A 115,037-nucleotide genomic window follows, 5' to 3' on the forward strand; every position below is an offset into this window, starting at 1 on the left:
ACAAGTTCATCAATCTGCCAAGTTCACAAACAAATTTGCAGGGAAAAAAACAATTTAGGCATAATTACCGGCCACACTTTTCAAGCATATCCAAATAATGCAGAAATCAGCAATGTCCTCGAGCATAGATCCATTTTATCACATTTCGAGGAATATGTATAGATATTGTACTAAAAGAAAATTGAAAATCCGGACTAACAAAAGACTAACGCAATCCGGTATAGAGAAAAGATGAAATGAAAATCAATTACGCTACCTGGCGAAGGAGAGAAGAAAGATTGGAGTGAAGAAAGAGGAGGCAATCGAGGGAGTTGTGGTTTCGATTATTACTGTCTTTTGGAATAATCTTGTTCTTCGGAATCTCTGATTTGGATAAAGTCTTTGTACTTCCTTTGTTCGTTAAATCTCTCAGAGGTTTCCTTACTGATTTCGTCTTCGATTCCGTTCTCAGCATCCTTGAGCTTTTTTTTCCTCCTTGTTCTTTTTCTTCTGGAATTTTCTTCTTTCTTTGTCTCTTCGATCTTCCGTTTGATTTTTGAATTTCCCTCTGGCTCTCAGATAGGCGGGTTACTGACTATTGACCAACCTATATATTTTCTTGTTTTATTTTATTTATAACGGTAAACTACAGTTGTAGTCTCTAAAAGTTTAGAGTGATTACATTTGGGTCACTAAATTTTTAAAGCTTGTATTACGATAAATAAACTTTTAATTCACTTTTATTAGGACAATTGTTGCTAATATTAGCTGAAGTGGAATGGTCACATGTCACTATTCTTAATAAAATAATATTTTTAAATAAAATGATAACAGTATTATTGTCTTATTAGAGAAAGTAAAGAACATATATGTATAATTTTAATGAGAATTAAACCTTTTAACTTTAGAAAGAGTGCAATGTCAGGAATTTAAATTTTAATGTTTGCAAATAAAGCAAGGTCACCTCTCATAACGGAGTTCTTATAAAATCTGATTTAGATTAGTTGATCAATAGATCAGATATCATTAATTAAATCAGAAAAAAAATGAAACGTTTAATTACTAATTTAAATTATAAATTTTATTATATTAATAAAAATATTATTTAAATTAAATTGGGATTAAAATAGATATATGAAAGAGAAACCCATTTACTAGTATTATCCATCTCTTTAGTATGGGCTTACAACTAATATTCGGAACCCCAAAGTCCAGACCTTACAACCTGAATAGAGCCTTAATTTATGGGCTCTGTCCTTTAGAAAAACTCATTTCGGATTAGAGCCGATAACCGCTGAGTGAGGCATATGATTTAACTTTTCAACGGAACTTCACAAGTTAAAAAGAGAGTTTACATATCTTTTAGATAGAATTATTAATTTTTGAAAAGTTATAGAACTAAAATAAAAATATTAATATAATTACATATACATCCTTTAATTTCACTTTTTAGATTGATATAACGTGGCTCTCTTTCTTTCTTTCTTTCTTTTTCTGAATACAGAAAGATAGAAATTATCTAAGCTAGTTTACTGTGCTCCTTGTTCGGTCATTCACAAGCAAACTTCCTATTTCCGCAGGTGATTCACAAATATTAGAATTATATTTTTATTTTGTTATTTTTAATTTCTAATAATTTTATCACATGGTTTTTGATACCTTTATAACACACGCTTTTGATTTTTATTATTTTTTCGGCCGATTTTATTTAGTTTACTTTTTCATTGTTGATTCGAAATCTTCTCGATTCATCAAGATGTCGTTTATTTGTTATCCTACTGATCTTTTCAACTTTGTACTCTCAAATTGAATTTGAATATATTATTTGTCCGTAGATAGTTTTCTCACTACACTTAACTCTAATTTACTATTGTTATTGGTTTTCAGTATTTTAATCTTATGTCGTGGTTTGTTTTACCGATGTAATCATATTTTTTTATTATCTAGCATTTGTTCGAGTTTTTTAAATGAGTTTTTAACATTTTTCTTATTTAATTCTCATATGATCTTAAATGATTAGGCTTATTGCCAATGATTATAGAAAATTATTCTAATTATATATTTAATTTACATTTATAATATAATTTTTTATTGTAATTTTAAATAATTTTCCTTTTTAATAAAACTAAATGATTCTATGAGAATAAAACTTTTTATATTGATTTATTACAAAAATCGATTTAGTTTCAAAAGCCAAACTCAAATTTTCTTTTCTAAATATTTGAAACCAAATTAAACCATTTGATTTTTTTATTTTTTATTTTTGGTTTTATCCGAACAATAATTCGTAGCTTTAAGTACAATTGATAAGGATGAGATTTCCGTGTACTATGTTTATTAAAGTGTTTTTTTAATAATTTAAAGTAATTATGTGACAATATATGTTTAAAATATTTTTTATATATATTCGTGATGTAACTGTTTGAATTTAAAATCTCTAATTCTCTATAAAGAACAACACTCTTTTAGTCACTATAAACACTTGATGCCAACTATTTATTAAAATTATAATTTGATTAACACTATTGATATTATAATATTTATAAATATATACTTTCAAATATGTTTAAATATATAGTTGTGAATATGTTTAAATAATTAAATGTGTATTATTTTTTATGGTCAAGGGTCACAGATGCACATGTAGTAGACCAAATTTATCAATTTCATCTCTATTGTATTTCGCATCAATTTTACCCTCAAAGTTGTTTAATTATATATAAATTAAAATAAATTATATTATATATAATTCGGGTCACGGGTACCCGGTTCATAATTTTTTTATTTGTCTTTAAATTATATTATTCTAAAAAAGTTATATTAAAAAAATCTAAAATTTAAAAGTCTATAATATATATAATCCACACATAAAGTTTAAAAATTCAAATTACATCATTGAAATAAAATTTATTAAAATTTCAAATAAAGAAATATAATTAAATTTCAAATGTTTTGAATTTAAAATAAAATGAACATGGTATTTTTATTATAAATACCGGATATTTTTTAACTGGGTCAGCGGGTCGATGGGTCAGCTCAATCGGGTCTGGTATTTTTGAACAACCTTACTGGTATGACATTTGGGATCATTCAATTGGAGGATTAAATTTATTTTAATTTATTAAAAGTATGATTAAATTGAGAGAATATATAATAACAGGGACCGAATGTGTGATTATATCAAAAATATTTAATTGCTATTAACATCAATTAACTCAGTGTGATCACACCTTAATTAAATAAAAACAAAATTGATCATACTTTATGTTTTATTTTTAAACCAGTGACAAAAAATGGACAAAACACAAATATAAGTTATCATCCATGTAGTCAACCCAAAAAAACATTATATAACAAGATATAAATATAGCAATATTTATTATTTCAATATCGTTTTGTTCTAGTGAACAATTAATTTAACTTTCAAATTGGCTTAAGTGGCCATAACCAAATCTTAATTAAACATATGTCATCATCAAGTTCAAAGTAAGTAGACTCTCCAAACCCTAATTGTAAAGGATTCTTCACTAAGGGGTTATCGTAATCTATTAAAAAGATCAATCCATTGGAAAACAATAACTTCCGTGGTTTAATATTTTAAATGTATTTGATAATAAAAAATTAGAATTATCTGATATAACTTTTTAATATGAAAAACGATAAGGTGATAAGGACTTACTTATCACTTAGTAAATAATTTTTAAGCACTCTTTATTTTAATTATATTATCTCTTTGAAATTTATATTTATCAAATAATATAATCATATATGATATTTTATTTTAAATAAATAACAAACAAATTTATAATGTAAATTCAACACTTAAGTTTTCAGTAATTATTTTTTTATCAAACAACATATTATATAATACAATTAGTACGAGAATAAAATAGGGCTCCTTCTGCAATTAATAATCTATTATACCTTTAATAAAAACAACAATAATTAAAATCTAATTTTGTTAATGATTGCCTTCAATATATTTTTATGATTATTATATAAAAAGATACCTTATAATTTATCACAACAATTATAAATTATGAAATTCATCTAACGACTTCATTGGTTAAAAAAATATTGTTCTCTCTAAATTTTAGATTCAAACAGTTGTATCTGCAAGTAAAGACCGAGTTACATTGAGGCCCAAAGATATCCCTACCCATGTTAAAAACTTTATATATTTAATAATTTTTTATCTTATGGCATTTCAATTTATGTAAAAAAAATAAGTATTTAAATTAAAAAATATATACAATAATTTATTAAATATTTAATCAAATTGGGATCAAATTAAGAATGATGACCTTGTATTCTTAAATTTCTTGGTCTAATAATAATTTAGATCATTGTAAGTTTAGATATTAGACAACTTAGGCATTGTCTTATGAATTGTGAGTTTAAATATCTAATGAGTCATTATATTTTTCTTGAAAAGTTCAATATATCGGCCCCTACTAATATTCAATCGTGCCTATGTCTTTGTCTACCGGATATGCGTACATCTATTAATGATTAAAAAATATGACTAAATATTATTTTTTATTGTAATTTTATTAAATTATTATTAAAAAAAATTATAAAACATTGCATTTAATGTGAATTATTTTATAACATTACAACAGTTTTAAAAACATCTTAATGATGGCCATTAGCATGACCAAATGGCAAAAAAACAATGCTATCAAGTTATGATGGTTGTTATCAACACTTTGCTTTTTTAGCTAGCAACTTCATGCTTCTAATAATCACAAGCATGATCATGCTTTTATTTTATCTTTTAGTAATTTATATGTTTAAAAGTTTTCTTTACACTCTTTGGTTTATTAATTTAACTATATAAATGATCATCGAATTTTATTATTAACAAATAGTTTTGATTTTTGAAATTAGTTTAATTAAACCAAGTCCCCTTACATTAATGCTTGGGATAGACATTGTGATTTACTATATAACCACAACTTCAAATATATGTGTGTGATTAGGGTATTGATTGGTGGGGCTTAATAGCTCATAGGGTGGGTGTGATGTTGTACACATAATACATTCACAGCGGCGCATGAAAAACTATATGCAAAGAGAAACAAGACATGACACAAATGAAAACCCATTAAAAAACACAGTCATAAAGCAATATTTATGACTATCAATGAAAGCCAAGAAAAGGTAAAGGCACTCGAGGGGAACAAGAGAAGCACATGTTAAATAAACATGCATTTGGTGCTCATGAGTATGAAGAAGCCCTAACCACTTTGGAGATGTGCCAAGTGTCCTTAACATGGAGTATTTATCACTTCGGAGATATATTACGTTTTTTTGTTATATTAATCCTTTAATTTTTTTTATTTGAATGAAAAACTATAAATAATAATTTGGAAAAGGGAGGAAATATTTGAGAATGCAATAAATATTAGAGAAAATCGCCTCAGTGACCAAAATGCCTTATAATTTACGATTTTAACCAACTTTTTTTGGATTTGCCAAAATGACCAATAAAATCGCAACGCGAAATAAAAATCGCAACGCGATCCCCAGAATCGCAAATCAGTTTCCAAAATCGCAACGCGATTCTTGAAAATCGCAATGCGATAGTACAAATTCGCATTGCGATTTTCCAAAATCGCAACGCGAATATGAAAATCGCAACGCGAACACATAAATCGCACGCGTATCCGTAAATCGCAACGTGTATCCGTAAATCGCAACGCGTATGGGTAAATCGCAATGCGTATCCGTATATCGCAACGCGTATCCGTAAATCGCAACGATAATACATAAAATCGCAACGCGTATCCGTAAATCGCAACGCGATATTTAAAGCGTCATTATAATCGCTACGCGTATTTTATTTTCAAATTACAAAAACGAATATTAAGACAAATCCCGTAATCGCAACTCATAACCTAAAACCTAAAATCACAACTCAGTCTCATCTCCATCTCTCACTCTCTACGGCGAAGAAATCCGTCCCCATCTCCGAAGATTTCCGTCCCCATCTCCGGCGAAATCCCTCACAACCATTCACGGTCAGAAATCCCTCACAATATTCAGAAATGGAAAATCAACCTCCGAGGGTTAGTTTTTTTTAATTATTTTTATTTTGAAATGTTTGCATTATTGTAGGTTTTTCATATTGAAACTGATGATAAGTTTACTGGTCATTTCAATAATAGATTAACCATTTCACTTAGATTTCATTTCGCGTTACGATTCTGTCGTTGCGATTTTCATTTCGCGTTGCTATTCTCTCGTTGCGATTTTCAAGTTAGTATTTGTCTTTGTCTTTGTTCTGTCTTTTGGTTGAAGTAATGCAATCCATTCAAGTTTCAATTTGCAGAAGAGTTGCAACGAGATAAATGAAAATCGCAACGAGAGAATGACTGTCGCAACGAGAGAAATGAAAATCGCAACGAGAGAATCGCAACGCGAAATGAAAATCGCAACGAGAGAATCACAACGCGAAACCAAAATCGCATTGCGATTTTCATTTCGCGTTGCGATTCTCTCGTTGCGATTTTCATTTCGCGTTGCAATTCTCTCGTTGCGATTTTCATTTCTCTCGTTGCGACAGTCATTCTCTCGTTGCGATTTTCATTTCAACCAAAAGACAAAACAGTGTTGCAAATTTTAGTTTCAAGAATAAACTACTACTTTTTATGTTTATTGTTTTTGGTATATCTTCACAGTGTAGTTTTTGGTATATCTAACTTGGTATGTTTAGTTTTTGTAGAAATTTTTTTCGGCTTCATTGACATTAAGGAATAAAGTTAGCCTAGCCACTACAATTGCTTCGAAGCTTTCACCTGCTCAAAGACAATTGTTTGAGGAAACCTGCTTCGGGCCATGGCTGAGAGTACAGCATCCGGGTGGAGATGCTAATTTGACCCATTTGTGGCTTCAGACCATGACATCAAATCTACCCGACAGTATACAACGTGGTGAGGAAGAGATATGGTTTTTTTCACCAGCGTATACTTGTTTTGGGCTGAAGGAGTTCTGCTTAATCACTGGTCTACGATTCGGACACGATGATGTAGGCCGGTACATCGTAATCGCCCGCCCATCATGGTTATCCCGGGTTTTTCCGGATGAGTCAATGGAGAAGCCGAACCTACACGTCGACGACCTGAAGAAATTGTTTAATAAGAAAGCTGGTTTCACTCGGATGGATGACGTCGATGTTGTCCGAGTATGCCTTCTACTACTTGTGTATGCCGGCTTTTTAGGCAGAGAGGCCAGACAACCTATTCCTCGGGAGCTAATAATATTGGTAGAGGACCTAAATGCATGGAATATGTTTCCGTTGGGCTCGTATATATGGCAAGCTACCTGGACTAAGTTGTCTACTGCCTTTGATGACCGCAAAAGTTTGCGTGGCGATGGGTCGAAATACACTTGTCAGGCTTTGTTTGGGCCTTTAAGGTAAGAATTTCTATATAATGTTTCTAAAATTATAATTAATTATTTAACAATTACTAATTTTGTTATTATATTGTTTGTAGATTTGGATATTCGAGGCTTTCCCCAGCATGCGTACATATGCAATAAAAAGTCAAATGATATTCCCAGGGCTATTTCCTGGAAGAGGAAAACTCTGTTGGATTGGGAAGACTTAATACCATATGCGACAATAAATAATGTAAGTTAACACAAATAATTTCATAATATATAAACAAGTTATTAATAGTAGACGTTTAACTTTGTTTGAGTTTTATATTTTAGGAGGCCAACATTCCATTACAAAGACTGACACCCACGGAGGAAGAGCTTGCCACTGATTGGTGGCAAGCTAGTCAGAGTTTTTTTTGATGGCACGGATGATGAGCAGCATCCACTTCCTCCAATTCGAGAGCCATCACCTCACCTAGAGCCATCACCGATCGACCCGACTATACACCTCTAGAACGAGAGCCATCACCTATCCCGTCACATCATCGAGCCTCTTCTCCACCATCACCTCATGATAGGCGACCGGCAAAGAAGCCACGACTCCTATCTCCCTGTTCTCCACCTCCACCTCCACGGGATGAGTCAAGGGAGTTACGTGATGAGGTCAATGCCTTGCGTGAGGAGATCGGTACTCTACGCGATAACGATGGTGCATGGCGTGTGGAGGTGTCAACTTTACGTGGTGAGGTTGCCGCTCTACGTGAGATGATAGTATCGTTGCAGAATGAGGTTCATACTCTACGCAACGAGGTAGTTTAAGATTTTCCATATTTAACTTAATGATAAATTTACTCGTAATTTCACTTAGATTAGCCATTTCACTTAGATTGCTTAGTAAATTTGTTCGGTTGCTGCCAATTCTGCTAAACTGTGTATTCTTTAACACTGTGAAATAGTATTTGTCTTTGTTTGTCTTTTGGTTGAAAGTAAATTTGTTCGGTTGCTGCCAATTCTGCTAAACTGTGTATTCTTTAACACTGTGAAATAGTATTGTCTTTGTTTTGTCTTTTGGTTGAAGTAATGCAATCCATTCAAGTTCAATTTGCAGAAGAAGAAATAGTTTACTTTCGCAACACGAAACTTAAAATCGCAACGCGAAATGAAAATCGCAACGACAGAATCGCAACGCGAAACCAAAATCGCATTGCGATTTTCATTTCGCGTTGCGATTCTTTCGTTGCGATTTTCATTTCACATTGCGATTCTGTCGTTGCGATTTTCATTTCGCGTTGCGATTTTGGTTTCTCGTTGCGATTATCATTTCGCGTTGCGATTTTAAGTTTCGTGTTGCGAAAGTAAACTATTTCTTCTTCTGCAAATTGAAACTTGAATGGATTGCATTACTTCAACCAATAGACAAAACAAAGACAAATACTAACTTCAGGGTATTAGTTTGAAACATATTTTTCTTTGTTATCTGATGCATTTTGTGAACTATGATAGAATAATGACTTGGGTGAATACAATGCAAGTTTGAAACATATTTGTCTTTGTTTTCACTGTTTAAATATCATGTCTGTTATTTACTGATTTTTGTATTTAATTATTTAGCGGCCCGATAGAGTGGATGCTTTACGTCGGTTATGCTTGCACGACGGAGTTCACGCATCAGACAGCGTGCACGTGCTATTAAGTCTCCGTACACCCCAATAGTGCGAAGACACCGCAAGAAGAAGCCCGACTCGCCTGTCATCCCTCAAGAGTCCACTCCTATCGTTGAAGAGGCCCCCCTATCATTCCTCGAGAGTCCCCTCCCACCGTTCAAGAGGCCACTGTCATCATTGAGAGGTCCCTCCCACCATTCAAGAGCCCGATTCACATGGCGTCATATGTAGGCTTCTTGAGAAACCCTCTGACGTGCCGGACATGATGGATTCAAGTTGGCTCTCGTATGAGTTACCGGCCAGTACCATACCGGTATCTGAAGAGGAGAGGGAACAACTACCGGACACAATTGGATAACACCCTTTGGGCTAAGACCGCTGTGATTTTTATCTACATGAGCGGAGCCAGGGGTGTTTCACTGACATATGCAAGCTCACCGATGATATCTATTTGTTGCTGATCGGTCTTGGTGGGGCGTATTATTAGGGGTCGAAGACAATGACTATTTCGATGGGGGGGTAAGTCTTATATTTTTCTTATATTTCAATTTGATTAATTTTTTTAAATTTATGTAAGTCACTAATATATGTCTTTTTTTGTAAAACAGCATATCGATGCGTGGGTGACACGTCTTCTAATAATAAAACTTAAGAAAAATAAAAATATACGATATACAATTATGTCGACGTCTTTTAACGCCGTTCACTTGAAGAATGCACGAGATGAATCATTTGATTTGGGCAATGGACAAGCTAAACTTTATCCTGCATGGTGGGAGGTCGATAAGGTTAGTATTTATTTAGATTGAGTTTAAAGGTTTTATGAAATAAGTGCGCAAATGAATGAATTATTACTTATGATGCAGGTGTGTTTATCCCTGTTTTGGAACGTAAACATTGGATCGTCGAGCTTCAGCTCCCATCCCTTAAGACAATAGTGTATGACAGCATGATAAATTACATATCATGGCTGATTTAAGAGATGTTATTAAGGGATGGAGCTCTCATTTGGCTAAATTCTTGGATGCGATCAATTATTGGACTCGTTCTGGAAACAAGAAGCCAAAGAAGCTCAATATTACAGTTATTAGAGACGAGACCACGCCACAACAAACGAGCGGAGCCAGAGGAGATTGTGGTCCCTCGTATGCTTGGCGTTGGAGCGTTTGACGACGGGAAGCATCAAGTATCTACCCACCGATAGAGATAGAGCTGCAGTAGGCTTGTGGTTTCGGCATTATATGGCTAAATCGATATATACGAGACGCTGCCTACCTGCATCCGCGTTATAAAAATGTCCATAAACAATTGGTAAGTTTATATACTTTTGGTTTGAAAATGTTTGGTTAAGTACCTAGAATTCAATAATTTGCTGTTTGTAGGTTTTAGATGTGTAGAAAGTGTTGTTTGAGCAAATGTTTGGTTTCTGCAGGTTAATCTCAAAGTGAACTGCGTGTGAAAATGATGTATGGCTGCAAAAGTTGATTCAATAGTTTAATTGATTGTTTTTGATTGTTTAATTGATTTGTAAAAGTTGATTCAATAGTAGATGATCGGAAATAAGAATTATTGCTTATTTTTTGATTGTTTAATTGATTTGTAAAAGATGATTTGTAAAAGTTGATTTGTGTAATTGATGCGAACATAATTCTTATTTGTGCTTGTTTAATTGATTGAAATGTAATGGTTGATTTTGTTGATTTCAATCTGTATTATGTTGAAGGCAAAAATGATTATCGCAATGCGAAATGAAAATCGCAATGCGAAATGAAAATCGCAATGCGGAAATGAAAATCGCAACGAGAGAATCGCAATGCGATTTTAATTTCGCATTGCGATTCTCTCGTTGCGATTTTCATTTCGCATTGCGATTTTCATTTCGCATTGCGATTCTCTCGTTGCGATTTTCATTTCCGCATTGCGATTTTCATGTTGGGATTTTCATTTCGCATTGCGATTCTCTCGTTGCGATTGTAATTTCCGTGTTGCGATAGTCAAATGCATGCCTAATAGTGATAACAACTGAATAACAAGAGTTGGTTTAAGTCAAAATGGTGGCCTGAGTCATTAATTCAACTGAAAATGTTAAAAGTTCACACATAAAATCCACATAATACAACGTTTGCATTTAAAAATCACCTAAGTTAACAGTCCCAAAAGGTGAAGCCAATTGTGATTGGGATTTTAAAGATGATTGCCTTTTGCTTGACACCATATGAGCTTTGGATTTTGATGAGGATCCATATTTTGGTAGAGGAAAAGATGATTTTGATGGCACTGGTGATCCACATGTCAACCTTGTATGACCATTTCCTTGCACCGACTACATGTCGATCTTTCTCTCTTCACCCTTAGACGGTATACGATCGTGACTTTTTGGTCGGCCAGGTAGCCTTCTGTCCATGGCTGGTGGCAAAACTGTTTGTAAGTCATCTGGTATGTCCCACTCAGAAGGATGTGGAATAGGGTAGACAATCTCGGCATAAGTCTGTCGATAAACTTCTGTAGTGTAGCAATCCATAGCGTATGCGCTTGAATCATCTTGGTTTAAATGAAGAGCAACTTTTATAACATGGCCACACGGATAACCAGATGTTTGCCATTTCATACAACTACACGTCTTTGCATTAGATCGACTAGCCCATTTAAGTTATTATCCAGTACTTGAAACAAAGTGTTTGAACATGGTTCAACTCTCCATGATGTTTGACTTCACAACACGTTTCGTTATCTTTTTTCAGTCCATGGTGTAACACGAGTTCCAATGTTCCTGTAAATTTAATAAACAATACTTAGTAAAATATATAAATATGATAAGTTATGAATTCAAAGAAATACCTGCATGGTTTCTTTCTTGTAGTACCACTGTTGAATAGAGGCTCGAAAAACTCCATTAACATAGTAATGGGTAATTTCCGGGAATGACGACTTAGAGCGTGATGATTCTGCACTATTAGACGTCATGAAACCATATCTTGCTCCAAGTTGATGTACTCTTGACCATCTTTCAAACCCGACATCTTCTACTGTTTGAGCACTGAGGCAAAACACGTCTTAACAATTTATATGCTTATTGAAATCCACTTCCCGATAAGCTTTTACAGCCTTCCAGTATGTCCATTTGTGCTTTTTTATACCAGCAGACCTTGATTTTAGATTTCTATACAAATGAACACCACAAAGTCCATGAAAAGCATATGGGAAACACCTTCTAACAGCGTTGTCAATTTGAGTTTGCCTATCGGATATGATTGTCAGATTGCTAATAGGACCTATGCAATCCCTAAGATGCCCCATAAACCATGTCCATGAATCAAAGGTTTCAGACTATTGGCAATATCCCATTGTTAGCATCCATGGCTACTGCTAATAAGTTTACTCCAAGGTATCGACCTTTCAAATGTGCTCCGTCAACTATAATAACTGGGGCATGCAAGTAATAAACGAAGAATCTACAAAAATATACACAAGAAATATAATCATTTAAATGTGAAATGCATGTAACTAACAAAAATGATCAACAAATTATATTGATTTACTAACCGTAGCACCAATGACGATAAACAGCAACTCAAAGCGTCCATCTCTATCTGTTTGATATGAGTTACCGACCCAGGATTTTCAGCTTTAAATTGTGACAATAAGCCGGCAGTTGGGCAAACGATGCTTCTGGCGACCCCCTCAACAATTCCAAGGCATAACATTTGGCTCTCCAAGCTTGAGAATATGATACTAATCTTGAACCGAGCATTCATTCAGTCATAATTTCATGTCCCCGATATACCCTGCCATTCAAAAACATTAACTCAGCCAGAAAACCACCCAACACCTTTTTGTTTGCCTGTCTATGGTGAGGAAAACTTGGGTTCTTGAACATGTATGTTTATCAATAAAAGTCCTAACTTGAAACATTTTGCAATCTTTTATTCTCTTTGCAATCATACGCCACGTACAGTTTTGTCAATCATACACCTTGTTTCGAAACGATCTTTGCTTGATTTGTTAACTTTTAGTTGATAGCCATCTTCCCACATTTCGTATACAAGCTATCTTCAGTCTTCCTTTGTATCAAAACAATCATCTTTCTTGATACGAATAACTTTTGTGTAACAATCAACTGCTTTCTTTATCAACTCTTCTTCCGGTATCTGAAGTAATTCTGGCATATTCCAGTTATACGCCCGTGGTATTTTCTTTTCTTCGGGACTTTTCTTCTTCTTTTCTTCTTCAGGATTATATGAATTACAGAATGGATGTTCAACATGTTCATTCACAGTCGTAACTTCCTCCTCATTATCATCAACATACATTCTTCGGCAACGGCTGTTTCATCATCAAAATTCGGTATTGACCAATATCAAAATCATTACACGCAGGGTCTGTTTCTTCTTCTGAAACATCATCAAAATCCATGTATTGACCAATATCAAAGTCCGGATATTGACCAAGACCAAATTTCGAATACTGACTAGTACTCACAATTTTTTCTGTTGGCTCATCATCGTCTACTGGTCAATACGAAAACCGGAATTTGGTGCTGAAGTTGATTGGGATTTGGATTAGAAAGGTTGTGGGTTTTGAGAAAAACTTAGTTGATTACTACCGCTACTGACCCAACAATACTACTTCTAGGTTCAACAACATACAATGTAACATCATCTTGTGAACACTAATGTAAGCAATGAATCGTTCACATCTTCATTGTCGGTTAACAAATAAACTTTACCATTTCTCTGATAAGATAGCCTAAATCCACTTAGGGGCTCTAAATTCAATTTATTTGAAACACGTAGCATTAGAGTTTCATAAGTTAACTTTTGTAAAGACAATTTTAGTTGAAGATTCATGGGTAAAGGCATATATTGTAAAACACCATGAACATTATCCCATGACCCTCCAAAACACAAATCTATCCAAACATGATCAACATTAGATGATTTCATGGTTGTAAATTAATTTACTAAACAGACGAGCTGCGAAACTAAACCTGTTGCCGGATTGGAAAGGATGTCGTTGGATATAGGAACGGATGTCGCCGGAGAGAGTGATAGATGGAGATGGAATGAGTTGCGATTTGGGATTTAGTTTATGATTTCAGTGTTATATACCCAAAATTCAGTGTTGTGATTTACAGATTCTCGTTGCGATTTACGGATTATCGTTGCGATTTACAGATTCTCGTTGCGATTTACGGATTATCGTTGCGATTTACGGATACGCGTGCGATATACGGATACGCATTGCGATTTACCCATACGCGTTGCGATTTACGGATACACGTTGCGATTTACGGATACGCGTTGTGATTTATGTGTTCGCGTTGCGATTTCATATTCGCGTTGCGATTTTGGAAAATCGCAATGCGAATTTGTACTATCGCATTGCGATTTTTAAGAATCGCGTTGCGATTTGGAAACTGATTTGCGATTCTGGGGATCGCGTTGCGATTTTTATTTCGCGTTGCGATTTGTTGGTCATTTTGGCAAATCCAAAAAAGTTGGTTAAATCGTATTATAAGGCATTTTGGTCTGAGGCGATTTTCTCTAAATATTAAGTGTGAAGTTTATGATTCTCTACCTTCAACCTTGTTTATGTGATTATATGTCACTAACACTAGACAATAAGGTGACTATGTGAGTTCTAAAATTAATGGTTATTATGTATTAGAATGATGATCGTGAAATAATAGATTTAGTTGGTGATAATTGACAATAATCATATCAAATGATTATAATCAAGTAAAAAAATGAAAAATAATAATTTTAAGTAAGTATTCAGATATTTTAAGAAAAAATTAGAGATCTCACGAATGTTCATTTAAAGAAGAATAATATATATACGAAAAATAGTCATAATAGAGATGTAATTTAAGAAAAAGCTTAACAATACATTTATAGCTAAATGCAATCTCAAAATATCATCACTAAAATAATCAAAATATATTAAGGAGTAGTAATGGAGCAAACTTGATTCGAATCATTGCGTTTGTGAATAGAGTAAACTGAATTGAGATAGTTGTAATCGTCTCTATACTCAATTTAAATTATTCTGTAATAGATCGAATAAAAATTAAAACTAAATGTTCATGAATTAAATTTAAAAAAAAACTACTAAGTTTAAGAACTAAAGTTTGATTTGTCCCTGGAAAAGTTAATGGTTAACTTCGTACCCCCCTTGAAGGTCCCGATTTCAATCACAACAATCATGGCCAATGTTAATCTACCGTAGACATTATCCCAACAACAGGTACCATGATTAGACCTCTACGTTTAGTGCCCCTTATCTGAGTTTTTTTTTTTGGGGTAACTACATGTTTGGTATTTAAATTATTAATTTTGATTAGTTTTAATACATAAGCTTTCATTTTTTTCTCAAACCTATACATAATAGTTTGTTTCATTTTGTATTCCATCGTTAAAAATTAACAGAAGAGTTGATGTAGTATAGTTCCGGTGAACAAATGACCAATTCGAATAGTGATCACTAGATATGACGAATCAACTAATATAGTATGTTTCAGACTCATAGGACGACGACTATGGAAATTAGAGAATAAAAAATCAATATTTCATCGTTGATTTGGTGAGATTGAGGTGTTACTGAGTGAAACGGAGGCCAAAATCGCATTCAGGGGTCGAAAAGGCATGCTAGAAAGTTTGGGCTTCGTCGATCGATAGGTACAATGATCGACGACTATAGACACGTCGATGAACATCCTCATCTGTTAAGTTTTTAACAATGATACTAAAATGAAAAAAACTAAACGTTAAGCATGCTTTGAAAAAATAAAATTTATGGACAAAATTAATAGTTTAGATACTAACTTGTAGTTTATCCTTTCTTTGTTATTTCTATTTTCTAAGTAAAATAAAAAAGCTATGATGAGCACCACTGCCCAAAAAGCTTAGCTTTTTGACACGACGTTTACTTCACGATATGTGCATTTTCCTCATCACCGTTGGTTTTGGGGTCAACGGATGATGGTTGTTTTCATCCTTGGCCCCCATGACCTATGCCCTGCTGCAATCATCAAGTATGATCTACGTACGGTCCTGATGTGTTTCTGAGGATGCCGGGAACTGGAATACGTTGGATTGCTGTAACACCTGCTGTAACGATTGAACCAAAATAAACAAAAATTAAAAGGATAAAATTCAAGTAAGGGTGGCAAAAGTGGGGAAAATCGAAAAATGGGGATCTAAAGCGACGGAGTGGAATAACTGAAACTCTCACTCAAGGATGGAGGAGAAGTTTTATTTGAAGCTTAAATGGGATGGTGATAGGAATTGTTATATCTAAATCGTGGGATACTGAATTGTATCGGTGTGAATAACACTGGGATCTCCGAAAAGTAATCGTAAAAATTCCCGATGTTTACAAAAATAACTGTGGGAATCCTCGAAAATATATGGATTACAGTTGTCACAGTTACATTTCAATTAAACTAAATTTGAAGTTTAATCTTTCTCATTTATACTTTGATTTGTTGAGATTGAAATTATTAAAATTGCATATACTTGAGTATTATTATATTAACGTTTGAAACTTTCTTATTATAATAGAGACTAATTGGAGATAATTTAATATATCTTTAAGTTTTACGTATTGTATTCATTTAAAAATTATTTATTTTTGAGATAAGATTAAATAACTCGTAGAATCCGTAAAATAGATAGGTATAAAATTCCCTGAAATATAATAGAATTCTCGAACCTGTACTTGCATGTGCTGGAGATGGAATATGTAATGCAAAACCGACCCTGTCCGGTTGTCACCCCTATTCCAAGCTCTACCATCCACGCGCCTTCAAATGCGTAGTTAATATTATAATTATATATGCTACATAATTTTTAAATAAAAAATACATAAATCATTATTATATTTGAATATTTTTTATTAATGTGTATAATATTATTTATATTACAATTTATAATATTTACTGTTAAAAATAATAAAATATTGATGTAATATTTATTTCAATTGACCTGACATCATTTGAACATACAAACAACCATATTAACTATCGCTCCACTCTTAGAAAATATACCGTAGTGAGATTAGTGCATTTTAAGGGATTGAACATTGTTTTTAATTAACATTGATTTGTATTCATCAATTATTATTAAGGAGTAAAAAGTTGATCCGAATTAAAATTGACTATATAACTCGATTCAGATAGTTTGTGATATGAGTGGTGATGATCCGAAACCGTTCGAATCCGAGCTGGTGTTACACTGAACCTAAGTTGGACAAAAAATTGTGGATTTAAACTGACCTGCACCCGATTTGAGAATGACACCCGATTAATGATATAAGAACGAACCCGACCTGCAAATGACTGAATGAACTCTAACTCGAGATTAACCTAATAATAACTGGTATTACCCACTTGTTATCACCTACTACTATGACATGACTTGTAATTGACTCAACCAGTAAATATCCAGCTTGTTATTGAACTGATTTGATATTTAATTGACTTACAAGTTACAATTGATGAAGTTGTGAGATTTTGAATTTATAATAATTATGATATTAATATGATTAATTTAAAGATAAACAAATTGTTAGTTACGATAATTAAATTAATAATTTACTTTCTATATTAATTATAATCTTTATATTATAAATTTTAATAATATATTATTTAATTTTATTAAATTATTTATTTATTGAACATGATTTTATTAGATTACATAAAATTAATTTAAATATTAAAGTTTAATTTATTTTTATGTAATAATTAATTAATAGTTTAAATTTATTTTTTAAATTTTAAAAATATATAAGATGAATTTATTAGAGATTGAAAATTAAAATTTTAAAAGGATTATTGTTTTTAGGGAAATTTATTAAAGGAATAGTGTTTTTTTTTTGTAGGGAAAATTAATTTTTGGATGGAAATTTTATTTTTTGGGAATTTAAGTAATTGGTGGGATTGGTTTTAGGGTCAATAAAGTTTTGGGTTAATTAGGCCGGCACTCCAACATCAATGATTTTCTATTTTGTTATTTGTTTTTTGATTTTTTCACTTCAGTTATGGATTAATTGTAAATCTCTTATTGATTTTTCACTCCACATTCTAATTCTTGTCATGAAATGTGAATGTTAATTTAAAATCTTTTATTTTAGTTACTTATGTTTAATGATATACTTTTATATATACATCATACATATGTACATACATCAATGATCAATGATAAGTGTATATATATATATTAAACTTATATTCATACTTATGTACATACATCATATATGTATATATATCATTGATAAATGAGAAGCATATATATATAAAAGTAGATTGAGTTATGTATTTTGTAATACTAATGGGCTTATATTAATAAATGGACTTATATATACTTAATTGTATATTGGGCTTACAAATGAGTTTTATAAGTATCACACACGCACGCACGCACGCACGCACGCACGCACGCAAATTATTGATCAATGATAACAAAAATATATTAAACTTATATTTATTTATGTACTTACATAATGATCAATGATAAGTATATATATAAACTTATATTCATACTTATGTACATACATCATATATGTACATATCATTAATCATGATATATATATATATATATTATATTATAGTTCTTTTAGTTTGATCCTTGAATGTTGTTTTTTATTTAAATTATAGTTTCTAATTTCATGTTTAATCAATTTAGTCCTTAAAATTATATTATAAAATTCAAAACTTAAAACTTTTGTTCCTAAACTTTGAAATGAATGCAATCCACTTCATTTTTATATTAATTTTAGCTTCACATGTTAAAATTATTCGATTTGATCCCTATATATTGTTTAATTTATTTAAATATTAACTTAATTTCATATTTATTCAATTTAGTCCTTAAAATTATATTGTATATGAAATTGACCCATACTTATTTATATTTTTATAATTTACTTCAAACCCAAAAAATCAATAATAAATTTCATTTCAAACTCTATAAATTATGTCATAATCTCCAAACTCTTAACTTTTTTCACCGTATTTTAAATAGATTCAATTTTGTCCATTTTATATAAATTTCAACTTAACATTTTATAATTATTTCAATTTGATCCTCATCCTTTCGTATTGTTTAATTTATTTAATTTATTGTTTAATTTCATGTTTATTCAATATAGTCTTTAAAATTATTTTATTAAAATTGACCCATATGTTTTTTCGTAATTTACTCCAAATCATGTACAATTACAAATTACAATTTGTCGTTCATAAAAAAAAAATTAACCAGAAATGATGTGACACGATCTGAACGAGATTCGACTGAAGTCTATCCGAACCTAAATTAACCTGGTATTTAACTGTTTCGGACCTGAACCGTTTTGACCTAACTAATATCGATCCAAACTAAAATTAACCTAATCCGAACTCGAACTGAATTTGATGTTAAATCAATCTAAAAATAACTCAAACCCGACCTAATTCGAGTCGAACAACTAATTAATTTAACACGATCTATATCGATTTGACATGATCTGATAAGGTACGATTGAAATCTGAACTATTACCTCATTTCACATTCCTAATTATTATTGCATATCATATAAAATAGTGAAAATTATTCTCCCGCAGCTAAAGAATCACCTGCCTATATATCCAGTTCTACAAGATAAGGGCAAGAACAACCCACTAAAAGACACAACACTCCATAACTTTTGTCAAAAAACTCTTGTTCTTTTGGGAGTATACCTCTCATCTCGGTGGAGTTTTCCTATTTCAAAGTTGTGATTTTTTAAATATATTAAAATTTATTGGTTGAGAGGAGGCTCTCTAAACTCCACAGTTCTGCATTGTTAGCTAGCTTCTTCACCTCTTCCTCTCAGGGTATTTCTTTGTTAAAACCAAAGTTTCGTTTGGTTCGTGATGTGGGTCTTCGTTGTCTTGAGCTCTTGTAACTCCTTTAAGGTGTATACATTAACTTCCCATCTTCGTTTATTCCATTTGCATGTCTTTGACTTGTAGCTTTTATATGTACGTTTTCAGTTTGTTGCTGCTTCTTGTTCTTCAAAGTTATCGAGGAAAGGTGATCTATTTGGATAAGTCAATGGCGAGTGGCTTCCAAAGAATGTTGAATCGTCATGTCCTCAACTTCTTGATCTGATTCCACAAGAGAGAGAGTGGCATCATGTGAAGAAGACGGAAGATGGATCTTCACCAGAGAGAAGCTGGAACTGAGGCTTGGTCTTCGTCCCCAGGTGAAGACAACTGGTCCGATGACTCTTTACTCTCACTCGGCTACTTCCCTTCTTCAAGAGCAATGGAAAACAAACACACAAGTTCCATGTCCGGAGGATCACCCTGTTGGGTCAGTTTTGTCCACTCCATGGACCAAAACCACCACCAACAGCAGACAAAGACTTCTTCATTTCACCAGTTCTCATCAACAACTGGCCCACCACATAGCTCGCCTGTTATGGCAAAGGAATCTTCACAGCCCTGCTGCCATAGCACAGCGTTAGACCTGCAGGATGCTGAGAGAAAAGCATTTAAAACTCCTGCAAATACAGCTGTGCCTCTCAATACTTCTCAGAAAAGGTACTCCAGTGCATCTCTCTCTCTCTCTCCTCTCTCTCTCTCTCTCTCCGTTTCTCTGCATATCTTTAAAAAAAATTTGCCTTTTGATTTTTTGACAGAGGATATTCACTACAAGTCACAAGTGTGTTTTTACATAGCTTGATGTTTGTGTGGTCCATCACCCCATGCATGTTGTTCTTTTCACTTGTTTTTTGATTCAGTTCTTTTATGTTTCTCAGGTTTAAACCTGAATCTGATTTTGGCTTTCACATGTTACTTTTTTTTGTTCTAATTATGTTCATGAAAACCAGAACTGCTCCTGGATCAGTTGTGGGTTGGCCTCCGATTCGTTCCATAAGGAAGAATCTTGCAAGTAACAGTTGTTCAAAACTAGCTTCTGAATCACCAAGTGTGGACCCTCCTCACAAGGTGGCTAACGAAAAACCAGGAGCTGAACCTAATGGCAAAACCCTGTTTGTGAAAATCAACATGGATGGTGTTCCTATAGGAAGGAAAGTGGATCTCAAAGCCTATGATAGCTATGAAAAGTTGTCTACTGCTGTGGATGAACTCTTCAGAGGCCTCCTTGCTGGTAAATTTATTTTCACATGTATTAGTTGAATCGGCCATGAAAATTTTGTTTTGTTCTTTGTTTAATATGGCATCTACATCATAAACTTATCAGGTTTCATAGTATTAGAAGCTTTTGTAATGGCAATAGTGACATATCCGTTCACATCAGTGTTAGTTTTCAACTGTTTAGGTGATGAAGTGGGGGACGGATTTGCATATTTCAAGGGCCAAGGCTTTGGACTCATCTGCTTGTTCTTATTGCAATTAAGCACTTAGGCTATCCTAATGTGATCTTAGTTGACAGATATGGTTTTTATCTCATCCGTTTGTCTTTTTCTTCGAACCGTGTAGCTCAAAGAGATTCCTCTGCTGGTGGAATGGTGAACAAGCAAGAGAGAGAGAAAGCGATTTCGGGCGAATTGGACGGGAGTGGGGAATATACGCTTGTTTATGAGGATGATGAAGGAGACAGTATGCTTGTTGGGGATGTCCCATGGCAGTAAGCATCTTTCATCACTGTTGATCATGCAATTTGAGATTATACTATACCTTATTATATTCCCAATATCAGTGACTGAGAATATAGTAGTAGAATACCCCTTTTTTTAATCTTTTGTCTTCTAGTTTCCCCCGGAAAAACAGCATTAGATTCCTTCTATCCTAAACAAAATCATGCATGCTTTCTTTAATCTTGGCATATCCTTTCCTAATGTATGCATTATCAAGATACGACAAGAAACCGGTTCTTTTTGAGTTTGTTTATTTAATAGTATGCTGTTGCACTATCTGGTTTTTGTATTGGATTTGCAGTATGTTTGTGTCGACGGTGAAGAGGCTGCGCGCATTGAAGAGCTCCGAGCTATCTACACTTAGCCGTGAGTGATGGTTAATTATTGTTTCTTTTTCATTGTTCATGAGGCCAACATTGATGTTTGTTGTTGTTTTACAGTTGGGAGCAACAAGCAAGGGAAGATGAAGGGTTGAATCATTTGGACACCGTTTTCTTTTCTCCATCAATGTTGGAAAAGAAAGAGACCTTTGAATCATGTTTATTATACTGTTTTGACAAATTTTCTGCCCCATTTCGCTATGTAACTTGTTGTGGTCAACAGTATATATATATATATATATATATAAGTCGTTTTATATGTAAGTTTTGATGTGTTTCCCCCGTAGCTTAAACGTCAATGGCATTTGGTGCGTAACAATGCTTGATATATGTAATTATGTATATTTTGTGTTTGGTACTTCATATCTCGGGATGGTAAAAACCCCACAATTGTTCTTATTTTGGGCATTAATTAAATTGAATAAGCAATTATTATTGAGAAAAATTAAATTAACTGACACGATTAAATAATGTATTAATAATAATTTGAAGCAGGTGAAAATTGAGAGAAGGATGGGCTGTAAAGTTGAAACCGTTACCTTTTTGTGTATGATTCCATTGATGCTTCACGGGAACCGAGAAATAGTGTCCAAATTGAAATCGTCCTGCTGGGTTTGGATTAGCCAAGGGGTAGAGGTATCAATTGATAACATATAATATGTTAATTAATTTTTTCTTCTTCAAAGTGACCGGAGGCGAGCCAAAAATAAAAAGAAGATTCCCCTTTTTGGTTCAAAGTGAGAGAGGAAACACCCCACAAGAGGGTAATTGTATTCCCTTTTAGGCCCCATGGAGGCATTTCATTATCGACCATTGATCCACCAAAACACTTGTCAAGCAGATATGGTTAGAATAATTTGGAGTCCAAGCTCAATGAATCTTTTGAGGAAATTGTGCTTCCCAAAAAGGAGAAACAAAGAGGGTTGAAGGGTCATTATCGTTGAGAGCTGCCTAACTTTGGGCCCTAATAATACAACTGCTCGCCTCTAATTCCTTTGGAGATGTCGAGAGTTTATCACTTGATTTTTAAACATTATGTTATAATTTTAATATAATAATTGAGGATAAGAATATGATTTATTTTAAAAATGATTTTTACGGATAAAATAAAAAAATTTAAGGTTAAATTAAAAAAATAATTTTAAATAATTTTAGATATCGACGTTCACGTATGAGATGAAAAACCACTTCTCTATTATTTTATTTTCTATTAAATATTTTTTTTGTGTTTTACTAGACATTTAAAGAAAAAAAATTCTTTACAAGGTAAAGGTAAACAAAGGACATCAGATCGCATTCCAATATGCTCTTCAAAGCTTAAGTAATTAAACATGAGAAAAGAAACAAATATATTATTAAAAAATATAATAGTCTAATTTGATCATTAATTAAAATTGAATTATTAAATAGTATCATATGAACATATCATAAAAAATATAAAAAATAATTAAAATATATCACAACATAAAAATAATATCGACATATTTCCACCCTTGAATGTACTCCATGCATGAATCTCTAAGGATTGTGTCACTGGGGACTTCATAATCACAGGTAGGCACGTCTCAAAACATGTGGAGACTCTACATTACTTAGTTTACGTTACTTTTAAGATAAGATCTTTAAAATTTTATAATAAATGAAATTGTAAAATATTAAAATTTATCATATTACGATTGTTTCTCATGAAATAAAAAATTCAACTATGAAATTAAAACAATTTCATAAATTCTACAGTCGTGACATTTTATTTAAAAACGACATCCTTTTAATATTTTTAAAAGTAAAATTATGACGTTTCTTTTAAAAATAAGATCAAGATTTATGACGTAGGGATGTACTGATCAAAAACATGCAACGTAAATTCATCCTCATAATAGTCAGCAATCAACCATGGATGAGCTTATCCAATTGCTAGTTTTTTTAAACCATCTTAAGCTTGGGTTAGCCATATGCCTTTTGGGTCTAAAGTAGTACGTAAAATCAGTCAATAATTATGCCCTCGAATTCCATAAGTTAAATTCTGAACTTATTTTTTTTATATACGTTTTTCGAGGTTATCTCTCTTAACAAAGTCGTTTTGACGTGTTACCACTATCGAATACTTGTTGATAATTAAAACAATTTGGTAATAGCTTGTTTCTCTCGCATGTACATGCAGTTCATAATCTTCGTCTTTGTGAAGGACCAAATCAACAGATCCATATCAAAACCAGATACTTCAAGCCTAAATTAAATATCAAAACAAACATAAGCATGATACAACGTGATACTACCAAAAGAAAGAGAGAGAAAAACCATCAAATATTTTAATAAATTGAAGCCAAATAAATCCCATAAATTCTTTTTTCCTGCTCCTGATAATTTAATAATAAATCAAGATATTAAAATAGGGATAAAACTACAAACATGTTAGAACATGCAAGCTTATAACAGTTATTACCTTCTTTCGCTGCCTGGCTTCACCCTGTGTGCCATTTACATATGTAAGCCGTATAGTATGAAAAACTATAGGACATATATGGGGCTGTGTTTTCACCGTATGCTCCGCTGAACCCGGCGTCGGCGGTGGGATTTGCAGAAAGAAAAGCTCGATGAGTTCCCATTGAAAGGGTGAAAGCTTTCCAGGCTCTGTGTTCTCTTGTATTTGCGAGTTTATCCCATTCCTTTTTATATTTTTCTCTTCTTTATATAACATGTTACTGTTAGTATTATATAAATATATGTAGTATAGTTTTCCCAGCTGTCTCCTGGGGAGAAAACAAGTTACGTAATGGTGGGGTTTTGGGAAGTTAGGTTTTTTTATTAGGTTAAAGCCACAGTAATGAGCTTGGACAATGATCTCCTGCTACAAACTTTATTATATTAATGAAGAAAGTGAAAGAACCTTAACATATACATTTCACGTAACTACTAGTATTTTATAAAATTAAAGTTGGAATCTTATTATTTATAAATAATTCAATGAAAAAACATGTTAAAATTGAAGCAAAATGATGATAAAAGAGATTTGTTATTTGCTTTTAATTTATCATCTTATCCCGTATACATGAAGACTTGGTCGACCATTCCGAGTGGTCCTTGTACGTAGATTCTCTTTGCACAGACTGAAATTTGTGGTTGGTTTATGCTTTTTTGAAAATTTAAACTCCTCTCTTTTGGACTATATACCTTTCAAATTAAATATTAATTTCAATTAGAATGAATAGGGTATATGATTTGAGTAGTATATCAGGGATGATTGAATGATATTGGGATGGGATCGCATAAAGTTTTAAACTAATATATAATTATATTTTTTATTAATAATTAATTCCGTACTCTTAAATTTTTTAATTTAATATCTTTAAAATTTTAATAAATTTATAAATGGCCATCCATAGTATAAAACCGCGTAGAAATTAAAAAGTTTCAAAGCTGCTATAATACATAGAAGATGTAGTGGTGAGTGGGAATTCAGCATGGATATCATTAGGCATTGGACTCCAGCAAAAGGGAAGGGAGAAGGGCAAGTGAAGGCAAATGGGCAGCCTCCACTCATTTTTTAAAGTTCTACTCTTGGTCAAAATGTAATCAATATGCCAAGCCTCCATCCTCTTGTGTTGTTCTTTTCTACCTTCATTTATATTTCATAAAACACTTGGTATTTGATTCATATTTAGATTAAATCACTTGGGTTAATTAGGTTTAATTGACTATTTATTCACCTCAAGCTTAGGTTTAGAAATAATTAGGGTGGGATAAATTCTTTTACAAATACCCTAATGGTAGGGGCGAGTGACCTATAACACTCTCATCTCTACCCAATAATCTTCATTTTTCTTCAGCTTCCCTACTCTCCTATCCTTACAACTCTTCGTTATAGGATGAACTATCTCAAACACCACATGTTATCGTATATATGTTTCAATTTTCGATTATATTGAACGAATAAAAAATCTAATCTATAAAATTCAAACATATTAGACGTTATCAGTGGTGGATCCACCTTAGTTTAGGGTGCACGAGCTCACTTTGAAATCTTTGGTCAATTATATTTATTAATAATGCACACTTTGAAATTTATTGTTTACTCATGCAAAACGTATATGTCATAGATAGGTGTCCACCTTCAAAGGGAAAAAGAGAAGATACACAACAGTATTTTCTTTCTATATTTCAAGATGACATGATTCAAAGTTTGATTCTTCTATACTTGTCGGACGGACCACTGTCCTCTTCTGCCAATATCAACAATGTCGTTTTCTTACTAAGGTCTCCTCCACTTGTACATATATTTATAACACCAATATTTTGACCTCAATTTCAACCATGTCCAACAAAATTGAGCAGGTCACACTGCCTCATTAAATGTATCTTCGTTCATAATTCAGTTTAGAACCTTCTAATTGCACTTCCTTATTGTTTCCACTAATTAAATTTAGTTTAATACTATAATATAACACATGTTAGACCAAATATATCGATACGAGTATCAAATTTAAGATGTAATCATACTAAATCAAAGAAAATAAATAAATTATGTGCGAGGCGCACGCAATTATTGCTGTGGCGCAGCATTAGCCACTTTTGAACCACCAGAAGGAAACACAAATGGTGAATAACAATTTGCCAAGAATTTCTCAAAAATGACTTTTGGGAAAGAAAAAAGAAATTGCAGAAGCAGTTCTTAGTCATCCCTTCCGTGATACCGTGAATGGGAAGCTGCAAGAATAGCAGCTCCAATGCCAGAACCATCAGTTGAAAGCTGAAGCGCAATGGTTTCGGACACCTCTTCTCCGAGCAATTCGTTTAGGCACTTCTCCAAGCACTTACGGTATTTCGTATAGTGTTCGTATAGTCCGCCGTCCATGCCTACTACTGTCCTTTGTTTCTCCCCGTCCTTGATCGTATCCCTTCCCATTTTCCTCAGAATACTTAGTATCCCGGCAGCTGCAAGACGTGCCCCGCGTGTCGCAACAATGTTGCAAATCTGGACAATTACTTTTCTCATCTGCAGGGAGGTACTTGATATCTGCAATACAAAACGTATAAACAAGAGTTTGCCAATGATACACTTCAGTAACCAAGTCTCAATGATCAAGAATAAGATTCGGACAATTTTCTCACAATTAAAGTATACCTCGAAAAGTTCTTTAAAGCGATCAGCTACCACTTTGAGGTCAGGGGAAGTGTCTTGATGCATGGCAGAAATGGCTGGTGTTCTGCAAGTTAACAAGGATTGAATGTTACGAGATAGCAGATCTTGAACACAATACGAAAGTAGACAACCGGTGGCAATTATTAACTATGTTACTTGAACTCTATATTTTTTCGTAACATAGTGTAAAATGAAATCAGACGTGCCACTAAGGATAAGAGGATGTGCTGATTGGCAATCCTAAGTTCGAGCGATATAGTGCTTTTCTTTCGCATCTGATGCAAAAGTTGTAACTGAAAATTTTTCAATCAAAATTTGCATCTGATGAAACAAATCCTTAAAGAAGCCTGAAGAAATTACCCCAATGTGAATGGCACTTTAAGTTTCGGTGGAACCGTGTCACCGAAAAATGCAGCTTCCTGAGCCATCCAACATAGGACCCTGCGGACGATTTCTCCCAAATACATACCAGACAATACCTTCTCATAAATCTGTGGCAAATCAAAGGAATATAAGGAGAACGATTATTGTTAAAGAGAAGGCAAACTCTAAACGAACCATGGAAGCACGAAGTTACGAACTTACCTGCTCACCGGGGTTTAAACTCTCAGCATCCATTTCAAGATCATATTCTGATAATGGAAGATGTGCTGACTTGAAGTTACCCCACTCCATATTAATAACCTTCAGAGAAATACCAATACCGACTTAAGTTTTCATCCTACACCTAAATAAACAGTCATGAACTTATATGAACATCAAAAAAGAAAGAAATGATCTCGAAGCTATAGAATGTTCAGTAATAGCAATTAAAGAACAGCTAACCATCTCTCCAGATCTGGGTAGTGGACCGTGCCATTTTGGAATCGCATTTGCACGTTCAACATATGCTGCATTTGATCCAGTACCAAGGATCACAGCAGCAACAGCATCATTGTTAACAAACCGAGCTCCAGCTAGTGTCCCAACAGTATCATTGACCTGGTAGAGTAAAAACAATGAAAAACATTCACATTTCGGTTTCGAGTATACAAAGGTACATAACATAAGCCTACCAAAGCTGAAACACGCATGTCAAGGCCGTGTCTTTCCATGGCTTCAGTCAATTCTGCTACCACATCTCGGCCAACCTGCCAATTCACCATTAAAGGATAAAAATGGAACCCAAAGAGCAGTGTAGTGCATTAAAGTGATACGTATGATTTCTTTTAAAAATCGAACACTTTTAAGCTTCCCAAAACATGAATCCATAACAAGCATGAAAAGAGAGAGTGAGCAATTAGAACTGACAGCATCGTTTATGGAGAAGCCTTTTGTCCACTTAAGAAGTGTGCCGGAAGCAATGGATGTTTGCATCACAGGGAACGAGAAGGTAAAACCAAGCTCCCTAGGCCTACCAGGATTTGGTTCATAATCCGAGCTTTCCTGGGATACGAATTTAGCAAGTTCTGCTACAATAAAATCGAATAATGCCTGAAATCAACAAGATCACCTATCAGACATGAGAGACCTCCTTATTATGCATCAACATGTTTCCCATCATTTATTGAAAAGCTGAAGTACTTACATTCGATGTCCCTGACATCAGATTCGGAGGAATCGAAACCTCCACAAACTGTTGATTGAGGATACCACGACCCCTCCCTCCCAATTGCAGTCGTAACACACGGAAATTAGTTCCACCAAGATCCAAAGCATAAAACAATCCCTTCTCTCGCCTGATTTTGGATAAGAACAATGCATTACAATCTCAACCAAAGTCCCAATTGGACAATGGACACAATCGTATTATAATCGATCTCCGGTTAGTTCCTAACAAGACATTAGTGATTCGAAATCGATACATACGTATTCGTGTTTAACATATCACTTAAATCCTTACATAAACACAAGCAATATATGAATGGACATTGATCTTTAATGCATAGAATCCGATCAACAACAAATACATACGTATTCATGTTTTATAAAGGAAGGAAAGGGATCGAAAATACCCAGTGGGCAAATTGTCGACATAGCTGATGAGCATTTTGAGTTTGCTGCCACCTTCAGAGGCGAGGCCGGCATGCATCTCTACGATCATGGCATCGGACACTTGTTTCAGCCTGGAAACCGGGGTGGCGCATTTTTCTTCAAAATCTCTCACTATCTCCATTACTTTCACCCATTTCCCAGATTTCTTCATTCTCCGATGAACCACCACGGCTGCGGCCGCTGCCACAGCCACCCCACATACCACCGCAATTCCAACTGCAATCTTCCCCATTTTCCCACCTAAAAAATAGTTTATAATCCAAAAAAACAAGAAAAAGAAAGAACTTGCAAAATCAAAGGAACGTTTTTTGTGTGGTTTAATAAGTAATAACCAAATCAGTGAATGTAGATAAGAGTTTGGTGGCTATGAAAATATAAATCAAATCAAAAGCAAAGATGTTGGTTTTCAATGTAAGCAATGGTGGGTTCATTCAGGTGAAGACATATTCTTGCTTTCAACTGCAATAACAGAACCAAAATGTCTGTTTTGGAGGAGTTTAATAATAGAAAATATATTAAAAGAGCAATCTCTTGTATTTTAGGAAAGAAACAAATCCTTTTTAGAAGGATCTGAGGAAAGAACGACATCAAATGATTTGGAGCACAAAAACTAACTGAAAAAATCAAATTACCTATGACGATGTAAGTTGTTTTGGGTGTGTAGCAAGCAAAGAGGTCATTAACACACACGTGTCCGTAAAGACACAAGCTAAAGTTCAATGCTTACTTTATTAACTTCATCACAGGTTAGCTTTGGTGGGTCTCATTTCATCATATTAGATTATTAGTAGGGTAAATTCCAAATGTGATCACTCAAGTTTTTTAAAATTCTATTTTAGTCACTAAATTTTAAAAATTTCAATTTATTTATTTAACTTTTGATTTACTTCTAATTTAACCACTCAAACGTTAAATAAAAAAATAGAATGGTCAATGACAGTCATGTACTTATGTGGACTGATTTTTGTTGACAACATATCCATATTATTTTTTTATTTTATCTTCTTCTTCTAAATGTGAAAGTTTATAGTTTAATTTATGTGACACTGAAATCACAATTATTCAATATATTTCATACACAAATTTAAAACCGTTGGACGAATGAAAACATATGACTAAGATTAATTTATTTTTTTTCATTAAATATCTTCACATTTCCTACTTTTAATCATTTCAAAAGCTTCCAGAAGAATTTCCCAAATCTTCATCCCTAAGAGCCTTATGACCCATTGAAGAATTACCTGTCACCGAGGCCTCAATTCCTGAGGTACAATCCTGATAGGCGAGAAGATATCTTTTTACGCCTTGAAATGAAGGACAAAGAAGATTAGGTCTGATGGAGTTGACACTGTTTCTAGTGACCATTCTTCTTTGGCATCTTCTTCTTCACAAGAAGATGAAGAATTCGGAGACGTAGGTGAGAGTCTTTTGGAGGAAGAAGAGGTAGAGGAGGAAGAAGCATGGAGTTTCAAAGGAATGTTGAAGTATTTCCTCTTGTCCGTTGTGATATTACTAACTACATCATATATTTCCTCCATAAATTCCCCAGTCCCTGCTCCAGCTTTTGAGGCCCCTGCACTTTGTTTTCAAAACTTTGGAATATCTGAAGGTTTTGAGATTGGATATAAGTTCTTTGACGAAAAGCAAGAGCAGTTGGGTTTATTGAGTACCCAAAGTATGGTAGATGAGGTAGCTGAGGAAGAAATGACATAAAATGCTAACATGGGACACGTAGTTAGCTTGGAGCTAGAGGATACAATTGTTGAATCTGAAGAGATGGTTGAAGAAGCTTCTGAGGAATTTGCTGAGAACATTGAGTTGCAAGAGATCGAAGAAACTCAGGATGTAATTGATGACGAAATGGTTGGGGATTTTGAACAACTGCAAACTGATGAAGAGATTGAATTCTTACAAGTTGATCAACAGGCAAGTCTTTTGTCTCAAGGAACAGAATCATCAGAGGAAATAAGGGAGGTTCCAATGGAGGCAGATGAAGATAATCACAAGGAAAACAGTGATGCTGACATGGTTCAAGTCCTAATCATGCGAATCAGAAGTGCAGTCAGTATGCTAGAGAAGTGGGGAAATCCCTTGCTCTCAAATTTCAACAAGTGGATCCACTGAAAGGGCACAACCAGCAAATAGGAACTGAAATGTTTCTCAAACTTGTATTTGGCGTTTTAGCATTTGCAGCCATTGTTGCATCTTTTGTACTCGGCTCTAACATTAGCAGAAAGGGAATGGAATCAAATCAATCTTCTCTTGTGGATAAGCTTTCGGCAGAACCAGTCGTGAAGGAGAAGCCAAGTTTACCGCTTCCTGTTGAAAGAGATGAGCCAAAAAGGCTAGTCATTTCCAACACCTTGCCATTGACTCTTGCTGTGGAGAGTCCGGCCCCTTCAGTTGAGTTGCTGGCTGAGTTCGAGATCAGCGGAATAACTAGATCACTTAAGAGTTCTGCTATAAAAAGCAGAATGAAAGATGGAGTGAGCAGCTATTCTCATTTTTCAGGAAAGGATTTGACCAGCAAGGATCAACAAGGATCCTCAGAGTTCTCCGCAGTGAACTCCAATTCATCTGAAAGATCGACACCGACTACCAAGAAGAAAAATTTAGGGAAAGAGTTGGGGAGCAATGACATGGTATTTGGGAGGAACGATGAGGTGATAACTCCGCTGAGGCGATCAGCCAGGATCCGAAATCGTGCAGATGTTGTACCTCCATGAAGAGGCATTGAAGAGTAGAAATTAGAAAATTTTGGGCATTATCCGAAACAGCTTCTCTGTTGTTTCATGATCCAGAAAACTAATGTAGAATTAGAATTGTCTGTCTTGGCTGACTTATTGTGTTCTGTTCTAATCTAGTCGGAAATTATCATTGTAAGACGAAATTGTTGGTTTATTATCTTCCTAAACATCATCTAAGAACATCGATGCTCAACTTCTTTCTTCATCGTTTTACCCGAAAGAACATCGCTGTTCAATCTTGATTCGATGTCTTGGCTGTTATGAGCTTTAAAAACACGAGACCGATTACGGCAATGTTATCTTCGTTAGAAACAAAGGTTTACTAAACCCTTATTCTGTTCAAGTAATCACAAGTAGTTTCATTCGACTACTTCATTCTTTTCATTGTTGTTTCTATCATAGTTCTTGTTTCCTATATTTGGATGTTTGGCATTTGGTTAAAGAAACAAAATTATCCATCATGAAGGAGACAAAAACATGTTAAAAGAAGATACAAAAACACGTTATAAAAGAAGACAAAATTATCCATCATAAAGATGTATTAAACAAAATAAAAAAAAAAACCATATACATAAAACAAAACCTAAAAAATGAAAAGGGAAAAACGAAAGAAGAAAAATGAAAGAAGGAATATATTAGATCAATTTGATTAAATTTAATTATTTTTTTAAATATATACTTAATTATTAATTTAACAGAAGCACTCGACAATTAACTAAAAAATGACAGGTTAAATTAGTAAAATTGAATCTGTGGCTAAATACGATTTATTATCCGTATATAGAATTGTTAATATATATGAATTTTGCTGATGTTTTATTTAAAATCTACCCATTAAAATTAATTATTCATTAGTATAATAAAATAAAATATTAAAATTTTTTAAAACCATAAATTTAAATATTAATATTATAAATAGAAATTTAAATTAAAAAATTCTTGCAATAGACATCTATCATATCCTATTCTAATAAAAATACACATAAAATAAAATATAACATATTAGTTTTCTTTTACGCAACAAAAGAAAATTTTATTAATGTATAAACCAGAATCAGCAAATACATCACACAAACAGACGTCATAGTCAAACAACAAATACTGAAACGCAGAGTAATCAACGCAGCCTCTGCAGAACTCCACAAACCCAATACAAATCAAACAAATTCCTCGAACCAAAAGCTCCAAGGCCGCATATCAGAAATCACCATCACACTCCAAACGAAAATCACCCACTTTTGGCTAGCGCAGCTGCAGATTCATAAGCTTCACAATTGATTCATCAACAATTTTACAGATTAAACAAACAAAGCAACAATTTAATTCCATGAAGGAAATCTCTCTTCATATGTAAGGTCATGCTGTGCATTTGGATTGGGACATAAAGTCGACATACTTCTGAACATCATCAAGGGAATAGAGTCGAAGTAAGTCCATGTTATGAAAGGGTTTATACAGCAATGGATGATCTTCATCAACAAGCTCCTTGGGCGTTTCTATAGTTTCCCCACTAAAAGAGAAGAATGCAAGGCTATATCTTTCCTTTTCAGCTTCAGTTGAGATCACACGATGGATTGGAGAGTGAATTCTTCCATTGCTCCATGCCTATACAATTACAATCCAACCATCTGATTAATTTTTAGAAAAGAAAGAGTTTGCAACATTTGAATAATTCATTGATTATTTCACTAACCAGCAAAGCATCGCCGGCCATGACAACGAACGTAGTACCGGAGGGCTCGACGCCGATCCAATCACCGTCCTTTGTTTTAATTTGTAGACCTGCAACTTCATTATCATGAAGTATGGTCATGAAGCTCTTATCAGTGTGATCCGGACATGCATCTATCTCACGTTCATCTTCATGAGGCACCCTATAGTTGATCAGTCGAAGAAGATAATCAGTTGACTCAATGTGGGAATCGTAGTACTTCCCCACACCATAGCTTTCAAAGACCATTCTTTTCACCATTCGATCCAGTTCCGATACCAGCTTCGAGTACGCATGAATGCTTTCACTAATCAACCATTTTTAAACAAAATGTTAGTAAATATCAAGCTGATCAAAATGTAGGGTTTGAAAACTGTATATATTATTTGCACATACCAGAAAGTTTTGTTCCCGTTAGGCCACATGAGATTGGTGAAACTCTGAACCCCTTCAAGAAGGGTGGGATTATCAATGCCCATGCTTTCAGAGAGAGGGATGGAAGGATGTTTAAAGTAACCAAAATAAGGTTTATCAGAAGTGTTCTGAACCTTAATTTCTGTAGGAAGATTGAACAATTGTTGCAAAGAGAGGAAGGCATCATCCTGAAGTTGTAAAGAAACTTTGTCATACGTAGCCATGAAGCACCCGTATTGCTCAAACGCCGCTCGAACGTCCTTGCATTTCGAAATCCAACCGTCACTACCGAGCTTCAAATTCTCATCGAAAAGGTCGATGACGGGTACCTTCATAGCAGCAGATTTCAGGTGAGCCATTATCTGAGCTTAATTTTATGCAGAGAAAGAAATGAGAGTATGTATGTATCTGTTATTGACAATAGGGTTTGAGATGATATTTGTTGCATGTGGATTTGATTTGCTTATATAGACGACGGGGGGGGGGGGGCTTGCATTTGATTACTAATTAATATAATGTAAAGATGGTCTCCCGTTTCCCGGCCGCCGTCCTTGTGTATAGTTTAGTTGGTTAACCGCCAAGGAATGTAGCTGACTTTCTCTCGACTGATTAAAAAGTTAGACAAAATCCCCGCCCAAATGAGAAACTAGATTCCATGATCAACGATTCAACGTATACCAGTTTAGAGCTATTAAAACCGACTTTCGTCATTTTAAATCTAAATTAAAGGGAATCTTTAATCGGATTAATTATGAATCTAAGTTTCTTGATTCAATTCATCCATTTCATATGGATTAAGTTTTTTTAACCTTTTCTTTCTTTGATCCTTGTATGACCTAGGTGTCTAGTTTTTGTATCAATGGTTATAAGAAAATATCATAATTATAATATAGTTTATGTTTACAGTTATACTTGTAAATCTTCATTATAATTCTGAATATTTTCTACTTTTAATAAAACTAGTGGTTTTCTATAAAAAAACCCTAAATTTATTTAAAAGTATTTTACATTTAATTAGAACTATGAAATGACCGTCCAGCTTAGTTGGTAGAGCGCAAGGTTCTTAACCTTGAGGTCGTGGGATCAAGTTCCACAGAGGGTATTTCATAATTCGGAGGTCTCCCACGGAAGTTGCTCTCAACCTGGCGTTGGGGGCAGCCTACTATCCTACCTCCTGCTTACCCCATTACATATGAGAATAAGGGTCAGCTAATTTTATATTTAATTAGAACTATATTGCAAATAAAACTTCACTTATTAATATTTTTTTATTGTGCCATATTTGGGTTTATGTCATTTTTTAATTTAGCTACATTCGATATTTGGATTGGCCTAACTGTATAATACTAGTGTGTGCATATTTATATATATTATGTGTGGGGTGATAGCAGCTATCTACATTAAGAATGATTATTTTAACATTTTATTTATAAACATGATTATTTTTAACAAATGACTTTGCATAGACAAAATAAAAATAAATAAATAGTCCTACTGTAGAAGATCACAACAGATTCGGTCATTGAATCTAAACTTTATTCTTGCTTGCACTACAGCTACCACCCACCGTCCCTTCACACCAATTAATTACTTCATCCCATTATATTCTCCATAATTACAATAAAAAATTTATCATTAGAGTAAAATGTTGAATTACTAATTCAAATATATTTCAATTATAAAATTAAAATTAAGTTAATTTTTTTACAAATAATAAAACTTGAACGTATCTCTCAAAATAACCTTTTTACTTTAATTTTATTTTTTTAGTATATTATATTTGAGGGCATGACACATTTTATTAATAATTTAAGTATGAGTGTTTATTTGGATTAATTCTCTATGCCCCCCCCCCCCCGGGAAGTAGATTAATTCTCTATACATGTCCCGACAATTGCAATATTGCATGTAGAAATAAATAATTAAAGAGAACATCGAAGTTAGGCTGGAAGTCAAGTCAACCTCAAACTAATTACGGCTGGACCGCCCGCGCTTTGTGAGCTAAGCCCACGTGCTCCTAAAATTACAATGAAAATATAGAGTTTAATGACTATTTTGTAAAGAAAGTTTTTTTTTACATATTTTTGTTCTATAATTAGTTATTATTTTCTTTGTGATATTAGGCCAAAAGGACTAATTTATAAATAAAAAAAGTTTAAAGACTAAATTATAAAATCCTTAAAAAGTTAAATTATGGAAGAGCAATGCTTCAGTTATAACTATTGACAGAGGATGCCCTTAGTTAGGGTTTTAGTACATCATTCTTTTTTACTAAATATGGAAAATGATTATATTACTAAATATGGATTTTAGTACATCATTCTTTTTTGAATATAATACACCATATGGATGAGGTGTACGGATGGGGTAATCGCTTCTTTGAAAATAAAAAATTCTTATATATTTCAATTTTTTATGTATTTATATTGAAAATATATTTCATCTTTTTAGAATTTTACAAATTCGTTAATTTCTAAAATTTTAGAAATTTACACATTTTAACATAAATTATTGCGTATGTCTATCATGATACATGAGTGTCCCTTCAAACTTAAAATCAATAACTTGTCAAATTCATCAAACAAATTTAATATTTAAAAAGAGTGTTAATGTTTTAAAAAAGTTTCGAGATGAAACAGTTGCATTTATAAGGTGCGTGAATATATTACTTTGATACTATTTCAAAATAAATAAATAAATTTACCGACCGTAGAAGATTACAGCAGATTTGGTCATTGAATCTAAACTTCATTCCTTCTTGCATTGCAGCTACCACCCACCGTCCCTTCAAACTAAATAATTACATCATCCCAATATACTTTCCATAGTTGTAATTAAAAAATTATCATTAAAGTATTGAAATAATATTTCAAATATAATTCAATTACAAAACTAAATTTAATTTAATTTTTTTAATGATAAAACTTGAGCATATCTCTCAAAATAAACTGTGTTACTTTAATTTTATTTTTAACATATTATATTTGAGGGTATTAAACATTTTACTATTTATCTAAATACGAGTATTTAATTGGATTATTTCCCTATATTAGTTTTGTTTGGAAATAGATTAATTATCTGTACATGTCCCGACAATTGCATTTAGAGATAATCAATTAATGAAAACATCAAAATTAGGCTGTAAGACTGGAGAGTTAAGTCAACCTCAAACTATGACATGACGGCTGGGCCGCCCGCGCTTCGTGAACTAAATCCACGTGCTCCTAGTATTATATTGAAAATTAGGTAAAATACATTTCATATTACTTAATTATATGTTTGATACTAAATATCTCATTTTCTTTAAAAATTATACATTTTAATCACTTAATTTAAATTTTAGTATAAATATATTATTTTATCATTAAAATTAAAATAGATATCTAATTTAATTGATATAATAATAATTTTAATCCTTATATTTTTTACATTCTATTAAATCAAATGAGTTTATTGGATCAAAACAACATTTAGACAATTACATACTATTATAAAGCAACTACAAGCTCTTGTTAAATCCTTATAATAATAATACTTTTGAGAGAAGAACAATCAATTTAGAAGAAGAAAAAAAAGATTATAATGATAGAATTTTTAAATATGACATATTAAATTTATTAAACTGTTTTAAATTAAAACCAGATTGATAAAATGTATAAGTGAACTATGAGAATTGTTATATAATGCCATTCTATCATTTTTCTAATATTTAAATGTTACTGAATCCATTGAGTGATGTTAATAATAACAAATAATACTGATATTTTATTTAAAAAAATCAAACAAATACTATTTTATATTATCCTATACCATCCCAGACTATTATGAAAAACTCTAGAGAGCATCAGCAAGCCATTGCCAATAAATCTTCCATTAAGTAGAAGCAAGTCTAGACCTAAAGAGGAAAGCTATATTGCCATTGACAGTCATTTACCATAACAAAAGCAGGTATATAAGCTCTGTTTAATCATCACTATCATGTATTCTGCCAATAGTTTTCAAGGTTAGAAACCACCTTGTTTATTTACATTACGACACTGTCTTCTGTTCATCTTCAATATTTACATAATATTTGATAATAATTGAAGTGACAGCAACATAAAATATTATCAAACAAAAAAATGGACCACTAGGACAGGCCCTTCCCAAGCATCGGTAATTCCAGTCCCAACCTATAATCAGTTGTATATAAGTTTAGATTTAAAAATAATTAATTTAATATAGACCACAATGTTTAAAGCCTAAAACTTGTCAAATCAGCAAATCAAGCATGGTATTTGTAGCAAGTGTTACCAAAAATCCGTAGGAGCAAATACTATATATTAGCATAGCTACTCTTATAACGAACCCTATAATCCTGGTTAGTTCTTGGTTTCCACTTCCATCTAAAATTTATTTTTTCTGGGCTAGTTTTATTTTTTTTCTCGACAAATAAAATTTTATTAAAGAATTAAACAAAAAATCTCAAAATCTTAGTTGCGTGATGTAAGGTATGACTCATAAATATACCGGTAAAGAGGACAGGGATGGAGCGGAGTGAGCGAACATCAACTGTCCTTACAAAGAAAGTCTTGTAGAGGGGGTTACAATTATGTGGGTTGGGGGTGCGGGGGCTACGGCCCCGCGGTACGGTACAGGGTTAATTTTGTAATTATGTACCAGAGTTTTCTATTATAAATAGAGATGTAACATAAACCTATTATCATTGAATAAAAATTTTCTAGCGCCGCATAGGCACTGAGGACGTAAGCACATTGCCAAACCTCGTTAAAATTCTTGTGTTCTTTCGTTTACTTTACCCGATTTATCAACACGTGACTCGTTAAAAATCTCCCTAATCTATTTTGAGGAAAAGAGTACAACACAACAAGATAAAAGCTACCACTCAAACAAATACAACCCGACAACCATCAACCCAAAGCAATAAGAAACGTTGAGATACCTAACATAAGAAACTTCTTTGGACTCATGGAACCATCAAAACAACCATCATCTCCCTTGGAGTATATCCGCCCTATGAAAATCAGTAGAACACTCAGACTAACAACAGCAATCTCAGAAAGGCACTATCTTCTCCTTACAAACTCAACCTCTATTCATAATAATACCAATCATTCAAACTTTCGCGATACAAGAAACAAACACCTTGAAATAACACACATAAATGCGTTTAAACTAGGGATTTAGATAGCGTTTGCGGATGTGTTTTCGGTCCGTAATTGTAGATATAACCGATATCATCGCGGCCACTGTGGGTGTTACGGTCATAAATTTTTTTAAATTTCGCACAACTTACCTTAAAACACGCGCCGGGAAAGTGAGAGGGCAAACTCCAAAGGTAGCCAAGCAAGACAAGAAGAAGAAACCCAGAGGTCGCGCCTATAAGCTGATGCAGTACAACCGACGTTTCGTCACTGCCGGTTAGCTTATATCTTTTCCTTGTTTATATTAGTCATCCGTAATCCCATTTACTTAAAAATAAATTTGGGCGGAGATTAAATTTTACTGCTATTGTTTCTGATCTTTACGATGTTGAAATTTGTTGTTAATTGATTTTGTACTTTGTTTACAATTGGGTTTCAGCAATCGGTTTTGCTCAGTCCAGTTTGATGAGTGTTCAATCCTTTTTATTGTTGCTCTAATTGAAATGAATCATTTTAATGATGAGTTTTCTGGTTTCTTGTGCCTCCTATTAGTGTTTAGTTCTTGTGTGCTCATCCAAATCATTTACTTTTCATTGAGATATATTGCATTTAACTTTCATTCAACCTATTCTCATGAATGAATTTAATCTCAGACAAAGATGAATATGGTGCCTTGTCACTGTTATTTTGTACTAGTAATCATCAGGCATAGTTACCAAAACCGCCATATCCTCAGCAATCTTTGTATTATCAGTCTACATGTTCTGAATTTGGGAACACTAGCCATTCAATTAGAATTGCTTGGTTGAAAAAGTTTTATGCATGTGATTCGTCCTGCAATTTTGCACATTGAGCATTTGATGGACTGTTTTGTTGTTTGCTGTTTCGGCAGTTGTTGGTTTCGGGAAGAAGCGAGGACCCAACTCTTCGGAGAAGTGAGGTTGGACTTCTTAAACGATCACGACCTCCATTGTAGGATGTTTGAAAGTCTGATGGTAGCATGATCATTTTCTGGCTTCATTAGCATTATATTGTTCTTAGTTTTGTAGCCTTTTTCTGGTTTAAGGAAACCGGTATCCATTGATTTCAAATATTTATCAAGTGCCTTGTTTTCTCGTCCTTCACTTTTTTTTCTTTCTCTAAATTCTCTGCAAGTATCGTCCGATGAATTGTTCACTACTTATACAGAACGTAGAAGATAATAAAGTAAGCCTAACTAAATTGAAGCATAAATGGTTTCATACTTTGGATTTTTGTTGGTTTCATTCGACCGTAAGAAAAGAATTACTAAAAATCTAGTTTACACAGCATTTTTCTTTTTAATTTTTTTAAATTTTTATTCATTTAGTACTAATTTTACTATCAAAACAAAATTTTAACTAAAAATATTTTAAGTGCCCAAATTATGTCTTTTTTGTTAAATAAGTGCCTACGGTTTTTTTACCCATCGTTACAAACGTTACCTTTTAGGTGTTTAGGTTGTCAACACTGTTAGTTTTTTCCGTTAATTGCCACATGTCAACTCTTAGTAATTTTAAAATTTATTTTTTATAAAAAATATAAAAAATATTATTATGTTTATAAGAAACCTAACTTTTCTTATATTATAAAACAACCCCAAAATATTAAATCCTAACCTTAATCAGTCGTCGGCGCCTTCTCCAGTCACCACCGCCATCGTTGTTGTAGTCATTGACATCATCCTAGTTATATGCTGTCGTAGTTGTCGCCGATTCAATGTCAAAATCGTGTGGGATCACGATTTTCTTCCTAGGGTTCGTGAGATTTAAAACGTCGATTTGTGGTCGATTGATCGTCAAGCGGTCACGATTTATAGGGGTTACGATCGCCGGGGGGAGGGAGGCCGGGTGAAGCTCTTCGATTTAAAGGGCGGCGATCAACGTGGGTTTAGGGGTTGAAATGAAAGTTTTTAAAGTTTAGGGGTTATTTCAAAATTTATGTTTTTTCTATTTTAAAAACATATAATTTTATTTTTAAAAAAATTATATAAATTTTTTAAAATTACCAGGTGTTAACACGTGTCAATTAAGAGGAAAACTAACGGTGTTGACTACCTGGGCACCTAAAAGGATAATGTTTGTAACATTAGACACCCGGATGAGAAAAAAACCGTAGGCACTTATTTGACACAAAAGGGAGTTTAGGCACTTATTTGGGAATTAAGCCAATGAACAAAGTCAAATGGTCACAATTGCTGGGCTTTATATATAAACTTAAGCCCATGGATCTGTAGCAATTTGCAATAGCACAGGCACAGCCGCACAGTACTGCATAACTTTATCATACTGAACTTTCTCGACCCTACAAACTATTCCCTAAGCGAAATTTCTCGCATCCGAATCATTTCCACCTTCAAAAAGTTTGAAATTTACTCTTCCATTAATCATTCACAGCTCGACATGTGATCATCTTTTTTTTTTTGCAACTTTGTTTTGTTGGCCCAGTGAATGTGATTACTTTATAATCACTTTTTTGTTTTGTTTTTTGTTCTAGGTTTCTTCACCATTCTTCATAGTTAATACAAACCGGCCATGGATGCCCAAGGCCAAGCTACACAATCGCAGCTCTGAACTCAAAGCAAAAGGCAAAACTTATCACCAAATCCGAGGTTCTACCCATTTGTTTTACTTGTTAGAAAGAGACATTCCTTGTAGGCTAAAGCCATTAAAGAAAAGTCCCATACATCTGTGTCTCTTTCTATTACTCCGATATCACAGGAACAACAAAAGTCGTTTTTTTTCCTACGGATTTCTTCTCACTCTTCCCATACTTATTCCCCTTCTCGTTTCACCAAAACACATTTGTCAAAAAAGAGCTTTACTTTACTGTGCTCATTTATATCTCCTTTCTGTATACGACAGTTTTTCAAAGTTTTAACGTTTGTTATCTGCTGGGGCAATTTTTGATCCTAAAAGGGTGTTTCTTGGTTTGGTTTTAGAGGAAATATAAAACCCAGAAATTCGTTTTTGTTAATTGAGGAATTTAAGTTATGATGCAGCCAAGGGTGGTGGCTATGGAGGAAGGTAAAGACCCAGTTTCTGCAACCAAAACGAGCCTCTCCAGGGCTTTGCCTTTAAGGATCCTTGTAATATGTTTGTTGTTTATGGTCCTGGGCGTCGGGTTATCGATCATCAGTATGTATTCAGTAAGATTTTCAATGATCCCACAGATAGCAGCTAAATCACCATCCACTGTACTTCAGCCTTGGTTTGAAGATGCTACTAGTACCTGGGAAAATTTCATTAGGCCTCCTTCAAACTTGATGCATAATATGAATGATACAGAATTACTATGGAGAGCTTCATTTGTTCCTCAGATCAAGGAGTATCCTTTTAAGAGAGTCCCTAAAATTGCCTTCATGTTCTTGACCAAGGGGCCATTGCCACTGACTTCACTTTGGGACAGATTCTTCAAGGAACATGAAGTGCTTTACTCTATATATGTTCATGCACTGCCATCCTACACTGGTGGGTATCCACCATCATCAGTTTTCTACAGGAGACAGATCCCAAGTCAGGTATCAATCTCATCTTTTCTTCACAACATAAATTTCTTGAGCTCGTTTTTGTTGAGATTTTGTGATGGTTACTTGATTCATTCTCCTGTTTAAGTTGGTGTTCTCATTTATATATGTTTATCCTTGTTAGTTTATCAAAGAGTTACGTTAATCATGAATTGATTTCTGCTACAGATTTCTAGAGTAGCCATGTAGTTTATCAATGAGTAGTGTATAAGATATTTTTGGCCATGGTTCAAAGATATGATCTTTCAAGGATTCTCGAAATACATGAAAATGATTTAGAAAAATTAAACATACCTGTGTTGAACACATCATATGGGCAATATGCAAACCCTGCATCCAATTCTGAGTTTATTCTTAACCAATGTTGTTTCAACTGTTAGTTTCTCTTCGAAATATTTGTATTTGACATATTTTGAATTCGACATATTTTGAATATGGATAATCGACTATGACTCTCCACAGCCTACTAAATACATATAGAGTAGCTTGGGAAAAATTGAGCAAATTTATGTTAAATACATGACCGTATCCCACACTTATACTCGAGTTTAAGTAACATAGTGATTAACAATACTGGGTGAACTTGTCATTTAAAATGACTGTGTTTTATGCTTTGTGCTTTCAATCTGTCACTTGCCTGCATTCTTGCATTTTTCCATGTTGTGTTTTGTAAATCCTTTTATAGAGCAAAGCGTTGATCGCCATTACAATGCATTCCCATATTTTAGCATATGAAAAGAGAAATGTATTTCAACAAACGAAATGTAGGTTATTTGTTCCCTGAAGATTTTTGTTTAAATTTTTTGATCTATTTTTCTGTTCAACGTATTGCAGATAGTGGAGTAGGGAAGGATGAGTATGTGCGAGGCTGAGAGAAGACTCCTTGCCAATGCATTACTAGACGTCTCTAATGAATGGTTCATTCTCTTATCCGAGTCTTGCATTCCCCTGTACAATTTCAGCATAATCTATCACTACATATCGAGATCAAAACACAGTTTTATGGGCTCATTCGATGAACCCGGACCTTACGGGCGAGGACGCTACAACCATCGCATGCAACCGGAGATCACACTAAACCAATGGCGTAAAGGGTCTCAATGGTTTGAAGTTAACAGAAGCTTGCTATCGATATAATTAAAGACACCACTTATTATCCCAAGTTCAAGGAGTTCTGTCGTCCTGCTTGTTATGTCGACGAGCACTATTTCCCCACAATGCTGACGATCCAATCGCCTCATCTCTTGGCAAACCGAACTCTTACTTGGACCGACTGGTCAAGGGGTGGCGCTCATCCGGCCACTTTCGGGAAAGCTGATATTACTGAAAGTTCCTTTAAGAGAATTTTTGAAGGTCAATCATGCTTATATAATGGCCAGCCATCAACTATTTGCTATCTTTTTGCAAGGAAGTTTGCTCCAAGTGCTTTGGATCCCTTATTAGGGCTGGAATCCAAAGTTTTTGGGTATTGAATATGTCTAGTTACAAAGGTGATTCTTGGAGTTAAAGCTAACCCCGTCTCTGTTAGTGAGGATTAATCCAATTTACCTTGAGTTCACAATCAAAACAGTTTGGATGTATAAGAGAAGAGAGGGTTGTAGATGTTCAGATTCGAATCATGGATTTGTTAGATGTCATAATGTCGGTCGTACGAACCGAGTTAAACCCTTAATTTCAGGTATAATATTATTAATTTATATGTATATACAATATGATTGAATGAAATATCATATTTTGTGTCCAACATGTACACTTTTCTTAATTTATTCCCAATTTCCTCAAGTGGATGTTAAATCAACACGTCATAATTTCCTAGAGAAAGTTCCTACTGATCAAAAGCAGCCTAGAAATATACCTCTCATTTTCTCTTAAAATCAAATCAAAACTGATCAAACCTCTTGATCAGTAACCATTTTAGATGTCTCATGGAAGGACCCCGTTAGTTAGGCTTCAACCAGACAGGATGCTTCTTTTGAAGACTGCGGCCAAAATGGTGAAAGGGCAACAACCTTCCCGATTATGATTAGTGTTGGCGATACTAATTCCTCCGTTTTGATTTTATCGGCAAGATCCTTTAGTTCTGCAAAGGCCTGTACCATTATTAAAAGAATCCATACTTAGCATAAGATTTATGGTTACAATGAATTGCCCCCTAATGCATTAATTCATGTTGTGTATGGCATTGCAAAATGGAATCATTAGATGCTCTAGATGTTGTGAAGAAATCATGTATGATTGTACTTACAGTGCGCTGTTGAGGTGTGGTTCCTTGCTCAACTGCGCGGGTGGTGTATCTGGTGGTAGGCCATGATGTATCAATTTTTGTGCAAGAGGAGGGAGGGTGGATAAGCCCATATAAACCACTAAAGTTGAATCAGGTTCAGCAGCATTCTCGACAACAAAGAGAGGATCCATTCCACCTTTTCTCGAGTGACCTGTGAGAAATCTAACACTTATTGCAACGCCTCTATGGGTCAAAGGAATACCCACCTCTGCTGATATTCCAGAAGCAGCAGTAAGACCTGCAATGCAATGCAACAAGTATATTAGATTTGAACCGCATTTCTTATACAATCAGTTCTACATTAGTGTGCATTGCATTTCTTCTTCAATATAAAACGTCTTTCATAAACCAGAACTCAGCAGTCCACACATGACCTACAGGTTATTGTCTCAAAAGCATGAACCTATATGATAGTAGTTCAGCAGATGCTATAATCTATGAGAAAAATGCTCCCTTTCATCATCCAAACTATTTCCTACCATATGAAACTATTTTCAAACTAGCTTAACTTAGTATAATGCATGACATATGATCAAGACAACTCTGCTTTACCTTCTATCCATGCACTGTTGTTTTGACACACCAAAACATCCTTAAACCCTCCATCCCAAGTTTTTCTTGAGCTCCATCTTTCCTACTCGTTTGTTCAGCTTTATTTCTTTTGATTACTGTTGTTTTTCTTCTTACCGACATCATTAAGGTAAGTCCATATCATGTAAAATCAAAAGACACTGATAGCTATTTCCAAATTGAGGACATGAAATCAGAAATAAAATTGCTAATGCAAATCTTAGAACATTATAGTACTGGATCATACCAGGGATCACCTTCACCTGAATCCCTTGCTGTTGCAGAAAGTCCATTTCTTCTCCACCCATTCCAGATACCTGAAATATCAAAACAGTTATTCCAGGAAAAAAAAAAGAACTAGACTTGATAAACATTTCTACTAATTTAAAGGGAAAAAATGTTGGCAATTGTTTGAATGACTGACCAGTGGATCCCGCTTCAACAAAACTCATGGATCTCTTCCTGCAAGAACATTTTATTAAGATGTTATTTAAAAAAATATAATATAATATATTAACATTTTATTAAGATTTTATTAAGCTTACGAGCAACTAAAAAATATAATATAGTAAGATTTTATTTAAAAAATAAAATAATAATAATATTAACATTTATTTTTTGATTTTTTAAATAAATATATAATATAAAGTTTTTATGTATTTAAGGTTTAAGTTTGAATTTGAGTTTGAGGTTTTACTCGATTTAAGTTTAAGATTTTTTTTCATTTCGAGCTTTTACGAGATTCAATTCATGGTTTCGAGTTCAAGTCGAGCTTGAAAATTTTAGGCTCACGAGTTTTCAAGCCGAGTCGAGCTCAGCAATACTCGAACTCAAAAATCAACTCGTTTACAACCCTAGTTGTATCCTTTTAAAATTCCAAATTCATTATTTTTTATTAATTATTTAATTTTACATCCTTAATTTTTTTTTTAAAAATTTCTTAAATCTACGCTAATAAACATAAAACCATATGTATGTCTTCATAATTAATTAAAATAAAGATAAATTGATGTTGTTGAGGAGGATTGAATTGATTCGGACTAGACAATTATTGTAATTTCACTAAAAATTGTTATTATCATATTGGTCAATCAAAATGGTAATATTTTGGTGATTAATGATGTAGTTTATTTTAAATTTTATCAATCGTTATAAAATAATTATTAAATCTTATTGAATTGCTATAAAATGATTATTAGAATTATCAAATTTTTAAACATATAATAATTTTATAGTGCACAAACTAAGTTACTTTAGTAGTTAAAAGAATGATTTTTATCTTTAGATATTATAGGTTTGAACGTCATCGATTACCATAAAATTTAAACATTCATTGTTAAATGATTGAGAATCTTAGATACTATCACTTTTAGATTAATCAAAAAATAAAATCACAATGATAATTTTATACTAGTTCGATAAATTTAATAATTATTTTATAATATTTAAAAATTTAATAATAATAATGAACATTAAATATAATTAAATGATATCTGATATACTTTATTTATATATTTAATATAATTAAATTTGATTTCGTTCTAAATATTTTTTTACTTCATCAAAAACGATGTACATTGAGATTGAGAAATCATTTTATTTTATCATGTGAAAGATTAAAAAAATATTTTTCTATATTTTATAGTTAAAATATCAATAAATATATTTTTATTGTATTAAAATAATAAATCATATTAAAGGCAAATTAATTAGAACTCATTTATGAGTAGGATGACCATTCGATCGAGTCGAGTCGAGTCAAAATTAATTTTGAGTTATTCAAGTTGACGAGTCGTATTTTATAATTCAAACTTAACTTGAAATTTTTTTAAGTCGAATCGAGTTATTCAAGTTTCTATATTAATTTTATTATAATTATTTATAGTATAGTGGCAATGATTTGTTCTAATTTTTTTTGACTATCTAACCATATATATATATATATATATTCTTTTTATATTATAATGTTATTTAATATATCAAATACAATATAAAATTAAGAAATATATTGATAATATTATAATTTAAAGAAATTATTTTGAGGATAAAATATCGATGAGATTATAAATGAGTCAATGAATTTATGGGAATAAATAATTTACAAACAATTGTAGTCAAAAGACCAAGTTGAGTAAAATGTAAAGTTAAGGACTAAATAAAAAAGAGAGTACACATTTATGCGATTTTCCATTTCGCGTTGCGATAGTTGAAATTCGCGTTGCGATTTTTCATTTCGCGTTGCAATAGTCTACAGCTGTCGTTGCGATTTTCCAAATTCGTTGTGATAGTTAAAAAAAAGATTTTGTTTCTTAAGCCACGACCCGAACGAGACGGACGGCGGCGGCGGCGCGCGAGAGTCCCCCTTGTTCTCTATCACTCAACAAGGAAGTGGGAAAGCCAAGCCTTAAATACCATTCCAATAGTGTTTCCAATACTATGTGGGATTTGAGCATTACCAACACTTGTTCCCAATACTATGTGGGATTGAGCCTTAAATAGTGATATTATTTTTGAATGTTTTGCTTAAAATTGCAATAATCGCGATTGATTGTAGATTGACTTTTAATTATGACATATTTAATCGTATAATACTAATGTTATTGGTTGTTGATTCAGTTGTTTTAAGGTGCATGATTGTTAATTGTTTCCTGAATAATCACATTGTATTGGAAACAAGTGTTGGTAATGCTCAATCCCACATTGTATTGGAAACATTATTGGGAATTGTATTTAAGGCTTGGCTTTCCCACTTCCTTGTTGAGTGATAGAGAACAAGGGGAACTCTCGCGCACCGCCGCCGCCGTCTCGTCTCGTCTCGTGGTCGTGGTCGTGGTCGTGGTCATACGTGTCTTCGACACGTCCGCGCGTATACTATCTTTTTAGAGAAAATTCTTAAGAAACAAAATTTAAAAAAAGTTCAATTTTTAATCGAGGAAGGGGCTAAGCTATGCTTTATCTTGTGGATCAGTCTCCGTTTTTATTATTATTACAAAATATATATATATAAATAAATTATTTAAATATTCTAATTTTAATTTATTTTGATTTTATCTATCATGCATACGTTTATAACTTTTTTACGTATTAATAGTGATAAATCGAAATGTTACAACGAATAATGGCATACAAAGTCGAGCGATCGAAGGAAGAATTCTCGAAGATAACATAACCTTGAGCATAACGGAATTTGCCGGTCCCGGAAACCACACCATATTCTCTAACAGTCGTGAACTGATCACTAGTACCTTGTATCTGGATGGTGCTACCATTATAGGCCTCGTTGGTGAACACAATTGAAAGGGAGACATAAGTGCTGACCCCATCCAAACTTGCAGTGACGAATATGCCTCGACCACGTCCGACAGGGGCTGATCCGGAGTCGGGGCCTTCGGTTATGGGATCATCGGACACAAACAGAGTTCCGAATTGAGTTAAACTCCAGGGCTTCCCGGGAAAGCCGACCACCGCACGGACAGTTGAGTTGGGGCCGTCGGAGGAATAGTCATGGAAATAGACAGACATGTTGGTTTCTTTGAGTTGATCACCTGCTTTGCCTTGGACTGTAAAAAGAACCATAGATGTGGCTAAAACAAGTAGCAATGGCAATGACGAATGGGTGTTATTTGCCATGGAAGTGTAAATAATGACAAAACTTTGATTTTGGGCTTCACTTTTTATAGGCAGATATCATCATTGGCCTAACCCACTCGTGGATCAAAAAGAAAAACAAGATATATTCGTGGAGGTGTATGATGCGTGAGTTCCACGAGCAGATACAAGTGTGTCGAATCTTGATAATGGGGTTCTATCGGCAACCAACATCAACAATTTGTTTGACCTTCTAGTAGTTTAAACAACGAATACTGTGATTGAAAGTAATAATATATATATATATATATATATATATATATATATATATATATATTCAAAAAAAGGCCTAACTCCATTAAAACAGTTAAGAATCTTAACAGTTCATGTAAATTGTCTTCTGATGACCGAAGTTTCAGCTCGGCTTTAAGTAGATGGGTGGTAGCCAATGATGCATGAAGCGCAGCACCATAATGAAGAACATCTTCATTGATCATGAAGTGTGGCGTTTGGACTGAGCTGAGTTTTGGTCTGCTCTCATCTTACATTCCAAGGGAAAAGAAATATCCGGAGATGGCCTCTTGGTAAAATGCAAAATCCTCAGATAACATCAATGGTTTCATGTCTTGAACTTTCATTGCCAAGCATATTCCCTCCAATGTTCAGGAAAAGCTCGCGCAAGTCCTCATCGTTTACGGTCGGAGGGAAAAGGGGTACTGGTTTATCATGAAAATCGATGGTTGCATTGCACCTTTGTACGGCAGCTTGCCCTTTGATAACCTGTCAACTTGACTAAATCAGGCTTCTGGGATAGTAAAACCAGAACATATAAGAACCTTTTTCGAAACTTTCAGTCATTCACGGAGCTTTTATTGTCTATTACCTCCTCGATCCTCTGCTTAAGTTGTACTAAACTCGCTTACAAAAATGCTCGGAATGTCCCTCCAATAGTAACGGAATCTGGAATAACATTGAAAGCACTGCCTCCTTGAAACTGTGCAACTGTCACCACCTACGAGAAAGAGTATCACAAAAAAGGACTCATTTGAAGAAAGAAGGCAACAACACGAACCAAATCATTTACTAATGTTTGCATAGAAAGCAAAGGACTAATGTACCTGGGAATCCAATGGATCAGCTTCACGCGAAACAAGTTGTTGTAGGCTGACAATAACATTCGAGGATGCCAAAATCGGGTCTATCGAATGTTGAGGAATGGCTGCATGGCCTCCTCTTCCACTTATTACAACAATGAAGATGCCGCTTCCGGCTAATAAAGGACCCGGCTTGAAGGCCACTGTCCCTATTGGATTCTCATGCGTAACAAGCAGTCCAAAGATTGCATCAACATTGTCTAACACACCTTCATCTAGCATCTTCTTCGCCCCTCCATCGCCTTCCTCAGCTGGTTGGAAAACAAGAATAATTGTACCCTGATTAAGAAACAAAACCCAACAGCATCAAGTATCTCATAAGGGAAACAAGGAAGCTAACAGGCCTAACACACTCGAAACTGTGGAGGCACAATGCGACTATCACTAGGCAAACTGATACCAGCAACAGAATCACAGGCTAAATTGACAATAAGCTATATTCTGCGATCTTTCTTCAGTTAGTTTACCGGTTTATCGAGACTACTTCAGTTCGTCTTGGAACATACTATAAGCATCAACAAGAGGCCTAAAAACCAAACTTAAAGGCTTAATGGAATTGGTTTCTGATAAGCACATTAACAATCAAAATCTGCTTAGAGTGAATTGGCAATTCGCACCGCTACTAATGCAAAATCACGAGCAGCAGAACAATAATCGGGGCAAGAGAAAATTAACATTACACACCTTCAACTCTTCAACATGCTTTTAGTAATTTTGCAGCACCAAGAAGCATGGAAACATAAGCATCGTGCCCGCAAGCATGCATCTTTCCAGGAATTTCTCTTGTGCTCCCAATCCACCTCTTCCTACAAATTTCGACAACTCGTCAATAAAAGTTAATAGTTGCTCAAAAGTCAATGACGAACAACACCAACCCGGAAAGATGTAAAAAAACTGAAAATTTTTCAAACTTGAATAGGGAGAGCATCCATGTCTACCCTTATAGCAACAAAAGGGGGTTTACCGGTCCCAACAAAGCCAACAACACCAGTGACTGAAACAGGGTAATTATGAGGAATACCCAGTTTATCCAATTCTGATCTGATCAACTTACTAGTCTCAAATTCCTCATACCCCACTTCAGGATTCTCGTGTATTTTCCTCCTGATTCCCACCATCCAATCAACAAGCTCCTTTCGTTAAGAGAAATCGATAAACTTTTTGGGGATTTCAGATAAACCATCGGAACTCGGAAGTGCTTGAAGACGATGAAAAAACAACTGTTGGATTAAGGAGATGAAATATCAGAACCAAAGAGACCAACTTGATAAACCCATGTTTGTTTTCATGGAAAAAAGTATGCTTGTCTACCCTTCTCCCTCCCTCAAAAATATTTGACATATCCCGTTCTTGTTATATTCTATTTTATTTATCCATGTTTTTTCTGCCATCCATTGTTCGCTCATCGTGTAATTAATCTTATTTTCTCCTTCTTCATCTTAAATTGTAATTTGATCTATACCATTATCGAAAGAGGTGTTAGTGATAATTGGTTTTGACGGTAATAGATGAGATTTAGAGATTATAAATATAGGATTTTAAAAATAAGAATTAAAGTTTTATTATTTTTGAAGTATTTCGTGAAAAATAAGAAAAAATAAATTTTTTCGTATGAACAAATTTATTCTTAATATTTAAAAATTAAAATATGTGTTAAATATTGATTGATTAATTTTTAACTAATTGTTATTGATTGTAATGATAATGAGCTTAAAATAATAATTTTGAAAATAGAATCACTTATTTTGATAAAAAAAATTAAATACCGAATAATTTTGAAATTTATTTTTAAATTAAACTTAAAATAATAATAATAATAATTGATAATTTTAATTAATTTATTTTTAAATATAATACATATAGTTTTTATCAAAACTATTATTAGTCAAGACGATGGTTTTAATAATTAAAATAAAAATAATTTTATTATCCTAATTATTTCATTTCCCTAATTTTCTTTGTGCAATACATCTCCAAATGAACTGTCTTTGTCAATGGGGTGTACAGGATGTTGTTTTGCTGAAATTCTAGGGACCTCAAAGGCAAGGACATCTTGGGTTACCAAAATGGATAAACATGTTGGGAAACGTGCCCTAAAGTCATTTTCACTTTTTGAAATCTAATTCACATGCTTTAATTGAAGAAATTTGAGACACACTTTTGGTGATATATATGTGATCACTGAGTTGAGACTGTAGGGGTCGCCTTCGTCTCTATAGTACCCGATTTAGATTAATTGATCAATAGATCGGATACTAATAAAGTAAATCGCTCCTTAATGTGTGTTGGTCCGAGGTATATTATATATTTCTTTGGCGTAAAAATTATCGTCACGAACTTGTCCTATATATCTACTGTGAGGTATTGTCAATTTTCCGAAAGCAATATCTATCTACCAGATATGAATGCTCTGCAACTCTGTAAAAAAGAGCAAGGGAACACGCCTCACTGCTGCCATCAATATCCAAAAACTAAGGTGCCAAGAGAATGATGATGTATGAGTCTCAAATATCACTTTCATCATCTTCAACACCGTATACAGTAAATTGCAGCAACGGGACAGCACAGAAAAATAGACTCGAAAATCAGCCAGCCAAGTTGGGTGTTTTTCTATGGTTTTTACAGAAACCAATAACATAAACAAGCATAGAAGGCCGTGCCTTCCATGGTTGGCATTGCGTATTCATCATTAGATTCATTATATGGTCGTGACTTTAGAGGATTACGTACCTCCAAACCGGCCTCACCCAATGTACAAACAAACAAAAGCTAAAGTGACAAGTCACGTATGACGTGGCTCTCTCTATTAATTAGGTTAAAAGGTGAAAAATAGTAACCAATTTAGGCGTTATCTCAGTATTGGAAGAAAATTATTGTCCTTCGAATGTATTAACTTTTTCTTTGATCCCAAAGAAGAAAACCCTTTAGGTTGGTTTGCCTTGAAGTACACACTTTTTTCTCTCTCTCATTAAAGAGACCGATTTGCCCTTTTGAGCTGACACTTGGACCCCATTTTGTTAGTCATTACAACGAAAGTAAAGATTTTACCTTTCGTTAATGGGGAAGTCTCAGATTCCGCAATTTAATATACGGGTAAAAAATACGAAATATTTTTATTTTTTAATATTTTTAATAAAAAATTATTATTTTTACTAAAAATGTTATTATTAAATACTTTATTAAATTTATTAACATATCCCGTAAAATATTATTTAAAATATTATTTTTTACCAAAAAAAAATATTAATATTATATACTTTATCAGAAATATTAAAAAATATTAATTTTTAAATAAAAAATAATTTTTTAAATAATTTTTATCAAAAATGTTAAAAAAATAATAATATTTACGTGCTCGTTACTTGCGAATGCAGGTCGATGGCAAGAAGGGCTTTTTTTAGACCTCATTGGTTCTTTTGAGCTACAGGGTCTAGATTCAGGTGCTTCTTCTCTTTCCTTTTAAATTTGGGCTCTGGAAAATGAATGGGATTGAAGAAGAAGACCCTATTGTTTTCGAGATTTCTGTGGTGGTTCCCAGAAGGAACCTCAAATTAGAAAACGAGGGTTTTGATTGTGTTGAGGTTCTTGTCAACGAGTTCAGAAATGTGGGTTTTTTCGTTGACAGAGTTCTTGGCCTCCATGATGAATTTATCAAGGTTTGTTTTCTTTTCTTTCTTTCAAGTTTGAACATTTTCTACGTTGTCCCATGGAATCAATTTTTGTCCTTTTTAGTATTGTGTTTTCTTGAAAATATCTTCATTTTAATAGTTTATGTCTCCGTCTGCTGGTTGTTGCAGCTGGATTAAACATGTTCTTTTACAATGTACAATGTTATTTCTAAAGTTGAATTTATTGCCTGTTATGTCTTGTTACTCAATTTGGATTGTTGTTAAAATTCATTCTTGAATCTTTAGTGACCGGGAATGGGATATAAAGTAATCTTGAGTTATGTTGCTTTCTTTCAGCTGGCAGCACCATTAGAGACTTTGGGAGTTGTAGCAGCCAGGCTGCATATGAAGAAGACCACTCATATTGGTAATAATTCTCTAGCTTAGATATTGATGGTTCACCTGTTTCTTTTACTTACCTTCAACTCGATTATACAATTTCTTTACTGAAAATAGCTAATGAAGCTCTGCGCTTCAGGAGTTGATTTACCATTTGAGTGGGAAGAGATTGAAGCTTTCATGCGGCAGCCTGATGGCTCGTTGTTCAGTTGGTGTGAGCGTTTCCAGTGCTACCGTCACTTGATACATTTTTTTTTGATAGAAGTTGGAGGTCTCATTAAAAACTCCCTTCGTATTCTTCCACATACTTAGGAGTATGTTGAAGAACATTGGAAGGGAGAAAAGAGTACCTCATATTTTATTAAATAGTAAACCAAGTACAATTGGTAACACCGATCCCTCATACGAGAATATATGCCATTACAAACCAAAAACCTAGAAATCTTACATCTTCAAACAAAACGACCTAAGACAAACCCTATCTCTAAAAAACACCTCAAGATATAAATAACATAGCCAAATAAAAACCGTCACTTGATACATGAAACTGTGAGTTATTTAATGTACCCCCATCTTACTGTCTCGTCTCTAGCTTAACATTACTTCTTTATGAGACATCTAGTCTACATTTACAGGTCTTCATTGGGAGGCAGTAAAATTTTACTTCGTATGGCTTCTTTATCTTCCGGCACCTCCTTTTTTATGTTGAACTTTATTTTACGGTGCTTCTCTTTTTTGTGGCATTTAAATTCAAATACAAATGCATGTTTCCTCAATGAGATGCAATCTCTATTGAATTTTATGTTGTTTTACTCAACTATCAGCTCATGTTTGAAATGAGCAATGGTTGTAGGTTGTTTTCTCTATTTTTGTTTTTTTAAGCGGCCAGTGCTTATGACGGAATCAATTTGGATATCTTCTGTTTTGATGTTCTCTATATAGTGAAAAATGTGCCCTTTTGGAAGGATGTTTTGTGCTGTAGTATATGTAAAGAAGTCTTCGGATCTGCTATTACTCTCCGAATACCAGTAACCAGATGGAATATTTACAGGTTAATAAGAAGAACTCAGACGTAACTTTAAAATTTGATGGCATAGAGATCCAATGGGAACCTGGGGAAGCATTACTGCAGAGGTTGGAACTCGAAGGAATTGTTAAACAAGTTTTCCCTTTGCACGGTATTCTTTGTTACGTTTACTAGCAAATTACCTACGGTTCTGATGTCCCCTCTAAGTGCTGACGTACAATAAATGTTATCTGTAGATGAAACAAAGAGGAATAAACTACTGCGGAGTTGGGCATTAAATTGGTGGGACTTGATATCTCAACCAATTGATGAGATATATGTGTATTACGGGACTAAGGTAATTATAGATTCACGCTAGCAACTTTTTTTTTCAGTAGTTAGTCTATTTCTTAATCATGGAAGTTTTGCATGGTAGATTGCAGTTTATTTTGCCTTTCTTGGAATGTATACGCGTTGGATGATTTTTCCAGCTGCTTTTGGTCTTATCTTGCATTTTGTTGATTTCGGGTAAGCTTCGCCTTTCATTCTTCTCGTTAGTCGAATTGCTTCATCATTGGTTTTAATTTAGTTTCTTGGGTGTATTGATTTACCCAGATCATTAAAATTACTAGTATTCCCTGCTTTCTTCATAAGCATAGTATTGTGGGCAGTGTTGTTTTTCCAGTTCTGGAAACGTAAAAACTCTGCACTTTCAGCCAGGTAAACCGATATCATATTGATATAAGGCCACCTTTCTTCAGCTTTTCTTATTTATTTCTCTCTCTCTCCCCTTCTATATATATATATATATTCTGCCGGGGTTGTGTAGGTGGCATCTTAATTTTTCTGTCGGAACAAGCCATGGATACAAATTATCAGGGAGGGAGTGGAACTGCCTACAGGCTCCCGTGGAACTTGTAAAAGGTTCGGGAATAGATAAAACAAAAGAGAAAGAAGATTTGCAAAGATACGAATGGTTTGGTTATCTCAGACGATTTAGGAACGATGTTATTGTTATTTTGAGCATCATTTGCCTCCAATTGCCATTTGAGTTGGATTATGCTCACCTCTATGAGGTCATCGAGTCCGATATCATGAAGTAAGATCCTAAATCTTTTTCCTTCCTTTAACTGTAATTGCTGTTATGGGAGTTTTTTTTCCTTCTATAGTATTTAAATCACATGGTTTTTATATGTGTCATGGTTTTGGTGTCAGGTTCGGGTTAACTGCAGTTTATCTTCTGGTTATTCAGTACTTCACAAAGATCGGGGGTAAGCTATCAATCCGACTCATTAAGCATGAAAACAATGGAAGTACTGAATATCAAGCTGACAGCTTGGTCTACAAAGTACGATTAGGAAGTAATATGTCAATTCAGTTTTCCTTCTTTTATTGTCGAGAAGTTTATTTGACAGGTAATAGTTATGTTTCAGGTGTTCGGTCTTTATTTTATGCAGTCATATATTGGTGGGTTTTCTATCATGCTCTTTTGCATCGTAACTTAATGATCCTTCGCCAAGTATTGATCCAGCGTCTCATTTTTTACGAGGTAAAGACAATCATTGTTTTTTGTTACTTTATACTTTGTGCTAATTACCTTACAACTTCTTGGACTCGAATGGTTTTGAACTGCAAAATGTCATAGATGTTGGAAAATCTATTGGAAAATTCTTTGCCATATCTGAAGTACAGCTATAAAAAGTTTAGATTAGTTAGATAAGATATTCCGATTCTAATGCATCTTAGTGTACCACATAAGCTGACATTTCACTCTAATGCATCTTTGTTGTTAAGAAACAAGAAAAAGCGCGAGGAAGGTTCGACTGGAAAGATACAATTTGCTACCAGGGTGGAGAAAAGAGTACATGAAACCCACATATTCTGCAAGCATCTGTGAAGAACTGGAAGATGGGCTGTTTGATGGTAATGTGCCAAATATGATTAAACTAATTGCACTGTTGTAAAGTTGTTCTATGTATTACTTTGATTATAAAGCACCACCCGAGAAAAAGCTTGCGGAACGTAGATTTTTCTTAGTGAAAGTTTAAACCACGTGGAGATTTTCTGGAGTTGGCACTTCAGGTTGGAATGATCATGATGTTTGCCTGTGCGTTTCCCCTTGCATTTGCATTCTCTGCCTTGCTATACAACATTTTTAACAGCGCTTTCATGATGTTGATTTCAGTTTTAAAAATAAAAACTAAATTTGATAGTTTGATGATGTATAGAGCAACATCGCCGAAATGAGAACGGATGCCCTGAAGCTGCTTGTGATTTTGAGACGGCCTGTTCCACGAGCTGCTGCTACAATTGGAGCTTGGCTGAACATTTTTCAGGTATTTTCTTTTTACCTTAAAAATTAAGGTGCCAAGACACCTGCTTAGCATGGGATTTACTGATATCTTTTAACTTCAAATTTCAGTTCCTAATATTGATGTCAATATGCACCAACTCTGCACTCTTAGTATGGTTATACGATCAGGAAGGAAAATGGAAAATGGAAAATCGAGCCTGGCCTTGCAGCCATTCTCGTAATGGAACATGTTCTGCTATTGATCAAATTTGGGTTCTCCCACTTTGTTCCCGAGGTATCTTCTCCTAGTCAAGCACATATTATTTCGAAGGTGATTGAAAGTATGCGAAGCACTGACCTCTTTTTCATGTCAGGAACCTGCATGGGTGAGAGCGAGGCTGATGAAGAACGCAACACAAGCTCAAGACGTGTTCTAAACAGCTTTTGAGGAGCATTTCTGGGGGAGAAGGCATTTGGTGGTTATACTCCGAAAACGACATCTGGAGCAAACAAAACAGATTAATGCAGAAACCACTGGTTGGTATCCTAGAGCTCCATCAAACTCATCGCCTGTCGAAATAAATATCAATAAAGGCGACGCTTCCATCAATCATTGAATCTAAGCTCCCTTGCAAAGATGTATGGGTTTTGCTTTTCACCCTTCTTTTTGCTTCATTTTTCCCTCTTGTAAATTATAGTAGTTTTTATTTCCGGATTCTCTGCAACTGTCTGGCTTATCTTCGAATCAGTAGAATCTCAAAAAAGTAGTGTTTTTTTTTGGCAGAATCAAGTTCTCAATGTATTTCAACAAAAGAAACATAATACTTAAAGAGAATTTCGGCAAAAGAAACATAATTTCATAGAATTTCAACAATCCAAAGAACTATATGCATAAGAATCCAAATCAGGCATCGATTAAAAAAAATACTATATACAAGGGAAACAGGTCAGCGACTGATTCATCTTTGGTTTGAACTCTACATCACCCAAAGATTTGATTTGAACCCATTTTTGTTCTTGCGTTGGATATCATCAGCAAATTCTCATAATCTCAGATGTACAGGCCTTCAGCCTTAAACTAGCCATAGCTACCGCGAGTGATGAGAGCTTCAGGAGCTCCCACGTGTCCCTAATTCTCTTGGTGCTCCCGAAACTTCCCACTAGCTTGACGAGCATATGCCACAACAGCCTTAGCCCACCTCTTGATCTCAGCCTTGAACTTCGTCGAATCGAGATCTTTTAATGACGACACCGGTTCAACCTGAACCTCCTTGAAGGAGAAACACTGGTTAAATCGTCTCCGCTTTCTGTTTGTATCAGTAACATTGCTTTTGACGACTTGGTCGCCATTGTTAAGAGCCAGAGTTTTGTTGACAGACATGGTTTACATATGTGCTATGAGGATCAACGAAGAATATTTGGAGTTTGAAATGATTGGTTGGCAGCCATTGATGGAACGTTTATAAGGGTTGGGGTATTAAACTTGGATAAGCAAAGTCGGTACTGTACTAGGGAACGTGCAGCCAAAGGAATCCTTTGACTTGAACTTTTCAACATTCTGATAGGATATAGGTTCCTATGAAAGTTTGGTTAATGCCATAATAAAGCCGTGTTCGACACCCTAATCTTGTGTATCTTTATAAGTTGGACTACTTTCATTAATATTACAAGTTTGGGTATTGCCAAAAATAATAATAAAATTTGTTTAGAAGATTTAGATACGAAATATAAAAATAAATAAAACTTCCGATCTCGATTATGATGTAAGGCTTTTCATCTTCTGTTTTATTTTTCCCTTTCTACCAAGCATAATTTAATTATAATAATACAAGTTCAAAGAGATCATTTTCAGTAAAGGGTGAGAAATAATTTACCCAAGAAAATTGTCCATGAAAGATATAACTTCCATGAATACGTTTCACAATGCAGCCATTGTATGCCAACAAGATAATGACAAGAAAATGATCAAAATTCTACCATAATATATAATTCGAAAAGAAAAAAACTAGCAATGACCATAATCTAGATGCAAAATCCACCACCCCACGATTGACATAAGTCAACTTCAAAAGCAAGTGTAAAAAATAAGTGTATAGAATGAAAATCACGGCGCAATACAACTTAAACTTGCCTAGCTTACTTCCTGCCACAGATCTTCAACGCTTGCCTGTTCCTCTTCTTGACACCTGACTTCGCAACTTTCAGACTCCTATGAACAGCACTCAGCCTTGCAAGGGCTTCTTTGGTTAAATCCGGCCTGTAGTAGTTTTCTGTCACCTGAAATTATTCCAAGCATAGAACATTAGGAGGGCAATTTGTAATTGGACTGTATGGTGAGACAAGACTAGATAGGAGGAAATTGGAAGAACATTACTGAAAACAAAGAAATTGAATCTCAAAATATCATAAAAAGACAACAGGATTTCATGAAAAGAATTAAAGAATATCATTAAATATATATATACTCCTATAAAAAAATTAAATATATATACTTTTTTTGATAAGATTGAATATATATATACTCAATTTCCCCCTTGATGTTAAGGTAGCTAGCTTATGTTATGCCTGCTCTTGTGTTATGTACCTTTCTCTTTTGCATGATAGGGACATTATACAAAAAACAAATATGACAAAAGCTAGCAACATAAACTTTAGAGGGGGAATTGGGCACATGTGTGCGCACACAGATTTTCAATGATATTCTAAAATTCTTTTCAGCAAATATTCACTGTTTAAACGTTGGAAGCTCAGAAGCCAAGCGTAACAACTACATTTCAATGAAGAATCCAACAAATAGATCCTTCTTACATGTTATTGCTTCATCACTGCAACACAAATCTTCCAAAAAAAATAATTTTGGATATGGACGGAAACCACACCTCTAGACAAATTAAAAAGGGACATAATACAAGAGCAAGCATGACATAAGCTAGCTACAGTAACTTTAGAGGGGGAAATTCCACATGCACACACACATAGTACAGATTTGCAATGATATTCTAAAATCCGTTTCATCAAATATGTATTGTTTAAACTATGGAAGCTCAGAAGCCAAGCGTAACAAGCAAATTTCACAGAAGAATCCAACAAATAGATCCTTCTTTCATGTTATTGCTTCATCACTGCAACACAAATCTTCCAAGAAAAAATAAAATTTGGATAAGCACGCAAATCACACTTCTAGAAAAAATTAAAAAAGGGACATAAAACAAGAACTAGCATGACATAAGCTAGCTACATAAACGTTAGAGGGGAAATTTCCACATGCACACACATAATGCAGATTTGCAATGATATTCTACAATCCTTCTCATCGAATATGCACTATTTAAACTTTGGAAGCTCAGAAGCCAAGCGTAACAAGTATATTTCACATAAGAATCCAACAAATGGATCCTTCTTGCATGTTATTGCTTCATCACTGCAAGACACAACTTCCAAGAAAAAATAAATTTTAATATGCAAACAAACTTCAAAACCACACCTCTAGACAAATGGTCATTCAAGCAAGCAATTCAACAACTTTTGTCAGCTAGTTTAAGAATTAAAATTAAATAAGCAAAAAAAAAAACTTCTTTCAGCAACAATGACATTAAGCAAGAAAAACAAGATTTTATCTGCCAAATATCAATAGCAAACCTAGGAAAAGAATACGTAGATATGCTTCAAAAGGCTCTTCCTATATACCTGGTTTTTTACTGCCTTCACCATCCTGGGGAACTCCATTTTCATGACAGATTTGTGAAGCAAGACCGCTGGCTTGTTCTGCTTCTTAGTCTTGGTGGTTGCTAGCAGCACAGACTGATCTTTGCCCCCGGGCTGAATGGTTACTGTTTTCTTGTTTGCCAACCCTAAAATTACACGGATCCAGCAAAGAACAAGTAAAATAGAACTCAGAGAACACATTTCGAGGTTCAGAATCCGGGGAAATTAAGGGATTAAACAATATATAAAAATAGAAATACGACATCATGTTTACACTTGAAACCATTATCTAGACAAACACAACCTTACACTGCTTTAAGTTCCACATCAATTACAATTTATATACAAACATTTGCATATTCATACAACATAATTTTCATTGCAGTTTTACTCAACAGTGTCATTTCTTTTTGCAAAAAGCCTAAGTTCAATATAATCAAATCGTCCATGAAAAATGAAAAATTGAAAACTTTGGGATCAAAAGAATACCAGAGTGTTTGTAGGAGTTGAGATTGTAGAGATTGTTAGGCTCTTTGCTGAAACGAACACCAGCAGTTCCTCTTCCAAACTGCTTCACCAAAAAGCAATTGTTCTTCTTCACTACTTCCCAGATTAACTGTCCTGGAACTGTCGCCATTTTCTCTCCACCTCACTGCACCAGATCCACCACAAAAATGCACCCCTTTGTAAGATTTGGAACACTCTAAAACAAATGAAACAAGATAAAGAATGAACTAATAACACTGCGATAAGAATATAAAAAGAACCTGTTGGTTCCTAGGGCTTATTATAGGAAGACTGAAGCCGCGGCCAGAATCAAACAAATCTATCAATTTATGGAATCCTTTTTAGGGTTTTTAGGGTTCCTTTCTAAGGTTGAAGGTTGAGTTTTGGGCTCTTTTGGTTGTGTGGAACACATTTTTACTTTAGGAAAACTTAGATTTTTTTTTTGAAATAGGAAAACTTATATTTAAAATATGATATAATGCGAAAATTAGCCTAAACGTTTACTCGAAAGATTATTTTACTCTTTATTCTTCTTTTCGGAGTTTTTAGTCCTAGTTTTTCAAATTTTTATCAAATTGATCTTTATTGGATGAAAACTATTAGTTGACTAACAATAAAAGTATGTTTTTTATGTAACATTTGTGCATGTGCTTTATTGCTAATATGTCACATGTCATTCATTACTTTGAGTAATGTGGCATATAACACATCATCATCTTAGATGACACCATATATAACACGTTAGTAATTAAGCACATATAAACATCACATCGACATGTGTTTATCATTAATTAACTAACGATTTTCATCCAACATGGATCATTTTGATAAAAAAAAAAAACATTAGAAATTAAAGTACTAAAAAATAAAAATCAAGATATTTATTTTAAAAATATTTGTGAGTCGAGTTTGAACCAAGCTTATACATAAAATTAACATACCTTTTACTTATTCTGTCGGGTCCAGATGAAACGGTCATTCCTATTCTCATGCTCGTCGAGAATCATCACAATCCTCGCCGGTGGTTTACTATCCCTGCAGTACCTGCTGCATGTAAACTTCTTTTCACATAAGATAAAGAGAATTCCACAATCCGAAGCTTCAAAAGGAAAGGATAACCTACTTCCCATTTTATAGCTTCATCCTTTTTACATTGCTCAATAGCAATCCTTGGAGTCTGATTCCAAAATTACATTCATTTCCCAGCTATCAAAGCATCATCTGTTTCAACTTGCTTTCCCCTACCATCCACAACCCATTTCTTGCAATTGCACTCTAAACATTCACAACTGCACACTCCTCTTAACAGCATCCCCATTTATTCTCCCGAAAATCTCAGGAAAAGTCATGAAACTTCGATGAACTCTCATGACAGTAATTTTCACCCTCATTTTCATACCACAATCCTAAAGAAACCACATCATTGCAAGCCATATGACAACATTAATGAACATACAAGCCTATCAACTTATGAGCGTATGCAAGGTATACATGTTCATTGTCAAATTGTTGAGTTTTTAAACAAATTCTGCCTTGTATTTCCCCAAAATTCTAAAAAAAAAAAATCTATCAACTTATATGTTCTAAAATTTGAAGAGAAAGAAAAGGGTAAATTATCCAAGTTCTTTTTCCAAATCTATTGAATAAACTCAAAATAGAACAAAGGAAAGATGGAATAAGCAAGACAAAGAAAATTCATCTAAACTTCCAGGTACAAAACTGAAAAGAAAGAGGCTTTAGGGATTGGAATAAATTACCAAATCATAGTCCCAAAGCCAAAAAAAATGAAAATGTACAATTGCCAAAATTTAGGTTATTTAACCCTAAACCAACCTGAATTCATGAAAAACACCAAGTCATGGATCTTGTCTAATTCCCCCTTCACACACTTCATCTGATGCTACATTTTCATATATTCAAAGCCAGGGAAGACATGTTCTTCATCATCCTTCATAGTCTTTTAACAGTTTCCTTCTACAACCACCCAATTGTCTGTTCTGTTGGTTTTAAGATAAAAGGGCTACCTAACGGCTGCCGGATTCTTAGTTGAATTTTCGATGTGGTTTTAGATCGCTTACTCATGAATTGCCTGATGTTAAAGATCGATGCGATGGCCGTGCTCCGCCATTCAATGCTTCTTTTATCCTGCTGAAGACTAACTTCATAGTGATGCAAGCTATTACAGAAACTTTGGGCTTCGCGACTACCGGTTTCTTGATGGCCACACCTAGCTTCTGACCGGTCAATGAAGACAATCTTCGAATCTTCTTAGACAATAGTCCAGATTTCTTTCTTTTTTTGATTTACGATATGGGAATTGCAGTTGCAATTTTATATGCTTTCTAGGAACTCGTCCCCCTGAATTTCGCTTCGATGAATGGTCAGGTTCAGTGCACTCCATGGCAACTTCTTGACTCGGATTGTCACAGTAAACATTGTTCAAAGCCTCAACTGTTAGAGGATGACCTACTACGGCTTTACCATCCGATTTACTCACGAGGGAAACTAATGGAACATGCTGTGGTTGACACTCAGTTTTCACATCAATCTTAACATCATATAATGATGAATCGGCAGAATAAGTTTTTCCAGGGAAATCTGTCCTCTGATATCTGGGGTTTACAGTATAACGGGACTGGCAGTACACCTTTGAGGGTTAATGGAACCATCAGTGAGTACTTTTGCCTCCACTATTGACCCTCTCACACAATGATGCCGAGACTTCCAATCCCCGAACCCATCAAGCTGATCTTCAAAAGTTTTGCAGTCAACTTTCTGATCAGATCCCTGAGAAAATCAATCCAAATGATTTATACCTCCCACATAAGCATTTGGTTCATCAATCATGTCAGCATATTTTCTAGGGTCTTGTTTTTGTTTTTCACTTATTTGTCTCGACTTCCTCTTTCCTTTTAACTGACACTCTGCAGCACCTTCCTCTGTCCTCCTGCTAATACTCACCGATCTGGAATAAACAGACTCATTATGCTTCTCAACTTCAGCTTGTCTTCCCATATCACCAACTTCAGGTGTCTCGGATGAACACGATACAAATATTGGAGTTAAATCTGCCAGAATCAAAATCGATATATCAATCTCCAACTCTCCATAGAGGAAAAAGTATATTGTATTGCAGCAAAATACAAGAAAGAGTAAACGATAAAGGAATCAGGTTCAGTTCTTTATTGTGTGATAGCATAAACATCAACATGTTTAACATCCAATTCATGAACATGATAGGTCAATTTTTACAGTTAGAGAATTCATCTCAAGCTTATACAGGTCCTAATGATATAGTGCACAATACAGTTGACAACACTGATTTAGACAGTCCTGCTATGGCAGTTCATTACTTATGGCCATTTAGAAGCCCTAAAGAGCCAAACAGGCTTGAGTCCAGCTAATTTGATCGGTGAACAAAATTTTTGAACAAATAGACCAGTTGATAAACAGTTGCTCCAAATGTTCTGAATTGCCAACACACTCATGTATGTGTGTGTCTTTCTCTGTGTATGTACTTACAGAGGCACACTACTGCTAAACACAGCTCTCACCACTACAAAAGCTAAACAGGCAGGAATATTCCGAAGGATCCACACAAAACCAATATTATGCACACACATTAGAAACATAGTGAACAATGACAATTCATGTAATAAAAATTAATCTAAAATATACATTTCCTACTACCCACCAAAAGTAACACACCCCAAATAAAATCACAATCAATACGACAACAATTTATAAAGGCAGCATGATATGTTATGCAAAAATTGCAGTAATAATAAGAAATACTATAGTTTATAAATGTTTAACCCATAATACCCGCAGATGGTGTATCTTCTCCGAAAAATGGCACATCAAATAGCCTGTCAGAAGATTCATTCTCGGCCAACTCTGATCTGCTTGAAATTTCATTGTTTTTAAGTCTTATTATTTGTTTGAGAAGCATCAGCAGCATGTTCTGAAACATTTGAGGCACCATTCTCACATGAAATTCCATTGTTGTTGTTGATTACTGCAGAAATAGTTTTCCGTGATTCATTAGAATCCATTCCTGAAACCTTATTGTCATAAAGTCCCCTACTGGACGAAGTACTTGAGCTTGGAAGTTCATCACAAGCAACTGGAACTGGAACCATAGCTGTACTCTCCAAAACCTTGGTCAACGGTCTGCGGCGGTTTTTCCTTCTCAGAATTTCATGAACATTCGCCACTTGAGATTTCTTCCTTCTCAGTGATGATGAATGGTTTCTGCTATCATTTATTGGACCTCCATTATACAGGCACTTGCTAGTGCTTGGTCTACAAAATGAAGAATTCTCTTGTTGATCAGACTCAAGCAACCCTGCAGCCTGGACTTTTCCTTTCGATCATACAATCATGCCTAGATCCTCAAGTCCTTTCATACATTTGATTCCTTCTGCTCCGTCATCCTCTGAATCATTGGGGGTTTTTCTTCTCTTTCCCAGCATAGAGCGCCTCTTAGTACCATTAATAAGATTTGTCTCTTCAAAGGATAAGCCAGACTGTGATAATTCAGGAGCTGAGTTCGAGTCATCCTCAGACCCACTCATTCCATCCTCATTTTCTTTCCCAGAATGTGGCATGTTAAGTGCCTCTTTGGCTGAACAACCATTATCACCATCAGAATGATATTTTCTAGAGAAATAATCTGGATGATCCTTGCCAAAGCATGCACTCCCAATCTCAAGAGCATGGAGAATAGCATTATCTCTTCGAGCATATTTCACTGCCTTCTTGCTAGAACTTGCTGCCGAAGCCTTTGCTTTCGCAATACATTCATTATATTCTCCACACCGAAAAGCCTTTACCCGCTTAGACTTTTCAAGATTGTACCAGTCCCTAAAAAAAACAATGAAATTTTATCAACAGAGAGAAAGATCATTGACATTGACTGAAAGGCTTCCTCTCATTCAACATTTCAACCTTCAAAGACAATTCAATTCAAGATTTTCTTAAATAGGGCGAGAGGTGATTCAAACATTAATTAAAAGAAGAAAATAAAAAAGAACGCAGCTCTGACAGGACTTTACCCATAAATCAATCAGCAATGAACAAGGTCTAAAGATAGACATGATGAGACGATAAAGTTAAAACCTTGAATCTAAATCACCAGAATCTAGAAACAAAAACAACAACCAGTTTCACACAACTTGGATAATGTCGGTATTTCCTATAGAATCAATACATAGTCTCAAGGTCACAAGCTGTGACAATTATGAGAAGAGATGGTTACAACCTCTACTAACTTGGGACAGATCAAACACTGACCCAGTGAACTGATTTAGACATTTCTCTTTCGAGCTCAGCTAACCAATGCACATAAGCTATAACAGTTTAAAGACACCACACCACAACAGGGGGTTGAAACAAAAAGCACTAAAGGGATTATATGCTATAACAATGCAGACACGCAACCAGTCAAAGAATATCAACAGTTATTGAAGAAAAAAATTGCCTCAAGTGACTAAAATTTCTTTTGATTATTTGTACAGAAAATTGTATTCAAAAGACAAAACCGATTGAGTTAAATGGTCAATATCCAAAAACAAGAAATACAATGCACCATATTGCAAATGCTGAGTTTTCCACCATATGTCTGCAAGTTCTCCCCTCCTAAGCATCTGATAATTGATTGGCAACACTAAAAGAAGGGTTCCAAAACTGCTAAACAAAAGGACTTCATTAAAATGCAAAAAGAAAAGGACCCACACGCTTGCATCTTCTCGACCAAGAAGCTTAACAGGAGTACCGGATCTTGGAGATACTAAACAGTTTCCAGAGAGCTCGTCAATGCCCATAATCCGACCCGGCCACCAGCAACCGTTTCTACGTCGGACCCAAACCAAGCCACACATCGATGCATCAATGTTCTTTCTGTTGGGCTCATCGGGGCTCCCCATCAGACCCCCCCCCCCCAACAAATAAATCCTCCTAAAAGTGTTCTAAAAAAACCTGATCCTTAAAAGTCAATCCTTAAAACTCCGTTTAAAGGAAACCTCAGACCCTAAAATCACCACACACAAAATAGTTGACTGCTCACACAAATGAATACACCATTCAAAACCTGGATTTTTTTTTAAAAAAAATCATTAAAAAACGAAAGCTTATTCCTGCATGCAACTTAAACCGTCAAAAAAACCCAGAAAAGAGAGGCGTGAAAGAGAGATAAAAACCTAAGCTAGCACGAATTTATGCTGAAAAAGGATCTAGATGCCAAAGAAAAAACAAACCCAGTTTAAACCAAACAGAAAAAAAGATCCGAGTAACTTATTTCTTCCTTCCTGAAAATTACTTTGTGTGTTTACATTCCCACTATTTAATTAAATATCCATTTTTTCTGGTTTTTTATTCTTTATACTTCAACATAATTGTAAGTTCTGTTAACTTCAATTTCTTTCTTAATCAATAACTTTGTCAAAAGATTTCACTGGGATTTTCGTCTCTGCAGAGTAAAGAGATAGGAAAAGAAGAGCTTTTTTACGAAGAAAACGAAGAACGGAAAAGGCTTCTCTATTTGGACTTGGAATCATCAAACAAAAAATCAAGAATTAAAACGCATATTTAGTTTCCCTTTGGCTATTTTGGTTGAAAGGTGGGAAAAAGAAGCCAGAAAAATTCGATTGTAAAATTGTTCTGGTAGTGTACTTTAATTGTGCACGTTGGTAACATACGAATGTTTTCCGAACTGCTGACTTGCAATTGTTGGTGAAATCAAACGGTGGGTATTACTTTTTCATTCTAAGAAAATTAGGAAATTTTCAATTATTTGTCCACAATAACAGAGTAAAATAAGTAAACAAAATACATTGACCGGTAAGAAAATGACAAAATGTAGCAGACATCCTTGGCCTTAACTCTAATAATAATAATGTTTTATTTCCAATTAATGTTGTCAAAGCATGTGAGAAACACACTTAACACTGGAACTTAACAATTTTCTTATGGGTAAAGTATTACAGGCAGGCCAAAAAATTAAAATGTTTCCTGTCCCAACCTTACAACTATCATCACACATTGCTCATCCAAATTTCTATTCCTATTCCAATGAAATTATAAAATAACTCATCCATTTATATGTCTTGCACTAGGCACTACTACAACATTACATGTATGTTACAATAAGATCGGCCATGCCTATTTTTTTATCCGGTAATGATTCCCACGACGATACAAATAAGTTGATAGCTCTCCAGTTTTCTTGCCATGGAGTGTAAGTCTTGAAATGGTGGTCATTGGTACTGATCCACAAGAAATAACTTTTATTTTTCTATACGCATCCTTGATCAGTCACGGCTTGAGCGATGGCCAGAAAGGCGGAGATGACAGCTCCGTGTAGCAAAGCCCTGTTAAACGATAACGAGGAAAGAGAGTTTGAACAATAGATTGCTTAGAATTCAAAATAACATGATATCAGTAACTACCTATGTCTGTACGACTCTTCGAGTACCCTTGTTTGATGATATTAAGGACATGAGTATAGAAAAAAATGAATTGCTACCATGTCGGTATGTTGGCGGACATACTGACATGGTATCCAACACTTGCACCCAAGTCTGAAATAGCATACATTACCATATCTTAGGTTCTCAAGCAATGTATTTCCAGCTATTATACATTCCTAAGCCTGCCAAGATCTTTAGGAAAGTATAAAGATGATCACCAAATAACCACACTGCAAAGATTGGCAATAGAATTTTTCTGGTCCAGAGCAAAACAGTATAAAATGTATAGTAGAACTGAACTCGACTTTAATCAAAACAGTCAGACAGCATTTTGGTGAAAGATTCTGGTAATACCAGATCAGCAGCATGTAAAAATTTGTGTTTGATTCATGTGCCATGCACCAAAGGAAAAAGAAAAAATTAATGAGCAAAAGGCTTCAACTATGAAGGTAGTGTTAGGGCTAACGCCGAAAAAAACTTACTCAGGACTTTCTTTTTGATAACCGAAATCATTTGCTGCTTTGAGTGCTCTATTGAATGTCTGTTTCATTGCTTCCTGCAAGTTAATAAATAAGCAGAGAAAACAATCTTCACCAAATTTGGTCATAACTAGATACAAAACTACTTTGTCAAGTTTAAAATGGAAGAAATCTTAAAGTTACGACTGTAAAACCAAAAGAAGCAAACTCAAATTCGCTAGTATCATACTGACATTATGTTTGCAATTTCAATACCTCCTAGCACGAAAAAGATATTGTAAGTTGTATACATAGAGTTACCAAGAATTGACTATTTCTAAGTTCGAACATATCTATTACACACTAAATTCACCTTAGGATATCCAAATAAATGGCTTGTGCTGAAGCAAATAAAGGGAAATGTAGCTCAAGATTAAGTCCAATTACACACCCTTCAACAAAGACATAACTAAATCTTACCTGTAATTTAGATTCGAAGTCTTCCGGAGACCAATGCATTACATTACACTCATGATTTAATTCTATTTCTCCTGCAACAACCTGTAATTAAGTGTCATTGAATCAGAAAATAAAAGTAAAATTGTAAATAACATTAATCAATCAAAATTCATGCTAACAGAATGAATAAAGAAATTGAAAACAGTCTTAGCTTCAACCTCTATCTTCAAAATATTTGGCTATACCACACATAATCATCTAGATCATTCCAAAAACTCAGTCAGAGGTACCACAAACCTAGCCAAAAACATCCTAAACCAGCATATCTGCCATTCGCTGTTAAAGCTTAAAGATGTTTCTCTTGTTGAAGAGAATGAACTAGTTTTTTTATTGGCATTTGGATCTTAAAAAACCCCATAATTTATGTTCAATTTCCCTTTTGCTATCAAAGTGAGAATTGATGGCTCCCTTCTCCTTTCAGAGCATCATATTCCAATACATATGGATATGAACAGTCCAAAAAATTCCCGTTATGCTTCAAAAATGCATATATTAAATTCACAAGAATTGAGGGTTTGACCCCTCAACTCTAGAATTGCATATTCTTCCCATATCATTACAGAATTAAGAAATTACTTCATGAACATTCTTTTTTCTTTAGAAGGAAAGTCATGTCTATTCTAAATTTGAGCAAAAGCAGATGAAAGGAGTGCATCATAATTAAACTATGATAATAAAGATCGATTTCATCAAGATAATGTTGAAAGTAAAGGTCGCACTCCTCCAGCAGCGGCAGCCATGGCAGGAGCAATGATGACATTAGCCTTCTTCAATACATCAACTGCTTCAGGAGTGCAAGGCATGTTGGAGCCTAGGAAGACCACAATAACACAAGCTATTAGCTAATATAATTTGTAAAATAATTCTTCCAGTAGAAAGATATAAAAATGTTTTGCAATTCATATTACAGACTACTACCTTCTACAAGTATACGACAACCTGAATTAACCAAGTTAATGGCATCAGCCTGATCAATTTCATTTTGAGAACCACAGGGAATTGCGACATCACACCTTTCATTCCAAGGCTTTGCTTCATCATAGAACTTCGACCGAGCATAAGTCTTTGAATAATCTCTGCATACTCAAAATTTAAAATAGCACCTCTCAGGAATCACCAAAAGAAATGAAATTTACATTTTATGAATGGAAATGAAAGTGAAAAAAACACACCTCAAACTTCTCTGTTGTGCTTTGAGATCCCTCAAAAATGATATTTTCATATAATCAAACCCATCCTCATCAACCAAATATCCCTTTGAATCTGTGCCACATTTCAGGCACAGGCATGTGTTAAGATGTGGACAGCTGTTTCAACCTACCATTATTCACTGATCTATACTAAGCTAAATGTGCGACCAAATTTATTTGCTTGCACGAAGACTATTATATGTCATGTAATATCCAAATAATAGCATCTTTCAAGTTTCATTTCACAGTGAAAAGGAAAAAGTATGTATGTTTGCTGTCAGGATCATTTTCCTAAATTAATTTAAAAGGGTTTAAAGAATGCAAGCGTAGAGCTACATGTCAAGTAATGTAAAATGACCTTGGCAATAAGAAAAATGAACTTGAATACAAAGGCACTTTTCTGAAGGAAAACAAAAAGGATAAGGTCTTTCGAGCACTTTGAAAAAGAGCAGTGAGGAACACCGGGTTAACACAACTAAAACACTTGCAAACAAGAAATAGACAAATTAATATTCTTATCTCAATGGTCAATGCATTAATAAATGGCGCAACTGTCCAGAAAAAAAGGAAAAAGGGAAAAGAAATTAATGATTTTACAGAAAGAGCCCATTTGGCCTCATCATGAGAAATTTTCATTAAAATAAGTGAAATCTGCACTGTGACCATCTTTTAAGCTAGAATGATAATAAAACCGAAGGAATCATGTAACAATCATCACATAAACTAATGCACAGAAAGATTATATGTGACGACTTTCCAGATGTACACAGTGTGGAATGGACAATTACCTGATACTGTAATCGGAAGGGCACCAACAGCAACAAGCTTTTCCAGAACATGCATTGCAATCTTTCCAAAACCACTTACAACACATCTGGAGAAAGATTCAGGGAGAAAGTATCAATGTCAATAATTCAGTGAAACAACTAGATTTGCAATAAATCTACTTTTTGGTAATATCAAGCCACTACCACGTCTTGAAAGAAAAAGGGAAAAATAGAAAGTGTTATTCTATGGAGAAAAGTCCACATTTTTCCCGTTTGCACAATTTTTCGAAAACTCTACAAAGAACTGTGATAGACAACAATGTTTTTGAGTATGGCTAATAATAAGCATCAAGAGCAACCTAAGTCCTTTGATATCTTTATTCAACTCCACAAGAATGAGTCGGGCAAAGAAAACCTGCAGAAATAAGCAAATTTTATCAAGTCCCAAACTATCAGAAAGTGATATGTACATGGAAACAACGGCACCCATCTTATAGACGGTATTCCAACAGTGAAGTACAATAAGAATCTTTCATTAAAAGGTGAAAACTCAGGTATCCAGGCATTCACCGTGATGTTTAACAACCTAACTATAATTAAATAGTATTGACTATTGAGCAGGGATGAGACATTAATTACCAGCCCATAAGCAGTTGCTTCAGTTCGAAGACTAGAACCTGACCAAAATACTCTTGGTCCTGTAAAACTTCCCTGCATCAGTAGGAATGAAATGAAGACATAAAGACCAACTCATGACATCAGGCTGCAAACACTATAACATACAAGCAAGTAGATTGTTAGGCTGCAATCTCTATTGACTATTGAGCAGAGATGTGACATTGTTATAATAGTTAAGATCCTTCAATGGTATTATGCGGCAATCTCTATAACATACAAGAAAGTAGTGAACATTTCCAGGTCATATAGAAGTTTATTAGCCCATCCTAAGAGCTGAAGAAGACTAAAATGGAAGTTTATGTGTTCAAAATACCTGAAAATTACCAGCTAGACGTCTGTATTGTCCAAAGAGGTATCCCATTTCTCGAATACCAACTCCCATTTCCTCCGATGGAAGATCCTGAAAATATACAAATGGATAATCATATATGCAGGCCTACACATTAATGAGCAAATTCAAGATAAGAGCAGTGTCTCACTCACTTACCTTGTCCGTACCAAAATAACGATATATCTCATTCATGAAGCTTTGACAAAACCGCATGATCTGCCAGCGTGGGTTTCATAAACAACTGTAAGAGGAATTGCTAATGTTTCTAAGAAGATTCTTATTAAAGATACTAATAAAATATGAAAAAGAAACTAACCTCGTTATCACTTTTTCCCTTAGGATCAAAATCACTTCCACCTGCTGCCCCTCCTAGTTTGTAAGGTGATAAAGCATTCTTCAATGTCTACAGACAGGTGAAATGAAATTTCCTCATTTATTAGTTGATTTTTAAAAGCCAAATAAATTATCGTTACCCATTTCATTATTGTTACCATTCTGAATAAGTAGTTCCTTTTACTTGAAATTAAACAGATTTTTATTTATCTTCTGCTGACATGTGTTCAGCAGCTGGCCTAACCAACAAATTTGAGTTTCCATAAGCAACAGTTACCTAGGATGAACATAAAGATAAAGCTAAAACCACACTATATGGAACTTAGTTAAGAATGAGTAAATTAACGTGAAATTGAAAGATCAGAACGTACCTGTTGAAAACCAAGAAATTTGGCAACACTTAAGTTCATTTTTGGATGAAACCGAATACCACCCCTGCAGGGACCCAATGCCTGGTTAAAATGCACCCTGAAGCCTCGATTGACATGTGTTTCACCTCTATCATCCGCCCATGGAACTCGAAAAACAATCATTCGTTCTGGTTCTAACAAACGCTCCATGATGCTGACATAACTGAAGTAAAATGGAGCAAGATGAGACCCATGGTACATTTGATGACTCTTCACTTCAAATAATAAAGAGCAAATCATATATAACTTAAACTCTTTTGACAAAACTCACTGGGAATTTTTCGCAATCACTCTCTCTAAAGCATGAACAGCTTCTTGGACAGATTGTATGAACTCAACCTCATGGGGTCCCTTTTCAGTGCAGCTTCAATAATTGATCCAGCTGATTTGGACATAATAGCTTCAATTGTGGAATTTTTTCCAAGGAGTAGACAAAATGAATTTAAAGGTTAGATAATTAATTCTTTTGTAAGAGGGAAAAAGAAACTAAAAGCATCATTTGGAATTATCATTTAAAACAAAATTTTATGCCAAAGGTATTTAGTTCATGAAAAAAGTAGTTAAAACCTCCAACTTCATTCTGACAAATTTCACCGTGGAAGATGCATTATTTCTATTATGCTTTATGCTGCAGTTACTCTTTTTACTAAATATTGTGTATTGTAATGCAAACGAAAACCCTGTTTAGTCATCTGTGTCAGAAAAAAACTTTTAAATCTGTAATGACAGAAACCCTTCTTCTGCAACTCATTACGAGTTTTAGTTGTGCGAAAACAGAAGCTAGAGAGAAAGTACCAACATTCTGATGGAACTCCCATTCATACTTTTTATTTTTAAAAATTAAAACCAACTCTAGCATTTGTTTTCTAAGGAATGTCATTTGAAAGCTGTCTTCCAGATTACATACTACAGCAAGCTCATTCAATGGCATATTACATTAATCCGAATTAAATGAATGACTCAAGTTCCATATACTACATATTGTAACACAACCTTGCAAGTAAAATAATTATAACAGACTAACAGCATTAAGGGAGCAGTGGTTAAGGCCCCTTGTTGGCATTCCAAATGACCAGTATTCAAACCATATTGGTGTAATCTACCCCCCCTCCCCAACTTGTAACTCGACTCAGTACCAAAATAATAATAATAATAGCTAATGCTTGGTACAACAAGATTAAAAGAGTTAAGGTTTCTGTATAAAAGGAAGCTAAAAATAGCACAATCTAACGGCTTATGATGAGCATGGTTGGCATCAATCTAATCTAAAGACAAAATTTGACAGATTGAGGAGACTAACCTTTTACATAAATGGGTTTATCAACAACAATCTTATCCTTCGAGGCCATTTGGAGACGAAGAGCCTCCTTGTGAAGCAAACTATTATTGTGCTCTTCCAATGCACTCATCTGCATGTTTCTACTTCCTTCATTGCCATAAGGATTCCTTCTATGCTTTCTACCATATTCTTTACAAACAGAACAGAATATCCTTGCTGTTCCTTCCTTCACATCAACATATGCCCACTTATATGTATCGGCCCATTCCTCTCTCCATCTTTTCACAACCTTCTTCTTCCTTTTTGCTGGTTGCGCCTTTAAAACATCTTGATCAGCATTTGGGAGCTGAGATCCGGTTGACATCTGCTTACTTTCATCCTGTTCTTCTGCAGAGGGTTCTTGTGACGGGCCACCAAGAAGAGGAGTGTTGGCAAATGAAGGGTCATCGTCTCCAGGTCCAATTTCCAAATCAATCTCCTCACCAATATCCCTGACCAGATGTCTTTGTGCTTGAATCAAGTTCATATCATCCATAGAAGGATTCATCCCTAATCCACCACCTGGTAGGAACATTAGCATGACAAGCGCATCCACATCATAAAGAACTAGGTTTCCTGTCAACATCAGAAACCAAATATTCGAGAGAGAAAAGTATTACACATATTACTCAGAGTCAAACTGATCATAGAGAAACAAAAGTCCGCATTTCTCCCTGAATTAAAAGAAACTATCATATTCCGGTCATCATTCATAAAGCAAAAGAACACTTATTGCAAATCTGGAAGTTTTACCTTCCAAAGACAACGTGCATCAATTGCTTCAAAGTTTACCTTTTTTTAATTTCAAATAACACTGTATTCAAAATTAAAACTTTTTTCATTGCCTACATTTTTATAGGGATGGTTAAATAAGTGGTGAGCCGTGACTGCAATAAGCACGGAAAAGCTGTGAACTCAAACCAGCTATTATCTTCAACCTCACAACATGAAGGGTAGATAAACATGGGTCAACTTGACACAAACAAAATCAAGCATATAAAAACCCTACATTCTTATATCCAAACTTACTTTCCAACATACTTCATAATCTAACCAGTAAATATCCCTTCTGGTTCCAAACAAAAGGCTAAGCAAAGTCTGGCAGTAAATTCAATTATAAAAACTGCAAAGTCGAAAATTGAAATCAACCCCAAAACAAAAAAACAGAAATTACTATGTAATTCAAAGCCTACCAGTTGACATACAAAAAAATCAAGAACCCTAGAACTAAAAGAGTATAAATTCAAAATTTTCAACGTACCCAGAAATTGGTTTGGAAATTCAAGCAACACCCAGAAGCTAAAATCAAGGGGGGAAGAAGGGATTAGCTCGGAAAATCTGGATAAAGGTAACGATTTTGAAAAGGAAAGAAAAAATGAGCCAAATATTGCAGTCCCTTCAAGAACCGGGCACTTCTATCGTGCCCTGATTCCTCTTTCCTGTTTTGTTTAACAATCCGGGTAAGTGAAAGTGAGATCGTGCTCTTCTTGACGATTGATTTCAGTAAAAGCAGATAATGGTATAAAAATAAAAAAACCTACGCATACAAAGAGGATGACTACTGACTAGGAACATTTTCCTACTTATTTTTTTACTGTCTACCCAACTCAATAAAAGAAATTATAAATATTACTGTAAAAAAACATAAATTAAGTTAATAATTAGAAGATTTATTATTGTTGTTGGAGATCATAGGTTCTAACGTTATATATGTTGTATAAATATTTATTATTAAATGATTGAAAGTATTTAAACAATCACTTCATATTAATTAAAAATGATTATAAAAAATATTTAATGATGATAAAAAAAATTATTATTATTATTTTAATTTTATAAGTTAAAATTATTATTATTTTATTTAATAAAATTTATATATTTTATCTACTTTAATCATAAAACTCAAAATTTAAATATATAAATCTTAAAACATGAATCATTTATTCTAAAATTTAAATTATAAACTTAAACTATAAATCTTACATTTTAAAATCTAAACTCGTATAAACTACATCCTAAATAGGATCTTAAACTTTAAAATAGACAACTTTTTATATTTATAATATCTAACTTTTATTGAATAGATTAAAGAGATTACAACATAATATGTATTTAGAATTGTTATATCCCAATACAATAACCGTTTAAATTTATATTTCTCATCGTTTAAAATAGATGATAATTTGTTAATATATTTTATTTCAGTATTTAATTGCAAACTCGTAAGCCATACCCGTCATTAATTGGATAATAACTCGAACCGAGAAGAATAGGGTCGAAGACGTTTCCTCTATTTCTCCATAGAAACAAAATACTGTGTATCGAATAATTCACATACTTTTCCCTTTATTCAAGCCAAAAAAAATCAAACCCGAAGTCTCTCATTCTTCTTTTGGTCGATCCTTGAAAGTACTCTAATCATGCTGACAAGTTTTATACTCTTAGGGGGTGTTTAGTTCACGGATTTTTGCATTACTAAGAGGAATCTTTTTTCCGGGTTAAAATACCCATGTTTGGATAGACCACATTCCCAAGCCAAGGTAAAACTTCAATACCAATAGTAATTCTTTTGTTCTGTTTTACTGGGAATGTTAGTCCCACCTCTCCCTCATGTATTTGTTTATTCATGTCTCTGTTGGATAAAATACACTTCTCCAGTAAGCTTGATTCTGTGAAGGAAAAAAGTCTTCTTCGATTTGGTGAGAGAAGCTCCCAGAGTATAATTCCTCTTCCGATTTCAAAGATCACAATGTTTGTATAAGTTATGGAAGATCGTCAAATTAGCGGAAACGATATCAACAACAAGAACCTCAACCCAAGGCAGCTACAGCTGTTCGTTAAACTTCTCAATGGCGGGACTCTGTCGCTCCAATTCCCGGCCCCTCAAATCCAAGTCGGCGATGTCAAGCACCGAATTTATGAAATTACCAAAATCTCTATCAACCTTCAGTGCCTGATTGGTGGCCATTAACTCAATGATAATTCGGAGATATCCCACTCCAACGCCACCCTCATTCTTTTCCTCTGGCTTATTGGTGGCAATAGAGTTTTCGGATCGCTGTTACGTGGCGCATCCACGAAGGTCGGACAAAAAAAGACGAGCAATTTCGAGGCGTGCCGAGACATGAGCGTGAGGAGGCTGAGGCATGTGAACACAATTAAAAAAGGTTGGAGGAGTGGAAAGCGGATGAGGAACAGAGGAGGTTGGAGAAGATCGCGAAAGACTTTATTAAGAAGAAAGTAAAACTTGGAAAAAAGAAGTTGGAGATGGAGAGGCTTAGAAGTATGTGGAAAAGTATAGGGAGCAATCAGCGAGGTGTGTGGCAGTGGTTGAAGAGTCTGTTAGGGTAGCGTGCCAAAATGGAAAATGGAAGGTGGTGCCAGGAGGAGCTGACCCCAAAAAATTAAAGATTTGGTAAGTTTTTAAGATCATTTAATTTGCTGGTAATTTAGGTTGGTATTAATGTTTTGATCATTTATTCGTTTTTGTTTGATCATTTAGGATGGGGAAAAGGAAAGTGGATGAGAGTGACAGTGATAGTGATGATAGCGGTGTGGATGAAGAAGAGAATGAGAAATCTGTAGTTTTAAACAATGGGAATCATTCTGATTCTAGTAAGGGAACCGAGGGGAGTTCTGGTTTGGTTTCGGGGGGAATCAGTGTAACATCCTCCATACTGGGTTAGTGATTAAATTGTGAAATTTTATAATTTAGCGATCAAAGTTGATAAATTGAAAGTTGAAGGAATTGATTGAAATATTTGGTGTATGATGAATTAATAAGTGAATGAGAATTAAAAGGGTAAAAGGGTCATTGAGCAAAAGTAATAATTAAATATTAGATATTGGGTATTATAATACCCAAGGGAAAGAAACAAGAGTTTCCAGACAACTCTTGATTCTTCTTTCTTCTTCATTTTCTTCTTCAACGTGAAGCAGCCAAACCTAAGGTAAGTTTGATTTCTTTTGGTTAATCCTTCAAATTAAAGTATGGGTTTGATTTATGAAGCTTTAGGAAAGATTATGGATATGGAAAATATTATAGAAACTCAAAGATTGGTGAGTTATGAAGGATTAAAGAAAGGAAGTAGAAAAGTGAAATATTGGATTAGAGTTTCTAATAAGAATTAGAAGTGGGTTTTGACTTGTCATAAAGCTAAATAAGAAGTATGAGGTGTTAGAATTCAAATTAGAACATGTTGGAATTTGGGTTAGATTCTTAAACTCTACATGGAGAATTGGATTTCTAAGTTTTAAAAGTATGAAATGAATAATAATTAGTTTAAGTAAGAGTATGCAAGTTAAGGATATATAAAGAGGGGAAATATAAAGTGTTAAGTAGACTAAGAAGAGATTTTTGTGCTAAAATGACAATTCTGGGCAATGTGCATCGATGCACATTCATTGTGCACCGATGCATCGATGATAAATCCCATAAATTTTTCAAGGTGTACCGATGCACATGAAGTGCATCGATGCACTCTTTTAAAATATAAACATCGAATGCAATTAATGCTTTGATGCATAAGGAGTGCATCGATGCATCCCCATTAAATACAAACATCGAATAGGATTTATGCATCGGTGCATGGTGTAGTGCATCGATGCATACCTCCATTAAAAGATGAAAATGGCTTTTCTTTTAGCCTAAGAATGATAGCTTAGAATATACTAATTAGTATATTGATAAGTATCAATAAATTACTATGTAGATATCGAGCCTAAATGAGTTCTGGAACCATCGACAAGTAGGATCAATCGAGGGAAAGACAAAGAAATCTAGGTGAGTGCATATTCATAGCATGAATATGTATTCTATTCAGTTATAGACTTATGATAAGTCTAGATTCAATATTTTGATAAATGATCGTATTTCATATTATGATACATGACATGAATTCATACCATATGCATTATGTGACATGAATATGCAAGAAAAAGTTATATGAGTTATGTGATAAAGGTATGAAAATAATATGTCTACGTGATACAAATTAGGTGAATTGTGAAAGCCCATGTTATGTAGATGAGAACTATAGGTATAGTTGGCATGCCAAGGGTAGAGGGTCTACGCGCTCCTTCGGGATATATATATATTCTTTGAAACATGTGTGAAGTCTTGTGAGACACATACTTGATCCCTAGTATATGTATATGATTCTTAAGGAATGATATGTGGTCCTTATGGACATTATTATATGGCACTCTGGTGCAATTATACGCGGCACTCTGGTGCAATTATACGCGGCACTCCGGTGCAATTCTACGCGGCACTCCGGTGCAATTCTACGTGGCACTTCGGTGCAATTATACGAGCTGTGGTGACAGCATAGTGCATAACCTCACAATACTCACATACCTTAGGTTCTCTGTATGGTACCATGGGCTAATGAACTTAATAAGGTGAACTTATGAATGTGAATTTGATAAGTATATGTGTAAGAAACATGGTTCTGGTTATTGCATTGTTTACATACATCTTATCATTGCAACCCATCTCATTTTGGCAATTACTTTATATTTATTGATATTAATATATTACCTCACTAAGTTGATGAGTTATCGTGTGAGTGTTTCACACATAAGATCCGATAAAGTAGACGATCGAGGTTAAGCAGCTGGACAACATTACTCCTGCAACTATCAAATCAGAAACAACTTAATCAGTAGGTCATTTTGTTATGAAAATGGATGTTGGCATGTAACTAAAGAGTTAAGTTGTGTATGCTCTAAATATTTTGGTAAACTTATATTACCATATGTATATTATCGTATTTTCTTAATATAAGTTCAAGTATTTTGCTATTATTTGTAAGAGTTGTGTTTTAAAAGTCAATGTAATATCTATGACTCGTATCCAGGTTGGATACGGGTTGGGGGTGTTACATTTAATGGTATCAGAGCTATGGTTTAGCCGATTCTAGGCATAAACCAGAGTCTATAGAGTCTTTAAATGGGATACATGCCAACAAATAGTGAGAACTTCTGATCTGGTATACTATGAGTATGTTGTTTTGCTAATATAACAATGTGTTTATTTTATTAGATGTCTGGACATAATAGCTCCCGAAGTGAAGCGGGAGAAGATAGGCCTGCTGAAAGCAGTAATTCACCTGCCCTGGTCAGGCAAGGTGAAGAACAGGCATATCAACGAGTGCCTGTGCAAGATCAAGATACGTTCTTCAAAACGTTAGATGCTATTTTGACGCGTCTTTAACCTTCTACTCCACCAACTCAAAGAATGAATATAGCAAAAGAGTTGAGAGGTTTAGGAGCTCTCGAATTTAAGGGAGAAGCTGAGGAAGGTCCAGTGTTAGCGGATCTTTGGTTGAATGATTTGAAAATCATGCTAGATGGTCTTCACTATTCTGAAGTGGAGAAGTTAGATGGAGCTGTATCTTTATTGAGGGTCAGGCGAGGATATGGTGGACGAACGTCACCATGAGGATGTCAAACGACCAGTTGACTTGGTCTTTGTTTATTGAATAATTTAAAAACAAGTATATTGGAGATCAATTTATTCGGCAAATGAAGCAGGAGTTTTTTGAATTTGAAACAGATGAACCGCTCTGTATATGAGTATGAATGTGAGTTCAACAAGTTGAGTAGGTTTGCATCCGAGCTTGTGCCTACTGAAAAAGAGGCTTGTGAATGGTTTGTGGAGGGCTTACGCTCTAGATTGAAAGAAATGCTGATAGTATTGAATTTTTCCTTGTTCAAAGAGGTGATCAATCGTGCCAAGGCTCTTGAAAGAGCTCAGAATGAGAGATTCAGGGATTTTAGAGTTCAGACATCAAAGAGAACGGGTGCTTCTTCTAGCTCAACACCATCAAAAAGAGGAAGAGACTCAGGATTTCGATCACAAGCTAGATCAGAATCAGTTGCATCGTCTGCTAGGGGAGCAAGTCAGGCAAGACCTAGACAGACGCAGTCAGTGTGATATGGTGTTGGGAGATCTACTTCGAGTCAAGCAAGACAGTGTCAGCACTGTGGGAAAAACCATTCTGGGGCTTGTCGGATGGTTTCTGGAACCTGTTTTCGATGCGGAGATGCCGTATATTTTATTTGGGATTGTCTATTGATGGTTGGTGAACTAAATAATGAGGTTAATTGTTCTTCTAAATCGGAATCAGAAGTTCAAAAAGAAACATTAGTTTCAAATGCTAACATTACAGAACCAGAAAAGGCATTGAACTTTAACGACTTTAATTCTTCATAAGAGATGGAGGTATGGTTGAACACTTGAAGTTCTTTACCTTTTTTTATGAGCTTAATACTAATAAAGATCAATACCATTGATACATCGTTAGAAAAAATACTGCTTTCAACTAACTCAATGATTGCATACCTAGATGATATAGGATATTCAACTATTTTTAGTTGCAATTTTATCAAATGCTTTCCTTTAGCGCAAGTAAATTTGGCCATAACTATTTGATTTTATTTTAGCTTTGTCTTCATGTTCTTGTGTACAAAGTTATTGGACCAGACAAATTGAATAATTGAAGAAAAGATATCATGGAGTGAAATTTAAAATCAACATATGAATTGAATTATCATGGGCCCTGTGGTGATGCAGTTGCTTTTATAATGCTTAACGATGATACATCATTAATTGTTTTTATCATTTCTAAAGGTTCTTGGATTGGAGCGGCTGAAATTTGAACTGCATGAACGCAGGCTTAAATGTGGTGGTACATTACAAGAGCAAGTTGCCCGTCTTTTCTTGCTAAAGTTTACCCCTTTCGATGAGCTTCCGAAGAAGTTTCTTGCAAAGAAATGAAACAACCATGTAGTAGGGTGACTGTTGAACTATGTTTCGATATAACAATTTAAGGCAAAATGGTTTTTGGACTTGAATTGAATTTACAAAACGTATTTGGACTTGAATTGAATTTACAAAATGTATTTGGACTTAATTGAATTTATTCAAAATTTACAAAAATAATTCAAAGTTCTTTTAATTTAAAATTGAGCACAAAAATGTTTTTATGAATAGTACTTTACTATTTGAACAGTAAATTCCAGTATGTAAAAGGGGAACCGATTCCCCCCAAGGGGGTACCGATTCTCTCACTGTTCATCAGCCCAACGGTCATAATATTTGAATATTATGAAGGGGTATCGATTCCCTATGAAGGGGTACCGATTCCCCCCATTCTGGGCAGCCTATTTTTGCAGAAAAATCATTCCCAAACGGCTCCAAAACATCCCCAACGGCTAGATATGACTTCAAACACATTCCAAACTATAAATACAAGCTAAGGACACTTGAAGAAGAAAGAGAACAACTATCCAAGCAATCAAACACAAGAGAAGAGTTTTACATTCTTATTTCATCTTTCTCTTGTATATATTTTGTTCTTGTGAGCTCAATCTTGTAAACACCTACCTTAGAGAGGTTTTCTTGTTTACATTTCTTATCCTTTTGTAAAGGGGAAAGGTTCTAGCTAATCCCGTGTAAAAGCTAGGGAAATGTTCTAGTTTAGCCCGGAAAAACTAGGGAGTTTGTAAGGTTACTCTTTATCCTCAAAAGAAAGAACAAATTAGTGAATTTGTTGGAAAATCCTTGGTGAGGAGCTAAGGTAGTGGACGTAGACTTTGATTGAGAAAGTCAAACCACTATAAATCGCTGTGCAATTCTCTATCTTTCAATCTCCTTACTCCCTAAACACAAAACCGTTCCGACCCCTCTTTACAAACTGTTCCGGTTATCGATTCGAGCTTCCGAAAATCCTAACAGTGACGCTTCATATAACGACATAAGTGTATTGCTAAGGAGTATTCTTTTTATCAAACCAAGAAATGTGTATATTTCTCTTGTCATGTTTAATACTGTATGATTTAGTTCTTGTAAGGTGAACCCCTGTTAGGTAAAATAAAGTTCTCCTAGCCTAAACTGAATGTTTGGATTTGTGGAATGATAAATGTTCTAACATTGATGTGCATCATTGATCTTAAGTGTTTATCTTTTATAAAAGTAGCCTCAGCTTTTATATTTACTTCTCCTGGCCTAAACTGAATGTTTAGATTTGTGGAATGATAAATGTTATAACATTGATGTGCATCATTGATCTGCTTAAGTGTTTCTTATCTTTTATAAGAGTAAGCTCAGTTTTTATTATCATTTTTTTTCACTTAAGTCCACCAACTTTAATCCTATGAATTATGGTTCCTACGCGTTTGAAGCACTCTGCTACGTGTATCACTTGACAATATATTTCTTATTTTACAAAATATACACTTGGATTTGTTGATACAAGTTTAGGTAAGGAAGAATAAAATGGGATAAGAAAATTGGTGGTCTCTCAGTTTAGTAGGTCTTAATCCTAAGACATTCCTTGTTTTATTAATGTTTTGGTTGGATGTAAAAAAAATTGTTTGGTAGAATTGAAAAATGAAACTTTGTTTTGTAAAATACACATTTTAATCTAACCCTTATTTTTCTCATATTTTTTCTCATCTCCCCTCTAAAATTTGAACACAAATATAATAATGTCATAATACTAACTTACTCCGTTTTAAACAACTCTCTTTAATTATATGCAATATACATATGCGGATTTTCTCATATAATTTTTCGTATGTGTAAGTAAAATTTGTAATATTATTTAGTAAATTAAATATCATTTAAATTTATATAATATATTTATAATGTTCACTCTTAAAAAATAATGGATTTTGACGATAAAATATAGATGATAATATAAAAAGAGTTCATTGGTTGACATGAATAAAGAATTTGCTTATTTAGTTAAATGTTCATCTAATAAAATCATCTTTGTACATTTTGGTAGGAGTAAAATGATTCATCTATTAAAATATTCATATGCTTATTTACTTAAATGTTGATGTAAAATTTTAATATATTTTTAGATAAATTATGTAAAATTTAATATTAATTAAAATTAAAATAATACATGATATATTTACTCTTTTATTCTACCCATTTATCTTTTAAATTTTATAAAAAAATTATATATAAATTTTATTAAAAAGTATATATATATATTAAAAATAATAAAGTAATATATTCTCGAATAATTTTTATATAAATATTTTCATTTAAATATTTAGAATTCAACTTGTTAAAAAATATAGAACAATGACAATTTCGTAAAATATACATTCTAGTAATCTTTTATTCCTTCAACCAAACACTGTAATCTTACATTCCTGTCAAACAAACCAAACACAGTAATGTAACATTCTCAGTAATGTGTTAGGTAATGTTACATTCCGGTAATCCTATTCTCGGAGGTAATCTTATATTCCATGAACCAAACGCACCCTTATACTCTCTCAAATTAGACTTCAAGCAATAACAATAATTAATATCAAACAAAAATAATTAGGTTTACATAAAATTAGTCTTGGTTGAGCTCGGGAAATAATCAGGACACTCGAGTTCCTTTCAGTAGAAATACAATAGTCAGTGGATCAAAGTAAGTGCCACGACACTATATCAGTCGACTGGGCGCAAATGCCCCAAAACTCGACGGAGTAAGTCGGTGGGTGTACATTCCGATGCAGAATTCGGGATCTCATTCAGGAGTGTCTGATGGTGCTTTGATAGTGCTAGAGGGGTGCATGAGCTCTGAGATGCAGAATCCCTCAACCGCACCATGATGCCAGCTACAAATTAGTAGTTCAGTAGTTGTATACTCAGACCCGTGCCATTTGTCATTTCATGTAGTGAATGCATATAATATAATACAATTTTTAGTGAAGCATTAAGCTCGTAAGCTCATCGTTCGGAATGTGTTTCTATGCGCAGGCTCTTAGGGAGCAGGTCGTGAGGAGCTATCATCATCAGATATTCCAGTTCAACAAATTCATATTTTCAAAAACCTTTCAGAGTACGTCTTGAGTTACTTTACAAACAGTTTTAAAAGAAAAAATTTTGGTCACTATTTCGATAATCTCGTGTAACTAGGGTGATACATACTTGACTAATCAATTCGTGCGTTTTTTCTGGGAAGAGGGAGTCAAATGAGAAGGCTAAGATATTGCGGGTAAGCAAATTGTATTCTCAAACCCATCATGCATGTTTTCGTAAACAAATATTTATGTTTGGTTAACAGTTCGAGATGATGTAAAAGCCCAAGGTATTCAGACTTAGGTTGTGTTTGTTTTTACTGTATAAGGTCTGCAAAGTTCTTATGTCTGTGCCGCACGGACCACACGCAGACATTGGGCTTCGCAGACCGTTTGTTTTTTAGAAGACAAAAGCTCTTCTAACGTCTGCGCGTGGTCTGCATGGCACAAGCGTAGTCTTATGTCTGCAGACGTCTTATAACCTCTTCAAAGAGGTTTTATATTTAATTTTATATTATATTTGATTTTAATATTAATTTTTAAATAAATTAAATATTAATTTTTAATATTATATTATTATATATATTAATTTTAATATTAATTTTTAAATAAATTAAATATTCATTTTTTAATATTATATTATAGATATTTAATTTTATATCATATAAATTATTTTATATATTATTAAAATTTTATATTTATTTTAATTATTTTGATTTAAGTTTAAATATAATATTTTGTTTGGATTTGTTATTTTTAAATTATATTTAAACTTTTTATAAAAAATGTAAGTATTTAAACCACATTGCTTAATAAAAAATAATTTCATTGTTTGATAATTAAGATTTTAAAATATAAAAAATTATAAATTATATTTTTAAAATTTTAAAATATAATCACAATTAAATAAAAAATAATCATAAAATAATTTGATAAATTAAAAAATATTTTCTAAAAATATCATATAATTATAAAAATAAATTATGAATATATATTTTAAAAAAATAAAAATATTACATAATTGCATATTTAAAAAATCATATAATTTAATGATCATTTATAAATTTTATTCTATAAAACTTATAAAACTAATAATACATGTGATTATGTGAGACTTATAATAGAATTAATAAGGTGGTGTTTGTTTTTCTAAAAAAATTATTATTGTAGTTGTATGAATTATTTAAATTTCAGTAAAACTAAAATTATTTAAATCTCATTATTGCAAAAACTCTTTTAAGTTTAAAAAATCAGTTTATTTCTATTTCAATTTATTTTAGCAGTCTGCAGATGTTAAAAAACAAATAGTATGCAGAGGTTAAAAAACAAACAGTCTTCTTCTTGCAGACTACAGACTTTTGGTCTATCTCTTCTGCTGCAGATGCCTACAGATATGGTCCACAGACTACGGACCTTTTACCTCAACAAAAACAAACACCACCTTAATATATATGTGTATTGAACATTCAATTCAATCACTCTTCATGTTGTTATGATATTGTTTATTTTCCGTAAAGTTCCAACAGATGTGTATTTTAAAAAATTCAAGCAGTTTATAATTCCTTTTTGGAATTAATATTTAAAGTGCCCTTCATGTTGTGATGTATGTTTCCTTTTTGTTCAGAAAGTGGACCATCCGCTGGAGTTGGATGTTTATAACCATTTTAAGGGTTTAGATACTTTCTTATATTTGAGGTATTTGTTCGAAAATCTAAATGATGATAAGCATCGTTTTGAGAAGACAAATAATATACTTCAAAGTTAGCCTCATCAGAGATTATCGAAGGAGATTGGAGTATTAGTATGTCGAACCTCTAAATGAATTTTCATTAATTTTGAATGATTTCGTGAACTACCAATCTAATGAAAAGAAAGAGGAGTAAAATGTGAATATTTTGATATCAACGTTGTCGCCAATAACAATCGATGGTTAGTTACTTATGTCGAACCTCTAAATGGATTTTCATTGATTTTGAATGATTTCGTGAACTACTAATCTAATGAAAAGAAAGAGGAGTAGAATGTGAATATTTTGATATCAACGTTGTCGCAAATAACGATCGATGGTTAGTTACTAGTGACGATAAAAGTTCAATACCTAAACTTAAACCTTTCTAAAATTTAGAGATAAAATCAAAATATCCCTAAAGTTAACATCAATAACTGCATCAAAATATTAAAATTTAATTGTTAAATATCTAATTAAAAGTAAAATTCAAATTCAATTATATGATTAGAATATTTAAAAATAAAACATTATAAATAATATACCGCCTAAAATTCAATGCTCTCTCGTATAGTTTATCGAAAAGATAATTTAAACACTAAGGATAATATCAAACCACAATTTAACTCAATTTTGAATATAAATTTATTTATTTATAGGTTAAACTGCATAAATGGTTCTACGATTATAGGATATTATTTTGTTGAGTTCTTCGATTATTAAAAGTTATAAAATGATCCATAAACTATAAAACATTGTTTTATTGTTTACCCGCCTATTAAAAGTTATAAACTGATCACTTGACTATTCATATATTCCAAACCCGTCCTTTTTCATTAAAAAATTGACACCGTCCAAGCTGAACGTTAACCTATTAACTGAGATATGGTAAAAGTTGATCCTATAACCGTTTAAATTATATTTTGTAGATCAATTATATGTTTACATTATGTCGTTGAGACAATGATTAAAGCATTATGCAATTAAGCCAGTGCTTGAAAGTAATAACAGTGTCAATAAGCATAATTAAAAAATGATTTTATTATATCTCAATTAATAGATTAACGTATAGCACAGGTGTTCATCATTTTTTAATAGAAAATGATGAGTTTTGAATATATGAATAGTCAAGTGGCTAATTTGTAACTTTTAAGTCGAATAACTCAACAAAATAATATTCTATAATTAAAGAATTATTTTGTAACTTTTAAAAATTAAAGAACTCAATAAAACAATCTCCTATAGTTGGAGGACCATTTGTGTTCTTTACCTTATTTTTAAATCAAACAACAATTTAACCCAATAGAAAATGATAAAGTCATTATCAACACGTGGCGGAATCCGACAATCGATCGGGAGGAAAATATAAAAAGTTATGAGGTGGGCCCATTTACTCCGTATTTACTGGTCTGTCGTTTATGTTGCCGACGTGTCCTTCACCAACATAAACATTGGATAAACCTTCCTTTTTTTCCTCGGGATGCAAGAAGAATTGTTTTGGCTAAACTCTTCTATTAGTCCCTAAACTATTCAAATTATTTCAATTTAGTTCGTTTCTTTAATTTGTTCATTTTAAGTCCTGAACTGTTAAAATTTTTGAAGTTCCAATTCCAAATCAAAACAGTAGTCATGATATTTATTAAGTCTAATCCCGGTATTTGAAGACTTATAATATCTAAATTACCCTTAAATTGAGGCATAATCTTATGAATATTATAACAACAACGAACAGCAATATCAATAGAATCAATTTAAAAGTATTAAAAACTCTTTAATCATACTTTTAAAAATGAATCTCGTTTAAAATAATCATTCTACTTCTAAAATGAGAGATACAGTTGCAACTCAAATGAATCTCTTGCGTATTCTTTGTTATTTCTTTATTAAAGCATGTAACATTTACTAAATCCTTCCATTTAACAAAACTTGATACACTTTCAAGTATTTGGAGTCAAAACTCAAAGGTCACTTTGGCAAAACCTAGTCACCAAATTCAATTCAGAAAATAATAATAATAATAAATTGGACTCCTAGTTTGGACAGATCCATCCCACCAAGAAAAATTTCAGTAGAAAGGGACGAAAAAAAAACTGAAAATTTTACCTTAGAAACCTAGTTGCAATTACTGAACATATAGTTTTGTTGTAGGAGAGCTACAATCACATTTTCTGCCAACTCCAACCCAACACAAATTAGAAACTTACTCCCTCTTCTACTTTTTTTTAAAGATAGGGGATTCAAAAGGGATCTTTCGGGGTTCGGGAGGAGAGAAAACAAGAACCAAGCCGTCGCCCACTGGGGAACAATGACGGGTTGTTTCTTCTTGGATCTGTAAGAGCCATTTCTTGACCTTGATACCATGGCATGTGCTACAGGTTTTAGGGGCATCAGAGTGTGAGAATCGACGTGTAACCTTTAACTTACCGGTGTTTGGGGGGAAAGAAAAAGGAGCTTTTGCCATCAGCAACCCAAAAAAAGTTAAACCAAGCAAAAACGTTTCTTATACCATAGTTATGCATAGTACATGTACAAGCTGTTTGCAGCAGCACAGGCAATTGAGTTTTCGGTCGGGTGCCACTTTAGGTGCAACAACTTTGTTGTGAAATCGAAAGCATTTCCATTTGCATCAATTCCCGAGGTTTCAGCTCCTGGTATGACAAATTCACCCAAATAAAAAGCACTTCAGTACGAATCATCAACCCCTCGTACCCAAAGAAACAACTCAAATGTTAGAAAGTTGAAAAAAAATGATGTAACAACAAATCATGACCTCGTCTGACAACTCGTGTTATACTGCTTAGGGATCTGGAAGGCCTTGAGGGAGTCTGAATCTGTCTCCTGAAAAGACATGGATGTTTATGACTACTATCTAACATCAATAGAAAGATCGTAATTCACATTGCACAGAACTTGTCTTTTACTCGGCTCGAGTGAACTTACCTCATTGGATTTTTGCTGGCTTCCAAAGTTGTTGCCTCTGTGCTTCCAGGGGCACAACCGAACACACGGAATAGATTGCTGATATCACAGAGTAATTGTAAATATTATGTTTCATGGAAGAAGAAGAAGAAGAAGTCAACAACAAAAGGCTACACATGATGGCTTTGCTCAGAACAGACCTGTAAGAACCTGTTGCCACTCGCAATCCATCTCCACTTAGGCAACACTCAAATTTGTCAAAGATTGAATCATTTTCATACAAATCACACAGCTGAAACAATTAAAAATGCCATAACCAGATGTCACAGCACATCCCATATATGATTAATTTCATCTCTTGAAGAAAATAGAAATAATACCTTAGGTCTCAAATATTCATGAACCTGGAACGTTGCAATTGGACCTGAATCCATATTGATGTCCCAAAGCTACAGCCAAGTGATATGTAATCAAGTTATATGACAAGTCGTACGACCCCCATTGAAAAAGGAAACATCAAATATATATGTTATACCGAACAAAATGATAATCAAGTTCCAAACCACCATCAGAAAGTCTTACAGCCAAAAGGAAATAGGAAATATGACGAAAATTTTAACATTAAAAAGTAAATGTTTTGTATATAATATTAAGGATTCCGATACAATACGGTAAAAGATCAAAACAATGAAACAAAAATGACATGTGATTGATTCAAATATAGAACGGGAACAGAATCAGAAACATCAGTTTAGTTTTAAAACATTCAACTTGCATATACGTGCTCAAATACTGAGTAGAAGAAACTACCAAAACATTTACCCTCAACCCACCTTTTCACAACTTTATGATAAGTTCTCCATGAGAAAAACATTTTTTTGAGTATTTGATTCCAAGCCAAAATACCAACAAAACAAATTGTTGTATCCAGTTTAATCAAGTGCCATTAAGTGTTTACAAACTAGAATCTTTAGAGACGTACAATTGCAGCCAAATGTAATTAGAGCTTCATGTGTTCTACACATTATGGTACTAATTGTGATTGAATTCTATCAATTTCTTATAGGATAAGCCAATGGATAATTACGTCAGGGATAAAGCCATCGTGGCATGCTTATGGAAAAAATGCTTGCATAATGTGATGTTTATGCAATGCAAAGTATATTTAGATGTATCAAAGGCAAATGCAAGGAGAGAAGAAGAAGAAGAAGGCAAACATAAAGAAAAGGAACTGAGTTCACACCTTAAGAGTCATGTAATCACGGCTAAGTATATATCTTCCGTCTTTTGCAAATTTAATATCTGAGATTGAGGCGATTATCTCTGTAAAAAATGATCTAGAACCAGGTGACTCTGGTTCTTCAAGTCTGTTTCCATATAGAAGTATTCATTATTAATAAAGGATACTGAAAAAATAACATATAGACCCTTGCATACCAGGATCCATAGCATGGTATTAAACCGAAAAAACCCATGAAAAAACCTGAATCTGAACCCACCCAAACCTGACTTGACCAAAAAAGTCAAAGACCCAAGCCCGATAAAATCTGAACCTAAGATGAATTGAACCCAAATAAATCTAAACATGAAAAGCTTGCTATAATGGTTATATCTTTCATAAAAGTCTTAACAATGACCTAACTAGCATGAAAAAGAACCCAGCCCGTATCCAAAAGGACAAAAATCTGCAAAAAAACTGAAACCTGAAAGGGTTCGAGTGCAAAATGGACCAAATTAAACTGCCAAACTACCCAGTTTGCCACCTCTAAATGTTAAGTAGACTAAGCAAAAGGAAAAAAAAAGTAGAACACTTACAATTTGGCATGAGAATCACACAAAGCTGATTGACGCAAATCAATGAGGCGAATTGAACCTTTTGAACTACTATATGCTAACATATTACAATGGGTAGGGTGGAACTCTGCCGATGTTATAACCTCTGCAAAGACAGAAATAGTAATAGTTTAAACCTCAACAAAACTTATGGTTGAACAAACCTAGGAGCTTGAAACAAACTCTGAACCAACTATTAACCCAAAGGACCATTGAAAACAGATTACTATGGGAAAGCCTTTGTGAAATTACTAAATAGCATTGAAGCTGAAAATATATTAAGAAATGAAAGCAGCAGAGAAAAAAAAAATACCAACATGCTAAGAGGCTTACCAGTTAGATCCTCCATGTTTGCAGGCTTTACGTCAACAATATTGAAACTTTGATCGCTGATTTCCAAGTTCCAAAGATTTATACGCAGATCATCAGCAGATATAAAGGTTTCACCATCACTAGAAACGATAAAGAGTGCATCAATATAATTTCAAAAATGAAGCAAATATTGGAAAACAAGAAACAGAATCAGGATGTGGTTTCAAACATGCACATGCGCATAACTGTTATAATCTTTCAAATATAAACTGCAGACAAGCCTGAATGTCAAGAAGCTTAAATATCGCTGTAAGGATTTCAAAATATTACACAACTTCGGGTAAACCAAGAATGGTTGATAGAGCGAACATAGCATTTTTTTCATGCACATAAGAACGTCCTGAAGAAACAAACAATTCATGAAAAAAATCTCTATCCTTAGCATGCAATCCTATGGTTTAGAAGTTCTCCAGTTTTCTCAAGATTATTACCCACCCTTTCCTTTCTAAAGCATGAAAGGTGTCATCAGAGACCATTACACAATCATAGCTGCTTGCTTGGAATGACAACAAAAAACGTTCAGCACATAATGTTATTAAGGAATCAGGATTCATTAAATAATAATTATTTAAGAACAATCATACTTTATTATTATAGCTGGAAAACCCTATGCCTTCCGCAAAACAAGAATGTCAAAGTTTGAATAAAAAAGGAAAAAACTAGAATCCCAACTCACACCAGTTTTAACTTTATACTCGAATCTAGAAACTAAAACTAGTCACCGCCACTCTCTTAGGAGACCCCTAAAAATGACACTGCAAAGAACAAAAAAATAATCAACAAAAAGACAAACTCAGAGGAAAAACATATATCAAATCGACACTCTTCAAGTTTCCCAGGTGACAATGGGTTTCATTCCATCAGAGAATAAAAAGGTAGTGCTCTTGGTTTATAATATATATACCATAAAGTGGAAAAAACCATACTTCCTTACTTCCTCTTCTACTAGTTGTCAAATAGATTCAAAAAAGAAAAAAAAAAGTGAAATAAATTTTCAACAACACTAAAAAAGAATAACTACCTGTTATTTGAAATAGAATTGATGTGATAATCATGAGCATGGGCATATACTTTTCGACATCTAGCTACTAGGTTGGTCTCCTGACTTGTTACCTTGAAATAGTAAAGATTAAAGGTTAGAGGTTAGAGTGCAGAAAAAGGCCAAGACACATTAAGACAATAAAAATGGTTCATGATTATTCAATCACAAATCATAACATCCTCTCTGGCTGAAAAAAGGAAAAGAGACTGAACAACCAAGTGGTCTTAAAAGCACTTGTGCCATAAATGGTTGCCCGAGGATCAGTCATCCAAAAAGAAGCACAGGAGAAAGTTGCAGATTCCAGATGATAATGTATAACAGGATAGAATCTAAATTCTAACGGTATATTTTACAGAAATAACTAGAAGGGTTTTTGTATAAGAAATTACACACACATATATGTATGTGTGTGCGTGTAAAAGGCTGAATACTCAGTCTCACAGGCCTTCAACACCAAAAAGCCCTACACATAGTTAAAGTACTGCTTCTTGGAAACATCTGGTGGTAAAAGTGTTCATCGCCTCACTGGCACTTTTACTAAACTCTTAAAAGTTTTTCACCTTTCCCCTAGCCTTGAGCATAGTAAAACTCATATAGCTCAAACAGTATTCTAAGTTTATACTATAACTTAAACCACAGAATAAATAAAATGATTGCATAGAGTACAACTACCACAGGTAAACGCAATGATGGCAGGCCTCCGGGTGGGAAAGAAAAATCATTTTCCAAATAGTTGTAGGATTTGTCAGGGGAGCCTCCATTTGCAAGAAAAGGGATGGGGCTATTTGAATTACTTGAACAAGCCATGTTTCCATTTCCTACAGTTTTTTGGGGGTCCAAATTCATTTCAGAAACCTTCTTGAGCTTCTTTTCTTGGACCTGTCACACCCACAGACAGATAACAGACAAATAAGTGGCTATAATGGCAAGGGGAGAGCAATAAATTATAATATAAATCATTAAATTTGTTTAATGATTGACAAAAATGAGACAGATTACCTAACAAGTTTCTCTTTCCTAAATAACCATTTCATAAGAGCATTCTATAGACTGTTCTATCCATGCACCACTACCATTGCAGTGGTTTCAGTAACATATTTCATTCAGATGAATGAACATACTAAATTACCAAGCAGTACTTATTACAAAGTGGTCACATAGACAATCTACGATAAAAATGAAAGCCATATAGTTAAGAACAGTTTCGGCAAAAGAATTCCTCCCTACCTTCCAAAATTTGATTGCTTTATCATTGGTAGAAAGCAGAAATAGCGCACCATTGGCTGTTTGGCACCATCTGATTTTGTTAATTTTTTCCTCTATTTCCAAGCTCTTGAGATAGTCAAACTAGAAAATAATCACAATAATCAATGCATAATAGAGCACAGAGGGAAACATATGATACTGTGCATGTATCATTGAATCAAAAAGTGATGAGAGCCCACCTCAGGCTCATGGCTTTGGAACTCCGTCTTGTAACGAAACTCAGGGTGCCGATTAATTGGATAGTCCATTCTCTCCAAATACCTTCTTGGCGCATGCTATAAATTGCAATAAAATAAGTTATTATAAAGTTGCAATGGAAGGAAAACTCTTATGTAAAAATATTAGCATCAGGAGAGGTAGCAGAACCCACATCCTTTGTATCCGTCCTCTCAAAGAGAACAACCCGGCCCCCACGGTCACCAGTGGCAAGGTGATCCCCAGTTTTATCAAATTCAATTGCTGAGATAATATCAACTGCAGCAGGAAACAAAATTCTTAAGAAAATACAATTCTGCAGACAATGCAGTGAGTAATGGTAAAATTTTGTCAAGACTATCTTTCTATAAAGAAACTGTATTGTTCTGCTAGGGAAGAAGGCCAAATCTTTTTCCTTTCTATTGATAAATTACAAATCTTAGTCTTGATACTTTTTTTCCTATACTATATCTTTCCTTCTCTTTGAGAACACAAAGAAAGTTACAATTTGATTGATTATAAACTATTTCTGCTATGCCCTACCTAGATAATTCACAGCTACCGTAATATATATTCTCATAGCCCTTTCACCAAACTACTCCGGAAAGCTTAGGAAAATAATGTCAAATGTGGCAATGACAAGCTTAAATTTGAGAGATGAGGGGGAAAAAGAACCTGCTAGCAAGTCACAAGCTCTTAAGGGTCACATTGTCCAAGATACTTCCTTTTTTTTCATAAGAATTGGAGGTCTCGCTAAAAACCCCCTTCATAATTTCCGACATACCTAGGGTATAGCAGCAAACAGCGGGAGGAGGAAAAGAGTACCTCAAGTTTTATTAGAATATGGTAAAACAAAGTTTTAGGTTACAAAGAGCCATCCTTATGCAGAAAAAGAAAAGACCCCAGCTATCCCCCATCCTAACAATAAATAACCCAGGATTAACCAATTCCAAGAAATGTTTAGAATATTGAATCCCAAGAAAGGATTCTTGTTAAAGAGTCTATCATTCATTGCTTTTCCGTAACTCAAAATAGATTATTGAAATTTTAGCTAAGACTATGAGTTACCATCAAAAGGATAAAACATCTACCTCAGCAGTTTCTACATCAAAGTTTGCATTCTTGTCTACTACCTAGTTCTTGTGGTGTCGTTAAACTGAAAATCATCAAGCTAGTACTTACACATGATTGAATTCAACTTGTTAATCCAAGTTTCACTACTGACTTACTGAACCGAACAAAAAGGTCAATATCTACCAACACTCTTAGATCATTCAACTGACTGATAGTATAATGTGCTTTCTATCTGTCCATTGACAAGGAAGTTTACCATAATATAAACCTTTCGTAACATAAACAAAACACACCACGTGAATCCAGGAATCTGTAACATGTAACTGCCTTCATGCCCAACATACAAACATTAAACCCATCCAAATCAATGTAGTCATCCAAAAATGGGTTAAGACTTAAAGTGACATATCTAAACACCTAAAACATAATCTATCTCAGTCCCAATAGAGTGATGATGCCCATGTTCCAGTTTCAATTCAATTATCAATATTATTAATCAGTTCGAACCCTGAAACCTCATGACCACAAATTACTACGAAAAATTCTTAAGCTTCCAATCACTAATACTACAAAAAGTAAAAGGGACACAACTTGTCATCGCATGCAACATCACTAACTTCATCAACTTAACTTCCACACTACTTTTTTTTTCTTTCCTCGCAAGAAACTACTACTCAGTAATGATTCAAAGCATTGTTTAGTCTGTAACCCACTATATTCCCCAAATCTAAGACGACGACGACGCCTCCCAGAAGGAAAGGTCGCAAAATTTTCCTCACCCACTACCTAAACAACAATTTTTCAATAGCCGTGATCCGAGACATGTCCAAATCACTATAATAGAACCTAATTCCAATAGAATCAACAAATTTCAAATTAGATCCAAAGACGATAAGAAAATTACCTTCTTGAACTTCTTCTCCAGCCGTTCGTTCACCAAATACCTGGGAGAATTTCCACTCCAAAGGTTGTGGCGGCCCCGCCGGAGCTGTCAGCACCTCATCGCCTCCGTCCATTTCCTTCTTTTTTGAGTTTTTCAGTGTCAGATAATCAATAACGACCTAGATTTTACCACACTCCCAGGATCAAATAAAAGATCGCATCTTGAGTTAGCCTTCCCCCCTCTTCTCTTTTTACCTTCTTAAATTCGAAAGGGAAAAAAAATACAAATTTGCTTTCGATTTCAATATTTCAAGTTTCAACCATTGATAGAATATCCCGAAGAAAAACAAACAGGCACCCAAATATTCTCCTCCTCCTTAAAAAATATATTTATATAAAGTAAAATAAATAAATAAATAATCTCTCTCTCTCTTGGAGAATTTTGGGATTTTCAGATTTCTTAAGGATTACTGACTCAGTAGAAAAATGATTTCTTTGAAGTTATAACTATGATGTAAATTTCAAGTACAGATTAATAATCTAATTATCTTCGGAGAATATTTTAAAGGCTTCAACTAAAAAAATTAATTAAACTATTTTTTTAAGTAACTAAATTTTTATCAAAATAATTCCTTAAACTATTATATGTAAACATTTTAAGTACCTTAACTATCTTTCTATTAAAATAAAATCTTATACTATATATATTTTTACTTCAAACCCCTAAACTATTTTTTATTAAAACAAGTATCTAACTTTATGTGATGTGTCAATATCTTATTAGTCGAAAAATAATTTTCTAACTGAAAAATATTATGACTTAAAATAATTAGATATAATAATTTAACTAATAATTTGACAAAAAAATTAGGTACCTAAAATAAAAAAACATAATTTAAATATTTATTTCTACTTTGAGCCTATTTTTAAATCAAAGTACAACTTAAACGATGACTCAAACTTTTGCAAAGTACATCAGATATTCTAAACATATGTTCAAATAATTTTCATAGTCGAATTTTTAAAAATTTTAAAATAATTATTAAATTATTATAAAATAATCATTGATTTGTATATTATAAATAATTATTAAATTTACAAAATATTATAACCATTACAATTAAAAAATATTTTAACATAATTTAAAAACCTCTAACATACTTATCCAAAAAGATATTATATTAATCTCTCATCTCCACCATTTTGAAGATAGCTTGGACTGCATACATCTATTTGATTTGGGAAGAAAGAAATAGGAGAATCTTTCAAGATAGAAGCAGAGACGTGAAACAACTATTGAAAAACATCAAGGAACTTGTCCGAATTCAGCTAATTGGTAGAAACATTAATAGACTCAATAATATTAATTCTAATCTATATAGCTATTGGGGTATAGACTAAACATTTTTGTTGTTGTATATAACTGTTTATACTCCCTTTTGGGACGTTTGTTGTAGCATACTTTGCTCCTTTGGATAATAAGATTTAATTTATCCCAAAAAATATTATATTAATCTCTCAATAGTGTGAGCTTTTAGTGTATATATGATCAAGTCACAAGCTGTGACTTTTTCTATTTTAACTCTTTGATTGGGTGACTTTATTTGGTGAGTGGATCAAAGTGATTTTTGTTTTTGTATATAAAATGGTCGTCAATAACCTTAAAAAACCCATGGACTTGGTGGAGATTGCATGCTCAAAAGTAGAAAGATACAATAAAATGTCTTGACCTTTTTACTTTTTTAATAATTATTTAATGTAAATGTAACCCCCAGACCGATGCGGGTAACCCGATTCGATCCGGGAAGTCACATTAGGGCCACCGGAGTGACTCATTGTAAAAATAGCGGAAAATTTAAAACTTTTTATCAGAACATGTAAACTTATAAAATCAGTTGTCAATATTTAAAAATAAAACAGATTTCCAAACTCGTATATAAATCAAAATACAATTACATGCCCCCTAATCACATGTACCATACTCTGCAACAACGCCGGACGAACTCCCTTACTGAAGTCGATAGATGCACTGGTACAATTCTTTTAACCTGAAAAGGTGAGTAATATAGTGAGCTTTAGAAAGCTCAGTAATACAGAACTACCAGATGATGCTGATGAACGTGCAGATACAGATAAATATTTATTTCCTTATTGTTTCAGACATTTACAGATCTTTATACTGAGCAGAGATTCTACGGATATTTCAGGTACTAACGGACCATGAGCTTTCAGTTCAGATAAATATTTCGGATGATTGAGTTCGGGAGATCAGAATAGGTTTTCTAGTGTGTTCCAAAAAATCACGTAACTTTTTAGATCTTTTTAATATATATATATATATATACCCCCATCCGCCACGAACAAAATGTGTAGGTTCCCCAGAACCATACAACCCCGTCACGTCCAGTAAGGTCCTGAGCACACAGCCGAGGAACCGGTAAGTAAGGCCCTGAGCACACAGCCGAGGAACCTCTAGGTATTCTTCCTCCAACATTAACCCCCCAAATAAAACATGTTCCGTCCGTAAACGGATATATCAAAAATCAAATCATAATTCACGTCAAGTATCATATCAAAATCCAGGTCAAGTATCATATCAGAATCCAAGTCAAGTATCAGATCAGAATCCATGTCATATATCATATCAGAATCCATGTCAAGTATCAGATCAGAAATCAAATCGAAAATCAGGTAAAATATTCATGTGGGTAGGGAACACACCAGAATTTACAGATAGTATTCAAAGATATTGGATAATCTTAACAAGTAGGGGAACACGGATCTTTAGTATACCGATAGAATATCAGAATTCAGAATCACTATTGAAAGAGTTCAATAACTGACAAATCATCAGTTATTCAGAATGTGACTTGAGCTGATAAGGAAGAAATGAAGGTTCAGGACATTTATATTATATGTCGATTGATCGAATTATCGGACAACTCTTAGATGAATAGTTTCCAAAACTAATGCTTGTCGATTGGTCAATTCATTGTTCTTCCAGGGTATTTACTCTTTAATACCACAAATTCTTGTCCGTAGACCATTTTCGGAATCATCGCTGAATAAATCTTCCAATGTCTTTATTTCATTTCCACGCTTCCACAATATCATGAAATGCTGACGTACTTGATTAATTTGTTCATAACCCATTGTAATTGTACACTACGTAAACTCATCAGAGTTTCCAGACTTATCCAAATCACTTATTAAATCCTCAGTCATTGAGGTTACCTATTTCATTTAGCAGTCATCTCCATTCCAATTACTTCAGGATTTTCCAGAGTAATTCAAACGTTCCTGAATTTCAGATACATGTTGTACTTTCATTCCATTCCATTTGGTCTTCGTGGTTGATTGTCGAACAAACGTCCAATTCTTAGTACTGAATACAATCTAGAGCTGAGCTGAGCTGAATACTTCCAAAATTTATCATCGAGTCAAACTTGAGAAGACAAACACATGTTCTAGTAATATCTATGCCATTTAGGTATTGATATAGTTTTAGGGTTGATATACTCACTTAAATTGTTTTCCATTATCTTTAAAGGTAGTCCAATACCTATGCTTACTTGGATTCCTTAATTAATCCAAGACATTTACTTAGTTTAGACCATAAGGTTATTTTGTAAATTTTGGTATTCAGTTTTATTCCATTCATTTCAAAGCTTGAGGATATCCAATCATTTCTGAGCTTGGTGATATTCTTGGGTCATTTCCATTACAGGGGTATTTTGGTCATTTTACAGATCCACGGTATTTCAATCTTTTTCCTTCATATGGTCTTATTATTTAATTCCAATTTATCATCTATTCCAGTCCGTTCGAACAATTCTGATAAAAGAGCACCCTCCGATAAATTGTTCTTCAGGTATTTACTCATAACTCAGATATTTTCGGGTCAAGTGCCTTCTCGGATTTTACAAACGCAATATTATGAATTTTTCTTTACAAAGACAGAATATTAATGATTAAATTTGTACTTAATCGAGTTAAGTACAAATTCTCAAAGTACTTTCTCCTTCAGGGTCAACTCTGACTATTTTACCTCTCTGTCGTAACCGTCTTTCGGTTGGGCCCCGGAATTGGGCTTCGACTTAGGAAAATGGATTGGAGTCACCACCGATCATTTATTTAAATATAAATGGGTTGATCGGATACCCTATTTCTTACCTGATCTGCGTCTTACCATAAATATGTCGGGCTCGGGAGTCGGTTACGGTCAAGGAAGGATTAGCACCCTTGAACCGCCCTTTCGGTACTACGTAATTTCCAGTTGTCTTAATTAAGAAAAATAACAAGTTAAATTAAAAGATAAAATAATGATCCAAAATTACTTACCTTTGACGATTTACAAATATACCCTTTAAAAGTCAAAATATGGGTTAGAAGAGATGAATAAATGATAAATAAAGTAAAACAAATAAAATAAGGAGATTAAGAAAGAAATAAAGTAAATATAAAATGAATAGAATATATAAAATAAAAAAAACAATAACACTAATATATGCATAGCAAACAACTAAATAAAAATAAAATGATAATGCAAATAAATAAATAAAACAAGTAAAAGAATATAAAAACATAAAATATAGGATCAATATAAAAATAGATAAATAAATGAGTAAAATATATAAAAAAGTAAAAGCATATAAATATATAAGTAAAATAATAATAATAAAAAAAAGAAAATCAAAAGTAATATACATATATATACATGCAAAATAGGAAATATATAAATATATATATATATAATAACACTAATAAAAAAACATATATACATATAATAAAATTAATAGAAAGTAATATGCATATATAACAAGAATAATAAAGTAGGAAAAAAATGATTTAGGGGGGAGAATTAAATATTTTAAAAAATGAACACGCCTCGGGGGTGGATCTAGGTTCGAAACTTCGAAATCCCACCCATTTTTAGTCATCGGCGCAACCCACGTTTTGGGTTATTCGAACCAAATCTCAAGAAAAATAACGTGCACATGCGAGAAATGAACGAACCAATGTAAAAAAAAGATGCTACCTTTTATTTCCTTTTCGAATCGTTTACAACAACTTTGCCTTTGTATTTTCCGTGCTTTCCTCTGTGTTTTTTGTGTAAATCGTGTGTTACAATGGTGAGTTACAATGGCTATTTATAGTGCTTATGGATCCTATCTTTAGGAATTTAAATCATAGTAGAACTCTATCCTATTTTTTGAATCCTAGCAAAATTCTATCCTATCTTTAGGAGTTTGAATTCTAGTAGGACGAAAAGGTGTGTTGACAGCTGCCCCTCTTTGCCCATAGTCGTGTAACGGGGATAGGGCAAAGATTAAAAGACACACTTTTCGTTCGGTGGAGTTGAAAATTGACTCTGATGTTTCAATAACTCCCTGTCGAATTGAGTTACGGATGACTCCTCCGTCGTGAAGTCGAGTTCATCTTGGAATGATATGAAATTGAAGCCGTAGTTCGGAATTTGAATCAGAACGTGGCTTCTCGTTGCCTTTCGGTCTTCTTCTCGGTTTAAAGACCTTGGATCGGAATCGAACTCAGAAATCTTCATTGACATATAGCTTTTGTTTGAAAATGGTTGTTTGTCACTAAGGCACGGTTAACCCAGGTCCTCTTCTCGACTTGAAAACATCGACTGCAACCAGAAAGTAGTGCGATTGATGTGTCATCGAGCTGAATGGAATCGAACTCGACAATTTTGATGGCAGATAACCCTTCTAGTATTGAGTTATGTTGTAAATGATGTGCCTTGGAGCTGAGCGTTGTCGAACTCGAAGGTCTTTGTTGACATATACTCCCTTTTTGAGTTGGATATCCTTCGCCGTGAAGTTGAAATCCAATCTAAAGATGGATGATGCTTGTGTGCACGATTCCCTTCGTCGTGAAGTTGAGCCTGAAATTGGATATCCTTCGTCGTGAAGTTGAAATCCAAGTAAGTAGCATTGTTCAGAGTCCAATATCCTCCGTCGTGATGTTGAAATTGAATCTGAATGAAATTTTGTTGACAAGCAGCGGTCCCTTCGTCGTGAAGTTGAACTTGCGTTGTCTGGAGTCCAATATCCTTCGTTGTGAAGTTGAAATTGGCTCTGAGATTGGGAAGTTGTTGTTGACAAGCAGCGGTCCCTTCGTCGTGAAGTTGAACTTGCATTGTCTGGAGTCCAATATCCTTCGTTGTGAAGTTGAAATTGGCTCTGTGATTGGGAAGTTGTTATTGACAAGCAGCGGTCCCTTCGTCGTGAAGTTGAACTTGCGTTGTCTGAAGTCCAATATCCTTCGTTGTGAAGTTGAAATTGGCTCTGAAATTGAGAAGTTGTTGTTGACAAGCAGCAGTCCCTTCGTCGTGAAGTTGAACTTGCGTTGTCTCGAGTGCCACGATATCCTCCGTCGTGGAGTTGAAATCACGGATGACCCCTTCGTTGTGAAGTTGAGCCTTGACTTGAATATCCTTCGTCGTGAAGTTGAAATCCAAGTATTGTATGTTGCGGGTGGACACAATTTCCTTCGCCGTGAAGTTGAAACCATGGAGACCCCTTTATTGTGAAGTTTGGCTTCGAGCTAGATATCCTTCGTCGTGAAGTTGAAATCCACTCTCGAGCAAATTGTGTCGCTTTAAGTTCAATATCCTTCGCCGCGAAGTTGAAATTGACTCTAGCTAAAACCTGAAAAAGTTATGCATATATGTGATGCTATGGATGCAATGCTCTTAGGTGTGCCTAAAATGCATATGCAACATATGTTATCTTGGGGCTCTGGAGAGAAATCTCGATCTCCAGTTGCCTGTCTGGAAACTTGATTCTTGAATCTTCAAATTTTGATCCCTGATCTTGAATTCTTCAAATGTTCAAATCTGATGTGCACATTCTATTTTTGATTTGAGAAATGCTTCTCGACCATCTCAAGTATGTGCCTGAGCTGAGTGTAACGGTTCATATGATGCTTTAAGAGAAGTTGTCTTGAAAGAGATAGAATTCGTTTCAAGGGAAATGATCTCAAAGATATATGTTGTTTCATGAGAAACGGTCTCAAGGGAAACAAAATTATGTTTTAAGGGAAATAAATTTGAAGATTTTGTGTTTCAAGAGTAACTGTCTCAAGGGAGACAAAATTTGTTTTAGGGGAAATAAATTCAAAGATTTTGTTTCAAGGGAAACTGTCTCAAGATAGACGAAATTTGTTTCAAGAGAAACTGTCTCAAGAGAGACAAAACTTAGTTCCAAAAGAAACTGTCTCAAGGGAGACGAAATTTGTTTCAAAGAAACATATTCAAATATTTTGTTTCAAGGGAAACTGTCTCAAGAGAGACAAAATTTATTTCAAGAGAAACTGTCTCAAGAGAGACAAAATTTTGTTTCAAGGGAAACTATCTCAAGAGAGACGAAATTTATTTCAAGGGAAATGTTTTCAATGTTTATGTTTCAAGAGAAACTGTCTCAAGAGAGACAAATCTTGTTTTAAGAAAAACAATCATGAGTGAAATAAATCTTCTTTCGAGTAAAACAGTCCCAAGTGAGACAAAGTCTGTTTTAAAAAAGCAATCTCAAATGAGATAATCATCTGCATTAAATGACACTGTCTCAAGCGAGACAAATTTATATTGGAAATGTCGAATCTGAAAATGAATGTCGATCTTTCTATCTGTCGAGTTGGTTGAAGTGTAGCTTCTTGCTGCTGAGCTAAACAACCGACATCAATCTGTAAAGGTGCTTTTGAATCGAGTATCCTTCGTCTTGAAGTCGAACTTGACTCTAAAGCTGTAAAAATTATGTACGTGGAAATAAAATGATAGATATGATGCTCTAAAATGTATGCATAAGATGCATGTAACATGAATTGGTTATATTTTATCTCCTGAAAAAGGTCTGATAATTTGCATTAGGATGTTGAATCCCCAAATATGCCCCAATATCAAAAAATGCCCCAATATTTGATGTTGAATCTTCAAAGATGCCCCAAATGTTCCTCATTTCTTGCTTCATCATTGATTCTGAGCACGAGCTTTATGTCTAAGAGTCACATGTCATTTACCAAGATCCACTCTAGAGAGACTGTCTTGTTTGAAAAAAATGTTTTCTTTCTCTTTTATTTTCAAAGTTCTGAAATATCAATTAAAAAAGTTTTGAAAGATGTTTGATCAAAGTTTTGAAAATATTGTCACTTTCACGGTTTTACAATTGAGACAAATCATAAAACTAGAGTTCATCGGATATCAAAGAATTAATTACAATGTTAATCCTTCAATAAATTATAGCTATTTGACATGTGCCAAGATCAAAGCTATTTTTGGGAAATTGTCAAGCAAAGAAAGGATAAAAAGTCTCAGGTTATTGTGTTTGGTCAAAGGTTTGGCATTTTTGTTCATTTGATGCTAAATGGTTTGACATTTGATGCTCAAAGGTTTGATGGGGTAGCTTGCATGCTCATCTACTAGAAGTGTTCTCTGACTCCCAGCTTTTATGGTCACACTCGGATTGTGTGATGCCTTATCGAGGAATTTGTGTGATTGCCTCAGTTGCACAATTTTTATATTCGAGCCGCCTTTTCAGGTTTTCAACTCGAACACTCCTTTGGTTTCAAGACGTTATTCAGGATTTACGTCTTGAACCCCCTTTGTTATTTTTCTCTATCATACATTAATTACATTGTTTTTTGCAAACAAAGATTAATCCTGATGGGCGGGATGAAATCTGAAGATAGTCTCTCTTGTTTAGAAATCCATGTATGATTAGAAAGGACTTTTAAGGCACGTAATGTAGGCCATGGTTCATGGTTATGAAAGAAAAGGATAAATAGGCCCAAACAAGTGTTTCAGGGTGTTGAACCAATGATCAATTCATTCTGATACCTTTAATCTTGTCTTGCTCAAAATGTCTCTTTCTCTTGATGCTCTATGATCTTCGAGTGAAGTGATTCGGGAATGATTGTGCTTGATCAATCTCGTAGTTTGAAGCTTGATGTGCCATTTGTCTTTAGGGAATCTTTGCATGTGTTTTTTGTCCCTTTTTCTTTTTTCTTTTTGTTCTTTTTTTGCTTTTTTTTTGCTTTTTTTTCTTTTTGCCCTTTTTATTCTGATTAAATATTTGCACTTGGCATCTGGTTCACCTTTTGGTAACTCCTTTGGATTGATGTCTTCACTCATGTGAGCAGATTTCTTCCACATTGCCCCCCAGTGTGGAGGGTGATCCTTGGTTAGGGTTGAATCAGAAGAAAAATACTATAGGCTCAAAAGGGGACACAAGGGATATATATTTTCTCCTGTTGTGAAGGGATAAAGAAAGAAAGCCGTTCATCATTTCATACATGGAAGTCCTCACAGAAAAGGTATCCCCAGGGGGATAGATTTTCAGGATTAATTCTATTCACATGAAAACAGTGTAATTAACGCGTGATAGAATTATTTCGGATGAATTCTTCTTTTTTCCCCAGATGTCTCAATGTTCAAGCTCCCCGCAAGATGCCCCAAGTTGTGTCTTTAGAATAAATCTCATGTTCAGATGAACAACTCAATGCCTTGGGTTAAAATGTCAATTTTGAGTCTAAAAAGGCAGTGGTGTGATCTTATTGACTCAAAGAAAAGTATGGGTGTATCAAAAAGATAAAGGCAATGTTTAAGAATTTCAAAGGGAGGTAATGTCAAATTTTGGTCTTTTTGGTAATGACCATGAGTTATTTTGGGCAAAGAATCAAGGTATTTTATTCTGGGGTTTGAGATAGGATAAGAAATGTCTAATCTTGTCATATGTCAAAAATATATAATTCTTGAAGAATTAAAAGAATCCTTAATTCATTTAATATTCGAAGAACTAAAGATTAAAACTCGTTCAATTGCTCCACCTTAGAAAGTAGCATAAATTCAATCGTTTAACAGATTAAGCAAACATGAAATATCAGAGACGTGTTCAAACAAAACAATCCTCTAAGTGCAAATGGTATATGTCATGTCCCCTTCTTCGGCTTTTTATGCCCCTGAATCCATCAGGTTTTGGATCTTGCACTTCAATGCCTTATAGTTCTCAGAGGAATGTTTGGGGCTTCTTATGTGGTAACAGCTAACAGCTTCAACATCGTAGTCCTTAGGATATGAGGATTCTTTTCTTAGATCATCATGGCCGGCTTTGTCCTATCATCAGCTAATTAGGCTCTTTAATGTTACAATCTTGCTTCCATGTGGTTAAATTCGCTTCATCGAGTCCTTCATGACTTAATTTCATGTTTGTGAAAATGCTTAAAATGTAGATGAAAATGCAAAAAGGCAAAAATGCAAAATGCAAGAATGCATGAAATGTTCGAGGCATTGATCCAGAAAAGTGTCCATTATTATAAATAATCCTTATTCAGACAAAAATGTTTTATCTTGTAAGAGACATAAAAACAATAAAAGGTATGTTCGGACTAAATCTTCTAGACATCCATCTGAGATACTTTCTTCCATGACTCGACTGCTTCTTTGATCATCTTCTTATAACTGTCACCGTGATACATAAACTCTGATATAGATAATCCATATGTTGCTGGGACAAACTGATGTGCCCCATACTGTCTAAGTGCCAACAACAGAGCATACCCAACTGCACCTCAAAGTCCAAATAGGGTCATAGTGTCAGAATTCCCACACTTGAAAAGAACATCACTGAGGAATAACCAGGGGGCTCTCTAGGTAATATCCCAGTCCTGAAGATGAGTGAATACTTTCATCCATTTCTCTTTTGAAGCGCCTTCATGTCCTGTCATGGTGATGAACTCTCTCAAAGGTGAATACGTAATGCTAAATCTACAGTAGGCAACCCCATTAGTCTTCCAAAAGTGGATGTGAATCCAGACTTGAAGGAATTGACCACATCCAATGAATCTACCTCCGCCAGCTCTTCGGCAATGGTTGAGAGACCAAAAGGTCTCGGCTGAGATGGTCGGTGCTGGGTTGACTCGTTTCGGAAGTTGCTCAAACAGTTCCACCACGGTTGCGTCAATGCATCCCAAAACCTTCGAAAATATGATCAAGCCATACAGACCTAGTGCAAAAAGGTCTATAGTCTTTCATTCATCAGGTTGGTCCTTCATTAGTTCCCTTATGTGGATCCACTCAATTCCTTGCCCGTTACCTTTGTTTCGGAGTCGGTCAGTCACCCATTTTTCATCAACTCCTACAATCTTAGCCAGTCCGTTCTTGAAAGGCTGACTCTTGATGTGTTTGATGTAGGCTCGCTCCAGTTTAATGCTTTCACAGTGCAATAGTGTAGTATACTCCTCGATGGTAGGTACCATGTCCTCCTGGTTAAAAGTGAAGCAACTGTATCCCAGGTTCCAAAATTGAACCAAGACTCTTATTAAGGGCTCATCGGTTTTAACATGAAGCAAAAGTGCAATGTCACCATACCGCTGACTGAACTTCTGTTTCCGATCATTCTTCCAATTATCTCAGATGTCTCGAAGTTCTTGCACATTATTCTGTTTTAGGCTGATAGAGGCGTAGCTAACTAACTCTGACACATAGCTTCCTTGAAGATTGTCTCCATTTTCCTTCTGAGTCTTCTCGGACCATAGTCGTACCTCGGGGTTTTTAATCTCTTGTATTACAACAACTTTGTCCATGGATTCAGATTATTCGAGTTTTAACAAACACGTTTTAGTGGATCAATGACCTCTTTTATGATGCAAGTGATGAAAATAAAATAAAATAAAATAAAAGAAAGATGAAAAGAGTTAGTGAGGTGAAAAAAAAATAATCAAAAACTATCATAAAAATGAAAGTCCTACCCCACATGATATCTACCCCACATGCTTATTATTCCTACCCGGACATGATCTTTATCTCGCATGCTAGTCTCAAACAAATCCTAACCGCATATTTGTCTAGTTCGCATACTTTGAACAGAAAGTAAGGCATGAAATAAAATCAAAGCAGCCTAAGGTTTGGAATGAGGTTTTGGGGTGGGCTCTAATTCTCCATCGTCTCCCGGTTTAGGTTCTAAAAAAAAATGGTACCCGAGTTCTCCTTGCCGGTGCCCCCTTGGGCTTGCCAGACCCTTAGTCCGAAACCCATCACAGGCTTGTGTGGACTAAGTTAAACTCGAGAGGACACATTCCCTTATGCCCATACGGAGAATAAATTCACACGAAGGCATAAGGTATATGAATCCCGAAGGCTACTTGCTAGGCCCATACGGTGAATAAATTCACACGAAGGCGTCGCTTTCACCCCCCACTTAAAACGGGTTCGGAGCTCGGGTTTAGAGCCTTAGATGAAAAATGTTTGGAAAGCTGAAATCATGAGAAAACGATTAGTACAACTATTTACTCGAAAAATATAATCAAAAGTAAGCAATAAGGATCGAAATGTTACCTTAAAATTTAAACTTACCCTTTTCGTTAAAAAGACAACTGGAAATTACCTTAGCCTGACTCGCTTACCTAGGTCCCCAGCGGAGTCGCCAAGCTGTCGTAACCGTCTTTCGGTTGGGCCCCGGAATTGGGCTTCGACTTAGGAAAATGGATTGGAGTCGCCACCGATCATTTATTTAAAGATAAATGGGTTGATCGGATACCCTATTTCTTACCTGATCTGCGTCTTACCAGAAATATGTCAGGCTCGGGAGTCGGTTACGGTCAAGGAAGGATTAGCACCCTTGAACCGCCCTTTCGGTACTACGTAATTTCCAGTTGTCTTAATTAAGAAAAATAACAAGTTAAATTAAAAGATAAAATAATGATCCAAAATTACTTACCTTTGATGGATTTACAAATATACCCTTTAAAAGTCAAAATATGGGTTAGAAGAGATGAATAAATGATAAATAAAGTAAAACAAATAAAATAAGGAGATTAAGAAAGAAATAAAGTAAATATAAAATGAATAGAATATATAAAATAAAAAAACAATAACACTAATATATGCATAGCAAACAACTAAATAAAATAAAATGATAATGCAAATAAATAAATAAAACAAGTAAAAGAATATAAAAACATAAAATATAGGATAAATATAAAAATAGATAAATAAATGAGTAAAATATATAAAAAAGTAAAAGCATATATATATAAGTAAAATAATAATAATAAAAAAAAAGAAAATCAAAAGTAATATACATATATATACATGCAAAATAGGAAATATATAAATATATATATAACACTAATAAAAAAACATATACATATATAATAAAATTAATAGAAAGTAATATGCATATATAACAAGAATAATAAAGTAGGAAAAAATGATTTAGGGGGGAGAATTAAATATTTTAAAAAATGAACACGTGTAACATCCCAAATCAGGGTCAGTGACTAAATTGCAAATTTTGTAAACTAGGTGCTCGATTTCGAAATAAGTTAAAAGTTCATGGATTTAATTGAAGAAAGTTGATGTTGGATTTAATGATTAAGTTTGGAAATATTAAGGGTACTATGGTAATTTTTCAGGGAAGATTTTTATTTCCCTTTATAAAGGGTAATAAGCACGTAGGAAGAAGAGTCCAGAGCATTCTTCAGTCTTCTTCTTCCTCCTCTCAACCGTGAAGCCTGGTATAAGGTAAGTGGGTCTTTAGTTGGTTAATTCTTTCGTTTTAAAGCTTGTTTTGATTCTTGGGATATTAAGAAAGATTAAGGAAAGCTTTAGGTGGCTTAAACCTCAAAGATTAACAAGTTATGAGAAATTAAGAAAAATGAGTTTTTAAGTGAATTTTTGATATGGAAGGAGATAATAGATTGTGAAGTTGAATTTGACTTGTCAAGGGTTAAATTAAGAGAATGAAGTGATAGAATGGGTTTTAGAACATGTTGGAAATTTAGTGTGATTCTTGAATGCCATGTAAATGATAGAATTTTGAGTTTAAAGAAGTGATTATGGAGTAGAAATGAGTTTAAGTATGTGTATGAAAGTAGGAATATTAAAGGGAATGAAGTATGATGTGTTGAGCTGAAAATGAAGGATTTTCGAGCTCAAAATATGATTTCTGGGCAAGGGGAATCGGTACCCATTCAAGGGGAACCGATACCCCTTCAAACGAACAAGAATTTCCAGTATGTCATGGGGGAACCGATACCCCCATAGGGGGGAACCGATTCCCCCTAAAGGAAAATTGGGAATATGGGTTTAATAAGTTCGTTTAAGTTGCTAGTATCCAATTACAAGGTGTAGGTATCTAATGATTGTCTCGAAATGTACATTTATGTAGATTCTACGCATAAAGCAATTCCGGAACGTTTGGCAAGTAAGATCGATCAAGGGAAAGATAAGAGATTGGAATTGACTAGTGAGGCCAGGTGAGTGCATATTCAATAGTATACGATGTGCGATGGGAATAAGACTTGCGATGAGTCTATTTCCTAAAGTGTTACACATGAATTCATGATTAAAGGCATGAGTGGAATATGCATGTATGTATGTTTGATTATATGGATTGATCTGTTCTTTTATGTGTTAGATGATAAAGTATAAGTAATTACATAAGAAAGGTTATGAATTATATGAGATATAAACTATGTGATCATAGTAAAATATAATTATATTATATGATAAGTGAAATAAGCTGGATAATATTGATCTATAGGATGAAATGAGAATAGTACACTAACTAGGAGATTTGAACATAAATGATAAGATGAACATATAAGATAAGCTAGATGGGAAAGATTCATATGTTTAAATAAAACTATAACACATGGGTTGTATGATAGAAATTTATGAAGCTATATGAGAAGATTATAGGAGTTATATGAAATTGAATTAAGTAAACAGATTAGATTATATATATATATATATATAGAAATAATAGAAGTGAGATGTGTTTATAAGTCTGCCCTAGATGAATATGAATATGAATTATAAGAGTGCTATATGATTTATATTAGGATAAATCTTGAGGATATATATATATAGATAGATATGAAATGAAATGAAATGAGTTATATGAATACATAATTATGTGATGAAATGGTGGATTACCTGAACATGTGAATATATATAGGTCTAAGAGAAGGCATAAGATTAAGATATAAGCAATATGACTATAAGTATATATGTGCTCTAAGTGATATGACTTATAGGTATTTCTATTATAATGTTACATAATATGTTATGTATGTTAAATGAATTATGTGATGGTATAAGAAATGATATGAAATATATATATGTGAAAATAAGTATATGTTATGAGATAAGACTTATGACTATAAGCTACGTGAAAGTGTTCTAAGTGTTTCGATATATTATATGAAGTATATGATCTTATGTGAACAAGATATGATAAGTATGTTTACATGAATAAAGGTGATTGGGTGAGAAATGATAGAAATTATATGAAAACATGACATATGTGACATGTGAATTATATGGAAATGATCTACGTGTAAGTGAACTACGTGACTATGTGATCATATGAAAAGAAACTATGTGATACGTGATATGTGAAAGTGAATTACAAGTTTATGTGAATATTTGAAATGAAATAAATGATAACGCCCATGTTATGTGTCATGAGAGCTAGGGGTATAGTTGGCATGCCAAGAGTCGAGGGTCTACGCGGTTCTTTGGGACATATGTATATTCTTTGGAACATGTGTGAAGTCTTGAAAGACACATACTTGATCCCTAGTATATGTATATGATTCTTAAGGAATTCTATGTGGTCCTTATGGACATTATTATATGGCACTACGGTGCAATTCTACGCGGTTCTTTGGGACATATGTATATTCTTTGGAACATGTGTGAAGTCTTGAAAGACACATACTTGATCCCTAGTATATGTATATGATTCTTAAGGAATTCTATGTGGTCCTTATGGACATTATTATATGGCACTACGGTGCAATTCTACGCGGTTCTTTGGGACATATGTATATTCTTTGGAACATGTGTGGAGTCTTGAAAGACACATACTTGATCCCTAGTATATGTATATGATTCTTAAGGAATTCTATGTGGTCCTTATGGACATTATTATATGGCACTACGGTGCAATTCTACGCGGTTCTTTGGGACATATGTATATTCTTTGGAACATGTGTGAAGTCTTGAAAGACACATACTTGATCCCTAGTATATGTATATGATTCTTAAGGAATTCTATGTGGTCCTTATGGACATCATTATATGGCACTACGGTGTAATTCTACGTGGCACTTCAGTGCAATTATACGAGCTGTGGTGACAACATTAGTGCACAACCTCTATAGACTCACATATCGATAGTTCTCACATATGTACATGGGCTAATCCAGAGATATGAACAAATATAAGTTAGTGGTATGATAAATGCTATAGAAATGATGAATTATGTGTATGTATGTATTTACTGCAATTAATCTGATATGATTTTATACGATATGAAAAATGCATGGAATTGCTATAACATGATAGAACAGAACATGCATGTATCAATATATGTTTTAAAGTGCATTATAAGTTGTTATGCCTCACTAAGTCTTCGACTTAGCGTGTGATTGTTTCACACGTAGGTTTCGAGAAGAGTAAGGAGTGATGCGGAGCAAGACAGGTCAGTTTTCCTTACCAAAAGATCAGATCAGAAATATTTGACAAAGTATGTATTTGGTTATGTATAAAGTGTTGGCATGTAATAAGTCATTAAGTACGAGCACTCTAATAAAGTCTTTATTTTGATTTAAATAAAGTTTTAAATTTCCCGGGATTTTTCTTAAGAGTCAAGGTTTGAAAAGTCAATGTGACACTTCGGATTCGTATCCGGGTCGGATACGGGTTGGGGGTGTTACATTTAATGGTATCAGAGCCATGGTTTAGCCGATTCTCGGCATAAACCGAAGTCCAAAATGTCATAAAAGGTGTACATGCCAACATAGATTGAAAAAATTTCTGATCTGATAGTGTAAGGAATACGTTGTCTTGCTAATAAAATAAGAATAGTTTAATACAGTAGAAATCCGATCGTGATAATTTCGAAGTAAGTGAAAGGTGATATTCCTGATTGTGATAGCTATTCACTTGCCCTGGCCAGGCAGGATGAAGAGCGGACACCTTAGGAAATGCCTAGTAAGATCAAAAGTTGATTTCAGAAAGCTGAAATCATATCTGAATAATGATAGAAAATTTTCATCGTTTGGAATCGGAAAAACGATGTAGAGTAGTTTTGCTATTATGTGAATAAGATAGAAGATGGTGAACGGGTGTCACCATAAGAATGTTAAAAAGATCTAATGACGTGATGATTACGTATAGAAGAACTCAAGGATAAGTGCATCAGTGACAAGCGTATAAGATGTATAAGTCAGAGCTTATGAGTTTGAAACGAAGTGATAATATTGCGCATAAACAAGAGTATGTTTATGATAAGGGTTTGCAGTTAAGATGGAAAGAGTTAGCATTGGCTAACTAGAGTATGCGATAAAAATGTACTGGAATTATAAGATTATAAGATATTGTCAGGATATGATAACCAGATCTGCAATGGATCTGGATACAGTTGCATATTTGGATCATAGTAATGTGGTATAGTAAAGGAAAAGGAAGTAAGAATTTGTATATTTAAATAAAGCTGAGGATTGATAAGAAGAGTTTGAGAATATGTATAT

General features: G+C 34.0%; 9 protein-coding genes, 1 long non-coding RNA gene, 3 other non-coding genes and 7 pseudogenes across 14 annotated transcripts in view; 5 read left to right on the forward strand and 15 right to left on the reverse strand.

The window, feature by feature from the left end:
- LOC120169881 overlaps positions 1-454 on the reverse strand; it is a 1,973-nt gene extending 1,519 nt beyond the window's left edge. The window contains exons 1-2 of the mRNA XM_039177958.1: positions 257-454; positions 1-14 (exon numbers count right to left, since the gene is read on the reverse strand). The exon at positions 1-14 is cut by the window's left edge and continues 22 nt beyond it. Of these exons, the coding sequence (XP_039033889.1) occupies positions 1-14; positions 257-454 (212 nt within the window). The remainder of the gene's footprint in view (positions 15-256) is intronic.
- A 19,646-nt stretch (positions 455-20,100) lies between these two features.
- On the forward strand, positions 20,101-22,166 carry LOC120169882 (annotated as a pseudogene).
- On the forward strand, positions 21,876-32,100 carry LOC120169919. The gene is made up of 3 exons (XM_039177976.1): positions 21,876-21,886; positions 30,625-30,630; positions 31,033-32,100. Exon 3 carries the CDS (start codon positions 31,361-31,363, stop codon positions 31,931-31,933), a length of 573 nt encoding a protein of 190 aa, XP_039033907.1. The 5' UTR covers positions 21,876-21,886; positions 30,625-30,630; positions 31,033-31,360; the 3' UTR covers positions 31,934-32,100.
- Positions 26,576-29,513, reverse strand: LOC120169916 (hexokinase-1-like). The gene is made up of 9 exons (XM_039177974.1): positions 29,168-29,513; positions 28,741-28,891; positions 28,464-28,646; positions 28,229-28,303; positions 27,999-28,154; positions 27,759-27,857; positions 27,534-27,664; positions 27,156-27,237; positions 26,576-27,047 (listed from the first exon to the last, which is right to left on the reverse strand). Exons 1-9 carry the CDS (start codon positions 29,437-29,439, stop codon positions 26,703-26,705), a joined length of 1,494 nt encoding a protein of 497 aa, XP_039033905.1. The 5' UTR covers positions 29,440-29,513; the 3' UTR covers positions 26,576-26,702.
- Positions 32,101-33,291: 1,191 nt separating the features above from the next.
- LOC120169918 (2-oxoglutarate-dependent dioxygenase AOP3-like) lies at positions 33,292-34,457 on the reverse strand. The gene is made up of 3 exons (XM_039177975.1): positions 34,062-34,457; positions 33,648-33,972; positions 33,292-33,559 (listed from the first exon to the last, which is right to left on the reverse strand). The coding sequence occupies exons 1-3, from the start codon at positions 34,436-34,438 to the stop codon at positions 33,311-33,313; spliced, it is 951 nt and encodes a 316-aa protein (XP_039033906.1). The 5' UTR covers positions 34,439-34,457; the 3' UTR covers positions 33,292-33,310.
- Positions 34,458-41,715: 7,258 nt separating this feature from the next.
- Positions 41,716-44,494, forward strand: LOC120169917 (annotated as a pseudogene).
- Positions 44,495-44,685: 191 nt separating this feature from the next.
- Positions 44,686-45,926, reverse strand: LOC120169489 (annotated as a pseudogene).
- Positions 45,927-48,705: 2,779 nt separating this feature from the next.
- LOC120169592 (dirigent protein 1-like) lies at positions 48,706-49,242 on the reverse strand. Its single transcript, XM_039177706.1, has one exon. It carries the CDS (start codon positions 49,195-49,197, stop codon positions 48,706-48,708), a length of 492 nt encoding a protein of 163 aa, XP_039033637.1. The 5' UTR covers positions 49,198-49,242.
- A 184-nt stretch (positions 49,243-49,426) lies between these two features.
- On the reverse strand, positions 49,427-51,554 carry LOC120169883 (annotated as a pseudogene).
- A 2,197-nt stretch (positions 51,555-53,751) lies between these two features.
- Positions 53,752-58,452, forward strand: LOC120169942 (annotated as a pseudogene).
- Positions 58,453-59,745: 1,293 nt separating this feature from the next.
- Positions 59,746-62,279, reverse strand: LOC120169940 (60S ribosomal protein L28-1-like). Its single transcript, XM_039178008.1, has 4 exons — positions 62,142-62,279; positions 61,864-62,026; positions 61,357-61,520; positions 59,746-59,946 (listed from the first exon to the last, which is right to left on the reverse strand). Exons 2-4 carry the CDS (start codon positions 62,009-62,011, stop codon positions 59,806-59,808), a joined length of 453 nt encoding a protein of 150 aa, XP_039033939.1. The 5' UTR covers positions 62,012-62,026; positions 62,142-62,279; the 3' UTR covers positions 59,746-59,805.
- LOC120170035 lies at positions 60,412-60,501 on the reverse strand. The gene has a single exon (XR_005520715.1). It is a non-coding gene; the product is annotated as a small nucleolar RNA R24 (small nucleolar RNA).
- On the reverse strand, positions 60,709-60,798 carry LOC120170036. The gene has a single exon (XR_005520716.1). It is a non-coding gene; the product is annotated as a small nucleolar RNA R24 (small nucleolar RNA).
- Positions 60,959-61,288, reverse strand: LOC120169943. Its single transcript, XR_005520695.1, has 2 exons — positions 61,190-61,288; positions 60,959-61,103 (listed from the first exon to the last, which is right to left on the reverse strand). It is a non-coding gene; the product is annotated as an uncharacterized LOC120169943 (long non-coding RNA).
- Positions 61,008-61,097, reverse strand: LOC120170034. The gene has a single exon (XR_005520714.1). It is a non-coding gene; the product is annotated as a small nucleolar RNA R24 (small nucleolar RNA).
- Positions 62,280-63,761: 1,482 nt separating the features above from the next.
- LOC120169941 (uncharacterized protein At1g51745-like) lies at positions 63,762-66,121 on the reverse strand. The gene is made up of 2 exons (XM_039178009.1): positions 65,707-66,121; positions 63,762-64,949 (listed from the first exon to the last, which is right to left on the reverse strand). Exons 1-2 carry the CDS (start codon positions 65,882-65,884, stop codon positions 64,678-64,680), a joined length of 450 nt encoding a protein of 149 aa, XP_039033940.1. The 5' UTR covers positions 65,885-66,121; the 3' UTR covers positions 63,762-64,677.
- A 133-nt stretch (positions 66,122-66,254) lies between these two features.
- Positions 66,255-67,899, reverse strand: LOC120169884 (uncharacterized protein At1g51745-like). Its single transcript, XM_039177959.1, has 2 exons — positions 67,618-67,899; positions 66,255-66,747 (listed from the first exon to the last, which is right to left on the reverse strand). The coding sequence occupies exons 1-2, from the start codon at positions 67,806-67,808 to the stop codon at positions 66,255-66,257; spliced, it is 684 nt and encodes a 227-aa protein (XP_039033890.1). The 5' UTR covers positions 67,809-67,899.
- A 1,271-nt stretch (positions 67,900-69,170) lies between these two features.
- On the reverse strand, positions 69,171-76,886 carry LOC120169938 (annotated as a pseudogene).
- A 1,229-nt stretch (positions 76,887-78,115) lies between these two features.
- Positions 78,116-79,040, forward strand: LOC120169885 (annotated as a pseudogene).
- Positions 79,041-90,305: 11,265 nt separating this feature from the next.
- On the reverse strand, positions 90,306-97,819 carry LOC120169939 (serine/threonine protein phosphatase 2A 55 kDa regulatory subunit B beta isoform-like). Of its 2 annotated transcripts, none has more exons than XM_039178007.1 (14): positions 97,504-97,819; positions 95,701-95,804; positions 95,510-95,605; positions 95,292-95,411; positions 94,737-94,943; positions 94,044-94,135; positions 92,984-93,102; positions 92,633-92,756; positions 92,061-92,184; positions 91,198-91,266; positions 91,018-91,109; positions 90,839-90,916; positions 90,669-90,736; positions 90,306-90,546 (listed from the first exon to the last, which is right to left on the reverse strand). In XM_039178007.1, exons 1-14 carry the CDS (start codon positions 97,613-97,615, stop codon positions 90,410-90,412), a joined length of 1,542 nt encoding a protein of 513 aa, XP_039033938.1. In that variant the 5' UTR covers positions 97,616-97,819; the 3' UTR covers positions 90,306-90,409. The 2 variants fall into 2 exon arrangements, with proteins under 2 accessions (XP_039033938.1, XP_039033937.1); XM_039178006.1 differs by having other exon boundaries at positions 94,734-94,943.
- Between the last annotated feature and the right edge of the window lie 17,218 nt (positions 97,820-115,037).

Source organism: Hibiscus syriacus, unplaced genomic scaffold, assembly GCF_006381635.1.
Source record: "Hibiscus syriacus cultivar Baekdansim isolate YM2019G1 unplaced genomic scaffold, ASM638163v2 tig00111769_pilon, whole genome shotgun sequence".
NCBI classification, from domain to species: Eukaryota; Viridiplantae; Streptophyta; class Magnoliopsida; order Malvales; family Malvaceae; genus Hibiscus; species Hibiscus syriacus.

Bases quoted from the DNA above. Each gene is read 5' to 3' on its own strand.
- LOC120169918 (XM_039177975.1), bottom strand. From the start codon at position 34,438: ATGGCTCACCTGAAATCTGCTGCTATGAAGGTACCCGTCATCGACCTT. The intron at 33,973-34,061 runs GTATGTGCAAAT...ATGGTTGATTAG, and splicing joins AACGGGAACAAAACTTTCTG to TGAAAGCATTCATGCGTACT. The intron at 33,560-33,647 runs GTTAGTGAAATA...GTAATTGTATAG, and splicing joins TGGCCGGCGATGCTTTGCTG to GCATGGAGCAATGGAAGAAT.
- LOC120169919 (XM_039177976.1), top strand. From the start codon at position 31,361: ATGTTTCTCAAACTTGTATTTGGCGTTTTAGCATTTGCAGCCATTGTT.
- LOC120169939 (XM_039178006.1), bottom strand. From the start codon at position 97,615: ATGGACGGAGGCGATGAGGTGCTGACAGCTCCGGCGGGGCCGCCACAA. The intron at 91,110-91,197 runs GTATTATTTCTA...TAATTGTTTCAG, and splicing joins ATGAATATTTGAGACCTAAG to CTGTGTGATTTGTATGAAAA. The intron at 90,917-91,017 runs GTCTGTTCTGAG...CTGTGATATCAG, and splicing joins GTGGCAACAGGTTCTTACAG to CAATCTATTCCGTGTGTTCG.
- LOC120169592 (XM_039177706.1), bottom strand. From the start codon at position 49,197: ATGGTTCTTTTTACAGTCCAAGGCAAAGCAGGTGATCAACTCAAAGAA.
- LOC120169916 (XM_039177974.1), bottom strand. From the start codon at position 29,439: ATGGGGAAGATTGCAGTTGGAATTGCGGTGGTATGTGGGGTGGCTGTG. The intron at 28,647-28,740 runs GTAAGTACTTCA...TGTTGATTTCAG, and splicing joins TGATGTCAGGGACATCGAAT to GCATTATTCGATTTTATTGT. The intron at 27,665-27,758 runs GTAAGTTCGTAA...GATTTGCCACAG, and splicing joins GTTTAAACCCCGGTGAGCAG to ATTTATGAGAAGGTATTGTC.
- LOC120169941 (XM_039178009.1), bottom strand. From the start codon at position 65,884: ATGGAATTTCATGTGAGAATGGTGCCTCAAATGTTTCAGAACATGCTG. The intron at 64,950-65,706 runs GTATTATGGGTT...TGATTCTGGCAG, and splicing joins AGAAGATACACCATCTGCGG to ATTTAACTCCAATATTTGTA.
- LOC120169940 (XM_039178008.1), bottom strand. From the start codon at position 62,011: ATGGCGACAGTTCCAGGACAGTTAATCTGGGAAGTAGTGAAGAAGAAC. The intron at 61,521-61,863 runs GTATTCTTTTGA...GTGTAATTTTAG, and splicing joins CAACTCCTACAAACACTCTG to GGTTGGCAAACAAGAAAACA. The intron at 59,947-61,356 runs GTATATAGGAAG...GAATAATTTCAG, and splicing joins TGAAGGCAGTAAAAAACCAG to GTGACAGAAAACTACTACAG.
- LOC120169884 (XM_039177959.1), bottom strand. From the start codon at position 67,808: ATGGGGAGCCCCGATGAGCCCAACAGAAAGAACATTGATGCATCGATG. The intron at 66,748-67,617 runs GTGGGTCCTTTT...TGTTTTTTTTAG, and splicing joins GGTCGAGAAGATGCAAGCGT to GGACTGGTACAATCTTGAAA.